The sequence below is a fragment of the Anastrepha obliqua genome, chromosome 2 (assembly GCF_027943255.1).
Source record: "Anastrepha obliqua isolate idAnaObli1 chromosome 2, idAnaObli1_1.0, whole genome shotgun sequence".
NCBI classification, from domain to species: Eukaryota; Metazoa; Arthropoda; class Insecta; order Diptera; family Tephritidae; genus Anastrepha; species Anastrepha obliqua.
The window spans coordinates 9,826,062-9,970,240 of record NC_072893.1 but is presented as its reverse complement, the minus strand read 5'-3'; the positions used below and the strand labels follow the sequence as shown (position 1 = coordinate 9,970,240).

Sequence of the window (144,179 nt, the reverse complement as noted above, 5' to 3'; positions counted from 1 at the left end):
GTTCGCGGCCACAGCAGCATAGAGGGAAACTGCTGGGCTGATGGGCTGGCTAGACAGGAAACTTTGGAGACGGTTTCGTCGCGAAATGACAGGATTGGGGCTGCCTTAAGAACCTGTGGTCTACTCCTGGAAAGATGGGCCTCGAGTCAACTCAGCGAGCGCTGGGCTAGTGCGCAAACGTGCAAGGTCGCGAGATCCTTCTGGCCACGGGTAGATCGAGGACGCTCGAGGGAACTCCTAAGGCTAACAAAGCCCCAGCTCTCGAATTTGGTGGGTATCCTTACCGGACATTGTCCGTTAGGTGTCCATGTGGTGAGACTTGGGATTGCCTCAAGTCCGTTTTGCAGAAGCTGTCTTGAGGACGAGGTGCAATCATCTCAACACCTACTTCTCGGCTGTTCTGCCCTCGTCTGGCAAAGATTTCAACATCTGGGCTCTCAGTTTTTCTCACCTGCAAATATAGCGAGTTGAAATATCACACATCAGGTGAAGTTCATCAGTAGCGTGATGCGGCCAATTACGAACGTAAATCAGCCATCGTCGGCGTCGTCAGCGAAAATGTAAGAATCAGCTGATTTGCTGACGTTACATGGGATGTGACTAAGAATGATAGCTTACCAGGTTTGGCCTTCAGCTATGGTGAAAAACGAAACTGAGCGCGTAACTTTAGTTACCACATCACAGGGGTCTCTGCAGTAGAATTGTGCCCCCTCATTTCACATGTATTCACACACTCGTTTAATCATTCGTTGTTCCGACGACAATGGAGTAGCATAAGCAATGGCTGTGTTGATTTTTTTCGTATGTATCGAACACAATCTCAGTTTCTTCGTAAACCCACTCCGAGTGAGTGAGAGTGAGGTTGTATTTGTGATACAGGAAAAAAATCAACGCAGCCATTGCTCATGTCACTTCGCTGCCGTCTTAACCGCAGATGCGAAATTCTCTCAGGAACTCATTTAAGTACTTGTCAGCCTCTGCTGTCAATCCCTGAGCCCTGATGAACAGCTGGTAGACGAAACGGCGGGCTGTCAGAAATAAGGCGCCTAAAATAACTTACGAAATCAATTCGCCTTTAACAGGTGGCGCAAAATTATTCAATTATAGAAAGATTTATAATATTTGCAAATATCGTCCTACGGCAATCACAAACAGACAAGCAATGGAGCACGTAAGGTTCGAAATAAAGATTTCCGTCATTCAAAATAAATTTTTTTTTTAGTATAAAGTTGAATGGTTAATTTTGCGCCACCTGTTATTTATTTATTTACGATAGGCACAGGAAGCCTGCTGCTTCGACTTCTTGGTTCTAAAGGAGAGGGGTGTTAGGTGAGTGGGTTCAAGGGGGGCAAGTGAATAAGTGGTTAGTGCCGTGAGGTGTACCTTCACATGCCGGGCATATTTTGAGTATATCGGGAAGAAAACGAGAAGGCAGACTTTTATGCCAAAAAAGGGGCAAAAGGGCTATTAATTGGGGCAACCCCATCAAAACTAAAATCATGGAGCACTGGAATGGCACAAGCGGCCTTAATCACTATAAAAATTTTTGAACTTCAATACCCCAGATAAAAAGGGCCTCATATTACTCTGTGAAGCACTTACAGGTCACTTTGCCTGTAATAAGCACTTTAACACAATAGGATTATCTAGTATAAGATCATGCAGGTTCTGCTGTGATGAAGAAGAGTCTATGGAACGCCTAATCAGCAACTGTGAGGCATTGGGCCACAGGAGACACAGAATCCTGGGCTCGTCCTTACTAGAGGAGGAAGACCTACAATTGCTCCCTCCTAAGGAGCTGATTAGATTTCACGGTATATTAAATAATTATAATTAAGTATCATAATTAGGGGCACACAATAGACCAATCTGGTCGCAGTGCATAAAGGCCTTAGCCCAACCCGTACAACCATTACCATATCAGGGTCGGTTCTGGACAAGTAAGAGTTTAAGCTCTTACAATATCTTGAACTTAAATGGGGCAAGATAACGCGGATCTCACGAGACAGTTGAAGATCTTCTTGTAAAATGGTTAGTGTTTGGACTCCGATGAGGGCATTCGGGAGTTGGGAGTTTATTAAGGTGGCAAGAGACTCCCGATGAATGTCCTTTAAGGTCAGTCTATTAAATCTTTAAGGTCTGTCTACCAAATCCACGCTCGATCTCCAGATCTGATTTTTTTCTTGCGGTGTTAGGAAGTTCAGTAAGAGTAAGGAAGTTAAGTAAGAGGGAAATTTCCCAATACACTTAGAGAAGTCATGCAAGATTTACTAAACATGGTTGAAAACTGGTCAAAAGCAAATGGGCTAAGCGTCAACCCCAATAAAACTGAACTCATCCTATTTACCAGGAAACATAAAATTCCAAATATAGCTCCCCCGACTCTAGGTGGAACGGCACTGTCATTTAGTGATGAGGCCCGCTACTTAGGTCTAATACTAGACCGAAAACTAACTTGGAAGGCAAATGTCGAAGATAGAGTAAAAAAGGCGACAATAGCACTACACTCTTGTAAACAGCTGATAGGACTAAGTTGGGGTCTGTCCCCATCTATCGAATATTGGCTTTACACAGCAATTGTCAGACCAATCCTAATATACGGCATATTAGTATGGTGGCAGCCACGCTAGAAGGTTAGGACTCCCGTACTTCAGTTTCTATAGAAGCTCTCTTAATACAGAAGAAGAGGAAACAGTCAGACACATTTTATGTGAGTGTGAAAGCTTAGCTATGAAGAGGTTGCGCACTCTTGATACAGCATTTTTAGCCGATGTAGCGGACATAGCCCATCTAAAACTAACTAAGCTCTGCTCGTTTATTAAAGCTACCCGATGGTTTGAAAAGGAACACGTAGAGTAAGGATAAGCTCCAGTGGTATCACAATGGACCTGCGAAAGGTCTAAGTGTGTCTTTATGACAACCACCCTACCTACCTATCTACCTACCTAGGAAGTTCACAAAAGTGTAAGGAAAGTAAGAGTAAGAGTTTAGTAAGAGACTCCCGATGAAGGTCGTCTAATACCAGTCTATTATATCTTTAATGTCTGTCTAGCGAATACACCCTCGGTCTTCAAAACTGATTGTCTCTGATTTTTTTCTTGGAACATTATTACAAACAGGGAATTTTCAAAAGGAAACCAGTAAATTTGAATGATTTAATACAATCGATTTGATCACTAATTGAGCCGTTCATTACTGCAGGCTGTAATGAACAATTTCGTAATAGATTATTTTAATTTAATTAAATTCTACTACTTTTAAAAATCAATTTTAGATTGGAAATGAAAAAATTATTAAATTATAAGAGTTACAAAAATAGTTATTTGACTTTTTTAATATTGCAAAACCCATCAGCTATTCTGTATATGACTTCTGAAGTTAAGTCGATTGTACCTCACAACTTTTTGGACAACCACTGTGTTCGCTTTTGTCTGAAAATGAGCCCACTTGGAAGCCAACAAATAGACAATGTGAAGGCAAAAGCCACCAGCAGCAGCAGCAGCAGCATCAACGTCAACATCAAAAAGTGCAGATTGTGTGTTGAGCCAGCAACAATTCATGTGCGCGTCTGTATGCAATCAAGGAAACGAGGCAAATTGCCTATTGCTGCTGAGCGAATGAGTTGCAACAGCAGCGGCAACAACAAATACAACAATGACTATCTGTAGCGAAACAATAAGCCCCTATATTGTGCTGCCTTCTAGGCACATATGTATGTATGTACGCAATGGTAGCATATCGAAGCCAATCAAAGTGACTGCATCCATTCCCATTCCCGTAGATTGATTTTCATGGCTTTGAGTTGGCGTGCAATGTAAAGTGAGAATAAATTTTAAATTCGATCAATTCGCGCGCCAACAATGCCATTCGATGCGAAATCATTTGCAGATATTCAATATAACAGTAAATTGAATATAACAATGGCATTTCGATTGTCGAGTTGCAAGTGCGCGAAATTGCAAAAGCGCAAAATAGCGAAGCGAAGCGAATAAAATAAAAGTGGCAGAAAAACTGTTACCTAATGGGGAAGCAGCAACTATTTGTGTGTACTGTTATGAAACGCTACGAAAAAAATAAACATAACTTTGTTTATAAAAAACAAAACAAAAATTACCCAAATATAGTGGAAGAAAAAAATTAAAAATGAGAACAAAGAAACCTCAAATGCGAACATTCGAAAATAGCAGAAAAATGTGCGGTTATCAGACACCGTCGCTGTAAACACTAAAAACTGCCGCCAACACGGACACCAGCCAATCAGTTCCAGCAACCGTCAGCAAAATAAAGTCAAGCCAAAATGGGGCACATGTGCATGGGACATTTGCATGAGTGTGTGTGTGGGTGTGTGTAGAAATGGAAGCGTATTAGTTTGACAGCAATTTTCACACACGCAAATAACTAACTGTCTTTCGGCTTTGTTGAAGGTGTAAACTTCAAGTGCGAATTATGCCATGGGGGCACAACAAGCACAAAAACAACACAAAATTCGACATAATTTTCAATTTAATTGAAGGTCGCCAAACGGGCTCTGCCAAGCATTTCATTTTTTGTTAAATGGCATTAAGCTCATTTACAAGTGTTACTTAAGTGCGTCCATGTGTACATAAGTGTGTATGTACGTATGCACTTAAATTCAGTAATCAATATAAAATAATTTTATATTCTGTTTTTTTTTTTTAATTTCCGAAATTAGGCCTTTGCAGCTTCACATTGTTTTTTGTTTTATTTTTTTTTTTGTGCCTCACTGACACATCTTTGTAGCGTTGTTTGGCGCATGCAGTCAACTGTGGAGGCGTAAAAACTCAACCAAATCAAGGATGACCGGATTTGCTGCTGCTTAAAAATAAATGTGTCTGCGTCGGTGTCTATGTGTGCGTGTCAGCGTGTGAACATATATGTATGTATGTATATAGAAATTTCTATTTATTTGCATTAAGCTGTAGAAAAATGTGTTGAATCTTCAGCTGTGGATAAAACAAAAACGTAAGTGCAATAAAAACAAAATTATCTGCTTCGCTGTTTCTGACTGGCACTAAGGCCACATACACCTACTTTAGTCATAAAATAAAAAAAATTAAAAAAAAAAAACAAAAAAATCACTGTTAAGAATTTTTTAGCAGATGTTTTGCTGTGTTTTTTTAATCCCACAATTTTTAAATTTTTCTTATGCCAAATACTAAATTTTTTACTCACAGTTTCTAAATGTCAGCTAGTTTTTATGAGAACTTTTTTCATAGCAAAAACTCAATAGTAGGTTTGGCTTTACCTGCGATATTTTTCTCATTTGGTGTTCGATTCCCACAGTGGGCTTCGAGGGTGCGACCAACCGAACGCCAATCACGCACAAATATTCACGTGGCTATGATGGCCATGTTTTCAGTAGCTTCCAAATAATAACGCATTTTTTAAGAGAAAAAAAAAATGCACTACAATTTTTCAGAAAGTAGTTTTAATTTAGAATTTCCAGTTTAAATTCAGAAGTTTTCATTTAAAATTCAGAAAATTTTATATTCAGTCAACGATTTGGAAACTTCAAATTTCATATAAACATTTGCTGTTTCATTACGTGAAAATAAATAAAATGAATCAAGTACAAATTTGATAAATGTATTCCGATTGAATGCAAAGTATAAACAATTTTCTGAGCTTAAATTTTCTCCTTCTTCTTAATTGGTGGGATAACCGCTTACGCGATTTTTTTCGACTTTAGCAAAGTGAGCCAGTCGTTTCTTTCTCGTGCTAACCGCCGCCAATTGGACACAAGTCCTTTTCCACTTGATCTTTCCAACGTAGAGGAGGTCTTCCTCTTCCTCTGCTACCACCAGCTGGTACCGCATCGAATACTTTCAGAGCAGGAGCGTTTGTATCTATTCGGACGACATGATCCAGCCAACGTAGCCGCTGGATCTTTATTCGCTGCTCTCTGTCTATGTAGTCGTAAAGCTCATACAGCTCATTGTTCCGTCGACTGCGATATTCGCCGTTGCCAACGTGCATCGGATGTTGTCATCGTCCACGTTTCTGCGTCATATGTTAGGACGGGCATGATGAGAGCCTTGTAGAGTGTTAGTTTTGTTCGTCGAGAGAGGACTTTACTACTCATGTTCGATATGAGGAGGATGGTTCCATATGTAGAAGTCCACGCAAGGACGATTCTTTTACATATGGTTCAAGCAGCTCACAACTTCCGGGATTAGCCCAAGTATCCTCTGGGTAGCTTCGGAGCATCCGTTCGGGAGTGAGCCAACGTAAGAAGGCGAAGCATCCCAGGATAGCTGGTTGTGGGCTGGGTTTGAGACCCCCGACTTAAAACTCCCCCCCAGTGAAAAGATATTCAAAGCCTCGCATGAGAACTACCTATACTGAGCTTAAATTTTAAATTTCTTTACTTAAAATGGAAATTCTGACTTTAAAATAGAAATCCCGAGCTTTAATTGTAACTCTCTGAGTGTTAGTTATAACTCTCTGAGTTTGAATTGCTACTCTCTGAACTGAAAGTGAAACTATGGGCGTGTGGGAAATTCTTTCGGAGACTTACGCTTACCTTGATCAGTGAGAATCTATACTACGTTGCCATCGCTGTCGGATCTGCGTTACCGTAATGAACTGGATCTTTAGATCCGTTCAAGGATAGGATGAACTGACCTTCAAGAGCATTCCCGAAAAATTTATAGGGATTGTTTTATACTATTGCAACAACAATAATAAAAATATATTGTTCAGTTTCTCTAAAAGTTTTACAATCCAAAAAAAAAAAAAACCAACGAGACGAGATGATCGGCTTCAAAAAATTCAATTTACTATGTTTTCCCAATGAAAATTAAAAATATATTTTCATCCAATGAGATACTGCTATTAAATCGCCATCTTGAGACATCTCGGTCGGAAGAAAGGCACATCAGTCCAACCCAGCTCTAACTTAGGTTTATTAAGCAAACTGGACTCGCATGAGGTACTGCGATGAGTTGAGGGCACAAAAGACCATAAACTCGAAGTGCAAACCCCATTCAAATCGCCATGAAGATTTATGCTAAACCTTCTCTATTTTTGGACTCAAGATGCAATTTGAGAACTTGTTCAGGTTTTTTTTGCGTTGTAGGTTTTGTGATGAAATATTCTTCCTCTGATCATGGGTCCAATTCATTTTCCACGTCCAAACTTTACATTCATATAAATACTTCAAAAGCGAGCTGAAACTCAAACGAAGTAAGAAAGGTTCATTTGAATAAACTCGTTTCATAAATAATACTAAGTTCTATGGGCGTCAAGACAACAATGAACTTCTAAAAGAGATGCGAGAATTAAAAGAGCTGGAAAACAATTTAAGGTAGATCTTCACCCGAGGCCAAATAATAAAATTAAGAACTCAAAAAAATATTCACTGGGACACTGAAGACTAAAGCCCTGCTTGCACCCTGAATGCGTCTGGTCGTGAGGCACATAGGCACTTCGCAAAGAAAAGCTTTCCACTGCTCTGACTCTCAACGCTTAACAACGGGGTTCGAACAGTGCCGCTTGAAGAAGGTTGTGCTTGAACAAAGTTTTGTAGCAAAACAATATCAAAAAAAGATTACTGCAGATAAAAAAAACTAACAAACTTTTTTTTTATTTTATTTGAATCGCACGAAATTCTTAGGTAATATACTTTTGCCTCATTTGCTTCCTATGGGCAAATGGTAGTAGTTTGCTTCCACACATAAATCACTTCACATACAAATTGCCAAATAAGCAGGTTTCATTTCATTTCATTTGTTGCCAAGATCAGCTTTTCTAGCTGGCATAAATCAGGGTAAGAGAAACTCCCCTCCGCTGTTTAAAAAAATTACCAAAATGTCGTATGATCTCTTTATTGAACCGCTTTAGAGAAATATTTGTTTGTGTTATATTATTTTGCAGATCAAATTAATGCCACGTAACGAGAAGAATTCATATTAAATTTCTGCAGAATAATAAACCAAAACAAGCAGCTGATATTTTCGTGAAGGGGATAATAAACAAGTAATTCATTTTCATATAAACCGATTAAGAAATTTAAAAGCTTAAAATAAATAAATATTAAAATATTACCAATAATGAAAAAAATCAAAGTAAAATGTAAATTTCCATAAATCGCGTTGTTCTGGTACAGTGAATGAAACGGAAAACTGAAATTCATGAGTAATTAATTTATATCTGATTTCATCACGCGCAGCCGGCGACATAGAACAATAATTGTGAAAATTCAATTCAATTGAAGGTATGGAATGAATGGGAGCGCACAAATATATGATTTTTTTTCTCTCATTAAAAGATAAGGAAATTTAAAAAGTTAGAAAAGTATTTATTCACAAATGTTAGTTAGAATATGCATACACAAATGAAGAGTTAGAATATGCATACACACAGGTTTATATATATGCATCAATATTTATAAGCAGTTTTGGAACTATAAAAACTACTGTTAAGCGACCTCAAATAATATTTTTAAGTTTTTATTTAAGTTAAGATGAAAATGTGGGTCATAGCGCTGCAAAGAGCAATTAAAAAAACTGGGAACTGTTTTCTATGTGGTATGCAGTGTCCAGAGGACCTTATGTTTGCACTATCTAACACCCTTATTGCTATAATTTCGAGCAAAATGAAGTTAAGCTTGTTAAAACATTATAATTTTTTTAATTTTTTTTTATTGAAAATTGTATTTACAGTTAACTATGAAATACAATAAGTTTATAGCTACGGCTACTATGGCCTTGATTTCCATCACTTAAAATCATATTTTTTTTTATTAGAAAAATTATTCAAAAACAATTTTACTGTCATTTGAGGTGAATTAAAAACTGTTTACACTAATACCTTGCAAAATTCTTACAAGTCCACACAACTAAAATAAAAGTTAAATTTTTATTAATTATTTTTTTTTAATTTTTTAATTTTTTTATTAATTATTTTTTTTTTTTTTGTTTTTTTGGTTGGTTGGTTGGTTTAATGGTGACCCCGCATCGGAGTGCCACATAGACCGCAAGTTGGGTCCGTTGTGTTGCTCTAGAGCTCATTATATTATATGATTTCCCCACCTAACCGAGATTTTTATTATAGATTTTGCTTCAAAATATTAATTCGTTTCGAGAACTTAATGAGAGATTCGATTTTCAGGTCCGAGAGTACTGAAAGATTGTCAATTGTTGGAGAGCCTAGAAGAGCTAGTCGACTTCTGGCTAGGCCGGGACAACTGCACAGCAAATGCCTGCTCGATACTTCCTCATCTTCGTCCTCGCAGTATCTGCACAGGTCGTTTTGAGGAACCCCGAGCCGACGTGCGTGAGTGCCCAAAAGGCAGTGGCCGGTGATAAGAGATATTATATGCCTTAATTCGTGTTTCGAAAGACTTATAAGGGATTTTGTCTGCTTCAGATTGTAGGATGGCCAGATTTGTCTGGTCGTAACGCAAGTAGTTTCCACTCGCCACCTCGGATCAGCAATGCTGTGAAATTCTCGATCAATGATCATTTTATATGTTGAGAGCGGAATGTGGATTGTGGGTAAGTTACTAACATTTGATTGCACAGCTCCAGCTCTCGCGAGCTCATCAGCTTTGCAGTTACCTTCGAATCCAGTGTGACCCGGTATCCAGATAACTTGGACAGAATTCTGAACACTTATCTCGTTAAGAGGTAAGAGACAATATCGAACCACATCTGAGTGGGTATAAGAGGAGCTGAGTGCTCGAACGGCCGCTTGACTGTCAGTGAAAAAGCGGATATCCTCTAGTGATATTCTATTTTCTAAGAGAGTTTTCGCAGCATACCAGATAGCGCATACTTCCGCTTGGAATACGCTACAGTAGTCGGGTAATCTAAATGATAGATTGATGTGAGGGGAATTGGAAAAGATTCCAAATCCCACTTTGCCGTCTTGTTTTGAACCATCTGTATATATAGTCAGAGGGCCATCGATTTCGGTAAGATTTGTCTTCCATTCTTCCCTAGTTGGGAGTGAACAGGAGAATAGCAAGGGTGGTGATGGAAGACTTACATGATAGTCTATGTCGGAAGAGATAACAGTGTTCGTGTTCAGTATGGCCGAATGGCCAAGATACTTTTTCCATTTCGATATGGCATTCATGCGTGTCGCTGCTTTCGCTGCAATCGCTTTGTTTATTTAGTAAACAATTTATTCAAAAACTAAGTTGGATGATTAATTTTGCGCCACCTTGTATGTCTAGCTCTGTTTTTACGTAGCCTAAAGCGCTTCTGAAAAAACTTTTAAATTTATTGATCTTTTAACTTTATTTTAAGACTTAGTATTAATATTTAATATTTATTTGGAAAGGAGCTACAGCTGATCTCTGGGAGCTCCTCTCAAAAAAAAAAAACGTTTGCGGTGACCACTATATCTCGGAACTGGATCCACTGATATTATGAAACCAAACAGATTTCGTTCAAGTAATGTTAAAGCTAGTAAATAATCGAAGGAATAAGCAAAATAAATTTGTTTGACAAAATGGCGGTTTCTCAATAATAAATCGATTTTTGACCAAAATTAAATTGTTTCTAAAAAAAAATATTTATCAGTGAGAAATCTCCTACGATTACTTACTAAAAATATATTTAAGAAGCTCGTCTTAAAATTTGAGACTAAACCATTTTGAGAAAAAACGCGTTTAAGGTTTGAAAAGCCCTTTCAAGCACTCTGAAACGCCTTTTCAAATTTGTGAAAATCTTCACCGGAACGATATTAAATTTTCTGTGTGTATTCTTAAATATATGTACATTAAGAAAAAAAAAAGTTTTTTGAAAATTCTACCTGTATATAACCCGTTAAAGAAGTCTTCGAAAATCTTGGTTCATTTGCACGATGACCTTTTTTGCGGCTTTCCTTAAGTGTTTTTCACGTTTAAGCGGGTAATTTTAGTTGGTCATTCACTTGACTACGGGTGCACTTGAATTAAAAGACGAAAATACGAAATACGTTGAAAGCGAAATGTCAAAAAAACTCTCAATTTCGCTGGCCATGTACCCTCGGCGCCTACCGCGGTATCTGATTGGTTGAAGTGGTGATTCACCAAGAATCCAATTAGTGCTTTCGCACAATTTTGTTGCCACATCATCGCTACCAACAAGTTATACGATAATTTTTTCACGACTTTAACCACTCTGTGCGATTAAGAAACCTTATAAGGTTGTTTACGTCTATGCAGGGCAGCTTCTCGAGGTTTTCAAAAAGCGGTTTGCCAAGGATGAACATCCTTGCCTTCCATATGGTTGGGCATTCACAGAGGAAGTGGAAGACAGTTTCCTTTTTCTCCGCATCATTACAACTATGGCAGTGTGTGTTGCCCAGTGTGTGAGAGATGCCCATTTTGGCTGCCTGCTGTCCTATGCGCCAGCAGCCAGTTATCACTGCCGTGATACGTATCTGGAACACCTACTGGGCCACTGCAGGCTTCTTAAATTATCTAAGCTGAGTATTGAAGACAAAATATAAAGTCCTTAAACTCTTCTTACAAACACTTGATATCACTATGGAAAAATTTCTGGTCTATGTGCAATCTACAGCATCAACCAAGTCCAACCTAACATAACCTGCGTTATCCGCATAGATATCGACGTTTGACATCGTGTAAAGTCATAATGAGAGAAGTGATAAAAGGAGACTGTAGGGAAGCTGTTGGCTTGTTCGGAAAGTAATTTCGTTTTTTCACGACAGAAGATTTAATTGTATTTTTTCACAGCTAACTTCACACTTAAGTCGCATTGTCATTATATGTTTTGACAACTGATATAGCAAGGCTTGTGTGTGAATAAGTTTAATTGATTTTACGCAGTAGTTTTTGGTGGGTGCCCATTGAAATACGGACAGGAATAAGGGAATAAGCAGCATTTTCGTCATATTTTACTTTTTTACTATAGAAAAAATAAAAATGCTGTTCACGCCAGAAAGAAATTAACCGATGTGTATGGAGTAGATCTGTTGACAATACGCCAGTGCTAGAACTGGTTTGCAAAATTTCGATCCGGCAATTTTGATGAAGATGCACCACATTCTGGAAGGCCGGTTGAAGCTGATAAAGACGCGATAAAGTCATTAGTTGATGCAAACCAGCGAAGAGCAGCACGTAAGATCGGTGAGAGGTTAAATTTATCGAATTCAACTGTTTATGACCACCTGAAAGGTCTGGGTTCAACCTCGAAGCTCGATATATGGGTTCACCATGTCCTCACGGAGAGAAATTTGTGACTTCGCGTTGACGTCTGTGCTTCACTCCTCAAACATCACGAAAATTATCTATTTTTGAAGCGCATCATTACTGGGGACGAAAAATGGGTTGTATATAACAATGTCAAAGGCAAGAGATCATGGAGCAGAAAAGCTGAACTGGTTCAAAGCATTTCAAAAGCCGACACCCATCAAAAAAAGGTGATGCTGACTCTCTGTTTTTTACCGGATAACACAACCATCAATTCGGAAGTCGACTGTCATCAGCTGGACAAACTGAATGATGCACTTCAATAAAAAAGGACAGAATTAATCAACAGAAAAGGTTTAGTGTTCCACCAAGATAATGCGAGACCCAATACAAGTTTGGTCACTCGCCAAAAGATTGTACAGCTTGGATGGAATGTACTGCCACACCTACCATATTCTCCAGGATTATTATTTGTTCTGGTCACTGCAAAATTTTTTGGGCGGTAAAACCTTTACCTCAAATGAGCACGTCAAAAATCAGCTTGATCAGTGTTTTGCCAGCAAAGGTCAATAATTGTATGAGCGTGGACTCAAGCTACTACCAGAAAGATGGCAAAAGTTGTTGAAAGGTGATCAGAATGGTCAATATACAATTTAATCAAATATTTATTCATTATACGAAGATCGTCTTTCATTTTCACCACAAAAAAACAAAATTACTTTCCGAACAGCCCGATATCAAAAAAGCTTCAATGATATAGGTAAATATATAGTAGGCATGAATTTGGTTGGTTTATCAGTTGATATGAATATCCAACGCTTGCTTGGCCATGTTCAGCACTTCACCATACAACGCAATTTATAAAACTTAGCTTACTGCTGGTAGTAATGATGTCCGGTAAGCAGTTCCTATTTTCTCTCATCACTCAATTTGTATCAAAAAACAAACAGCCATTTTTTTATGCATCGATTTTCTTTCGCAAACCATCAATAACGTATTTTTGTAAATGTTACATTCACATACACAAATGCAAATACAAAAAGGTTCAGTAGTTGCGCCAAAGTTACGTTGCCAAGCAAAATTTCTCTTTCCAAAGTAATAAACTATGAATTAGTTTTTCATTGTGACAATGAACTTAATGACTGGAGAGTTCAATGTACCAGTGCAGCTACATTTAACTAAACACACACATACATATATAAAAAAATATATATAATACATTCACATTTACAAAAGTTATGACGCAGCTCACAGAAATCAAATAACAAATTCAGCAACATTGGGCAATTAAGTAAATATGTATGGGAATTGTGTATGTACATATGTGTGAACGGCAAGCACAAACAATTTCACTTTTTAAATTAATTTTTTTTTGTTTTTTGCCAAAATTATTGATGAATAAGAAATGTGAAAAAACATACCTATATAATTTATTCTAATTACCACTCCTTACACACACAGCTACACACATATGTACATTCAAACAACGACAAGTGGTATGACAAGCGACCGACTCTCAACTTCACTGCCCGACATCATTTTCTGTGGAAATTTTTACGTTTTTTGTACGGCAAATGTAAGTTTATAATGCAAAAGAGCCAATCCTTTTACTTTCCGCAGTTGTCCTTTAAAACCCTTCTTCACCTATGAGGTGAGCACACGCAAGCTTAGGCGTGTTTCACAGCATACCCACACACATGCACGCATACGCTAAAGGATAGCGGACTGGTTAAACACGAACTTGTACGTATGTAAGTATATGCCCGCTCTGGTGGAACGACGTATTAGGGCAAAGCCATCAGCCATCAGCCATATCTGAAGCGGAAGCAAACGCAAAACCCAGCAAAAAAGCATGAGGCACGAAGCTCTAGGACAAGCCAACAGCCAAGCACAGCTGATAAACGCGTTGAGCTCTCTAGTAAGCCAGCAGAGCAGGCATGATAAATGTATGCATATGTATGAGTGTATGTAGTCGGTGAGTCTGGAGATAAGTTGGAGTGTAGGGAAGCGAAGAAAATAAATAAAATTTGTGGACAAGTGATGTGAGGGGTGCGACTAAAATTGGATTATCGCTGTGCGCTGGAAGATGCAGTGGCAGGTGTAGAAATAGTGACAGAAAATAGAGAGAGAAAAAAGAGGGGAAAAACGCCTGTGTCTGGAGCATTAAGGAGAAAGGTAATGGTTGTAAAAAACAAGGTGCGGTGGCAAATAAAAGCTTAGGGCGTAAAGTGGACACGAGACCGAGAATTTGTTATTGCTTTCATCTTGTAAACTGTAAAATTATTACTTCCCTAGGGCGCACCAACGAAAATAAGTTTTTTATCATCAAGGTGCATTCCAAAGTAAAAATGATGTTTTAAAAAATTACAAGAATATATTATTTGGCGAAGCCCCATATTTTATTTTATTCAAAGTAAACCCTTTCTGCATAGATACAAACACTCCGGCGGGCACTTAGAAAGCGATTTTTGTTTAAAAAATTGTCGACAAGTGTCTATAGATGAGAAGACGCTAACAATGTGGAACAAACCGCGCAAAATGCTCTTCGATATGCTAAGATATTTGTAAGCTTCATTTTAATTGAAAACCGGTGAAAATCTTTATAGAATATACGCTGAACCTTGATGAAATGTACGGTGATTTCACCAGTTCATCATTATCGGTGATTTTATCAGTTAAGAGTATTTTCAAGATGGTTTTTAAATGATACTTCTCGCCGTAGCTGAGTGTAAATGTATGCTCGTCATTCTTAGCGGTAGGCAAAATGGGACGAAAACCTTTCAACCAGGTATGCGCTAGTCTGTTATATATTCGGTGCGAGTTAATCAATTTTGGCTTAAAATGTTTTTCTTGGTGTAACTGATATACACATACGGTCATTAAAATAGGTACGCTGCTTTTATTTATCGATTTTCTTGTGCAGTTCGGAAAAATTTGAAGTTGTTATTGAAATTTTATTTGCTAACGGCATCACTGTTTTGTTGTGAATTTAACCAGTTAACTGTGGCGCTCCCATTTAAAAGTGCGCACAGTTTAGTGTCGCCAGAATTGAGCTATGACGAGTATATTCGTCAATCACAGAGTAAGTTGCGCTGGTAAGATATTGGATGAAAAAGATGGGTTCATTTTATAAAATTGGGGACTAATGAACTAAAAATAAAAAAATAGTAATTTACAGAACTTCTGGATAACTTTATACTATTTACGCACTTGAAATTCTTACGTTGCACTGTGCTTATTTGATAAGAACCGCCGACACTTGGTAAGATATGCACTAACACTCACGAGTTAGCTTTCTAGTTTATAAATCCACTTTTTGACTTTTGCCTTTGCCCCTTTTAGGTTAACATCTAAAAAACGTTATCATCGCACATAAATAAATTCATTATGCGAACTGGTGAACTCTTTCAACCAGTGCATACGGGGAAGCATGCCATCATCTCAAACTGTTTATATTTTCTATTTGTTTGCTTTATTCCGGCATAGCCTCAAAATATTCTAAACATCTTGAAATTTGAGAATATGTGTTGTTTTTCTCAAAAATTGTAATTTAAATAGCCAATGGTCACTAATTTATACGCATGACGAGTATACTCGTCAATACACAAAATTTTGCCACTTCTCCCTGACGAGTATACTCGTCAATCACAGTTAACTGGTTAAAAGACCCGTTATATTAAAATGCGTTATTGGTTGCGCAGAAGGGTTATTTTTATAAAGTGTAAATTTGCGTGGCCACTAAACTAATGTACTTTGGTGATAACTTTTAAATTTTAATTAAATAAGTGAAAAGAGGTAAAAATAAATAAAAAATAAGAAGTATAAAAAAATATTTAAAAAAAAGAAATATAAAAAAAATATTACAAAAAAAAATAGGAAAAAACCGCGAATTAGATAGTCATTATATAATAAATATTAAATTCTTTCAAAGATGAGTCGTGTGCAGTATTGCGCAGTTGAGCAGCGGAGGCCTGTTAAAAATCTTTGAAAAGAATAAAAACTTTCAAGGCAGACAAAGAAAGAGGGAGAGACCCGAGAGAGAATGTGTGTGTGAGAGAGAGAGAGAGAGAAAGAATATATATCTAAATAAATTCACAACACTTGCAGAGAATACAAATGTACAAAATTTACAAAAAAAGAAAAGGGCCGACTGGTGTAGGCAAACGTCGCACACAAACCGTGGCAACAACGCGCACTACTCCGAGCGTTTATCACCCGTACAAACGCAGCGATTCCAGGACCGCAACCACGACACAAATTACCGAATGCAATACCAATAAATCCGACTCCGGAATGGATAGCACTTAATATTACGCACAAACACTGGCCAGGAAACGGAAATGAGCGCCAAAAAGTAGGCACCACAAAAAAAACTCCAAAAAAATTGAGACTAAAAAACGCCCCAAACAGTAGGCATCAAGAAAATATAAAGCCAAAAAGTAGGCACCAAATATATATTTCCTACAAGTTTGCTCCAACAAACAAGCGCCAAAAGGTAGACAGTGTTATTTCTCACTAGAAATTAGCAACCACAAGGAAAAACTCAGGAAAAAAGCCTAAAATGTATCTAAGATATATGTAAGGTATAGCTCTCTCTCTCCTTTTCCTCTACGTTATATCTTTTTTCTCTCTCGCGGAACGAAAATGCCCAAAACGTTGCATGGCCTACTCTCCATTCTCACTCGTCCATCGACGCCTAAAAAGTTTCACTTCAAAAATCATAGAAAATTTATCGCTGCGTTACTAGGACGGTCTAAAAACTTTTGTTGTAATTGTCCGTAAGCCCTAACAATCCACAGAATGATTTGGTGGCAAAAAGAAAACGACTTGCACTACTGATCATTTAATTGTGACTCTTGCCAAGAGGGAATAAACTTATTTCAATGGCGATTGGTTTTTGTCTGCTTCGAGTGAGGAGTTGTTCATTTGAAATCTAATTGTCGGGCCACCAGATACGGAGAATTGTTCTTAGACATCGGTTATATGGAGCATTTAGACGACCTCGACTATATCGTTGACATCGCACTCTTATCATAATATAGCGGACACATAGTAGGAGGGATTTTATATTTGAATTAAAAAATCGTAGTTTGGTATGCGTTGTCAGCTCTTTGGAAAATCAGGTTTTTTCGAGGCTTGCAAAAGTTGCTTCGGATTTTTTTGGTTCTCGCATCGATATCGTCTTTTGCTCCACCGTCCAGGGTAATTTGACTTCCTAGGCAGGTGAAACTGTTTCCAATATCAATGGATTCTCCATAAATCGTGAATCTGTTTCGTAGCAAGGTGTTGATTTCTATGAACTTAGTTTTCCCGACATTGAAGCGCAGTCCAATGTTTTTGGCTTGGGATCTTAGGTCATTAAGTTTGCTCTGTATGTGTCCGCCATTCCGTGACAAGAGTGCGATGTCAACGGCAAATTCAAAGTCGTCTAAGTGCTCCATACAGATAGGATTCCAGAGAATTCTCCTGTATCGAGAGTGTTGTTTAGAACGTCGTCAATGACTATTAAAAATAGAAGAGGGGATAGGAACACCTTTATTTAACACCAGCCACAGGTTCAATAGGCTCGGAAAGGGCTTGAATGATACTAGAGATTTTATCTGGAATGGTTTTTACAAAATAATGCTAAAGTTATGGATTGGCCAAATCGGTCACCTGTCCTTAAACCCCATTGAAAACGTTTGGGGAAATTAAAAGAGGCGAATCGGAAGGAAACACTCAAAAATAAGTGTGATTTATTTCAAAAATCAAAGAACTATGCTATTTCACTTCCATAGAAACCTGCCGTAGGATTATCAATCGAATACAAAAGGTCATTGACAGTCATGGTGGACACAGTGGTTAAACAACTATAATTTAAACAGCATTTTTAATAAAATTAATAAGTGATTTTTGTATCGCATCCATGTCTATTTCTATTTTTTTTATTCCTATTGCCAATAATTTAAGTTCTAAAAGATCTTTGAATAATTATTTATTTTTATTTTATTAATCTATGAAAAAAAACCACATACAACTAAATATCTGCTATTGTTTATTTAAAAAACGCAAATTTTCCATATGAACTAGGGGTACCTATTTTAATGACCATATGTGTATGTTTTGAATTTGTGCCAAATCGGACCATAAATACGATTTTTAAAGATATCTCGGAAAATCTTAGGATTTTCTGTTAACTGGTTTGAAGGCAAACTTAGATCGACAGCCTAATTTTTCAGTCTTCCCATCATAAATATACTCAGAAACTCAGTTAAATTTTTATACATATATATATATAAGATTTTTATATGTATTACTCAGAAACTCTACCCTGCGATAACATACAACTTGGTTTTTTAACTCAAATTTTTCAAAATTAGTTACACGAAGTATCAAAACGGCGCCCCTTAGTGCTACTTGGGGAGTGCCGTACCACTCTGGCCGTTTCACCTACCTGTGTCACCAAATTTAAAACGAAACTTAAAATTAGCTATTTTCTCATTTTTTACACATCTTTGGATCGATGACACAAACACGCTGTCACTTCCGATGTCATAAACTCTTCAATTTAATCTACCTAAATAGGCATATTTTGACGTTTTGGCGGTGTATTACTGCAGTATCTTCACTTTACGTGTAATTTGAGAAGTCCCCTGTATATCTATACATACATATATATATGCCAAGACAAATACCTAAATACATACATATATATTTATACACATTTAGTTAGATTGCCACCAGCGGTGTAGCTTCTATCGCGGTGACTGCCGACCACTACCCCTAATTTAATTGAGAACTTAATAATTGAAAGAGTTAAGCAAACAGAACATGAAAACCATCAATTTTATAGTAGCGTAAAAGAAAACTGAGCAATTAATTTAGAATGAAATTCTGCACACAGCAGCGCAGAAACGAATTACAGGTTGCGGATTTTATAGTACACAAACCAATTTTCAAGATGCTTACACACACCAGTTAACTCCCCCTCCAGTGCGCTCACCAACTAAACGCGATTAATCTTTGCAAAAAACTAAAATTTTTTTGCTGTTTTTATAATGAAATTCACTAACGAAGTATATACCGTTTACCCACCCATATTCCAATATACTCGTATATGCGCTAGACAACACCCACAACAACAAATGTAATAAAATTTTGCGAATCCCACTTGTCATGATAACCGAAATTTCAGGTGTATCCACACTTACCACTCCAAATACTCGTTAACCACCAATTCCAATTGATATAAAATTCCTCTTCACTCAAACACACACACACGCACTGTTTGCGAAATAATATATCCAATCAGCAATTCTTCTCCAATAAGAAATATCATAAAGAAATCAGCAACGAATGCTTTTCGTGATGCTGCTTCTTCTGCCCTTCCTGAATTTTTTGTTTGTTTTTCTCTATTCACTTGCACCGCTCCCAATTGGAGAAAATTACATATAACAATTTTCAGCAGAATTTGAGCATATTTCTTTATTTAAAACAGGCAGCTTAAAATGCAGAAATTATTATAATTTTTCATATACGATTTTCTCCCATTTACAATGCCAACATTTTGCACAATTCGTTTTTGCACTGCCAACTCCACTCGCATCTGATGTATTTTCTGCGAACACTTGCACTCGCGCACTGCACAGACACCAACGATTTTTTGCTTGCTTAATTATTCTTCGTTGCAAATGATTACAGATTTTTTTTTTCTTTTTTGTTTTTATTAATTGGCATATAAATTTAGACAAATAATTTTCACAAACTGCAATACGAGTATCTGCACTAGCTCTAAGTACGTCCGCTCGTTTTCACCAATTTCTTGTTTTTGATTTTTTTAAACAACAAATTTTCTGCTCTCCTCTTTCGGCCTTTTCTGATTCGATTGTTTCATTGCCATTGCGTTTCGTTGGCGATGGCTCTATGCAATCGGAAATATGAACGAGAAAACGATAAATAAAAGTGGTTTTGAATTATTTGTTTTAGAAGAGATTCTCATGTTTTCTTTGACGTCATTGTCAGTTGCTCAGTTCAGTCAATACATGAGAGCAGAGCGAAATGGTAATGCCGGCTCTCGCAATTTTTATCCGCACATTTTAAATTACTTATTTTTAAGACGCTTATTGGTAAAATGTTAGCCTAATAGTTATTGTCCATTATATATATGATATATTAGTAAATTTTGAATAATCTTTCCAGGAATTGGTTTTTGTATATATCGATATACATATTTGTAGGCAATACTGCTGTTTCCGTGGCGCCGCAATTTAATGGCGGATTCTTATAGAACTCGACAAAAAAAACGAAATGAATGAGTACAATTTTTTGATATCGCGCTTAGTTTCCGAGATATTAAATAAAAAAAAATTATAATAATAATAATTTTTCCTTCAGTTTCGATAGAATTCGGCGAGATAAGACAAAATATAGGAGTAAAATTTTTCGATATCTCGAACTCCTTTTCGCGTGGGCGGCCTTTGGCCGCGCTTCAAAAATATAGCCCTCATCAGTCCAACTCCGGCTACGCAATCCACAGTATTTTTGCGAGATATCAAAAAATTTTACTCCTTCAATTCGTTTTCTTTTGTCGAGTTCTATAAGAATCCGCCATAAAATTGCGGCGCCACGGAAACAGCAGAATCCGCTATTTGTAAATATCTCTTTACGTAATTTGGAGCACATCAGTTTCGGATTCTAGAAATTTTCCAATAGGAAATTTCGGTATCTTGCAAGGCGCAATGAACAGGTAACAGCAACAGGGTTGCAATTTTGATTTTGCCATTATTTGCTTTCTAATTGTCAAATTTTGCTTAAGTTACTGTATACTACAAATTTTGAAATTGTAGTGAGTAAAATCAAAAATTTTTTAATTCTGTTCTTACTACCTTTTCAATATGCTTTGAAATTTTGTAATGAAGCTTTCAAAACCCGGTTGGTGTAGACTTAGCTTAACTTAACTTAAGAAATCGGCCAGAATCGTATTAGCTCTGTCTATAAAAGCAAGCAAAACTATCGTAGGTTTACTGTCAGACCACAATTTTCTAGCTGCGCAAACATACAAGATAGAAGTTACAAACAACGATAGCTGCGGATTTTTCTATGAATTGGAATAGAGGGAAATGCTATGCTCTTGCTCTGCGTAAGCCAGAACCAGATTGACAGTTATGAGAAGTTAGAATACCTCTACGCGGTTACAGCTTTAGAGTTTACTTAGATTCGCAAAAGACTCAGTCGTATTACAAGATGTCTACTACAAAGAAACGTGAAGGTCTAGCGCCATTTGGTAACACTAAAGACCAATAGATCTATGTGATGGCTTTCAGCTAGCCAGGTCAACATAACCTAACCTAACTTAAGAAATTGGTTACGATTATTCAACACGCTTTATTTATTATGGTTCTATTAAGCATAAAGCGATTAAAGAAGATGATGCATTCGACGAAGAAAAAAGCAAACTTCTGGCCGAGATGTCACACTTATGACAAGTCAAGTTTATTTGCTTTTGAATAAAGTGAAATGTTACAAAGAAATGGAATAACAGAAATTTAATAAAAAAAAAGCTGATTTCTGGCAGGGTAGGTGATTAGCCTGCCGCTACCAGTCCTAAGTGGTGGAAATGCCCACCTGTCGTTGCTTAGGAAAAACGCCTTCTTTACTGCTGTGTTTCACATTTTTTTGCAGAAGGATCGCACAGATGGTTGAGGGCTTCGCTAAATTTAGTGTGTCTGGACTATTTCCGCGATCGCCAGCTTCCTCTTGCTGGCGCCGCTGATGCCAAGTTTAACTGTTTGTTTTTTTCCTTGTTTTAGCAGCCACAATGCAAATAATGCGTTGACTATTGTGCGGGAGTAAGGATGGAAAGGATAAGGTTTTGGGTGTGAGGAATGCGATTTTTTTTTTAATATTTTATTTAGAATCAGGGAAACTTGACAAATTTGGCAAAGTGCGAGGACCGTGGGACTCGTCTATATGTCTACATACATTTAATTTTAAGAATTACAAAAACTATGATATGGCAAGCCCGTTTCTCTCACCGCTCTCAAATTACGTAAGACCAAAATTTAAGAATATGAAATATGCGGATTTTTAAGTTTCTTAAGTTAAATTAAGTTTTAAGCAACTACCTCAGCTTTTCATATGACAGATTGGGTGAAGAATTAAGTTAAGTTACGTGAATTACGTGTCTTATCTTATTGTCTAACTGTGTTTTGACACTTTTAAGTTTCGTCTTTAAATTTTCTACATGTAGGACTTGTAAAAATTCAGTTGTATTTATTGCTGCAAGGTAGGCTGCAAACAATTTGATAGGTAATCACATTTTTGAGGTGCGGTCGTTAACGAAGCAACCGAAAATTCATGCTATTCCGGTCAAATCAAAAAGTTTGTATCGCTAAATTTATGTGCGTGCAGGAAGTTGATAAAAACTTGCTCAATAACTTAGATTTGCAAACCTCAAGTGCACAAAAACCCATAATTTTGCAATTAAGTTATGACGTAATTCTTTCAAACATTTGAGCAACACAAAAAAGCGAAAAATATTACACGTTGACGGTTAGTTTTAGTTACTTGTACGCAAGGCGAATTTATTACAGGTGACAGCAAACACATATAAGTAAAACTCTACATGTATTTGTTGTTGCGTTTGGTCCAACCATCACGTCAAAATCAGAAAGCAAATGTAAACATACGAATGTAAACATACCAATACATACAAACAAAGCATATCATTTTGACGTAAGCCATACTTACGGTGAAAAATTCAGCTGGGTGAATGCTGTCACCTTAATAAATCCACCTTGCTTTTACGTATGTGGCTATTTGGCCCATAAAATTTCTGTAGTGAATGGCAAGGCACTGAACACACCCTATGAAATTTGTCTTAGCAATGACATTTGATTTTGAGTGGTTGAAGAGAGAGTGAAAAGAGAGTGAAAGGAGACGATGGTCATTGCGCAAACAATTTGGCCTGTACAAATTCAAATTGGCTTGGAGTGGACGTACAAAATTTCAAAAAAGTGTCAATGGTTTTTTCGACATTGTTACAAGAACAAATTCTGATTAGATATAGAAGGTTGAAGTTTATAATAAAGAAAACTATTTGTGTGGAATTATACAAAAATGGCTTACGCGGAGATGGATATGAAGGCGAATCTAGCGGATTTGTCTAAAATACCTGTGAAAGAGTTCGAAAAACATTTTCGTGATTGGATGGAACGCGACGATGTGGCGCGGGCATTGCAAGCAAAGTTGCGCACTGATCTCATATTAAACTTTAATAAAACTGCATTAGGTGAGCACAGCAAAATATTAACTAAGCAACTAAGTTCGTTTCAAATGCATTGAAGGGATATATTCACAAGCATTTGATGTTCATTCATAAAGTGGTTTTGTTTTTTTTTTGCTGTTTACGCATTTTGGATAAAATATGAGCTTTATAATTACGCATGTTTGAATTGCATTGAAGGAATAAATTCAGAAGCAGTTGATGTTCATTCATAAACTGGTTTTGTTTACATTTTCTGTTTGCGCTCTTTGCACCGCATTGCCATAGCAACTGCGCTTATCGATAGTCGGTAGTACATAGTCGGTAATACAGTGCAATGCTACAGCAGTGCAACGTTACAGCAGTGCATAAAATAGTTTTAAATTTTGACTGTTAAACTCCAAATAATTTTTTTATGCTTTTGCAGGCCGCCAAATATTGGCGCAAACAACCACAACCACCACCGGCGGTTCTACGCAGCGTCTGACCTTGTCGCCATTGGTGTTGGCGCTCAACACACTCGTGGCAGAGTTTCTCTATGCACAAAACTGCCATTTTTCACTGTCAGTATTTTGCACTGAGGTGCCGTTTCGCAATACCCTGCCGGATTTTGAAAATGCGCAGCACTTCCGTTTCACAAATGATGAAATTAAGGAAATCCTAGAAGCAATTTTTGATAAAACCTCCAATGAGGCGGCGTTTAAAAATAGTATAATAGGAAAATATGAAAGTAATAAAAATGTTTCATTGCTGATGCTGATCATGCGATATTTATTGAGGCAAAGGGAGGATTGTGCTAGAAAATTAGCCTCTTTCAAATCAGAAGCCGTCACGAAAGGAACACAAACTGCACAAATGAGTACTGCGCCATATGAAGCGGAGAGAATATTGCCACCACAGCATAGCCCTGAAGCACGAAAATCAAAAACGGAGATGCCAAGTAGTCATTTAAAGTATCTCAACAAGTACTTAATGATCCTATCGACTAAAGTGAAAGAAATGTCTGAGCAGTTTGAAGAGATGAGAAAGCAGCCTTACGCGCTACCAAGCACGCGCCTCTCAAAATCTGTAAGAACGCGTCGGTACGATAAGTTAAACCGCAGTCTTGAGCGGATTACCAGCCAACTGAAGCAAATGACACACACAAAGCGCAAAAGCAAGCAAGTTGTTGCCGTTGTGTCAGCCGTCGATGCGCTAGCGGCACAATTCTCAAAATGCGTCGAGAGTTTCAGATCGGTTTCGAGAGAGCTGATTGCCAGCAATGAGAAGCAAAATAAACTACCAAATGCTGAACCCCATAAGCCACAGCATACGCAGGCGGCAGTGCAGGTGGATCTTTCTTGCGGTCGCATTCAAGGCGGCAAGGAAAATAGGCCTGTTGAAGAGAAGACCTACACCGATTGGGTGCACGAGATGCGGCATACAAAGAACGGCCAGAAGTTTTTGGACAGAGTATGCGCTTGAACTTTACTTTTCGAATTCTTGACTTTAAAGTATTTATAAAATATTAATAATAATTTCAGATAGAAGTTTCACTCAAAAAGGCGCTCAATAGACAACGTGAGCTCTTGCGGAATGAATCCGAGCAGAAATTGCAGCATCAAAAACAGCTACTGAAAATACAATACAAGGAGAAGTTAATGGAGGTACTTAATATTGTCATGAGTCCGAGAAAAATAAACTAAACCTAATCTCGATTTCTCTATCATCTTCAGCATTTTAGCCATCTGCCAGCATATGATTATTCCAGAGAAGCGCGCAAGCTCAACGAAAGTATAGGCCAGCAACTGCAAGAATTCGAGTCTCGTCATTCGGCGTTACTGCAAAAGATGGAAGATGATCATAAGTCAGCAGCCAAGCACTTGCCAGCAGCTGTTGGAGAAATAGAAGCTGAACCAGTTGCTAATGCGGCAACGGAAATTAATGAAAAAATTGCGCCACCAGTTGTTAAAGAAATGGTAAATTAATGCTACTTTAATATTAGGTTGGGGCGTAGTTCGTAGCGTTTTTACGGAAGACTTTTATAACCTCGTCTCACCTCTCGAACAAGTTGTTGATGCCGTTACCCAAAAATCGCTTTGTTATCAAACTTAACGCGCCCTTCATATGGTTCGAAAGAGAGCGGAAAAGATGGTAATCGATCTTTGTAAGGTCCAGAAAATACGGCGAATGCTGAAGGACCCACCATTTGAGCTGTTGTTGTTGTTGTAGCAGTAACTTTGCCCTGTTAGTGTAGTGTATATCACCGGTCGTCCTCGGCTATATCATCTACAAATAGGGTCAGGAAACACGCTTCGCCAGGTTAGGTCCAGAGGGAGAGGGTTGTTAGGTGAGTGGGCTTTGAGGGGCATGTGAAAAGATGGTTAGTGTCGTGCGGGGTGTCTTCGCATGCCGGACATATGTTTAGTATGTCGGGGTTAATTCTGAATCGGTAGGAGTTTAACCTGCTGTAGTATCCAGAACGTAATTGTGCCAGTGTTAGGTGGGTCTCACGGGGAAGCTGGAGCTCTTCATCTGCTGTAGGTGATGATTGGACTCCGATTACGGCATTTGGTGGTCGGGAGCTTAAGAAGGTGGTGATGGTCACTAGCCCTGTCTAGTGTACCGTACCCCATCCCTGGTCTGGTGGCAAAGAAGTTGCTGAGCCAGTTTTTAAGGACCACTTTGTTATCGAAGGCAATGCCTTTCATATGGTTGAACAGAGAGCGAAAAATATAGTAAACGGTCGGTGCATGGTTCCAAGCATACGGCGGATGCTGAAGGACCTTCCATTCGAGCTCTTTGAGTGCGTCTTGGACGACTTGTGCAGCATGGGGCCTGGCGTTGTCGTGAAGGAGTATGGTTTAACCATGTCGATGAGGTCTTTTCAGTCGAATAGCCTCATTCACGCGGTGTATCTGGACAATGTAGGGCTCAATGTTTACTGTGGCATTCTTTTCGAGCATTTCCCAGTGCACCATGCTCTCCCAGTCCCACCAAACGCATATAATCTTCTTTGAACGAAGCTCCTGTTTGACTCTCGGCTTTGGCGTATCTCCTGGAGCCATCCACGCTTTCCTTTCCTTCATATTGATGTAAAGGCACCTTTTCTCCCCTCCCGTGACAATTCAGTACAAAAAGTGCTGTTTATGACCGCGTGTTGCTCGATGCCGGGCGAGATGCTGAGAAGCAAATTGAAGACGACTTTCTGTGTTTTTTTTTTTTGTTGAGCTCTTGAGGCACCCAGGTTCCCTATTTGCCGGTAAATCCCATTGCATGAAGGTGATTGAGAATCGTTTTATGATCGCGCTACATTTTTTCCGCCAATTCACGACTGGTTTGGCGACCGTCTCCTTCAAAGGTGATTGAGACGTTCTTCATAAAATTCAGAAGGCTTTACTCAGCGGGACGTGTCACCGACGTTCAAGTCGCTATTTTTGAACTTTGAACTAGATTACATTTCACAGTCGACAATCCCTGAGTGGTAGACACTCGTCAGTGATTTTTAGAGACCAAATCTTCAAACAGAGAAAGTTGAAGCAAAGTGCTGCGCAGGGTGCTAGCCTTTCACCCTTGCTGTTCCACTTCTATATATCGAAGCTCCCCCAGCCACCAGAGGGACTCTTCCTGGTCTCCTACGCTGACGATTGCACGATAATGGCGTCGGACAATGACATTGATGGCCTGTGCGCTAAAGTGAGCTCTCTCTTTTTTCCACTGTCGCATATGTTCCGGGCTGCTTCGGTAGCTTTTTGACCTCGATGAAAAGCAAAGAAGAACAGGTTTCAAAAATGTTGATTTTTGCCTCCTGGGTACTCCATTTCTAGGCCTTAAAACTAATGAAAGATTAAATAACTTAAAAACACAATTAACATAGTTTTGTGGAGCAGAAAGAGTTCTATCGAATGAATTCTTCCCCTTTGCCAAACAGCAAGCAAATCGTTGTAAAATAAAAGAAAATATAGAAACGCTATGAACTTATTCCCCAACCCAATAAATTGTGTTCTTAGTTTTTGTTGTTGTTGTAGCAGCATAAACATTCCTCATACAATTACGGGGAATGTTTCGGGTCTTAGTTTGGGTTATTTCTCTAAGACTCGGCGGGAGGTCAATGTATTATTCCTACCAAAGGGAGACAATAAGCTTCCTGAATCTCTCAAATCCTATAGGCCAATCACTCTTACGTTTTTCATGTTGAAAGCCATCGGAACGCTACTGTGCTGTTACCCAAGAGAGGAGGTTATCTCGATAGATAAACTGCAATTTGCATAACAAAAAGGGATATCCACAGTTATAGCACTACACACAATTGTTCGCGATATAAAAAAGGACCTTGACCTTGACCTTAAGGAAATAGCCTTTTGTGCTTTTATGAACGTTGAGGGTGCACTTGATAACGTGAACTTCCAAACAATAGAAGTGGCATTCTCCAATAGGGGAGCCGATCCAGAAATTGTTAAATGGGTAAGCAACATGCCTCTCTGAGGCAAGTTACCCCAAGTATTACAGCCATTGCTCTGGACTATCCTGGCTAACGATTTGGTACGAGGGCAGTTCAATATGTCCGTGACTTTTTGTGTTTCTGACCTCTTTACTGATAAAGAAATACTGCTCCTGTCAACAGGCATCTGTCAGTTGACTCCTGTCAAAATTTGAACGTGCTGCGTCAGTTAGTTTGTGTTTTACAGCTACCTTTATCAGACTACCCAGTAATTCACAGTCGACCAAAAACGCAATCGTGTAACAACTTCACAGGAAGGTTTGGCGTTGTTTAATCGCAATATGGAGGAGTTTTTGCGCCGTTTTGTAACCGTGGACGAAACATGGATCCATCACCACACACCAGAGACCAAACAACAGTCGAAACAGTGGGTTTCTAAGGGTGAATCGGCTTAATAAGCACACGAAATTCAGTTTTTTCCATTTTCTCCTCAAATTACTGGATAGCCTGATAAAGGTAGCTGTAAAACACAAACTAACTGACGCAGCACGTTCAAATTTTGACAGGAGTCAACTGACAGATGCCTGTTGACAGGAGCAGTATTTCTTTTTCAGTAAAGAGGTCAGAAATACAAAAAGTCACGGACTTATTGAGCCGCCCTCGTACAAACCCTTAATAATAAAGGGAATAAAACAATAGGATATGCAGATGACATTTCTGTAATAATTAAAGGCAACCACGAATGGACCATAAAAGACTTAATGCAGGATGCCTTAAATATAATCTCGAAGTGGTGTAGAAAAGAAAGATTATCAATCAATCCTTCCAAAATCACTATTATCCCATTTAGCAGGAAAAGGGATCTAACTATATCCACCTTGGGAATAAATAGAACAGAGGTACCTCCAAAGGAAGAGGTTACATATCTAGGAATTATCTTGGATAAAAAACTGCTCTAACCCTAGGGGAAAAGGGACGCAGATTACTCTGTGAAGCACTTACAGGTCTCTTTGCCTGTAATAAGCACTTTAACACAATAGGATTATCTAGTACAAGATCATGAAGGTTCTGCTGTGATGAAGGGGAGTCTGTGTATGGAACGCCTAATCACCAACTGTGAGGCATTGGGCCACAGGAGACACAGAATCCTGGCAGCTTGTACCTACTAAAGGAGGAAGACCTACAATTGCTCCCTTCTAAGGAGCTGGTTCGATTCCTCGGTATACTAAATAATTATAATTAAGTAATTAGGGGCGCACAATAGATCAATCTGGTCGCAGTGCATCAAAGCCTTAGCCTAACCTGTACAACCATTATCATTACCATTACGGGGAATGCTGCTGTAGTGACAGTCCTTGGCCGGATATAAATCCGGGACAATGTAGAACGTGCCGCTAACGCAGACCTCACTGCCGTGGGAACGTCTCACGCCGGCTGCCTCTTAATTTCGCCGACAAAAAATATTATTAATCCAGTCTTTATATCTTGAAGGAGCCTACCGAAACTCGAGATCCGGTTTTGCATGATGCGGTGAATACCCAAAAGCAACTGCAAAAAATGGTACAAAGTATAGCACAGCAAGAACGCACTGTGGACCAAATCGTGCGCGACGCCAGGTTAGTAAAATAACGAAATATTGCATTTGCATGAGTTTGATTTGATTTTTTTATTTCTATTTTTGGATGCAGAATGCGAATTCAAGAGCTTGAAAATGAAAGCAATCAGCTGGAGTTGAACTTCCGTAATTATCTAGAGCGTCAACGTCTGCAGGCCGAGACCATGCGCGAAGTTGTGTCCAGTCTTTCAGAAAACCATAAAAAAGAAAAACATTGCCTAAAATATGGCACAAACAATCGTACACGTTTTAAAAGTATACAGAAGACTTCCGAGTTGAAAACGGAAAACACTAAAAAACGTGCGGTTAAACCAAAGACCCGCAACAAAGCTGTAAAGCCAAAAGATTGCTTGGAAGATTTGACGGACCAAGAAAATAGAAGTCCTAATTTCAAATATCCAAATGCAATTTTGGATGCGAAATCAAAACTATTCAAAAGTGATGGGCGCTGCCACTTTTTATCCACCAAACAAAGGAGAAATGATGATGAAGCGCTTTGTGAGTCGGGTATCGAATCTTTTTACTACAACCGACATTTCGGCAGGTGCGGTTCACATAGTAACTTGGCGCCGACCAATGTTTGCACGGGTCAAGCGCATCAGATGCCTACGTTGCCTTTAAGCTCAACAGCCGTAAATTGCGGCATCGACGCTAATGCACTGAGCGCAAGAGGCAGCGGAAAAGCGCTTGATAAAGGTTGTAAAATGCTTCCAAATACCTCAGCTTCTGGACGTGAGGAACCTTCGCGGATAAACACATATTCACCAGCTACAATTACAAATACAAAAACATCACGAACGCTCAATTCGAAGTCATTGCCACCATTACCAGACGCACCGATTCCAACAGTAATTGGACCTACAACAATGTCACCTACTGTTGCAACAGTTGCGGCTGTCAATGGTGCGCGCAATGAAAATGATGTCGAAAGTTCGTTGGAAGTTTTAGCGAAGCAGGCGAAATCCGAAACGTCCACCTCAACAAATGGGGATGGAAATCTACCTAATAAAAGTACAAATTGCGACAGCTCCAATGCAAATCGAGCAGACCAACCGCTAAGCACGCACGTTAGTGGAAATATAGAACAAAAAATTGCGCAGGAGCTGCTGAGTGAGGAAAGCAAAGGGGCAAATCAGACAGGTACCGCAGGTTTCGAGGCAAATGTTTATGCGGAGCGAATCACCATCACAAAAAACCCAGTTACCAACGCAGTAACGCTGATAGAAACCATGGAAAGAATGCAGCGGCTTTTCACTGAAACCCCAGTGAACGCAACGAAACGAAAATGGCAGCAGGAGCGGAAGAAAATGCAGCAAAAACAGAAACTTGAACAAATATCTTCGAATGAAGAAGTAGGAGAAATAAAGGAACAACCTCAAACAGTTAGTCAAAGCGAGGAAAATTCGTCCAAAAATGCATGCGAAAAACCAAGCACTTCCGCAGAGCGCCTGCTTGGTGTTAGCGTGGAAAAAAATGAGACGAACCAAAACGCTGACATGCAGCAAACCTCAAAAAGCAAGGAGGCGTCTAAGCAACCATTAAATACCTTCGTCAACACAACTTCCGCCGTGAGGAGTATAACGAAGCACGAAGGAACCACCGGAATTATACACCAAGCTTTCAATATTGCAGCCTCCAATACAGCATTGGTCCCAACAATTTCCTCTACAACCTTTTCCATACGCGTAGACGCAGATAATCTGAAAGAAAGTATTAGTGAGTCATCGATTGAAATCGCCAGTATGGCGGAGGCCTCGTCTGCCTCGTCCATTGAGTTGGCTGACTTAATCGCTGACGCCGAAGAGGACGATTCGGAAGCGGATGCGGAAGAAGAGGAGCCAATGGGTGGCATTAAAATAGACACTGCCTCAATGCCGGCAATCGAAGGGGTTTCAGATGTTAGTTCTTCATCCAGCAGCTTACTTAGCATGTCACAATTTGGTGGCGGTGGTGGTGGTGCAGTTCAGAGAAGGCAAAGTGATAGTGGCAGCGATTTCTGGTAGTAAAAAGCAAGCCCAAGCGTTGGCAGTTCTCCACTAAGGTAATAATCAGCGAGCGCTGAAAAGTAAATCAAGCACAAAAGTTTTCAACCAAAGTTTACAAAGCATAAAAAACCATAATAAATATTTTAGTTCGCCAATACGAAATTAAGCATTGATTAAATGTCGACTTTTTAAATTCAAAATAAATAATTTAATACTGTTTTTTTTATGTAAAATGCAAAATTTAAATAAAAATTATTTGTAACTACTCACAAATGACCGTACAATTTGCAAGTAAAATAAAAACAGAAGTGTTTTTACGCTAAAATAATAATTTTTGAATCTGAAAATTACGGTATTTCTAAAAGTAAGTACATACATATATACAGGGTGTCCGGTGGCAGAATTAGGTTTTAAACATGATGGAAAGAATAATGAGATGGCGCCTATCGTGGTCCCGTTACTTTGCGCTCAGCGAATTTGACAACTAGTTACGTGATTTTAGCTCCAGTATGGCCAGATTACCATTTTCGTAACTTGATTTAGCATTTTTTTTTGTTATTTAGTCTCGGAATTTTAGTTCTTGCTTCATGACATTTTTCTAGCTGTTCTAATTAAAATGTCATGTTTATAATTTTGTAAAATATACATTTTTTAATAATTATTTAAATAATTCACTCAGTTTTATTTAGCTTTACTTTTTTTTAACATCTGGTGGCATTGCCCGCGATTTCAGGTGTTGTTGGTGTTCTTCTGCTTTCGGCAGTCAAATCTCTCTCTCTCTCGCTATTGCAGTGTTGCCTAGCTTTGGATATAAAAATGCACTAAAATGCCCATTCAAAGAAAATAACCCAACAAATTTTTATTGAATCACTTAAAGAACTTTGTATGCGTGACAAATTGTCTTTAAAATGTGCGTTTTTTTAAATAAACGTGTTATGCTTATGTACAATTTAATTTATGAGGTTTTTTTGTTAAGCGAGAATCTTTTGTTAACGGAACGACTTTTTTGCTATATTTGAAGTTATGCTACTAGATAAGGTACTCTTTTTGTAAAAATGTCAGTATGGTTTCTTTAGTATTTTCTTGTTTATTTTTACAATGAATATAACTCTTAATGTCATATGTCTCACTAAGGATTGATGACCGGAAGAAACGATTACCCCTCTATGGTTTTAATTCGCATTCAATAAATTCAAAGGCTTTTTAAAATGTGTAAAAAGATTTTGAATGTTAGGAAGAGTTGAGAGAGGGACATTTAATATTTTTGCATAATCTTAAATGGAGCCAAAAATTAAATTTGCACTTTCAAATTATCAAATTTTATAAGAGTAAAAAATTTTTCATTAGAACTAAAATCTTCTCAGAGTGACCTTTTTTAACCTTTTCTTGTTTAATAATATAGTTTGTTTTTTAACTTAAGGTTTCTGTAGCTTTAAATTAAAAAAAAAAACAGAAATAAACACGAAACTTAAAAATTTTTGCATTTTGGGTATAAAAAAGTACTAAATTTATTGAGAAGAGCAAATGTTTGGCAATACTGCACAACTCAGCAAACGTGACGTCACGTACGCTCTGATGGGCGCAATCTTCTTTCTATCATTCTTGGGTTTTAAATTTACAGTTTTTCTCTAACTGCTGAGCGTGTGAGGGGGAGAGTTAGAGAGCATGGTGATGCTGCATGATTTCTTCGCTAGATTAGATTGGATTAGATTTGTGCGGGGTTGGAGAAGTTCAAGGGGTCAGTCAGGAAGACTATTGTAGTAAACCCTGATAGATTACAGTGGGAGGTAGGAATAGAGAGGCAGGATAGATACAGACGGAGATTGGTTGGAGGTTACTCTTCCGCGAATCTTTTGGAGTCATTGATGAATCCGGAAGAGGAAGATTTGCCTGTGCGCCAAGGTAAACGACTATCTCTCCTGCCTTTCTCGCTTCTTCATAGCGAGAAACTTACAACTTTCCCCCACTAAATCCACGGCGACCTTCTTCACCACCTGGCCAAAAGTGGTTAAGCTGCAAGTTAAGGTAAAAGTCTATGATACACCAATTCCGACTACAAACAACCTCAAAATATTATGAGTTACCTTCGACAGTTTGCTTTCCTCCTCAGCGCACACAACCGCTATTGCCACTACAGTACACTTGGGGCAAAGACAAAGAAATGTTGCTATCGACTTTCAAGGCAATACGCCGACCGGTTCTAAATTGTGCTGCGCCTATCTCGTCGCCTGGAACCAGTGATTCGCAGTGGACGGAACTACAAACCTGCCCAAAACTCTACCATAAGGACTGCGGCAGGATGTCTATTGATGCCCAAAAATACAACATCTTCATGACGAGGCCCACATGCTACCTGTGAAGGAGCATAATAAACTGCTCAGCAAGCAATTCCTGCTAGGGTGTTACCGCAGGACTCACCCATGCAGACACCTGCTTGAGCCTGAGCCACCTCACAGGCACGTCAGGAGGCCCTGCCTTAATTACGCGGACGAGATCCAGGACAAAACAGACCGACAGCTACTGGAGCGGACAGTGTACAGACAGACAATCAACGACATTCATCGGGAGACCCTTACCACCTTCTTAAGCTCCCGACCCCCGAATGCCGTCATCGGAGTCCAACTACCACGCATCGCAGACAAAAGGCTACAACTTCCCCGAGAGTCCCGCGTAACCTAGGCACAGCTACGTTCTAGATCCTGTAGCAGGTTAAACTCCTACTTATCCAGAATTGACCCCGACATACTAAACATATGTTCGACATGTGAAGGCACCCCGCACGACACTAACCACCTTTTCACATGCCCAATCAAACCCACTCACCTAACACCCCTCCCCCTCTGGACTCAACATACTCAGTACATCGCACCTGAACAGCCTAAGTCTGATTCTAGAAAACGCCGGACAGCTACATAGAAAAGGCTCTGCAGTGTCCTCATTCTCACGATAGCATAGGCATATTGAGTCGTCAATGATTCCCATGCTTGTGCTCTATGATTACACCCTCCACCATTCTCAGACCCTTCCTACTAAGTTTTAGACCTCTTCTCTAAAAAACTGATAAGACGTTTCGGTGACACAGTTGCTTTTTCTGTGCGAGTACCTCAAAAGTTGAGTCTGTGAAACAAACTCAGCGACCTCTCAGCAATAAAGAAGCGGAGAAAATATCGTTCGCGAGGTTAATGGCATCCCGACATCATTCCCTAGCGAGTGGCGCGGAGTACGGGGGCCAGATTCCAAGAGTGTATACGAGTAACGCTCAACATTTCGAGAAAAAATTTATCAAAAATAAAATCCACAGTTGTTTTCTTTGCAATGGTTATTTATATTTTCTATAGTTATATTTCCTCGCTTGATTTGAAATGGTGTTTTTTGGGTGTTTCTTTAAAAGCGGGGAAAACGGAAACAAAAAAAGATTTTTTATTTTTTCAGTTTTCAGTATTTTATTTTCTGCTCCATTTTTAAAAAATCAAAATTATTTTTGGCCATACGAGAGTAGTTGAAAAAGTATGTTGCTAGCGACACGGATTCCGGGACTTACAAGTATCTGAAATCAAAAAGACAAGCAGGTTCTTGTTCAGTATGAATGGCGTTATCATGTGAATTACGATCTGTAAAACAAAAAAGTTTGAGAGCTGAGGTTTTGTCATCCTCAGAATAGCCCTCGAACGCCACCCATCCATACATGGCCAGAAAGAATTCGCGACCTTAAAAGTTTGTGTACTTGCCCAGTGCTCGCTGAGTTGACGCGAAGCCAGCCCATCGTTCTAGGAGTAGAGCGTAGGTGGTCAAGGGGATCCCAATGTATTACAGGGTTGCCCATATTCAACGGACCCATCTGGCAACCCTGTATCTTTTGACAGAGACGTCAGATCGCTTAACCAGATACCGCGTTGGAAGCGTCAGTCCAAGCAGATTTTTACCATGGAACAGTACACGCCACACGAGCGCTCCCAAATTGTTGAAATTTACATTCAACAAAAGAAGTCAAATGTGAAAACTCAACGTGCGTATAAAAAATTAAATAATGTGAAAAGTGCGCCTTCTAAGAACACCATTAAACGTTTGTACGAAAGGTTTTCGACTGGTGGGCCAGTGTTGAGACGTCGCCATAGACATCCCATAATCGCCGTTCTCAACAGTTGGGCATTGCTCGGACCACTTTACAACGAATTATCCGCATTGATTTGCATTTATTCCCGTATAAGATTCAATTGACGCAAAGATTGTTGCTGCGGACAAGCCTCGTCGATTGGAATGGGCCCAAAGAGTCATCGAAATCCGTCGGGTCCGTCGAATATGGGCAGCCCGTAAATAAATAAATAAATAAATAAAAAAAGAGGTGTGTGTGTCAGCTCCGACACGCGACTGGAGTTTACTCCTTAAGAACGATTACCGTGATATTTAAAAATATAAAGGGTGTTTTTTTTAGAGGTTAGGTTTTCAAGATGAAATAAAACGTATATAATTTAATGTTATGTCCAAGAATTTAGCTTTATTATAAAGATAAGGGTTTGCCATTATGTTTTAAAAATGATTTCGGGCAAGTGGCCGCCCGGCTGGCTCGAATAAATTCCAGCCGAGAGGCCCAATTTTCGACCACTTTTTGCAGCAATTGGGGCCGTATGTCAGCAATAACGCGCCGAATATTCTCTTCCAAGATGTCAATCGTCTCGGGCTTATCTGCGTAGACAAGCGACTTCACATAGCCCCACAAGAAATAGTCCAGCGGTGTTATATCGCACGATCTTGGAGGCCACGCCACAGGTCCACGGCGCGAGATAATGCGCTCACCAAAAGTTTCCTTCAATAAATCGATTGTTGCGTTGGCTGTATGGCATGTAGCGCCGTCTTGTTGGAACCAAAGGTCGTCCACATCAACATTGTCCAATTCAGGCACGAAAAAGTCGTTAATCATGGCTCTATAGCGCTCTCCATTGAATGTAACATTATGGCCGGCTTCATTTTTAAAGAAATATGGACCAATGATTCCCTCTGCCCATAGAGCACACCAAAGAGTGACTTTTTGAGGATGTAACGGCGTCTCAGCAATGGCTTGTGGATTATGTTCACTCCAAATGCGACAATTTTGCTTATTGACATACCCATTCAACCAAAACAAAATTTTCTTCGATGCGTCGCGCGAACCGAACCATTATTTTCGTAATAAATTTGCACAATTTGCAAACGTTGTTCAGGTGTAAGTCTATTCATTATGAAATGGCAAACCAAACTGAGCATAAATCAAGTGACAGCTGTCAAAAAGACCATCTACGAAAAAAGTAGTGCCAACTTGAAAACCTAACCTCTAAAAAAAACACCCTTTATTTAATATGCAAAAGGAGTAAATGAAGACCTTTTCTATATTACTGGAAAAATATAAATTTACTTTCTATTCGCTATAGTAAGCCACCTGGAATGAACAATTTTTTTGGGGTTTTTCTTTTTTAAGCTGTCGTTGCAATGTCCACTTATAATAGCACTACAAATATCAAATAGGTATTTTTGATCCGTACTTAAATCTTTTTCACTGGATATATCTGGTAGTGTGAATATAATTGGTTTATAATTGACGAAAGAAAGCTTCTCACAATCCTTAAATTTTTTCTCTATTTCACCGTTAAAGCTTTCAGACGTAGAGCCATCAATGTATTCAGACAAATGTCTAAGCGGTAGTTCATTGGCGTGTAATTGGCAGATGAACCATTGTAAGGGTTTTTGAAGACAATCTCCTCCAAAGGTTCAGACGATATCACTGTTATATGTAGGTTCTCAACGAACGCACAAGCACTAGATAGGAAACGGAAATAAGCACCAAAATGTGGGCAGTGTTATTTCTGACTAGAAATTTGCAACCACAAGGAAATATATATTTCCTACAAGTTTGCACCAACAACCAAGCGCTACAAGGTAGGCAGTGCTTTTTCTCACTAGAATATAGAAAAAGGGCAATGCGTCACTTCCGTCAGCGTACGCCAGTGATTCACACGATTTTACTACCCATATTTTTTTCATACCGTGGGCCTTATATATCGTTTCTTAAGGAGTAAACTCCAATAAATAAATAAATAAAGATATAAATAAAATATATTTCAGATCATCTGTGGAACTGTATACTACTATATTTACTTTTTTCTTCTATAAAAGTTAACCCACCCTAATTTTCGTGTACATTTTATGTGCCCAAATTTGTCCAGAAAGATTTAATGTTCTTTCTATGTTCGACTCGCAGTCATTTACATTTAAGTACTAAAGGAACCAAACATCCAAGGGCATCAAAAATCGAGTACCACCGAAAATTCTAACACCCTGAATGTGCAACGCATATCTTTTTGCAAACTATACGAGTATAAATCGAAAGCTTGCAGTTTAATATTCATTACAGTCTAGGTTAGTTTAGATTAGGTTGTAGCGTCTGTCCGTCCACTAAAGCTCACACTCAGGCTCATAGCCGTCGAATATGGGCAACCCAGTACAAATACACCAAAAGTTAAACCTTCCCTTACGCTGCCATACAGTCTTAAATGATGAGCCCAACAGTAGCCTTTTTTAGTGTAATTGTATGTATTTTATTCTGATTTCGTGCACAACATATAAATTACAACACATTCACGTTTAAATCAGTGCATTTAGTTACTTAGAGTATAGATTTTGTTAACCATAAATTTTCTACAGTCCACTAAGTCGAAATTCCAATTGCAAATACTTTTTAACCTCTATTGTCTACACATTTCGACTGCTCCTTCCTTTCTAAGCTGGCAGTGCAACATTATTTTCCTAAGTTTCGGTTTTAATTACTTATACACTAAGACGGCCATTGTGGCCTTTTGGCTGGTGGGGCGAAGCTGACGTAAAAACCACTAGTAATCGACAATCATCAATTTTCGTTTTGCTCTGCCTCTACAAAGCTCTGCTCGCGGCTATTATCATTCGACTGATGCTGCTGCCGTTGCTACGAGTACCACCCACCAATCTAACAAAGAACTCCATTTACGGCAAGCCAGCGATGGTACGCTATGCCCCCACTCACACCGCAGTGCCATTAATCAAGTCGTAGTGGTCAGTGCCATTGATGCCGCCGGTGCCATTTGGGCCACCCATTATTGATATGCCACTGTAGACACTGGCATGTGAACGTCGTCGCTCGCGTTCAAGCTCGTTTGGGTCGTAGGTTTCGCCTAACATGCCGCTTGGTCGCCGCTGTTCGTCAAACGCATAGGCGCGCTGAAATTTCGACGGTACATTCACCACACTACCACTACCGCCTCCGCTGCCGATGCCGCTGTCTGCGCCGCCGCTGGTGTTGCTACTGAAGGAACGCGTCAAAAGCGTGTGTGCCAGATGCGGAGCTGTCGGATGGGTACGCGCTGTCGGTGCGCCCAGTTGTTGTATTTGTTGGTAGTTAGGCGCGTACCCGGACGGTGAGGATGGTATGGCGGCAGGCCAATGCACTGCCGTTTGCTGTAGACGACTATCATTGCTCATATTGTGCTGGTTGGCTGAGTTCTGTGGACGTTGTAATCTTCGCTCGTCATATTTGCTGCTGGGCCGTAACGAAACGAGATCCTCATTGGATTTATGCATAGCAAAGCTTGAATTGTATATATCCGCGGCTTGTGATTGCGATAAATAAAGATTTTGTGGTTGTAGTTGTTGTTGTTGTTGCGGATGTTGTATCATTAGATTGGTCAGGCGGGTTTGGCTGCTGCTATAAGTGTTGTGCAACGCAGACGCGCTTGCATGCAACGAGCCTGAGCCGATGCTGTTTTGCGAGTTCGTGTGACTCTTTAGGAATGAACGCGGCAGTGTACGGCTCTGGTATATTTGGACATTGGGTTGATAGTTTTGGTGCAGACGATTTTGCGAACCATAGTAGGCACTTTTGCCAGCTGCGTAGTAGGGCTCACCGTTGCTAAAGCTGGGCGGCGGTGGCCAGATTTCCAATGCTGAGTCGCTGCGTTCGTTACCAAAAGCGCTTTTTTGCGTAGACGCTTCGGGCGGGTATAGCGTAGCCAGCGAGAGATTGGAGTTGAGCTTGTTTAGGTGTGTTGGCTCAACGAACATGGAGGAACGACGTAAATTACGAAACATTGGGTTTGTCCCATACTGAGTATTATCTGTAATAGTGGAGAGTAGAGAAGAAAGTGTTTGAAATTAATGATCTTGGCTTATGATGTTGGTTAAGAATATTAATAGAGCAGCAAGTTACTTCACATAAACTTTTTTTACTGGAGGACGAAAGCTCATGACCCATTTAAGTTTTAAAAATTCACATAAATATTTCAAACAATTCAGAGTAAAAGCGTTTTAGTGTTCGAAGGCCGGATTTAATAAATGCATTTATTGTGATTCTTTGTGCCTTCTAAGTGAATATAATAATTGGTGTCCCATTAAAGCCACCTATTTCGGGCTAAGACTTATATGAACCTTTGAGTTTTTTATTTGTCAACTGTCTTGGCAGCGAGGTAACAGCTTTCGTTGGCACGGATGAAGACATCAAATCTCGGATTGGTAAAGCTAGAGCCGCCTTCGGTATGATGTCTTCTGTGTGACCCAATAACAACATCAGCGTTCACACAAAAATGAGAATTTTCAAATCCAACGTTGGACCGGTTCTACTTTATGCTTCCTGTACATGAAAGTGACTAAATCCATCACTGCGAGCCTTCAGGTTTTTTTATAAAGCGCTGCCTGATGAACATCTTTCGCATTTTTTGCCCAAAATAATTTCGAACGCAGATCTACCGAAAAAGGCTCAAATGCAGCCCGTCGAAATGTTCATAAAACGCCAAAAAAATGGAGAAGAATTTTGCACACTCTACGGAAAAAAGATGCATGCATTGCACGAAAAGCATATGAGTGGAACTCTCTCACGAATGTTGGGCGCAAGCTTGGTAGACCAAGGGAAACTTGCAGGCCGACTGTTGAAAGGGTCGCTGGAAGCATCGGAAAGAGTTGGAATCAATCGCAGTACATTGCCGAAAATCGCACAAGATGACGCGCAGGCGTGTTTGATGTCCTATGTCCCACGAGGGATTAATGACTTGAAGAAGAAAAAGAAGAAGCTGTCATGAAATGAGCATCGAGGTTAAGTCATCGAGGCGACATGAGCGTTCAACGCATAGAAATTGTGAGAATCCACTAGTAATGAGACGAAAGTTTCAAGGAAACGGTTCGAGAATGAAGTTACATCGCAACGCTGCGAGATGTGTCGGTCAGAAGGATTATGCGATTTGACGATGAGTTTTCCTTTTCAGAAGGTGTAAGTAAATATCCTAAAAAAAAAAAATGAGCTGAAAAACTAGTTTCGGCGTTGAAGAAATTCAGTTGGCACATTTTAGGTTCCATATTAAAGTGCCAATGAAAATTTTATTCAAAGAACTCACACCACAAGGCGTCCGTTTATAAGTTTTTGTATTTGAAACAAAAGCCTTCATTCTTTGGTTACAAAGGATGATCAGATTGAAGGTACTTTTTCCAATAGAGGTTTTATTACAGATTACGCGTGACTACTGTCGAACTAAATACACAATTTTTCTCTGTATTCATTGACATTTCATCATGGAAAGACGTACGACACAACAACGTTTACAAATCGTACAATTCCATTAGGAAAATCGATGATCTGTGAAAAGTGTTCATCGCGCGCTAAGGCCAACTTATGGTGTACATACCCGTCCTACCGAACGCACTATTGGGAAACCATCGGCAAAATTGAGAATAATTTTACATTATTAGATGATACTCGACCGATAAGATCACGTACTGCTCAAAGTGACGAGAATATTGTGGCTATGAGAGTTTCGCTGAAGACGCGGAAGAATCGATTTACTGCCGATCTCAACAACTTGGCCAATCTTATGTCACAATTGGGCGATTTTCGAAAAAGATCTTGGTTTGAAAGCATATAAAATGCAGCTAGTCCAAGACTTGAAGCCGGTCGATCGTCCATAACGTCATAATTTCAGTAGTTGGGACCTTGAAAAACTCGCTGAAGATTCGCACTCCGGGATCCGAATTTTGTTCAGGGGTGAGCCCCATTTGTGGCTTAATGGCCACGTTAATAAGCGAAATTGCCATATTTGGGCTGAAGATCAACCCGAAGCCATTCAAGAACAGCCATTAGATCCATCGCAAACTACCTTTTGGTGCGGCCTATGAGCTGGAGGAATCATCGACCCATATTTCTTCAGAGACGAGGCTGGCGTCAATGTAACAGTGAATGGCGAACGATATCGCGCCCTGATAAACGACTTTTTGATGTCGGAAATTGAAGTCCGCGATCTCAATAACATTTGGTTCGGACAAGTCGGCAGACTACTTGCCATGAAGCCGGTGAAACTTCGGACTTACGGTGTCGTCGTTTCGGTGCGCAATTTATCTCTCGTCTCGCACCAGTGGATTGGCCACCAAGATCGTGTGATCTCACATCTTTGGACTTTTATTTGTAGGAGTATTGAGCCAACAACATGGGGAGCCAACATTACTAAAGTTATTCGCGAGATACCGACCGGATGGCCGAATTACGGCATAGTTGGGATTAGCTCTAAAAAATAAATGTAAAAAATAAAAATAAAGATTGCCTAATCAATTTGAATTTTCGCTGTTTTATTTCAATTTAAGGGGTTACATGGGTTTCGTCGGGCAAAAAAAGGCCTAGTTTCAATATTTTTTTTTCTATGTAAAAATTATTTATTTAATTCAAACTTTTTTCTGTCTTATAGATACATATTCAATGAATAATTTCTGAAATTAAAAAAAAAAAAAAAATTAAAACTCCTCCATTGTGACATCATTTCCGGTGACCTCTCGAAAAAAAGGTGCGTCCGCGTTGTCAGCATAACTACTGACAGGCTCATCAAAAATGAAAAAAGAAAAATAGGTGCTTTAGTTAAGACCATAAACTCGTGCTTGAACGAAGGAAAGAAAAAAAGTAAAAGTTGGAATTTTGGCAGACATTTTTGCAAAAAAATGAAAATTTCGGTCAAATTTGCTTGACATTTTATTTTTTTTAAATAGTTGTAATTGAAAAAAAAAAAAATCCTTCGTTCAAGCACGAGTAAATTGTATTTCGAACACCTGTGTAAAATTTCATCAAGATCGGTAGAGTAGTTTTCGAGAACATTTGACAACTGACTTTGAAAACACAGTTCCGAGAAAAACGTTAAGGTTTTGAGTAACAATAAAAATGGCTTGGAGCGCACACATTCCAAAGGCTGTATCTCCAAATTCATTATTCGGATCGACTTGAAAATTTAGGATAATATTCCTGAGATGTTGTAGAAATTAATAACCCAAAAAAAAAACTCAAAACCTCAAAACTCAAAAAAAAAAAAACCAACGAAACCCATGTAACCCCTTAAAATCCGATACCTATAAATTAATCAGCCTTTAATAAGGAGAAGAACTTTTTTATTTTAGTTTTTCAAATTATTCATTCCTAATAGGACACTCTCCACAAGTTTAATATTTCTTCCAAGTCCTTTGTGTGATACTTGCATCTTTCTCACCCTGTTTTTCAATCACATAAATCAGGTCAATGACTTACCTTGAATGACGTAGATGCGCTCCTCATCATCTTGTATCTGCGAAAAGCCACCTTCTCCTTCATCGTCATCCTGCGCTTCCCTGGCGTTCTGCTCTTCATTTACTTCATCACTCTCTCTGCCAAAATTACGGCGCCCACTGTTACTACGTTGCCCACTATCAAAACAATTTGCGGCTTTATTGAGACGACGTCGTTGCGTTTCATCGTCAGATGTCGCCATCGCATCTTCTTCGCTGGCAATGAAGTAAATGTTTTTCGGTTTTGGACGCATTCCAGCACGTTTGCAAAACTCCTGAAAAAGTTCATCCTTTGTCTTACGTATGCCCCGTTTTAAGCCGCACAGCCGCTGTGGTTCATCATCATCGTAATTGCTGTCAGACTGGCTATCGGCCAATTGGCGACGCCGTGGCAGATTTCTTTCAATTTCACTTTCACCGCCGCCGCGTTCACTTTCGCTTAGTGTGGCTGGGTCAAGAGGTCGTGTGTTTGTCGCCATGTTGCGTCGACTTTTACGCTCCACATGCGGTGTTGTGTGTCTGAAATTGTTGCTGGGATAAATATCTGTGGTAGTCGAAACGCTGCGGGTGAGCGGAAAGTCTTGCGTGAAGTCGCCGAACCGTGCGATCTGCTGTGGCATGCGGGGAAATGTTTGCGAGGTGCCGCCCATTTTAATCGCTGAAGGTGGCGGTGGTGGCAAATCGGGCGATGGCTCGGTGTAGAGTTCATTAAGCGATTTGGCAAAGTTCCTCGAATGCAAATTGCATTTCGGTTGTTGTGATTTCTCGAAATAATACCTGCGCACAGAAGAGGGGAAAATGGCACACATAAAAATTGTGAATTGATTCATTACTGTTTAGTCATTGGGTTAGCCAGTAACAGATAAATAAATGTTGTTAAAAAATCTAAAATATTTCACCTGCGCTCCATTTCTGTGTTGACGAATGCCTCTGCCGCATTCGGATGCTTGCGACACGGAACAAAGCCAGGCATGTGTTGCAACAGCTTTTTACTATCCAATTCCATTTCGGCTGCGGGTGACGCCATACACACATTGTGCACCTGATGAAGGTTATTGGTGCTTAGTCGAGGACCCTGCTGGGGCTTGCGCACAGTGGGTGCGACGGCTACCGAGGACGAGGAATGTTTATAGCTTTTATAGGTGTGACTGTGAGGAGTTTCGTTCTCTTTCAGCTTTTCCTGTAGATTGGTGATATTGAAGCACGGCAACCGCTGCAAAGGCGAAAATAGATGTGCATTGTATATTAAAGAGGTGCATTGCGCCATGTGTGTGTGTGTGTGTGTGAAATGTGACTATTAAGCGGAACAGGAAACGGATGCCATTGTTGACATGAACGCCAAATTGAAAGCAACATTGGCTGTCGTTGTGTGTGAGCTCTGGGGTAAGTGAAAGCAATTCTCCTTGTGAATTTTTCAAATAACTTTTTAGCGGAGGTGGAGTTTATTAAAGGATGTGTAAAACCTTGTCGTAGTTTGGAAGAAATACTATTTTTCTTAACACTTTAAAATAATCGGGACGGGTTTGAATTGGGTCAATAATTCCTTACATTTTTGGTGCCCACAAAAAATATAATAACACGAAAACCTCAAATAGGCATTTGACCCAAATCGCTTACGGCCGACCCATTTCTTCATATTTGAAAAAGGGAAATGAAGATAGACAGATAAACAGTGCCGAAGCCAAATAGGTTGGTGCCTGACTACCATTTATAAGGTCGTGCTGTGGATGTACAACACAATTGTTTTACCAATTTTAACGTACGGGGTTGCCCATATTCGATGGACCCGACGGATTTCGATGACTCTTTGGGCCCATTCCAATCGATGAGGCTTGTCCGCAGGCAACAATCTTTACGTCAATTGAATCTTATACGGGAATAAATGCAAATCAATGGGGATAATTCGTTGTAAAGTGGTCCGAGCAATGCCCAACTGCTGAGAACGGCGATTTTGGGATCTCCTTGGCGACGTCTCAACACTGGCCCGTACAAGAGCAATGTTCTCATCCGATCGCCTTGGTCGGTTTTGATTTGGTCTCTTTGGATTAGAAAGAGCATCACCAGTCGAAAACCTTTCGTACAAACGTTTAATGGTGTTCTTAGAAGGCGCACTTTTCACATTATTTAATTTTTTATACGCACGTTGAGTTTTCACAATTGACTTCTTGTGTTGAATGTAAATTTCAACAATTTGAGAGCGCTCGCGTGGCGTGTACTGTTCCATGGTAAAAATCTGCTTGGACTGACGCTTCCAACGCGGTATGTCATTAAGCGATCTGACGTCTCTGTCAAAAGATAAAGGGTAGCCAGATGGGTCCGTCGAATATTGGTAACCCTGTATGTATGCCTGGTTTGGTGCGAAGCTCTGCGGAAGGGCTATAATAACACTAAATTGTGAAGGGTGCAAAGGACTGCATGCATTGGCATCACCGGAGCACGTAAAACTTGCCCCAGTGCTGCCCTGAATATCACTTTGCACTTACTCCCTATTGACTTTTACTTTATGATATTTTCATCGCGCTCAGGTTAAAGGAGGTTGGTCTCTGGATGCAATCTCTCAAGGTATATGGTAGCATTTTCGGGCAGTTAACACCCTATTTCTTCGAACTTCGAACAGATCTCTCTATCCGCAAACTAGAGTTTGAGGGTCGTGCTAGGGCAATCTTTCAAAATAGGCAGGAATGGATCGAGGGGAAAGCTCCAAAGCTTGCACCTCTGTCTTCACTGACGGTTCCAAGATGGAATCGGGAGTCGGATCAGGAGTTTTCTCTAAATAAGCCAATATATCTATCTCCTTTAAACTGCCGAATACTGCTAGTGTTTTTCAAGCAGAAGTCTTTGCGATCCTGCAAGCATGCAAAATGCTTAGGGAACGCGGGAGCGAGCGAGATATTAACATTTTCTCCGATAGTCAAGCCGCGATTAAGGCTCTAACGACGTCATGGTGCAGAACCGAACTATTGAACTCCTGTAAGGTGATAAAATCTCTTGGGTGTGCAGGTAACATTTCTCTGATCTGGGTTCCAGGACATAGGTACGCAGGGGGTAATAAAAATTTTAAAGAGCTTTCCAGGAAGTAGACTGAATTGGCCTCAGAAACCTCCTATCCGGTCATCGCCATCACCCTGACAGTTGCTAAATGGGAACTGCACATATTATTTCTCAGGAAAGCGCAGAAAAGATGGAGCTCCATTTCTTCATGTGCTATTTCGAAAACCCTTTGGCCCCAGTACAATATACACAGGACTCAGAAAGTCCCTTGGATTCCTCGCCATGAAAAACCAATCAAAAAAGTCGGAGTCGGCTTAAAACTGTAGGTCCCTCCATTTGCTCAATGAGGATTGCAATTAATGGAATTTTGCCGTTGCGACTGCGAATTGGTGCATCCGTGCGTCGTTATACTGGAGAAAAATGTGAGGCAGCACCATTTTTTCTTCTTTTAAAATCAATTTTAATTTTTGCTGACATACTTACATTGTAATATCCAATTTCTTGCAGACTGATGTATAGAAAAATGTTCAAAAGCCCCACAAACTCAGTCGTTATGAAGCCAATAACGAACAGAAAGAAACTTTGTCCATAGGTAACCTTGAAGAGTGGCGGCTGCAAAGAGGACCTCGATCGCAATTTTGAACCTATTTCCGCCTTTAGGATGGATATGTATGCAATTAATCCGATGAGCATTAATAAACCTAAGAATTACAAGGAAAAAAGAAGAAAATTTTATTAGAAAAATTCAAAAGTTCCATAGTTATATGCACATACATAAATATTTAAAAATTGGTTGCACTCAATTCAAAAAAGAACATTCACCGAGATCCTCTACTAGTAAACTACCATTTTCATGAGCTCTCGCTTCCTGAATGCCGTTCCTGGATCGAACCACTACCCTTACCAGGCAAAGAACTTCAGTGTGACCCGCGTTAGTAATACACAACTACACTCTGTTATCTAGTTATCCAAAATTGTCCGACATGTTAAGGTATACCGAATGCCACCAACTTTCTCTTCACACGTCCGCTTAGACTTACTTATCTCCCACACCTCTACCTTTTCTTAGTTACATCAAAGTTTTCAAATAAAGGCTCTGTGACAAATCCAATGTTGTATAAAAGGTTGTCTGATCAGTTCTACCGAATTATAAACTGACCCTAGAACTCTATTTTAGAAGAAATTATGCCGCTAGCTGTCCTATAAATTTGCAATGGAAAAATCCAAACGCTCTCTAAGAAAGCTTGATGCAAACTTTCTACACAGATGGCTCAAAGACTGAAAATGATACTGAGCTGGATGGTTTGACTAATTGCGGTACAAAATCCATGGAGACGACATATCATCGACACCATCGGCGGGATTGACGCTCCAGTGTGTTCATCTTGATTGGGAGATGACGCAAACATTGTAGTTCAATGGCAGTGCTCCTGGAAAGATGGGCCTCGAGTCAACTCAGCGAGCGCTGGGCTAGTGCGTAAACGTGCAAGGTCGCGAGATCCTTCTGGCCACGGGTAGATCGGGGACGCTCGAGGGAACTCCTATGGCTAACAAAGCCCCAGCTCTCGAATTTGGTGGGTATCCTTACCGGACATTGTTCGTTGGGTGTTCATGCGGTGAGACTTGGGATTTCCTCAAGTCTGTTCTGCAGAAGCTGTCTTGAGGACGAGGTGGGATCATCTCAACACCTTCTCCTCAGCTGCCCTGCTTTCGTCTGGCGAAGATTTAGACATTTGGGCTCTCATTTCTTCGCTACGTCTGCGGGTATATAGCGGGTCTAAATATCACAAATTTGGTGAAGTTCATTAGTAGCTTGACTAGTAGTCACCGTCGGCGTCGTCGTAAGCGTATGGTCATCATCCCTTAATCCCAAGGCTATTTCTCTCTAGAGATTCTTCTCTAAAAGAGACTCTTTTTATTTATAAAAAGTATAGTTTTTTTTTAGAAGTAAGTCTTCCCCTCGAAAGGATTACAACTTTAAAAGGATTACAACTTAAAATTAATTAAAACATTTTCTTAATAAGTTTTATTAGCTCTTTATTATTATTTTAAAGTTAAAGCAGTAATTTTGAATTTAATTGCGTATACCTGCAAAGAATTCACTCAAATATGCAAAGTGTTTTCCAATAAGACCGATTTCGAACCGAAATGGAACAAAACAAGCTGTGTGTGAGGTATTACATTGGCATGGCATCACTGGAGCGATGAGAACTAGTCTCACGGAAGCACTCAGCAGAGTAGAGGGTAACCTACTTACCCTGACAAATACCTAATCGGAAATTTCACAGGGCATATGGAAATCGCTACAAAATTCATATATAATTCTGCAGTGCAATTAACTGATGCAATGATTCTTGCGCTAAGAATTGCAGGAAATTTCAAGATATCTTATGATTTAGACGGGGCGCTTTGTGAGACAGGTAATCTATAAATTCAACTTGACTTGGAGACCTGCAGATGGGTTGAAGCTTGCGGATGGTAGGAGCTTTTGGGGGTATTTGGGCTTAACTTTGAAAGATCCATTTTGGTTATCCCACACCTTTTTCAAGCTAATATCAATGGCTTAAAGAATTAAGGTAGGTAATGACAACAAAGGTATTACTTCGAAACACATCTGTATTTTTTCAGACAGCCAAACATACTCAGCAACATCTAAACTGGTTGGGGAATGCTTCACTAACCTCAATATCCTCGAAGCAAAAAACACCACCTTTTTGGACAGGTTACTAGAATATGAAGATTATGACGGCAACAAACAAGTAGGCTGTCTATCGAAATTAGACTGGGAGAACACGAAATTATACGACACTGGATGGAGGGTCCAGGACAGAGGCAGGTAATACTATTTATTCTTCTTTATAGAGGATCGTCAAGTATGGTTTTAAATATGGATAGAGAGACCTTATGAGCTCTCACTGGATGTTATACGGAGCATTGTAGTCTTCGTTAGCATATCAGTAAACGAGGATTAGTAGAATCAAGTGTCTGTTGTTTTTGCGAAAGAGGCCATGGAACATCAGAGCATATTCTGTGCTAATGTGCAATTCTCGGAAGACGAATATCTTACACTAGCCTAGGTAGTGTGACTCTAAATTCATTGGTATATAGAACAAGAAACCCGAGGAAGTGCTAAAATTCATTAGAAGCCTTCAATCATAGGCGCGCGGTTTGGCACAATAGACCACACTAGAGGTCGCAGTGTGCTACGGGGCAATAGAAATAAAATTGTACTTGCTGCTGCATCGTGTAACTTGCCTGAAGATTTGGTATCAGATACTGAATTATAAGCATTGGATTTGACACAATCCATCAAAACCCGCCATTAAATACTTCGAGGTGATGACTGATAGTCGTCTAAACTTTAGAATAAGCTCTGAAGAAGGCATCGAATGTGCATTTCTGTCTGGCACGAATAATGCCAAACAACGGCGGCTATAGCCATAGCAAAAGGCTACTATAGAGTAGGGTTGTCAGCTCGGCCCTTCTGTACGCGGCACCGATCTGAGCTGACGCATTGAACATAAACAGTAATAGTAAAGAAAACTAATATCCATCTATCAGCTAAGGGCTTTGCGTACTATGTGTGGCTTCCGCACAAATTCTAATGACGCATCGTTCAATATCGCAGGACTAATCCCAGTTGACATTCTGGCTAAAAAAATGCAAAGGTTATTTATAAGGCTGTCGGAACTCGGCGATAGAGCAATGCGTAAAGAAATCGAAGAAAGAAGAAAAAAGGCGCAGGCTTTCGCCCACTGGTAAGACCGGTGGAACAGGTCACCTAAGGGTAGACGGACGCTCGAGCTAATATCCATCCATACAACGTGGTTAGAAAGGAACCATGGGGAAGAAAATTACTACCTAACTCAATTCCTTTAAAGACACGGCGTAGATTTGGCCATGCGAGTTCACTAAACTACTTAATCTGCACGGAGAAGGAAGATGTTGATCAAGTCTTGTTCCAATGCCAATGCTATGCACCCGAAATCTGTAAAATTTTCACCTGATAACTGGAAGGGAATCTTGTAACAAATATCCATGACGTAATACGCGTGGAGTTTCGTTGGCGACAACTATAATTAAGAGCCTTTGAGCTAACCAGCTCTGTGACGCAATACTTTTTTGGCAGTTCCGTGGGAAGAGGGGTAGTGTTGGTTCATGTTTGGTACGTAGGTCTATTTGAGAGTTTCCTCTTTACGGGCGTCATTCCAGAGAAAAAACCCTTCAAAACAACAAATGCCAACACAGCCTGCCAACATCGCTTCGTCCCTATTAGAAAACCCTTTATACACACATGCATATGTATGTACGAGTGGATTGCATATAAATTTATGTAACTTACCTGAGACAATAAACATTATGCCCGCACTAAAGTAATATAAATTATTCTGATGTGAACAGGTTGGCACGAGGAAGACGATAAAGCTGATCAGAAGAAAAACACCGGATGCCAGAAAGAATGGACACGACTTGGTGACGGTGTCTGCAAGTTTGAGAATATAAATTTGTAGTTTCGTAAATGCGCATATTTGCGTAATAAACAAATGTGTGAATGTATATGTGTGTGACTATAAAAATTTTGCAATAAATAATTTATTGTTTTAGATAGAACAGCCATGCATTCTTATGTCCTCCATATACAAGCAGAGAAAGAAATGGAAAATAAAAAATAAATATAAAAATAAAAATAAAACTCTGCACAGACGTAAAGTCCGTATGTTCGTAGTGAAGGCAAACAAACTGAAAATTTAATTTCGATTGCATTTGAATTTATCTGCATAACTTTCATATTTGCTTTTTTATATACTCAGATAGCCACTTGTATAATAAATAAAACGGATATCCATATATTTTTATTTTTCCTTATTTTTGTTATTTGTGTCCTTATAAATAATCATAACTAATCTATGGCTCCGATGCACATTTAAATATTTTCTAAGGCAATAGAGCAGCCAACAACAATAATAATACAGTTAGGTAATATAGATACACATACATGCATATATGATTCATAAGTAACTTTTAGAAGTATTGAAAATAAGCGTACGCGGGTAGTATGCACACATTCCTGTATTTAAAAATCATATATAGTACGCAGATATTTGGTACCTTTGGGTGCAATCTAGAAAACAAAATACACTTTTTTTCTAAAAATTTTAAAAATAAAAATAAGTGACAAAAATTCCTAATTCAATGCAGATAACATGACGAGGGGCTGAGTCACAATCGTGCAAATCTGCAAGTGTATATTCGGATCGACAGCTTGTTTAGTTCCATGGAGTTCACAACGATCCGGGTAAAATGTGAAAAAGCACAAACGGTAATTTGGGGCACAGCTCCCCATTGAAGCAAGTGAAGTGTAACTATACTTAGCGCAAGAAAATGCTTTGTCATCAAAGCAAAATAAAGATTTTGTTGCAAAATAGTATATAGTTATATATAGTTAAAATATCAAGTTAAATCAAGCAACTAAAAGACAAAAAGACACCTGGATTTGATTTAATCCCAGCGGAAGTATTAAAGCAACTACCCAACAAAAGTCTAGTAAAATTAGCCAATCTATTCAATTCGTCGATCCGACTCCAGTATGTTCCAAGCCTGTGGAAAGTTGCAGAGATGATTATGATTGCCAAACCAGGAAAGGGTCCACATATTGTTTCTTCATACCGCCCAATCTCCTTGTTGCCACAAATTTCAAAACTACTAGAAAAGCTCATTCTAAATCGCTTAAAACCAATAATTGAATTTCGCAATCTGATACCTTCACACCAGTTTGGATTTCGCAGTAAACTCTCCACCATAGATCAGGTGCACCGAATTACAGCTGAAATAGAAAAATCGTTCGAAGAGAAAAACATATGCTCAGCAGCCTTCCTGGACGTCGCGCAAGCATTTGACAAGGTTTGGCATGAAGGCCTTATTAACAAATTGAACTCATGCCTGCCACTTCAATACAGTGCATTTATGAAATCATATATAACTGAACGGTATTTTCGCGTAAAACAAGGGAATGAGTATTCCAAATTGCAGAAAATAAACGCTGGCGTGCCGCAAGGAAGTATCCTTGGACCCCTTCTTTACCTTATATATACGAAAGATATACCAATACCTCCAAGCACTATGATCGCCACCTTTGCTGACTACAAAGCAATCCTCGCAACAGGAAAAACCGCCGAAGTAGCTGCAACTAAACTTCAAATCGGTATAGACGCAGTAGAAAAATGGACGAAAATTTGGCGAATAAAATTAAATAGTAACAAATCAATTCATGTGACCTTTACCCTTTAAAAAGTAAACCATCACAAAATAATGGTACTAGGCGCTCCAATTCCATACGCAAATACTGCCAAATATCTTGGTATAACCCTCGATGCTAAGCTACGTTGGAAGGAGCATATAAAAATATAACGAAGCGAACTTAATTTGAAAATATTAAAAATGAACTGGCTCATTGGACGGAATTCAAAACTCTCCACATATAACAAAATAATGATATACAATCAAATTATCAAACCCGTGTGGTCTTATGGCGCTCAAGTTTGGGGCTGTGCCAGTCAAAATAATATTAACATAATTCAACGATTTCAAAATAAAATTATCAAAAATATTGTCAACGCACCTTGGTACGTTCGCAATGCAGATATTCATCGTGATCTCTGCATTCCTACGGTCGCTGAAGGTATTAAAATACAAGCAGAAGCCCACTCTATGAGGCTCCAGAGGCACATTAACGAGAAAGCCAGCAAACTTCTCAACACCGCAAACCTAACCCGACGACTCCAGCGAAAAAAACCATATGATCTTATTGGTAGTTAATGTAAAGAAGAGATTTTAAAATTGTCTTCATAAAAACCCCACAAAATTGTTAAAATCATACTGTTTGTTAGTTTCCCTTAAACTAGTTGTAGTGTCAACAAACATTGTATACCTATATATAGTTAAATGTTTGTAATAAAAAAAAAAATATATAATATATATTATATAGTTATATACTACAAGCTGTACCCGGCGCGCGTTGCTATACCAACAGCTAAAATAAATTTAAGAAAAATGACTTTAAAGAAAAATCAGTACACAAATATTCAATTCATTCTAAACCATTTTATTGATTTTGCTTATTTGAAAAAAATTGTGACATCACAAAGTTTAGTTTCAATTCGATGTTTATTGAAGTGCTGTGAGATACACAATATTTCTTGTTTTTCCATCTGGTGCGTAGTACAATAAATCAGAAGGTTTTCCGACACGTGAGTAAGCCACATAGAGCTGTACAAATTTAATCCACGCACTTGTAACGATTGTATTTGTGCTTTTTTAATAGTCATTGCGTAAGCGAGTCGCGCCGGAAACTGTTAACGCTTGAATTCGAATGGCATATCTGACGGGATCATTGGGATACACGGTAACAGTACGTCTTTCCGTTTGAATTTTCCAGTCAAAATTGTTGCATCAATAACATTGTTCATCATTTTCTTGACTGAGAGTCTGGTTCCGTTGAAAAGTCGAGGTGGATTTATGTTTCGAAGAAAAATGATGGGTACACCAATTTTCAATGTAAGAACGTGCGGCAGCATGCCTGGCAAATCAAGCGAATTCAAGAATTCAGTTGGATAGTTGACAACCTCGTCTTGCATCTCCACAGTATCGATGGACTTATATGTTATCGTTCCACTGGGTATTCCATGCTGAATGGGGAAGTTGATGGTATTGACATCGATGTTTTTGGCTGCTAATATAGCACGCGTACTGAGCCACTGATGGTTTTTGTAATTTTATGCAATGTTTTCGGAAACTTTTTGCACCAATTCGTCGATGCTTTCTGTGATCTTACAGAATTTTGCTGACAGGGTGATACATTGTGTAGATTCATCAATTTCCATTCGTCCATTTCCAATATCCAATAATTGTTTTGCAAATGTCATATTCGTTTTCTCTGTGTAAAAATACATGGTCATACTAATTTTTATGACAATCGGTTGAACGAGGCAGAAGTTGCTACTCTGCAGCGCCACCTGGTGACGAGTGGCATCAATGAGCATATTCTACAAACCTTCTCCGTGGAAAATTCATATATATACCAATTTTTATAACAATCGGTTTAGTAGTTTTTGAGTTCATCGATGACATACAGACAAACATTCATTTTTATATAAAGGGTGGTTAAGTTTCAAAGGCCGGTGTTGATTTTGAATAAAATACAATTTTTATAAGAAATTATTGTCATTTCTCTTCCTTATGATAATATTAGTATGGCGCAATTACGTATGGCATAAAATATTGGCCAAATGGCGCCGCGGCCTTGGCGGCACACCTCCCTCCGATGGTCCATATTTTCGATGACGCTGAGGTATAATTGAGGTTCTATGCCGTTAATGTGCCGAATTATCTCCTCCTGTAGCTCTTGAATTGTTGCTGGCTTATCGTGTACACCTTTTCTTCAAATAACCCCAAAGAAAGAAGTCCAACGGTGTCAAATCACATGATCTTGGCGGCCAATTGACATCGCCGCGACGTGAGATTATTCGGCCATCAAATTTTTCGGGCTAAAGAGGCATTGTTTCATGAGCTGTGTGACAAGTGGCACCGTCCTGTTGAAACCACATATCGTCCACATCCATATCTTCCAATTCGGGCCATAAAAAGTTCGTTATCATCTCACGATAGCGAACACTATTCACAGTAGCTGCCTGACCAGCCTCATTTTGGAAAAAATACGGCCCAATGATGCCGCCGGCCCATAAACCGCACCAAACAATCACTCTTTGTGGATGTATTGGTTTTTCGGCAATCACTCTTGGATTATCATTCACCTAAATGCGGCAATTCTGCTTATTGACGAATCCACTGAGGTGAAAATGTGCCTCATCACTGAAGATGATTTTCTTTACGAAGTGCGCGATATGCATTTTGATTTGAACACCCGTTTTCATAATAAGCCTGAATAACTTTAACGCCTTGCTCGATTATGTATCTTTCCATGGTTCAAATTGAGTTAGTTTGAAATTGAAAAATGTCAAATGAAATGCTGAAAAAAACGTGATATTTAGGTGTGGTTTACATTGAACATCGGCTCTTGAAATTTAACTACCCATTATATAGGAATATATACATAAGGTGACGCCTAGATGTCAATAGGGAATAATTCCTCCTTCTTTATTTGCAATTCATTACCAAAAGTAAGCGGTGCTGCATAAAGTATAATGTATAAAATTCAATGGATAAAAATAAAATGAATATAATATAATAATGATTAATCATACATTTTTTTACAATATTTGAAAAGATGTCTCTCCCTAATTCCAAAAGATTGCCGATATTTCCACCGACGTATATTTCACAACCAGTATAATTTTTTTCTTCCAACGCATCGTCTTCATTCAATCTTTCGTTGTCGTATAAGTTGGAACAGGTTACACTTTTTGGCATATATGGCCCATGTAGGATGTTTTCGTGCGTTTAATGCACCGTAGAAGCTTTCTATTGCTATTTACTTTTCGAAGTACTTCAGAGTTGGAGACACCATATCTCGAATTCTTCTATGTGATTCATATCAAAAACTTTCACCGTTCAATCCATAACAATGTGTGTAGTTGGATTCCAATATAAGTTTTGTATCACTTGTCTATACTTTTCTTCAATATTTATTGACCTCAAAATGTTAAAGAGTTTTTCATACTGCCCATTATCAAAGCCTTTTCATAATCAATAAAGCATGGAAAAACGTCTTTTTGTACGTCCATGCAATTTTCTACTAGCCCATGAACACAAAATAATGCTTCTCTTGTACCCATGCCATTTCTGAAGCCAAATTTTGATTGTCCCATTATTCCCTCACAAGTTTAATGTACATATTCTAGTAAGAATCACTTTCAGAAATATTTTTAGCAAATGACTCATAAGAATTATAAGTCTGTATTCGCTGCAGTATTTTCCATGATCTTAGAAGTTGAATATTGTCATCATCGATTAGCTTCAAGATTTCAGGCGGCACTTGGATTGGTCCTATCGCTTTTCTTTCGTTCATGCTGTAGAGTGCAAACATTATTTCATCTCTACTTATCGGTGTCCCGGATAACGTGTATGGCTGTGGCGTCTCGTACGGTCTGCTGCTGTCGGTAAAGGCATCGGATATGTATTTTACCTAAACCCTCTTTTTCGTATTCGTAGTTCTAGTTCTTTTTTATGTCATCTTTGAAATTTTTCAAGGAGACAAATGTACAACGCGTAGAACAACGCGTTAAAATGATTGTAACTTATTATGAAAATTGTTGATATTTAGGAACAATATATCGCGTGGACGATGACAATATCCGATGAAGCGACGCTTGGAGTATTTGAGAGAAAGATTCTGTGGAAGATTTTTGGACCTTTGCCCGTTGGCAACGGCGAATATTGCAGGCGATGGAACGATGAGCTTTATGAGCTTTATGACGACATAGACATAGCGCAGCGAATAAAGATCCAGCGGCTAAGGCGGCTGGGTCATGTCGTCCGAATGGATACAAACGCTCCGGCTTTGAAAGTATTCGATGCGGTACCAGCTGGTGGTAGCAGAGGAAGAGGAAGGACTCCTTTGCGTTGGAAATATCAGGTGGAAAAGGTCTTGGCTTCACTTGGTGTGTCCAATTGGCGCCGGTTAGCACGAGAAAGAAACGACTGCCGCGCTTTGTTAAACTCGGCCAAAATCGCGTAAGATATTACAAAATTCGTAGTTTTTTGGTGACAATAATCGTTTCGAATGAGTGGACAACTCAATGTTTGGTGAAACATTTTCAAGAAACTGGTTCTGTCGAGGATAGAAAAAGTACTGGTAGAACAAAAACTGTAGGTTCAGTTAAAATACGCTGCTGAAGTGAACTTTCAATATCAATATCTTCACTCCCTCTTAACGATAATGGCTATGACACTATGGTGCGGCACTTATAATCGCTTACAGCGATGCACATTTGTTTGATCAGAACAGCTGATTGCTATGGTTACGGTTATGACTAAGGCATGGCACCACCAATTGCAGCTTAATCGACTTTCCCGGTAACCCTGTGTAATCGGAGGCTCATTGGCCCACACATTTTTTTGTGAGACATTACAAAAATCCTTTAATTCTTGTCTACTTACCTAATCAATTAAAATTTTATTTTAATTTAACTTCCCTTTATTCAGCGACAGTTTTCACATTTTTTTGCTACATTAAATACATACATACGAGTATGTACTTATGCACTTAATAAGTTATCCAAGCAGACTTCAACCAAAAAAAAAAAAAATATAGTGTATTCTGATTCTCATCCATTATTTACAAAACCGCAGCGCGCATCTCTTGAACTATTAATGCATAGACACACACACATGTACGTAGGTTCATACATACATACATACACAAGTATAAGCATGCATATAGTGCATATATCCATAAATGAGTTAGTATGTTACTCTAAGTTCATAAATGTATGCATTTCATGGCGATAAAAAAGAACAAAAAAAATCCAAAATGTTGTCGAAAACCGATAAACAGTCTGAACTAATTTCCTTTGTGCACAAAATTTGATTACAATTGGCATAATTTTGATTGTCTGCACAAATAAATTTTTAAACAGCTTTGTAAATGAGTTTTTCACATAATTGCACATTAACGTTAAATTGTTGAAAAGTTTTGTCGTACACAAGGCACTGGATTCAGCGAGTGCCGGTAGATATTTATATGTGCACACACACAAGCGCATGTATGACCGGGGGAAATGTTCACAAATGGTCATAGCAAATAAAAATATGTGCATAGGCGTGTACATTCTTACATTCCTACACACACATTCACATAAAAAAATTTGACCTTTGCCGTTTTTTGCTTTTAGATAAACAAATTCTGATCTTTCATAGCAAAATTTAACCAGTAATTAATTTTTTTATCAAAATTGATACTAAAGCTGCAATTACGAATAATCCATAGTTCGAATATTGCATCGATAAACAAGTTAATATATATTGACATTTAACAAGCGTTAAATTGATTTAAATTGTTTTTTCAAAAGCCTAAAGTTGCATCTTCTATATCTAAAAGTACGTTCACATATGCAGAGATTAGCAATAAATCGGCAAAAATTGATGTACCCATTCACATATGGCAGATTTATTATTATTTCCTATCGCGCCGTCCTGGGGTGCATACTGCCGAAAGAAATGCTTTCCAATGTTGTCAACTTCTCGTTTTTGTCTTAATTTGTGGCCGTGAGAGAGATTCATCAATTTCTAAAAATTCTTCATTTTGGCTATGTCGCAAAGATCCTTTATGGCGTCGCTTGCGGTGCGATTTTTCTGGGTTCCAGTCCAGTGCCATTCTACTTGCGCAACGTATGGTCAATCGAATTCCATTTGAGCTCTCGCATTTCAATGACCATTGGTTTTTGTCTGCTTCGATTGAGGAGTTGTTCGTTTGAAATCCAATTGTCGGGCCACCAGCTACGGTTCACAAATGTCTGCAGCTTCCGCATTGCAGATACAGACACCAAACACGCTTCAAAGCGGACATATGGAGCAAATGGACGACATTGACTATGCCGTTGACATCGCACTCTTATCATGGAATAGCGGACACATAGTAGGAGCGATTTAGTATTCAAATTAAAAATTTTTAGTTTGGTATGCGTTGTCAGCTGTTTGAAAAATCAGATCTTTTCGGGGCTTGCAAAAGTTGCTTCGGATTTTTTTGGTTCTCGCATCGATATCGTCTTTTCCTCAGCCGTCGAAGGTAATTTGACTTCCTAGGCAGGTGAAGCTGTTTCCATTATCAATGGGCTTCCCATAATTTGCGAATCTGTTGCGTAGCAAGGTTTGATTTCCATTAACTTAGTTTTTCCGACATTGATGCGCAGTCCCATGTTTTTGGCTTGGGTGCTTAGGTTATTAAGTTTGCTCTACATGTGTCCGTAATTCCGGTATAAGAGCGCGATGCGATTGGCGTAATCAAGGCTGTCTAAATGCTCCATACTGATAGGATTCCATAGAATTCCCCTTCCTGAGCTGATATCTAGAGCGCTGTTTAGAACGTCATCAATGACTATTTAAATAGAAGAGGACACCAGTCACAGGTTCAATAGGCTCAGAGAGGGCGACGTTGCGCAGCTCTCGGCCCTTGAATTTCTACCCGTCGCAGAAGGGTGTCCCAGATACTTTGATATCGCAACCCATCGAAAGCCTTCTCAAAGTCCACAAAGACCACGTGAAGGGACTCCTGAAATTCATTTACATGCTCTGCAATGATTCGGAGAACAGCTATAAGTATGGCAGATTAGCTGCAAGATTGACAATCAGCTTTGAATACTATTTTGAGAGGTTTTTCTTAATAGAAATTGGCTTCGTGGTATATTGTACAGGGTTGCACAGCAAAAAGTATATTTATAATCTGAGATTATTTTATAAAGAGAGACATTTTGTATAGTTAATCTCGCATTTTAATTACGGATTGGGAGTTAAGCTCGAAAAAGTGGATAATTATATGTGAACCTCTCTCTCTTCCGCCGATAAGTACTCGTATGCTATGGCTTTTTGTTCGATGTTTTTTGTTTGTTTCAGCGAAAAAATGTTGAGAGTAAATGCTAGTACTAACTCAAAGTCGTGAAATATCGCCAGCAATATGCATTTGGCTTGCCGTGAAATGTTGCTAGCAACATTGAGTTTTAAATGAGAAGAAACGCCAAATTTATGAGCATCGCCATTTTTCGCACTTCTGTAAGGTGTTTGGCCGATCTCCTCTTCCGATTTGTGGCGTGCGTCTTAATGTTGTTCCACAAAAGGAGGAGCCTACAGTTTTAAGCCAACTCCGAAGGGAAACAGTTTTTTTTATGAGTGGCGTTTTCATGGCCTACCAGATTAGTCCTTGCCTGCCGACCGCTATTAGAAAAAACGTTCTATCTTTTTACCGTTTCAAGCATGGAGATTCGAACCTACGCATTCCCGAATGGTAGTCACGCACCGACGGGTTAAATAGGTGTGAACAAATTTTGCTGGCTTTTTCACGGCGTGAACTGAGTACTGTGTTGTCGTGAAATACATACGAAATTTCACGCATATTTCATGGCAATGCAATTTGTATGTATTTTGAAAGCCATTTCATATAAAACGCGATCTTAGTACTATGCTTAACAATATAGTAGAGAATTATTATGACCTCTCATAAAGATCATTGAAAGCCGCCCACTGAAAGTTAAAATTTATAGAAGCCAGTGCAGACTAATGAATGTTTAACGCAACCGAGAAGACGTCGAAGATGATTGACGTTCCGGTTACCTTTGATCTTTGTCTGTGACTTCACAGACTTAAGACAATATTGTAAGGATTCGTTGTCTAGTTCTTAAAGACACCATAAATGGTCAAACTTATTACTTTTGTATTCTTACTGAACGTTGTGAAATGCCAAGAAAAAAACTATGATAGCAGATAAGAACTCGAAGGATTGCCGTTGCTTACCATGAGGCAACCGCTATTGAACAAATGAGAAAGAGCTCAAATCTGCTCAGAGACCCTTTTAGAAAGCTTAAGGCGCGAAAATGGAGAATCCATTTATTTTCAATGTGCGCTGATGCAGCTCACAGTACGTGGTGCTGCACAAATATCTAAAAATTAATAATACATATATACAAGGTGAAGTCCAAAGTAAAGAAGACTGAGCTAAAATAGAAACGACAGGAGCTTTGTTCTGATAACTTCGCGTTTATTTATTCAAAATAGTCTCCTCTGCTCTCGATACACTGTTTTGCGTGTTCTAAATTCTTTTCGAAAGAATGTTTCAAATCATTGACCAGAATGTCCTTCAGAATGACGGTACAAGTCGTTTGGATGGCCTCTACGGACGGAAAACGTTTTCCTTTCATAGCCAAATGCGATTTTCCGAATAGGTAGAAGTCACAGGGAGCCATATCAGGCGAATACGGTGAGTGATTGATGGTTAAAATGCGATTAATAGTCAAAAAATCAGTCGCAAGAGTGGATCGTTGAGATGGTGAATTATCATGCAATAAGCGCCAGCTTCTTCCTTCGTGGTATTCAGGGCGAATTCGACGAAAGCCATGCAACAAACGCTTTAAAACGCCAGGATAGAAATTTGAATGGACGATTTGGCCCGTTGGCACGAACTCCTTGCGGACAATTCCCGTGGAATCGTAAAAACAAATGAGCATCGACTTGATTTTCAACTTCTCCAAACGCGATTTTTTGGGCGGTGGCTCGTCTGAGGCCTTCCATTCGGCACTTTGACGCTTAGTTTCAGGTTCATGTTGGAAACACCACGTTTCACCATCAGTAACTATGTTGTAAAGGAAGTTATCGTCTTTGTTCGTCTCTTTAATGAGGTCTCTCGAATGTTGAATTCTGAGAAATTTTTGGTCGTCAGTTAACTTGTGCGGAATGAGACATGCCCAGACCTTTCGTAAGCCCAGATGATCAGTTAAAATGCGGCAAATCGATGTTTTGGAGATATTCAATTTCGATGGAGTTTTCGGTGATTGCTGATTCTGGGCATTTATGTCCTCACAACCATCTCTGAAACGTGTAAACCACTCATGAACTCTGGCACAAGATAGACAATCATCGCCATAAACTTTTTTCATCTATTCAAATGTATCGGTAAACGTTTTGCCGATTTTAAAACAAAATTTGATATTAGCTCTTTGTTTGAAACTCATTTTTGTACCGATGACACGAACATACTGACACTTTGGACGGAATAACTTCGCTTCCACTGAACCGAATGCTACCAACCTTTCACTGGAAGTCAGCTAGGGATGTAGCTTCCAACGCACTAACTCATTAAAAAGGTGGCGCCATCGAAAACATTTTTATGTCTTCTTTATTTTGGACTCTACCTTATGTATATATATTAAATTTTGACGCATATCTTAAGAATTATAAGAATTTTAAAAGCCTTTCTGGTGCATATATTCATAATGTAATGACATATTTTAAGCGCCTAAAATAAGTTTAAATCATATTTTAGGTTGCCCTGGTAATACGAAACTTTTGAAATTATTTCAATTTCATGGAGGTTATTGACATTTTAGAGTTGAGAAATTCTTCATTTAAGTATACGAAATATTCTATAGTTTCTTTTAAAGCGTATGAAATGGCCCATTGCCACACATACTCGTACATACATAAGTATTCATACATTGATGCGGTAATTGTATTACCTGCTAAGCATTTGCGCAAATTTAATTTAATTAATTTAGCGGTTGAAGAAGAAAATGGTTGAGTTATTTTATAATATTATATAATACCACCTTGTTCCAAAAGGTCCCGAAATATTAAAAAAAAATTTAAATTCAAGTTTATTCCTCAAAAGTAATAGCATCGCCTTCAAAGAACTCCCCATCAACTGCAATGCACTTATGCCAGCGTTTGATCCTGCTCTTGAAACATTTCTGGAACTCTATTTTCAGTATACCCAGCAGAGCCGTCTTCGATTTTTTCATTACTTCCTTAAAACGCGTCCCAGTAGAGGTTTTTTTACTCGAGCAGACAGGAAAAAAGTCGCAAGGAACCATATAAGATGAATTCATTGGCTGTTGGGTGGTATTCCTTTCGTTCTTGGTCAAAAACGACGGTCTTGGACGATGTGGTTTTTTGTCATGTGTCATTCGGAGCTCTCCACTCATTCGTTCGATGTGTGGATTGCCTATCGTACTCATAAACCACGTCCCGTCTTCAGTAATGTTGCGTTTGATGAATGTTGGGTCGGATTCAGCCTCGGAAATCATGACTTTGACGATATCAATGCGGTACCTTTTTTTCATAAAATTCAAGCTTTTTGGAACCAACGACCAACATTGCAGGAACACGGGGCAAACTCAAACTATTTACTATTATACAATGACTCTATAGCTCTATGGGGTAGCTTTGAGGCAAACTGCTTCGACCCTGAGCCCGTTCTGCCACTCCTTTCTGCAGCCATCAAAGCCACGGTTAGCAAACATTAACTATTAAGCGAGCCTGACAGGCTGAGAGACGCTGCAGATGGACAAAACTGATGTTACCTGTCATTTCCGATCGACTGTCGTAGATCCTCCTATCATTAAGCAGAAGAGACTGTAGGCAGCTGGCTGGACTGATGACGGGCCACTTTCTACGGGTGAAGCACATGGTAAAGGCGGGCATCTCAGACAGTGCACTTTGCCCAGCATGCGGAGAGGAGGATGAGACGGCGGATCACTTTCTGTGCGTCTGCCCAGGCTTGGCTTGAATCACGCTTGAGGTCTTTGGCACTGTTGTGTTAATAGGCGGCCACCTTGGCTCCTTGGCACTACAAGATCTACTACGTCGGAGGTCGGGTAGATTTTAAGAAAATTAAAAGGGGAACCCGAGCGCAGTACAATGGACTTAATGTTGTCTGAGTGCTGTACTTGCTAGTCTGCCCGGACAAAAAAAAACTATAATGACCTGAATGGATCCATAAGCAATCTTCAATCTCTATTCCAGCTCTCTAAGGGTTAATTTACGGTCATTGATCAACTTTTCTTTCACTTTCTTAATGACTTTATCCATGGTGAAAAGATTTTTAGAGGTGTGCTTTTTAGCAGACCGTTGTTCGGCTTTGAGCGACACACTTGGGATGTGTTTAAAAAACTGAGTAGGGTTGACTTATAATGACGATATCTGCTTTCATTTCCTTGACTGTCTGTGAAAATATGTTTTGAACAGCTTCACAATGGTTTAAGTTTATTTGGATAATTCTCATTGGCTTTTATTTGACAGAGCTCTCCTAAACGCTGGACACCTGCAGCTCCCAATGATGTGGTTGATGTTCTTCTTTCTTGCCTTGCAGAGCACGCATTTCCGCTGTTCTCTAGCGAAGTGGCCCCAGTACCACATTTTCTGCACAAAACTCAGCCAATGACACTTCGTTGCCGTCTGAACAACGACTGATTGGACGAGTGATTCCGAATTCAGCAGATCTGCCAAGTGACGTGACAGTCGAAGTTCCTTTTACAATTTTCTTATTCTGGCGGCCGCCGTAGCCGAATGGGTTGGTGCGTGATCACCATTTACTGAGAGGTCGTTGGTGCGAATCTCGGTGAAAGCAAAATTAATAAAAACATTTTTCTAATAGTGGTCGCCCCTCGGCAGGCAATGGCAAACCTCCGAGTGTATTTCTGCCATGAAAAAGCTCCTCATAAAAATATCTGCCGTTCGTAGTCGGCTTGAAACTGTAGGTCCCTCCATTTGTGGAACAACATCAAGACGCACACCACAAATAGGAGGAGGAGCTCGGCCAAACACCTAACAGAAGTGTACGCGCCAATTATTTATTTTTTTATTTTATTTTATTCACCACAGTTAAAGAGCAAACCTGGTAAATCTATCAACCTTGAATTTCATCAGTTTTCGACGGCCTGCCGCTAAGTTCGTCATACTCGATGGACTCACGATCTATTCTGAAGCGTTCATGTCACTTGTAAACGCCTGTTTTCTTTAGAGTTACATTATCGATATAATTTTCCGGTATTTCTAAGGCTTTCGCAACATTGAATACATTTTGAATGAATTTAATACAAACTCGTTGTTGCAAATTTAAATCCCTTGATAAAACTGTAAAAAAATGAAAACATGTACAGAGGTAGATTTACTCAAGACTGCATAACTTTTACAAATGTCTAGCAATGGCGATACAATTTTTGTATGTGACACATCTGTGACAACCGAGCAAAAAAAAAAACTCAACTCTAATCAGTTCACTTCACAATCAAACGAGACTCATATGGCTGACGTTGAGGGTAAAGGGAGGTTCCGCTAAGATAATTCGCTTCATCAGAACCCTTTATGAGAACTCCGAGCTGGTAGGGCTCCACAACGGCAACATAGAGTTTTATCAGACATCACCTGGACTTCGCCGATGACATCTGCCTCCTCTTTCCCACAAACTCACCGACATGCAAGCGAAGGCGGAGAGACTAGTCACGCTGGCACGCACTGTCGGACTGGAGATCAACATCGCCAAGATCAAGGTTATGAGAGTAAGCCACAATGAAGCAAGACCCATAATGGTTGACGGGTGTCCGGTGGAATTGGTCGAAAGCTTCTGCTACCTCGGCTGCACTATCGCGACAGATGACGGAGCAGATGAAGATGTCAACTGCAGGCTAAATAATGCAAAAATGACGTTCGGGCGAATGCATGTAGAATGGGCGAGTTCGCAAATCTTCACGCGCATTAAACTGCGAATATTCAACTCATTGGTGAAGTCTGTATTATTGTACAGAAGTGAAACATGGCTGGTCTCCAGCACGATCACACAGATGCCACAATCTTTCGTCAACAAATGCCTCCGCATCATCTGTAGAATATTCTGGCCGAACACCATCAGCAACCACGCACTGTGGAGATTAACGAATGAGGAGCCCATCCTATGGCAAATCAAACGCAGAAAGTGGCGATGGAAAAGTCACACGCTTCAAAACCACCAGATAGCATCACAAGAATGAGACTGGAGTGGAACCCGCAAGGGAGCGAGGTCGCGGTCGGCCAAAGAATAATTGGAGAAGTTCGCTGCTACGCGAACTAGCAGATGCCGTGTACGATGAAAGAGTCTTGTCGAGGCGGTGCGCACAAGGGTGTAAAAAAATCATTTCACTTAGAGCGTGCCCTGTCGGTTCTTCTAGGAACTTTTTGATCAAAGTACAATTTTATAACTCCTAAACACCCAAAAGGCGCACGCCTATACCTCTTCGCAGGCTTGGTTTGTATATGCGAATACTTCAGTAAATTTCTGATTGACCAATTAGAATGCACATACATGCATACACACATCCCCATATGCTACATATATTTAATTTTATGTAAAAATGTATATTTGTATGTAGCGAGCCCATTAATATTAGTCCTTTTTAACCGCTTTAACCAATCTCTTTGTTCCTCTGTCTTGCTAAACTGAATTAAGGGCATGAATGGGCGACAGAACATAGACGACTTCACACGTGCACGAGCGATGCTCACATAGCTTCTCGCTTAGGAAACAAGCAAGCACTCCTCGTGCGGCCATACTAGTGAATGAATGTGAGCTGGTGTGAATGAACACACACTTCATGTGAGGGACCGCAAGAATTCAAAGCGGCAAAACCACTAATAGCTACACGAACGCTGTCGATGCTCGCTCACAACATTGCACACCTCACACTCGGGCATAACATATAAATACATATTTACGTGTATGTATGTGTACACACGAGTAGCATTCTTATGGAATGCCTGTCTTTGTGCATGTATGCATGTGCGCACATTGAAGAGTATTGACACTTCCGCTCTAATTACTATGATTTTATATGTTTTGCCATAAAGCTAAAAAAATTCAATAGAATTTTGTACTATATTACTTGCATGGTATGTATGTAGGTAGGTAGCACTCATATGGGTATTGATTGGAAACGACAATCAAGTGTCTGGTAGGGCTCTGCCCTGCAGCAAACTCACAGTTTATGATACGCCCGAGTAACCCCAAAATAGAGCGTTGACCAACTAATAAGCCAGCAGGCGCTTATACTTTTACCCACAAGCAACTCGTTCACACATACATAAATACATATTTGTGAGTAAGGAGGGATAGGTGAGCTTGTTAGCCAAGTGAAGTTCGTGCATGTGTGTGCATCCTCACGTGTTGTCACGTTGCTGATGTATTTTGGTAGATAAAACTTAGTGTTCGTTATGATCAAAGCTGTAGGACGCTTTAAAGTTTGCGTTGTTGTGAGTAATTAGATTTTATTTTTGTATTCAGTGTACTTCTGGTGCATTAAGGTTTAATGAGTATACTTAAATGATTATTATATCGAGTAGGGTATATATATATATGCACATTAGGGTGGTCCACAAACAAGTTATGGTTCTTCCGACGGAATCAAAAACTTTATTAAGACTTTAAGACTTCCAAACTCGCTTAATACTCGAAATAAAGCGCTCGAGGTGCTACTCAACTAGCCTGCTCTAAATCTAGTAGGAAAGCACGTGGCCGCCGCCTCTGCGCTAAGACTTAGAAGTACAGCATTGGGCATTGCTCGGACCACAACGAATTATCCGCATTGATTCGCATTTATTCCGGTCTAAGATTCAATTGACGCAAAGATTGTTGCCTGCGGACAAGCCTCGTCGATTGGAATGGGCCCAAAGAGTCATCGGAATCCGTCGGATTCGTCGGATATGGGCAATCCTGTATAACACTATGGAAGGCTCGGTGGTTGGGCCACGCTTCTATACTACTTACATGAGTAGTTATAATCAAGAAATTGACTACTCTTCTCCAAAAACCACCTTCAACATGCTCTTCAAGACTAACATTCCGTCAAGAGAGTAGCAAACTCAAAGACCATGGAGAATAGCGGAAATAAATTTTTACACTGTTGGATCGAAACTAGAAAATAAAGTAGGTTATGGCGGCCAGTACTCGAAGAAACGTAAGTTCGAGTCTCCGTGAAACAACAAAATGAAGGAAAAGTTGTTTATAATAGTGATCGCCCCAGTAGGCAACGGTAAACCTCCGAGTGTAGTCATGCAAAAGCTCCTCATAAAAAATATTTACCGCTGAGAAGTCAGCTTTAAACTATGCATCCCTCCATATGTGGAGTAATACATCAAGACGCACGGCACAAATAGGAGGAGGAGCTCGCCCAAACACCTAACAGAGGGATATGCGCCAATGAACTATATTTGTTTATTTTATGAAATTTTATCAAAAGAATTATGAATTATCGGTTCGACTACTGTAGCGTTTATCAGGCAGAAGTCTTAGCGATAAAGAAGGTAACTGTGTACCTTAGAACACACGCCATAACAAAAACGACGATAAATATCTTCTCGGATAGCCAGGCGGACATATCAATGGAGCCAGTTATACTAATATCAAAGGTTGCTCAGGAATGTCTGGCTGTTCTAAATGATATTCGCATCGTCTTCAACGTCAGTCTTATATAGTATGTGTTCCGGGACATAAAGAAATTGAAGGAAATTGCATGGCCGTTGAGCTGGCCAGAAAGGGTACTAATCTTACACTGCTTGAAAACAGAGGCAATATTGAAATTTCTAACTTCAAGATAAAAAATAATATTCTCTGCGTGGCTAATAAGTTGTGGAGAGAGAGAGAAAAAAAAACTTGTGTTACAGCCAGGCTATTTTGGCTGCAAATATTGTAGATAAGAAAAGGCCCGGTGAATCGCTCAACCTCTCAAGAGAGAACATCTCGCAGGTCATGTTACTCTTCTAGGCTGGGAGTAACTTATTTTCTCATGAATTAATGAAAGGAATGAAGTTCCAGAAGTATTTCCTCCATAGTTTAAGCACGGTCTGGATATCAGTTACTAGGTCGCCGCCTTTGTTCTTACACGAAAACGCTCGGGTTTTGAAACCTTCTGCAAGCCGCCGAACTTTTTGGTAGAACTTTCGAGCGTTTATCCTATTGGTCAGCATCTCAAGCTCCTCGCACTCATGTATTTCGGCATTCCGTTTCTTCATTCTGATAGACGTCTCTCTTCAAGTTTTATAAGGCTCTTATCATTTAGTGTTAACGATAGCGGGTATTGTAGGCGGATGAACGATGAACGTTATGAACTTTACGATGACCTAGACATACCGCAGTAAATAAAGATTCAGCGGCTTCGTTGTCTGGGTTATGTCGTTGGAATGGATAGAAATACTCTGGCTTTGAAAGTTTTCGAGGCGGTAAGAGCGGGTGGTAGCAGAGGAAGAGGAAAGCCTTCTCTGGTGAGATCTGGTGGAGAAGGACTTAGCTTCACTTGGTGTACCCGACTGGCGCCAAGTTTAGAGCTTTTTTATGGCGCTTTTTTTGACAAAATTTCTGACCCATTCATATCTAGAAAACCCAATGTCCTTGCTTTTGGATCATTCCCATCGCTTTTAGACGCTTGCAAACAGTTGATTTATCAACGCCCAATGATTCAGCAAGCTCTTCTTGGGTTTGGCACGAGTCCTCGTTTACCAATTCCCCCAATTCCGCGTCCTCGAACTTTTTGGGCTGGCCAAGACGCTCCTTGTCTTCGGTGTGAAAATCACCACTTTTGAATCGTCGAAACCAGTACTCACATGTTGAAATCGACGGAGTATGGTCTGGGTAGGCCTCCTGCAGCAATTCACGGGCTTGGGCTGTATTTTTTTCAAATTGAAGCAGAAAAGCAAAGCTTCCCGCAAATTGCGTTTCGACGGCACGAAAGTTGACATACTCGGAGCACGAAAACACTGCGTTGTTTATACTTCAGCGAAATGACAGATACTGATAAACAAAGCCTAGGAATGAGGCTTTGTCATGAATATATATTCAGTATTGCCAACGCGATAAAGTGATAAATAGCGCCATCTGTGTGTCACTTTTAAAACTAATTCAACCTCCTAATAATATATACATGTTTTCCTTTAACTCCTAGTGGCGCGTAGGTCGTGAAATACTTTAGAACATCATCGGATACGGGTTTGCTCTCTGACCCTCAAATCGCTCTATGATACGCCGAGAATTGCAATTTCGGATTTAGTTGATCGTCGCTAGGTTATACGAGGTCTTCCAACTGCATAGCCTTTTTGTTGGAACGAGTTCCACCGTAACGCATGTTTGGTAACGTTCTCGTCATGCTTTCGAAGTGTATGACCAATTCATTGTCATTTCCACTCTATTCCACTCTAAGCAATTTGAAAGTTGCTACTTTTTAGCAGCCAGAAGATTCCTAGTACAAGGCGTATCCAAGGGTTTATCTGAATTTATTAGACTACTTTCGACACTACTTTAAAGTGGGGGCAACGATGCCCCGACCAATTTTATAGTGCCAGTCTGGCACTTCCCAAGTAGCACTGAAGCGCTGTTTTGATACCGTTATGAAACCTGCAACAGGAAGATATCTGCAGCCAGCCAGAGCTGTTGATATAATGGAGAAGATTGGTGGGATTTAGGTTGGCGCACTGCCACAGGCTGTCGAAGAAAGGAGCGCCCTGTGAAAGAAAGTACTTAACAGTCTTCTTTTCTGAAAGATCCCCTTAGCTTCTGCAATGTGGGTTAATTGGTAGCCATAGCTTTTCCGCGTGTGTGCCGATCATTCCGGTAAACACAGCTATGAATTTGGAAATTGGATGGCGAGGAGTCCAAAGGACTTTCTGAGTCCTTCGTACATTGTACTGGGGCCAAAGGGTTTTCGAAATAGCACATGAAGAAATGAAGCTCCATCTTTTTTGCGCTTTTCTGAGAAATAATTTGTGCAGTTCCCCTGCCAGGAGTATGCCAATGATCGAGTAGGAGAACTCTGAGGCCAATTCAGTCCGTTCCTGGCAAGCTCATCAGTAATTTTATTTCCCTCTATGTTGTTATGTCCTGGAACCCAGTTCAGAGAAATGTTACCTGCGCCCCCGAAAGATTTGACCTCCTCCTTACAGGAATTTACTAGTTTCGTTCTGCACCATGGCGTCGTCAGAGCCTTGATCGCGGCTTGACTATCGGGGAAAATGTTAATATCCCCCTCGTGCCCACATTTACTAAGCATTTTGCATGCTTCCAGGATCGCAAAGTCTTCTTCCTGAAAAGCATTAGCAGAATTCGGCAGTTTAAAGGAGATAGATAAATGGGCTGATTTATAGAAAACGCCTGCTCCGGCTCCCGATTAAATCTTGGAACCGTCAATGAAGACAGAGGTGCAAGCTTTGGTGCAGATTTCCCCCTCGATCCAATCCTGCCTATTTGGTAAGATTGCCTTAGCACAACCCTCAAACTCTAGTTTGCGGGCAGAGAGATCTATTCGAAGTTCGGAGAATGTTAGTGTCTTGCACAAGGCTACTTTAATCGTATTGCTGTGAACTAATATGACGAAAATTCTTACTAGTAGACGATTTTAGGTTTAAAACGATAGCAAAGTTCAAGCTTGAAAATTTTGATGATCTGTGTAAAACTATAATCTTTGTCGTATAGCTTGAAGCGCAAGGAATTCGAAACTACTACGTTGATAATAAATCATTAAACGTTACACATTTCTCCAGAAACAAAAAAAAACAAAACCAAAAAAGTATGTCCTCAGACATTTTCAAGCAACGCAGGACAATACGAAGCCTCATACAACACAAATTTAACAAATTTCTAGTAACTCTAGGACATGAGTAGTTTTCAATAGACATACTCAAGTAACAAGGACACGCATGCCACACTGTTGGCATAGGACACAATGCAAGGACTCCTCTGTGCGTGTGTGTGCGGCCACGTAGAAGCATAAAATAACAAAACATGAATGACACAACGACACGATGCATCTTCCTTTTTCACATTTCAGAACAATTCACATACATGCAAACATACTCGTACATATTTACAGAGGAGCCACACGTACATGCATCAGCAAACAGACGATTTGTGTACGCACTTACTGCCGCTTATGCAGTGGGAGCAGCCAAGCAGCCACACACGCACACACACACATATACAATACAAAATACTAGAAAGAGTTGATGCATAAAATGAAATCCACTTACACGGTATCGCTGGAGTTGAATCGTGCGGATCCGGCTGGTAGCCTTCCTTGGGGAAGTAGTCAATTTTTATGCAGTTGTATGTCTCGACTCCTAATTTATTGTGTGCGATTTTTATTTATTTATTTATGTATTTGTTGTTTTTTTTTTAGTTTTTTGGTTTTTAACATTTTTTTATTTCAACATTGTTGCAGTTGCAGTATGTTGCAAGTTGTTAACGTTGTCGTCCACGTTGTTCATTGCCATTATTTTATTATTATTGCATTGTTAGTCGAATGCCACAAGTACAGTTAAATGGTTTCCATTTATTTATGTGAGCCATTGGTTGGTTGTTGGTGGTGGTGTTTTTGTTTGCCCGCGCAGTGAAAGTGCAGCATTTTGTCGGAAAAGGAAGAAAGAGAAATTTTTATATAAATTTAAATGCTGTTAAAGTGTGGGCATACATTTTTGTCTGCTTTACATTTTTTTTGTAACTAAATTACTCGAAGATACATGTGAAGTCATTAATTCAATTCAATTAATTCAATTAATTAAATTCTTTTAATACAACTTTTATCAATGGCGATCCATCATTGCCCATTAGTGTTGCTAGGAAGGAAAATTTATCCACATGAAATATATTTTTTTCATAAACGAACAGAAAAATTTCAAAATTTCAAAATGATGTTACTAAATCCAAATGAGAGGTCCATACAAACAAATCAACGCAATACTGATGTCTTGAAGCGCTTGAAGATTCTTCAAATTGCTCCATTATTCAAGATTTAATTTACGTAACTTAACCTTACTTAAATTTCGAATTACTTAAGCGGACACGTAGGTGTTTTTTTTTAGTCAGGAGGTGTAAATCAAAATGTCTGAAACATCATCAAAGGTACCGTCACACCAATGGCATATAGGGCATGCTCCCACTAACACTATAACATTTTTCCAGGTTCCGCTCCTGTGGGCGTATGGAGATTTTACGCCATCGTTAGTATGCACTTTTCCCACTGGCTTCGAAAGCTGTTGTGGGGGGAGTTAAACATCTGAGAAAATGCAATAGTCCGATACACACAAACTATTGTCTTGTCTTCAGTTCGGTACTGTTGTGAATGTTTGGCTCAAGCGTCTGTGTCTGTCGTCGGTTTGTCTAAAACAGTTCATCTCCTCTGTCCACTTGCTAGCAAAGGTACCAAAAACTTTGTAATCAACGAATAGGCTTTATATTTATAAGGTTGTTTTTTCCCCCCTTCCTTTTCTGCTAAGAACTGTCGAGTTATGGCTTGGCTGGATTAAGCACATCGCATAAAAAATATTCTAGCTGGTCTTGCTACCTAATTAATTCAGTATCTTAATAGTATTGAATACTTAGTCTATCTTTCTGCGTTTACTGCTGCTGCCGCTGTTGTTGCTGCAGTAACAACTGATGCTGTCGTTTCTGGGTTTTCCTTTCTCAGTCAATGCGGTTGAGCCTCGTCACGACTGTAGCCGCGAACGTTTTTGCGACGTCCCATTTAGTGATGGTCGAGCACATATCCTGGACCAATCTTGCGTGGGATGGCGGGTGTTCGAATGTCTTCGCCAGCATTGCTCGTTCTTCACTGAAACGTCTGCAGTGAAAGGCCACATGTTCTGCGCTCTTGACTGTATTCTAGAAACTCGTGCAAAAAGGGCTGTCGGCCAGCTGGAAACGGTGTAGATATTCAAGGACACATAGGTTAAGTTAGGTTGAAGCGTTTGTCTACTGTGGGGATGCCGCGTGGGAAATTAGCCCTTATCTTTCCTAAAACCACAAATCCTCCTACTTTTCAAAAATTTTGTAAGATCCCTAATTTCTACCGAGCCCAGATCTTCCAATTCATTAAAGGATTGCCCACCCAAAATGGCGAGTCTACGTCTGGATAGAGCAGGACAGTGACACAGAAGGTGCGGCATCGCCTCTTCCTCGTCTACATGCTTCCTTCTGCAGAGGTCATGTGTTTGCACATCCATTCTCTGGGCGCGCCTACCGCTTAGTGCAGTGCCCCGTAATAACTGAAATTAGTGTGTTAAGACTGTGTTTATCTCTTTTTAAAATAAGTTCCGTGCGTTTAGCATTGAGAGTCGGCCACAGCTGTCGGGCGATTTTGCAAGTGGCATCATTACACCACCTTTAATTTGCTGCTATTACCAATCCTTCAAAGATAAGTAGTAGTGCCGTTGGAGTAGTGCCTGTTGTGCAGAGTGCACCAAGACGTTGAATACTTTCCATGGGCTTTTTATATGTCGGTTTTCTTAGCGCAGTCCACCACACCAGAGCACCGTATAGTAATATTGGCTTTACTATAGCTGTGTAGCACCAATACATTATAGCAGGAGATAGAACCCAAGTAACTCCCAGCATCTTTTTACATGCGTATAGTGGGTTACTGGCCGTTTTCTTACTCTCTAATATATTGTACTTCCATGATAGTTTACTATCCAAAATTACTCCAAGGTACTTTGTGTGGTTTTTAAGAGTTAGTTCCACGTCGTTTAGCTTCGGGGGTTGCCAATAGGGGATCTTGTACCTTCTAGTAAAAATTATCATATCCGTTTTATCAGCATTTATCCCTAGGCCTGGCTGTGTTGGTCACTCGTGCACTGCTGCGAGTGTATTATTCATTATGTCATTCACGGTGTTTAGGTATTTGCCTGTCACTACTATGGCTATACCATCTGCATATGCTACTAGTTTCGATGTCGTACCTTCAAATTTCTTTAGTAACTCATTAGCTGCGAGTAGCCAGAGAAGTGGCGATGGAACTCCACCCTGTGGCGTACCCTTGCATGCCTTAAAATGGCTTCTCTCGACACATTGTGGAATGCACCACTAATGTCTAGAAATACTCCTAAAGCATATTCCTTGTACTCTAGAGCTTTCTCTATATATAACACTAGTGAATGTAACGTAGTCTCTGTGGATCTGCCTTTAGTATAGACGTGTTGTGCCTTAGACATTAAGTGATGTGTGCGTCAAGGATTTTATCCAGCGTTTCCCTCCAGTTTTATAGCACTTCATTTTTATCGCTCAATACATTATCATTTGTGTTCTTGCAAGCCGTCAATCTCGGCTGGAATTGGCTCGTGTGTTTCCTTATCCTGCGGTTCATAGATCTTGTCAGTTTGCTGTGGAAATCTTGGTCTATGATTTCTAGTTTCCTTCTGATATAATCTTTTTTCTTCTTTTTTTGGCTTATTTTCTTCTGTCATTATATTTTTGAGGTTTCCTCGAGTATTGTTTTCGAGGTAGGCTTTTCTTGCTTCATTCTTTGCTTGATTGAGCTCACTACATTCTGCGTCATACCTTTTGTTGGTAAAGAAAGCTTTTTCGCCAATGGCTTCGTTTCCAGCACAGAGTATGGCTTCCTTTAGACCTCACTATTTTGATGTTATATCTGCTTCTATCAATTTTCTTGGTACTTTTTCTTGTAGATTCATTCATGATCCTTTGCTCAAGTCACAATTTGCAACACGATAAGATCTTACGTCGATTATCGAGTATTCCCGGCTACAAAATAATATGCACCAACCACCCTGACAACAGAGCACACGGCGGAACAGCTATTATACTGAGACAAAATATTATGTTTAACAAAATGGAAGAATATCAAATGGACCATCTGCAAGCAACGACGATACAAATAAATGACACTCTAGGCCAGCTTACCATGTCAGTTGCTTACTGCCCTCCGAAACACAACAACAAAACAACACAATACGCTAACTACCTTGAAACACTTGGAAGTAGATTTATTGCCGGAGGAGATTATAACGCAAAAAATATGATGTGGGGTTCAAGATTAACAAACACGAAAGGAAAAGCATTACTTGACGCCATCAGAGCGCGTAATTGTAATTATATAAGCACCGGAGAACCCACTTATTGGCCCTCTGACATTAACAAAGTACCTGACTTACTTGACTTTTTTATCATGAAATCAATTAATCCAAACGTACTGCCAATTGAATCTTGTCTTGAGCTCTCTTCTGATCACTCGCCAATTATACTAAGAACCCAACAACCACCGCAACAAAACTTAAATCCACCACTTTACAATCATCGTACAGACTGGAATGTGTTTACTGAGCTTTTGGAATCATATTTAGACACAAAAGTATCTTTGAAAACAGGCGATGAAATTGAGACAGCTATAGCTTTTTTTAACGACAAAACTATTAAGGCAGTTAGTAAATCTACACCCTCTCCACCAACTAAAGTAAAAAATGACTACATACCTGATACGATAAAAAAGAAACTAAAACAAAAGAGAAAGCTAAGGAAGAAATGGCAGACAACAAGATTTCCAGACGACAAGAAAAAGCTAAACAAATTGGGAAAAGATATAAGAGACCTACTTCAAAAGGAAAAAGACAAACAACTTAGCAATTATCTCAAAAATATTGACGCAACAAAATCCTCAAAATACACACTTTGGAAGGCGACGAAAAAAGTGGTGGGCGCCACAATGCATTTACCACCAATAAAAACAACTAAAGAGAAATGGGCCCGAACCTCTTCAGAAAAAGCAACGGTCTTAGCTCAACATTTTAAAGATACTTTTGAAAATAATAATAACGACATAAATCTTACTTATGCAGCAAACGAGAATAAGCAGCAAATTAAAAAAATCACACTTACGGAGATAAAAGAATTAATAAAAACTCTAAAGAACAATAAATCGCCTGGATATGATCAAATTTCGGGAACAATTATGAAGCATATGCCTGACAAGGCAATAATTTATCTAAGAAATATTTTCAACGCTGCTATAAGTCTCAAATATTTCCCTAGTACCTGGAAAGTAGCTGAAATTATAGCGATCCCGAAACCTAACAAAAACGCTACACTAGCGACATCATATCGACCAATCAGCCTACTACCGAAAATATCAAAAATTTTCGAGAAAATATTATTTGACCAGATAAATCCTATTATAACAAGCATGAATCTGATACCCCAACACCAATTTGGATTTAGGAAAAACCATTCAACAATCCAACAGATTCATAGAGTAGTTCACAAAATTAATGACGACCTGAATAAAAAAAGAGTGTGCATGTCCATATACCTCGACGTAGCTAAAGCTTTTGACAAAGTGTGGCACCCTGGGTTACTCCATAAATTAAAAACACAACTACCTAATGACTTTTACCTTATGCTTAAGAGTTAGATCCAAGGCAGGAAATTCTATGTTAAATATAACGACGCATGTTCAGACATTCCACCTATGAACGCAGGCATTTCTCAAGGCAGTGTCTTAGGACCCACATTGTATCTATTGTATACGGCTGACCTACCGGAACCGAAGTCAGAAAACAGCATGATTGCAACATTTGCAGATGACACAGTCCTCATGGTATCTCATAAAGATACAAAAGTCGCAAAACAAAATTTACAAAACGAATTAAATGTGACATTGAACTGGTTCAAAAAATGGAACATCGAAATTAACGCTGACAAAACAATACAAGTAAACTACACAAACCGAAGGACAACCATTGAACCAGTTAGCGTTGGTAATTCTGACGTGAATATTGACACCAAAGCGAAATACCTGGGTATTACGATCGACTCGAAATTAAACTGGCAGGAGCATATAAAGAAAAAGCGAAATGAAGTTAAAAATCGTTTTAAGAAATTGTACTGGCTACTTGGACCTCAGTCCAATCTATCATTGCAAAATAAAGTACTTATTTATCGAACGATAATTGCTCCAATCTGGAAATATGGAATTGAGATTTGGGGCACTGCTGCAAAAAGTAATCTAAGTATACTTCAACGAGTCCAGTCTAAAATACTTAGGACCTTAACTAATGCACCTTGGTACATACCTAACGCAGATATTCATCGCGACCTTGACATCGATACTATTGATGAAACAATACAAAGCGCTAGCAGAAGACACATAAATAGATTATTAACGCACACAAATCCTATGATGAGAAGACTTCCAAATAAAGAAAAATCTACCCAAAGTCGGCTTAACCGTCAAACACCAACAGATCTTGCAAAATCCATGTAATATTAATCAATTGTCAACTAATCGTATATATCATTGTTTGTTAACCACTTGTTTTTAAATAATATGTATATATGTATTTCTTCTAAATGAGCTTGGGGGCATTGGCCCTTCAATATCACTCTCATTCCATCTTTTTGTAAATCAAATTACTTATTGTCTAACGACAGGTGTAATATTTTATGGAAGAAATAAAAAAAAAAAAAAATTATCGAGGACATGCGCCTTTTATCTCTTAATATGTGATCATTTTGATTAGAACCATAGTGCCCTGAGAACTTCCAAAGTTTGTTTGTGTGCTTCGGCTTCTCACATTAGCTCGCTCTCAAACGGATGTTAGGAAGCTACCCGGAGAATACTTAGGCTAAGTCCCGAAGTTGTGAGCTGCTTGGACCATATGCAGAATAATCGTCCTGGCCACTCTCAAATGAATGACAGTCAGGGACTTTCCCCACTTGCGTGGACGTGTGAAATGTTGCAATCATACGAAAACTTTTCTTACAAAGTTTGTAGTGGAATCACTCACTCACAAAAAAGCAGAGCAGCGCAGAGTAAGTCAGAGGCTGCATGCTATTTAATTACTTCAAACTACATGAAATATGGTTAGTGTTCTGGAAAGCGGTTACCGTCGAAGAAATTAATTACTTGCACAACAACAATGACTTTGAGAAGTATGCGGCAGCTTATCAAAAATGCAATTAAGTGCGTTGTAATTAAGAGAGCAACCACGAAAACGACAATTTTTATAGAATAAAAAATAATAATTAACTCGAAATGGATACAAACCACTTTAGTGATTGTGCACACATACACACACGCCCCATTCCTGGATTCATATGTACATATGAAATATATATCAGAGCATGTGTTTGTGCGTATTTAATATACTCATATTAAACGTAAATGCACCCTCTATTTAAAAAAATCTTTGGGGGAATGAGCTGATTCGCTGACGTAGTTGCTGTGATGAAATTGAAATTTCAAAAAGACGAGCCAAGAAGCACCGAGAAATGCCCAACTCCTACAACACTCAGGCTAAAATCCCCATTGTATTCAAAGCTCTGGAAAGTAAAAGATAGTGAAGGAAGAATTTCTAGTTTGGCTGCAATAAGGCTGATCCGAGTCGTTGTTGCGTCATCGGATTATACGAACATCTAAAATACTTGAAGCGTGTCTTCTTCAGGAGACAGCCTCATAGTGTGGTGCATCTTTTTATGCTGGAATCTGGTGCTGCAAATGACCATGTTACGAGCCCCGGCGAAGTCGATCAGCCTCTGTCCGTTGTTGGATGTTACGTTGTGCAGGCTGAATTTTTCGACTGAGGGACCAAAAATTCTGTCCTTGCCCACCTTGGCATTGAAGTCGCCAAGCACGTTTTTTATGTGGGGACGGGGGCAGCGCTCATAGGAACGTTCTACACTCTCATAAAAAGAATCTTTGGCCACATTATCCTTCTCTTCCGTCGGGGCGTGGGGCAAATGAGCGAGAGGTTAAAGAATCTCGCTTTGATGCGATTTATTGTGAGACGCTCGTTCACCGGAGTGAACGACAGTACTTGGGGATGAGGTCTCTCTCACAAAATAAATCCAACACCGAATTTGCGCTCCTTTACATGACAGCTATAGTAGACTTAGGAAAGTCGGAAGGTTTTTTGCCTTTCCCTATCCATCGCATCCCTTGAAATGCAGTGATGTCAGCTTTTGTTATTACAAGGATATCAACAAGGTGGGAAGAAGCACTTTCCCCATTAAGGGGCCGGACATTCCAGGTACATGCCCTCAAATCGTAATCCTTAGTTAGTTCGCAGTGGTCGTCATCAGTAAAGGTAGGTTTCATCCGAGGCTTTGTTGTGTTTTTCATTGGGGGGATTTTTACGAGGCGGAGAACAATAACTAGGAGATGGAACGATGAGCTGTATGAGCTTTACGATGACATAGATATGGCGCAGTAAAAAAAGATCCAGCGTCTACTTTGGCTGGGGCATGTCGTCCGACTGCATATAAACGTTCTGACTGTGAAAGTATTCGATGCGGTACCAGCTGGTGGTAGCAGAGGAAGAGGAAGGCCTCCTCTGCGCCAGTTAGCCGAGAAAGCAACGACTGGCGTGCTTTGTTAAACTCCGCCAAAATCACTTTAGCGATTATCCCGCCAATCAAAAAAGTTAAGGAGAAAAGGAGGAGAAGTGACAGAGAGAAAGAGATAGGATAAAATAGAAAGCGAGATAGCGCTAGTTAGTCTTGTGATAATTTTCCAGCTTCTTTGGCAAATCTGAAAATACCCTCTCATATGAGAGTTAAAATTCGTCATTCTCATGACATCGTAACCCAAAGTGCGTAGTTTTGTTCTAGCAAAGGCAGTAAACTCAAAGAGAAAATGAAAATGCTCAGTGTTATCCGCCTCCTCTAAGCAAAGTAGGCAAGAAGGGTTCTCAATGATTTCAAGAGTGGTCAAATGCTGACCCCATGGGTTGGGTCCTGTAATAATATCGGCCATCAGCCGAACGTTTTTTCTACCAAGTTTTAAAAGAAAATTCGACAGTTTTCTTTTCGGGCTTGTCACAAGACACTTTGCAGTTCTGAAGCCTTCTAGACTGGACCATCGCTCTTTATGTATAAGTAGAGTGCATACTGATCCACTTCTTGATTTCTGTAGAACTGATTCCGATTGTTGGCTCTTATCCCTATGGGGTAACCGCTGATCCGCAGTTGGCCAATTCATTGGGAATTTCATTTCCTTTAACACTGCGGTGTTCTGGAACCTATGTAAGTACAAAATTATTCCGGTTCGAATAGGTTCGGTAGATTAGGATCTCCGTGCTTCAAACAGCGGAATTAAAGAAAAAGAAAAAGTTTTTTCTAATGACCGTCGCCCCTTGGCAATGGCTCCTTATAACAACCTTCTTCTGTTCGGAGTCGGCTTCAAACTGTAGGTTCCTCCATTTGTGGAACAACATCAAGATAAAAAATAAATAATTGGCGCGTACACTTCTGTTAGGTGTTTGGCCGAGCTCCTCCTCCTATTTGTGGTGTGCGTCTTGATGTTGTTCCACAAATGGAGGGACCTAACAGTTTCAAGCCGACTCCGAACGGCAGATATTTTTATGAGGAGCTTTTTCATGGCAGAAATACACTCGGAGGTTTGCCATTGCCTGCCGAGGGGCGACCGCTATTAGAAAAATGTTTTTATTAATTTTGCTTTCACCGAAATTCGAACCAACGACCTCTCAGTGAATTCCGAATGGTAATCACGCACCAACCCATTCGGCTACGGCGGCCGCCACAATATCAAGATGCACACTAATAATAGGAGTAGGAGCTCGGCCATACACCTAGCAGAAATTTCCGTGCCAATTATTTATTTGTTACTAAAACTATTATTTTTACATAATTAAGCTTCTTCTTAATTAGATTTTTTAACAACTTTGAGGTTTGCTTTGCATTCTTCAGGGCCTTCAGTGCACCCAGACTGTCACTAAAGACTCAAATCGGGGTCCCACTCCATCTCCTCTCAATTTTCTATTCTGTTACTTTCAGAAAATTCAAAATTTCAAAAATTTCCCTTTGGAAAACAGTTGCCATTGGGATCCAGAACTTATTTCATTCTTGGACGCATCGGTAAAGAAAATATTCGTCAAATTTATTCGAATGCATTCTGGATAACTTCATTGGTCACGCCATGGAAACTTTACATCAAATTTCCTTCTAAATGAAACTATGGGCATAAGATCGTCCTTAGGTGCCTGTAAATCTGATGAAAGCTGTTTGTTTTCAGCGGAGGACGGCAAAAACTGAGAATGTGTTGGTCATATAAGAAAACATCAATGCAAATTCTGCTGCTGTCACTTTGTTGCCAACGACTGATTAGAAGAGTGAAAAAATACGCGTGAAATGAGCGGGCAGAATTGTGCTGTCAAGTCCTTTATGTACTCTATTATTCTCAAAAAAATGGAAATTATTTTATGTCACCTTTCGCCGCATTTACCTAGTTTGGGAACCTGTGACCGCCAATCTACTAAATTACTTCGTTTGATAACTCACTTGAGCGTGCAAAATTGTGTATCGAAGCAGAAGGTGAATATATGGATTAATAAAAAATATTTGTCACTGAATATTCGCAGGTTTGTGACTGAATATTCACGGGTTGCTGCTATTTGTAAAATTTTCGGTTTTTTTTAAATAGAGGGTGTAGTTGCAAGCGTCGCTGATTTTGTAGTTGCTAGCAGTTGTTGCGGTTGCTTTTGTGGTTGGAGTTGTTATGAACAGCAACTGAACACCTTTTCTTCTTAGTCATTGCGAAGTCGATAAGAACAGGATCTAGCCAGCAAATAAAAATGAGCTGCATTTGCAACGTGAATATGCAAAGGTGATAATTTATGACACGCATTTGCATACAGGCGCTTAAGAGATGCGAGCTCATTAATTTTATACAAATAACATAAGAAATTTTTGCAAAAAGTTGTATAATTCGGCAAAAAAAAGAAACATAAATATATTAACAAAAATAAAATACCGATGGAAAGGTTGCTAGAGTGCAGATAGAGAGGACGCTAAACTATAAATAAAGAACTTTTTTTAATTATTTATATTTAAGAAATTTAATTAAAAATGTATACGAAATTTATTTAAAAAAACATTTCTAAAAGAAGCCATGGAAGTTAACCCTTCTGAAGTAGGCTAACTGTCATTTGAAAAGTCCCTGCAGAAATTAAAACTATGATTAATTGTTTTGGGTAAACCTTTTTATTTTTCGACATAGTCTCCTTTTAAGCGTGTACACTTCGTCCAACGCTGTTCTAGTTCGTTGATCCCTTCCGAATAATAGGATTTCCTAAGTCTGAAAACAGCCATTTATTTCAGCAATCAGCTCCCCGTTTGGGTACAATTTTTTTCCCGCCAGCTATTTCTTTAAATTGGCGAACAAATAGTAGTCCGAGAGGTCTGAGAGCGCTGACTGAGGGATATGAAATGAGTTGGAACAACCCACAATGGAAAGCATAATGAGATGGCGACTATCGTGGTACCGTTACTTTGCGCTCAGCGAATTTGACAATGAGTTACGTGGTTTTAGCACCAGTATGGCCAGCTTACCATTTTCGTAACTTGATTTAGCATTTTTTTTTGTTATTTAGTCTCGGTCTATTGTTTATAATTTTGTAAAATATACATTTTTTTTAATTAGTTCAATAATTCACTCAGTTTACTCTAGCTTTACTTTTTTTAACATCTGGTCGCATTGTCCGCGTTTGCAGTTGCTGCTTTGGGGGTTCTTCTGCTTTCAGCAGTCAAATCTCTCTCTCCCTACTGCAGTGTCGCCTAGCTTTGGATATAAAAACGCACTAAAATGCCCATTTAAAGAAAATAAAATACCAAATTTTTATTGAATTACTTAAAGAACTTTGTATGCGTGACAAATTATCTTTCAAATGTGCGTTTTTTTTAAATATGTTGTGGTTATGTACAATTTAATCTATGAGTTTTTTGTTAAGCGAAACTCTTGTGTTAAGAGAACGACTTTTTTGCTAATTTTTTGGTTATGTAACAAGATTGGTACTCTTTTTGTAAAAATGCCGTTATAGTTTCTTCAGTGATATTTTGTTGCTTATTTTTACTATGAATACACCTCTTTATGCCGTATGACCCACTAAGAGTCAGGACTGGAAGAAACGATTACACCTTTATGGACTTAATTCGCATTCAGTAAATTCAAACGCTTTTTACAATGTTAAGAAGAGTTGAGAGAGGGACATTTAATATTCTTGCGTTAACTTAAAAGGAGCAAAAAATTAAATATCAAACTTTATAAGTTTGCTAAATTTGCATTAGCACTAAAATCTTCTCAGAGTGACCTTTTTATAATAACATTATTTTGTTTAATAATGCAGTTTTTTTTTAACTTACAGTTTCGGTAGCTTTAAATTAAAAACAAAAAAAAAACAAACACTAAACTTAAAACTTTTCGCATTTTGGGTATAAAAAAGCACTAAATTTATTGTGAAAGGCCAATGGTTGGCAACACTGCACAACTTGGCAAAAGTGACGTCACGCACTCTCTAATGGGCGCAATCTTGTTTCTATTATTCTTGGTTGGAATCCTATTCTCGTTAATTTTGAGACCATAACAGTTGATGCGTGAGCTGGGGAGTAGTCGTGATGGAAAAGCAAAATCACTCGACGTCCTCTATTCAAACGAAAGCCAACCTCAAAGCATCTAGCTGAAACTTTATGCGTGTTTTTCCAAGAGATGCCACTAACTAAACATAACCTCGAAATGCGCCAGTAGTATCATCTCTCTGACTTTGCACGGACTTTTCAAACGACCCTCGAAAGAAAACAAAAAAAATGTTGAGGTTCGAACTCAAATAAATTTCTTATTAGGGGTTTTGCGTATTTAATCTTCTTTTTCGATTAATAACGTACAATGTGAAGTCCAAAATAAGTAAGACTATCTGAAATAGAAACGACAGGAGCTTTGTTCTGATAACTTCTGGTTTATGTATTGAAAGTAGTCCCCTCTGGCCTCGATACACTGCTTTGCGCGATTTACAAACTTTTGGAAAGAGAGTTTCAGGTCATTTACAGGAATCCAGAATGTCCTTCAGAATGTCGGTACAAGTCTTTGGATGACCTCTACGGACGCAAAACGTTTTTCTGCAAAAGCAATTTTCCGAGTAGGCAGAAGTCGCAGGGAGCCATATCAGGTGAATACGGTGAGTGATTGATGGTTAAAAAGCCATTCCTAGTCAAAAAATCAGTCACAAGAGTGGATCGTTGAGATGGTGCATTATCATTCAATAAGCGTCAACTTCCTCCTTCGCGGTATTCAGGTTGAATTCGACGAATGCGAAACAACAAATGCTTCAAAATGCCAAGATGGAAAATTGCATTGACGGTTTAGCCCGTTGGCACGAAGTTTTTGTGTGTTAGAATCGTAAAAAGAAATGAGCATCGACTTGATTTTTGACTTCTCCAAACGCGATTTTTTGGATGGTGGCTCGTCTGGGGCCTCTCATTCGGCACTTAGACGCTTAGTTTCAGGTTGGATGTTGGAAACACCCCGTTTCATCACCAGTTGCAATGTTGTAAGGGAAGTTCTCGACTTTTCTCGCCTCTTTAATGAGGTCTTTCGAATGTTGAATTCTGAGCAATTTTTGGTCCTCAGTTAAGTTGTGTGGAATGAAACATTTCGTAAGCCCAAATGATCAGTTAAAATACGAAAAATCGCTGTTTTGGGGATATCCAACTCCGATACCATGAATTTCAACGATGATTTCGGTTCTTTTCTAATAAATTTACGGACAATTTCGATGGAGTTTTCGGTGGCTACTTATTTTGGGCGGCCCGTAAGTTCATTGTCATTTATGTCCTCACAACCATCTCTGAAACTTGTAAACCACTCATGAACTCTGGCACGTGATAGACAATCAGCGCCATAAACTTTTTTCATCTATTCAAATGTTTCGGTAAACGTTTTACCGATTTTAAAACAAATTTCGATATTAGCTCTTTGTTCGAAACTCATTTTTGTACCGATGACACAAACATACTGACACTTTGGGCGCAATAACTTGGCTTCCACTGAACCGAATGACACCAAGCTTGCACTGGAAGTCCACTAGAGATGTAACTTCCAACGCACTAACGCATTAAAAACGTGGCGCCATTGATAACATTTTTATGACGCCAGTCTTGTTTATTTTGAACTTTCACAGTTCTTTCTATTATTAAATTGGACTCAGTACCAAAAATACAATTTTTTCCACGCCAACATCCGCATCTCACTTTGCCCCAGATTTAAAAATGCCCCTATAAATGGTCAGAAAACGCTTTACTAATCAATTTCAAATACTTAATAATTGAGTTTATTTGACATAACGGTTTAAATTATTAATTCACAAGCCCCAAAATAAAACTTTTAATTTATGCACAAAGCGAAATTGTGTTTTTTTACCACCTTTAATACTGAGAGAAATCCTACAAATAATTCTTAACACATTTTATTCATTGATTGCAAAGGAAGTTAGAAGTGCGGAAACGGAAATAATTTTCTGTCGATTAACACAATTCTATGTTGGTGCAACAGCTTACTTCCGTGTGCAGCAGCAAAGTTTGCTGTCACTGCTGAGCAGCGGAAGAGGAGTGACAAGAATTATGTCACTGCGGTTGGTTTTATTGCACTGCTAACCGTCAATAATTGGCGATGTCTTTCAGTCGTCAACTGGCAACTGGCAACTGCCCCGTGGCTGCTGATGCACAACTAACTGCACAGCCTGTGTGCACGTGTCGGCTATCATTCGAGCGTCCACAAGCAGTTCCACAACTTTGTAAGATATGGCAATTCCATTGCAGGCCAACTTTGACGGATGTAAAAATTATTGCCGGGAACGAAATTAAATTTCAACAACTTGGCTTTGCTTTATTTAGCTTCTCCTCGCTGCTTACTTGGTTGCCTTGCTGGTGGCATAACACTGAACTGCATTATAAGTTGGCTGCTGGAAGTTTTAAGTGTTGCCCATTCAAATAGTTCCAATGCGTATTCGTATTCTTCATTCAGGCTGATGCGAAAAATTTCATTTTACTCTGGCTAACTTGCACAACTCGGCAGTGGTTCGCTTTGATTTCGATTTCGTGCTACGAGTTAATAAGGTTCCATAATAAAACTCGTAATAGACTGCGTGGAGGAAAGATATTGCGTTTTTATGTGACACATCGAATGGTAGCAGAAGAAATGACATAATGTTTTTCTCCATTCGTTGCTCATTGAAGCTGCATGCCGTTGGTTGGTAACCGGTTTGTGGATACAGAGTAGGACATTTTTAGTCGAAGCATCGGGCAATCGCACACTAATGCCATATCGCTTTGAAGGCATCAGTCGGAGGAGGTTCACACCACGGAAAGAAAGCACTGAAATTTTTCTGCTGTCCGTTCAAAATGATTTACGGGTTATAACACTGTAATATTTCCGGTAGTCTTACTAATATCAACCACACATACAGCCAACGAATAAAAAATTCCTATAAAAACAACAACAATGTACGCATTATTTGTATACGGTAATGAACTTAATTGAAACTGAACTGAAATTATTAAAATTCACTATAGAAATGGTGAAAATTGGCAGAGATGGTTCGTAAAACTCGAACAATTTTGGGTCATCGTGATGCACCTTGTGGGACCGCAATACAGAAAGAGGTGAACAAATTTGAGCTGATGGGACAAGTTAGTGATGTGAAGAATAAAACCCGTGAACGTCACTCACGAACAGCCGAAAGTGTTGAAGAAAACCCAGGCATTCCACAAACGTCATTACACCGTATTTTGCGTAAAGATTTGGGCCTTAATGCTTATAAAGCCCAGTTAACACAAGAACTCAACCGGCCAATCATAAACAACGTCGTGTCTTTGGTGATTGGGTCGTTGAAATGCATGAAAATGATCCGGAATTCCATCGAAAAATCATCTTGAGTGATGAGGCCCATTTCCATCTCGGTGGCTTCGTCAGCAAGCAAACTTGTCGGATCTGGGGCTCAGAAAATCCAAGAGTTATTGTTGAAAAGCCTCTCTATCCTCAACGTGTGACTGTTTGGTGCGGTTTATGGTCCGGCGGAGTCATTGGACCTTACTTTTTCGAATATGAAGCTGGAGTAACAGTTTCGGTGAATGGATTGCGCTATGGACAGATGATTAACGATTTTTTATGGCCGGAATTGGATGGTATTGATCTGGACAATGCTTATTTTTAACAAAACGGCTTTACGTGCCACACAAGCAACGAAACCATTGATCTTTTACGGGAATAACACCTCTTATTGGAAACCCCTTTATATATATACATACATACATACATATAATATAATTGGAGCTTACTCCATTCATTGGATGCTTTGCTGGGATCCTCTTGTTATTTATGGTGTGAGACTTGATGTTGTTCAACAAATGGAGGGAAGTCTTAAGCCGACTCCGAATGGCAAATGGTTTTTTAGGAGCTTTGCCATTGCCTGCCGAAGGAAAAGAGCTATTTGCAAATCTACACAAATTTGTGCCTATACGGATGATATCGTAATTATAGGCAAAAACAAACCAGCTCTGAAAGGAAGATTTATGCGACTAGAATCATCTGATAGGATGGTAGGACTTATCATCAAAGAAGAAAAACTAAATATATAGAAGGTGAAGCGCGCAATAGTTCACCCCGAACTATGATAGTGATGAATAAAAATATATTGCAGCAAAGCGAATATATTTTCACGGCCTCCTTTTTATATCGAGTTTTTTACTTAAAATTTATATTTAACCCTTTCGTACCTGTTGGTAGGCAAATGTACCAGCGTCATGGTTAATATTCTGGACGCGTTAAATGACTTTAGGTTGGGCTGCATGGTTAATCCAAATCCAAACTTTTCACCATACAAAAGTACTGGCATAATGAGAGACTTATAAAGTGTGAGTTTTGTTCGTCGAGAGCGAACTCTAGAACTCGATTGCCTCCTTAGTCTAAAGTAGCGCTTGTTGGCAAGAGAGTGTAAATTCAAGAATGACAGAGACAATATCGCGCCCAACAGAAAGTGTGTAACGTTATACTAGCCCAGTAGTGCTGTACAAGTGCTTTTTTATACTCAAAATGCGAAAATTTTTGAGTTTGGAGTTTGTTTCTTTTTTTTAATTTCAAGCTACTAAAATTGTAACTAAAAAAAAATGTATATAACTAAAAAAGCACTCTGAGAAGACTTAGTGCTATTGAACATTTGTTGATTCATATAAAATTTGATGTTTTTAAAGTGTAAATCTCATGTTTTGCTCCTTTTGAGGTTATGCAAGAATATTGGATCTATGTACATATACTTCATTTCAGAAATTTCGAAGTGTGCACATGAGCTGATAAATGGCAAGATCAAGCAAAAGATTTATTCACGAACAGATTTGTTCAAAAGCCAGCCATCATTGTGGAAAAATAAGAGCAATAAATGTAAGGATAGGAAATATGAAATTAAAATCATGGCTTATTTTATTAGAAAATATAAATAAGTAGAAAAACAGACGAATATAGAAGGTGAGAAAAAAAATTGATATGCTCATACTCATCGCGCCTCTTAAACCAGTTCTGCAACCAAATCGAACGATTTTTTAGCTCTTTCTCTCCTCCTTTCTTTTCACGCACAAATAAATACCAAAAATGACAATAATTTTCTTCGCGTTTCATGTTCACTCAGCAACGAAGAACGCGAAACTAAAATTGTCAATAAATCCACACGTCTGTGGCGGAATGAATTCCAACTGATTGTTTCGATCTGTAGCCCGTGTGAGGCCTGCTTAAGACGTGAATAATCACCAACACCAACAACATTTTTGACAATCGTCGATAGTGTATCCAGATGATAAAAAATGTAAAGCTAAATATTGGGTAGTGGAAAAAGTCGTTTCGTATTTTGTCAATAGATGTCGTTGGAGTCATCTATCTCCAGTGCTACCAATCACATTGTGTCATATAATCATAACAAAAAAAAAAAAATTAAATTCGGAGAAGTTGAAAAAAAGTTATAGCTGTTCAAAACTGAGCCAAAATAATGAAGAAATTCGCTATATTTTGAAATTTTTGTATAAAAAATTTATGAAGTTTACCGAGACGATGCTGTATCAGTTCGTGTAGCACAACAATGGTTCGCTCGCTTCCGTTCTAGAAATTTCGATGTGAAAGATGCACCTCGCTCCGGTTGACCTATCGAAAAGTGGATCAAATACGACAATAATGTGCGAAAAGAATCATGGTGCAAGGGGGGTGGAGCTCAACAAATGGTCACAAAGCTAGGATTGACGCCTCGAAAGGTTATGCTGTATGTTTGGTGGGATTGGAAAGGCATCATCTACTATGAGCTGCTCCAGCCTGCTCGAACGATTGATTCTACACTTTGCTGTCAACAACTGATGAGATTGAAGCAATAAAAAAAAAAAAATAAATAATTGGCGCGTACACTTCTGTTAGGTGTTTGGCCGAGCTCCTCCTCCTATTTGTGGTGTGCGTCTTGGTGTTGTTCCACAAATGCCTCCATTTGACCTACAGTTTCAAGCCGACTCCGAACGGCAGATATTTTTATGAGGAGCTTTTTCATGGCAGAAATACACTCGGAGGTTTGCCATTGCCTGCCGAGGGGCGACTGCTATTAGAAAAACGTTTTTATTAATTTTGCTTTCACCGAGATTCGAACCAACGACCTCTCAGTGAATTCCGAATGGTGATCATGCACCAACCCATTCGGCTACGGCGGCAAGCAATCGAAAAAAATGGCCAGAACTGATCAGCAGAAAGGGCGTCATCTCCCATCAGGACAACGCTAGGCCGCACACATCTTTGATGACTCGGCAAAAACCGGGAGAGCTTTGCTGGCAAGTTTTTATGCGTCCACTATATAGCCTTGACCTTGCACCATCGGACTACCATTTGTTTCGGTCAATGCAGAACTCCCTTAATGGAGTAAAGTTGGCTTCAAGAGAAGCCTGTGAAAATTACTTGTCGCAGTTTTTCGCCGAGAAACCACAAAAGTTTTACACTGATGGAATAATGTATGAAAATGATAATCTGTTATAACCGATCACCAATTGAGCTAGTGTGATGTCACGAAAATCAGCTGATATTCTCAAATTCGCTGAGAGCAAAGTAACGGGATCACGATAGGCGTTAAACGGTGTCGCTTTCTATTTTTCTTTCGTTTTAATTTTTCTTTCTCCTTCTTTTTATATTTTTCTTTCTGTTTCTTTAACTTTTCTCTATCTCTTTTTCATTCTCATTTTCCTTCTCATTCTCATTATCTTTCTATTCTTATTCCTATTCCTATTCCCATTCCTATTCCTATTCCTATTCCTATTCCTATTCCTATTCCTATTCCTATTCATATTTTTCTTTTTCTTTCTCTTTCTTTTTTTCTTTCCCTTTCTCCTTTTCTTTCTCTTTCTCTTTCTCTTTCTCTTTCTCTTTCTCTTTCTCTTTCTCTTTCTCTTTCTCTTTCTATTCCTCTTTCTATTTTACTTAAAAACAGCTCTTATTAAAGCCACAGCAGCTCTCACTCAGGCATGAAAGGGTTAAATATATTCAAAATTTAATAAGCATTTCATTTGCATGCCGGATTTTTCTCTATATTTTTATTTGTAAATTTAATCGAATATTTGCCAAATTTGTTGAATTTTAATATTTGTATATTTTCAACCCGAACTCTATTTACGCATTTTAAAATGTTAATCAGCATGAAAATTTACCTTGCAAAGCTGTGCATAAAATCCATAGACTTGATTTGGTGTATTTTGTTATATAGGCGCCATCGTCCATCAAATTGAAATTAGCAGTGCCATTGTAATTGGCATTTGGCAGTTTTTCCTCGGTGAAAAGCCACTGTGGTCCAGCAATCGCGGCCATTACAATGGCAACGGAAATACTAGAAAGGATAGGAGAGAAGAATATAAATTAAATCAAGTAAAGTATAGCTATTTCGTAAGTCATTTTTATGTATTTATTTGCACGAAATAATCCGCATTGCATGGCGTATAATTTATCTAAAGATTGGGAAGTCTGTTTCACGAAATTCAAAAATATTTTAAAGACAAAGATTTGTAAAGATTTCTTATCATCGCTAATGAAAATTCCATAAAAAGTGGGGAACGTTTTAAAAATTGGTCAGAAAATGCATTTTGCTCCAGCTGTTCTTCCTCAAAAAAATTTTGTTTACCAACGTCCGAGATTTTTTTAAATCGGTCAAGTCAATGCTGTGAATCGAGGTGCGGCACATTTTGGCCAATCTATTCACGTTAGGCCGCATGTACAGGCAGTGGGTATTCAAATAGTAAAGCTTCAACTCTTATATTTATTTTTTCTATCTTTAAGGTAGCAGCAAAAGTTGCTTGCACGAAATTCTTCTATTTGATTGCCACTAATCTGGCTTCGACTTTAAGCTGCTCAGGTACACCAGTTGTTGAATAATTCGCAAGGTTCTCTCAACATATCTCACACAAAACTGCTTTTGCTGCCAGCCATTTTAACTCCAGCATCAACTTTCCATAAATATGTTTGCAAAGAATGCAGTTATGTAAATAATCAAAAAGTTGCACTCACCTAATTAAGCTGCACTCGAAATCATATTTGCTTCAAACTCTCGACCCAGCGCTAATTTTTTTGTTACCACATAAAAACAGTTTTTCTAACATCCGCATATAATTACATATAAATTGCACTTCACATACTGGCATAGTGCTTACGTACCTATCCATATGTATAAGTATGTAAATGTAAAAGGAAAAAGATGAGAGCTTTTTATCACACATTCGTCTTGTATTTCTGCTCCCTTTCCACTCTGCCAGGCGTAGAAATAGAATTTACGCTAAGTGATTTTTGTCTAACCGGGAATGAAGGCAAAAATTTACAATGTTTTATATGTGCGGCTGTACTTTTTATGAATGTGAATATTACTTTAAAACTGGGACAGTGAGTGGATACCCTGCAGTGAAAAGTCAAGCTACTTAAGTAATTTTCTAGTTCTTGAACTGGTACTTGACGGCACTAGTTATTACTACCAGTTCGAGTGCGACTACCAGTTGTACCGGTTACAAAAGGATCGATTAGTGGTATCAGGTCAGTCCATAAGTTCGTGCGTATTTTAGCTATAATTTCACTTTTGTACGATTTTTGCATACAAAAAATTATAACGGAACTATTTATATTTTCTTTGATATATTGTGCATTCAAAAAGTGATTTTAATCGCAGATAGAAGCACGTGTTGTTAAAAAATAAAATGGAATCTTCCAACGCGTATAAGAAGCATATTTTGTATTTAAAAAAAATGGTAAAAATGCAACAATTGCTGCTGCAGAAATAAACACTGTTCACGGAGAGGATACCGTGAGTGTAAGGACTGCGCAAAAATGGTTTTCAAAATTCCGAAGTGCGAACTGCGACCTGAAGGATGTCCCGCGCCCTGGTCGTCCTGAAGTCTTTAACTCCGACGCCATGCTCGAACTCGTGGAAGCTGAGCCAAATTTGACAGTCGATATGATAGCTCAGAGGATAAATTCATCGCATGGAACAGTTCACAGGCACCTGGTTCAGTTGGGAAAGGTTTGAAAGCTGGGAAAAAGGGTTCCGCATAGACTTTCCGTCGCCCAACCTTCAACAGAGAGTGAATGTGTCGTCTCAGCTGCCGCAACGGCTTGAAAATGAAAGTTTTTTGAACCGTATTGTTACTGGTTATGAAAAATAGGTCCTTTACAATAATCCTGTTCGCAAAAGCCAATGGTTAGATAAAGATGAAACACCAGAACCGACCCATAGAGATGGCCTTCACCCCAAGAAGATTCTCCTGTCTATTTGGTGGGATATGGCCGGTATTGTTTATTATGAACTTCTGTGTTCTGTACACACGATAACTGTTGATTATTATTCGATTGAATAGACGCAAAGTTTTGTTTCACCACGACAACGCAAGACTTCATACCACAAGGCAAACATTAGGCAAGCTGATCGAGCTCGGATGGGAGCAAATGCCGCATCCACCATACTTTCCGGATATTGCAGCTTGTGAGTATCACCTTTTCCGTGGACTTCAATCCCATATGAGTAACAAGAAGTACTCCTCAAAAGAAGCTATAAAAAGGGAGTTTTTATTAGGCTCTTTTGATAAGTTTAATGGTTTAAAAATCAATGCCACTAAAACAAAATTAAACAGAGCAGTGTTCTATGCTAGCACTAGAGCAGTATTCTATAAATCCAGCAGTGTTCTAGGAAACCAAGATTTTAATTAAAATCTAAAAATGCGCTTTGTGAGATGTTGTGGTGTGTCTGCTTTGTTGTATGGCATGGGAGCTTGGACGATGAAAGTTTCTGATATGAATCGCATAGAAACATTCGGAATGTGGATACTATGGAAACTACTGAAAATTTCGCGAACCGACCAACTCTCCAACTCTGAAGTTCTTCGAAGAGTTAATAGCAAAAGGGAGGCTCTAAGATGCATTAAATGCAGGAAAACAGCTTACCTGGGTCACATATGCCGAAATTATAAGTATGTTCTCCTGCAACTTCGATTACAAGAAAGATTGAAGGAAAACGAGGCATCGGAAGAAAGAAGTTATCATGGTAGTCGTATACGTCAATGGATGGGAGCCCAATTATTGGCCGGCTTTTGGAGTTAGTCAGAAACAGAGATACTTTTTCAGATATTGTAGAAATGTATAGATTGAGAAGAAGAAGATGACTTTAAGTCACCAGACCGAGATGATGTGTATCTTAAGTTGCTTAACCGGAGCTCTTATAAGAGTTTTTCGAGCTAGTCTGCCATAAGCCATATGCCCATTTTGCCCATTGAAGCAGAGGTAGTGTCGTCTTCATTCCGAAACCGAGGAAGGATGATTATGCGCTGGTAAAACACGTCAGAAGAATTAGTCTGATACCCTTCATGCTGATGGGTGCGAATGGTCGAAAAGTGCATTAGGTGAGAGCTTTAGTGGATAGTCGCCTTACATCCTTACCAAAACGGAAAGTCTTGCGAATCTGCTCACATGACCTTGTGCCAATGATTGAAGAGGGGCTAGGTTTTTGCTGATATTGAGAAGACCAACGCTAACTTTAACTCTATGTGTTCTGCAGCCAAGAGGCATGGAATGGACGAAACAATTATAAGGTGGATGCACTTCAACACGATTGCTGACTGTACGGAAGAAAACCGGCACTGTAGTAAGACTACTGCACCTTCTTAATCCACTTTACTATAATCCATGTACTATATTTTTTATGAAAATAACGTTAGTTGCAAGGTAAACACCTTAAAGGAGTTTTAAAACATAATTCTGAATTATATTTGATGACTTCTAAAGTCATTATGATACTTTTCAAAATCCAAGTGACGCTTGCTAATATGGGATTTTTTAAAAAGAGGTGTTATTTTGATATTCAAAGAAAAATGCTATTTTTTAATATAAATTATTGGATGCTTATTTCATTATAAAGAGGAAGGTATGCCGTTAATAGTGGAGAATAACTTCAGGCAAATGACCACCACGACCACGCTTACAGGGCAATATCCTTTTCACGAAATTTTCCATAACCGAATTGCAAAGTGGCTGCCCTATGTCCTCGCTAGCCTCACGAATTCCATCTTTGAGGTCTTGAATCGACCCTGGCGTAGATCTTCTCTTTCACGTGGCCCCAAAGAAAAAAGTCATAATGTGTTAAATCATTAGATCTCGTTGGTCAATTGTGATCACCTCTTCGAGAGATAACACGGCCCGGAAACCTTTGCCGTAAAAGATCAATGGTTCCGTTGCTTGTGTGGCACGCAGCGCTGTCTTGTTGAAAATAAAAGTTGTGCAGATTAATACCTACCAATTCTGGCCATACAAAATCGCTAATCATCTCTCCATAGCGCAATCCAATCACCTGTAACACCTGTTATGGGAAAACCCTTTATCAAATGTATACCTATATTCGGGAGCACTGCTGGTCAGGATGTAGTTCAAAAATGAGGATTTTTGTAACAAATTGAAGTCGAGTTTTTTTTATCGATTATCAGCAAGTTAATTAACTAGTTTAATGCTGACACAGAGGCTGACTGGCTCATTAAATGGTGTGCTGCATAGCTGACAATTGACATCCCGCAGGACATCGTCGTGTTAAAAAACTAATCGTTAGCATTGCATTGGGAAGGAAACGAACTACTTCAGTTGCAAAGTAAACTGGGTAGTGGAGCGTAGTGCATAGTGGGTGGCTAATGAAATATATCTATGCATATATGTATAGGGTTTTTCAGTAAGAGCGCTTCGACTTTTGAACTTTTTTGAATAAAACACAAACGGTTTGACTTTTTTAACTAATTTTTTTTTTTATTATCGAGTTTGAACATATACATTTAAGTATGAAATTCGATTTCTTTTGCATGACCACCGCGTGCACGTTTTACGAAGTCCAATCGTTAAACCCAATTTTCGACCACTCTTTTGCATAAATCGGCCGAAATTCCAGCAATTTCGCGTTCAATATTGGCTCTGAGCTCACAAATGGTCGCCGGCTTGTTACTGTAGACCAATGACTTCACATAACCCCAAAACGGGACGGCTTGTTAAATGGACCGTAAAATGGCCGTAATGCTCTTAAAGTAGCAGCAACAGAACGATTTTTTTCATAAAAAATTTGCACGATTTGCAATCGTTGCTCAAGTATGTAGCGTTCCATGATGAAATGTATACTAATGAAGTTTACAAATGGCAAGCGAAAAATAAAAAATATTGCGTCGTTCGCCCTCCCTATCGGAAAAAAGTTGAAGCTCACCTATTGAACAACCCTATATATATATTTTTTTCTATGCAAGCTCTATGTATTTTTTCGTTGAATAAATTATTCATCTCTCCCAGAGGAGCTAATTGAGATTTGATTTAAAATTTTCTGTTTACATAATTTTTACCCAGTTTATAAATCACAGCAGTTTGATGGCAAACAAGTCATTTTTATCATTTACTTTTTTATATACGATATTATTGTATTGTACAATATGGTAATACAACAAAGTAATACGATTTGACTATGAAAATGAAAATTCGGTAATTTATTAATCATCTTTTTTAGTGACCTTTAAAAAGCGGAAAAAACGTAAATGCTTATAAGTTAATTATATAAATTAATATGGGGATTGAATTAAATTAATATTGAATTTAATCGGATGAAGGACAAATAGAATTGACAGTAATATTAAAACGATAGAGGCAGGGTGTTTAGTGGGACGAATTACAACTCAGTATTTTGATTAAAGTGGTAGCAAAAGTGGTTGTGAATAAAATATACGAGGTGTGTTCTAAAAGTATCGCGAATTTTGAATTTTCGCAGGTTACGTATATTCGAATTTCGATTTTTTGGGACGATATGTTGGTACTCATGTCTCTCAATCTTACCGACGAGTTCAGCCATTTTGAATCTTCAGTTAATTGTTGACAGCTGCTTTGCTTGCACGTATTTCGGCTCGACTTCGACTTTTACCTATTCAAAAAGATGTGTGAAACACGAAATAAAGTGTGCGGATGCATTCCGAATGTTGACTGTGTCATATGGAGAAGCTACTTTGGACCAAAGCAACGTTAATCGATGGTACAAAATGTTCTCAGTAGACCGAGAAGATGTGAACGACGAAAAGTGTGCCGGACGCCCGGACACTTCAACAACATACCAAAAAATTGATGAAGTGAAGAAAATGGTATTGGCCGATCGTCGAATCACCGTTAGAGAAGTTGCTGAGGATCTAGACATATCGATTGGCTTGTGGCAGTCGATTTTTTTCAATGATTTGGGCATAAGACGGGTCGCCGCAAAAACCGTACCAAAACTGCTCAGTTTCGACCAAACGCAGCATCGCATTAACATTGCTAATGAGATGTTGGACTCTGTCCGCGACTACCGAAATTTGCTCCCGTTCACAGAGGGCCATAACTGGTGACAAATTGTGGGTTTATGGTTATGAAGTGGAAACCAAAGCTCATTCATCTCAAAGAAAGCTGCCGCACGAACCAAGACCGAAAAAAGCGCCAAGTTCGGTCGAATGTAAAAGTTTTGCTTACCATTTTCTTCGATTGCAGGGGCGTTGTGCATCATGAGTTCTTGCCACAGGGTATAAGGAATATTACCTGCAAGTTATGCACAATTTTGTGCGAAGCAATCTGCCAGACACGCCCGGATTTGTGCAAGAACAAAAATTGGCTCTTGCATCACGATACCGCCCCTGCTCACACATCGTTGCTTGTGCGCGACTTTTTGGCCATAAACAACACACTAATGATGCCACAGCCACCGTACGAGTATTCGCCAGATCTGGCCACCTGTGACTTTTTCTTCTTCCCGTAACTGAAGAGGCTCTTGAAAAGACGACGCTACGATTGACGAGCGACGACGATAAAGACGGCATTGAAGGAGGAGCTGAACAAGATAAAACAAATGATTTTTTTAAGTGCTTCAAAGATTGGAAAAAACGTTGGCAGAAGTGCATAATATCTCATGGGGATTACTTTGAAGGGGGGAAAATAGATATTAATTAATAAATAAATAATTTTTGAATAGAAAACACAAAATTCGCGATACTTTTTGAACACACCTCCTATTTCTAGGAAAACGATGCTCCAGGAATGTGACCACGAGGAAGTGTGTAAAAAATGAAATAAATTTCGTACCCAAATGCTGCTAATAATTTTGTTGATTGCTTTCAGAAATAATAATTTTTCTCTAAATAAAAATTTTCGTTTAATAAAAAAAAGAATGTATTTCATTTAATAAAAATAAAAAAAAATGTGTTTCATTTAATAAAAATAAAAATAAAAATGTATTTCATTTAATATAAAGGAGTATAAAAAGTATTTTATTAATAAAAGGCTTCAAAGGTTTTTGTACCATTTCCGAGTCAAAATGTGGAAGAAGACCATAAAATTGAACATTTTTCCTAAGTGCCATTTCAAATGGATTTCCCGATTCTACGATTTAAGCAAAGAATTCAAAACAAAACAGGCGTTGGGATACGACCTAATAACCAGTAAGATTTTAAAAAAGTTACCCACGCACATGTGGCTATAAATACATCACTTACATATCAAATTTAATGCGATGATCAAAAACGAGTATTTTCCCATTCAGTGGAAAGTTGCTGAAATTATACTTATTCCAAAGCCTGGGAAACCTCCGAACATTGTTTCCAACTATAGGCCAATAAGTCTGCTGCCTATTGCTTCTAAATTTTTTGAAAGGCTACTTTTGAAATACATAATCCGATAATTGAGCAAGGGAAACGCATTCCAACACACCAATTTGAATTCGCCAAACATCACTCCGCTATATATAAAGCCGACTCCGAACGGCAGATATTTTTATGAGGAGCTTCTTCATGGCAGAAATACACGGAGGTTTACCATTGCCTGCCGAGGGGCGACCGCTATTAGAAAAATGTTTTTCTTAATTTGAAGTTTTCACCGAGATTCGAACCGACGTTCTCTCTGTGAATTCTGAATGGTAGTCGCGCACCAATCCTACGGCGGCCGCCTCAAATAATTTGTTTAGATAAAATAAAAAAAAAAAATCTTTTAAACAAAAGTAATGCTTATTTTTTCTGAAATAGTTTCTTTTAATATGTATTTATATTTTTTTAAATGAAAAAAAAATTTAATTTGTTTAGAAAAATTATATAAAATAGTTTTAAACATTAATAAAATTAATTTGTTCCGAAATAATTTTTAAAGTGTATTTTTTTTTCTTAAAAATGGAAAAAAATTTAATTTTTTAAATAAAATTGTTAAATTTTATTTTGTTTAGAAAAACGATATAAAAAAGTTTGAAACAATAATAAAATAAATTTTTTCTGAAATAATTTTTTAAGAGTTAAAAATTAAAAACAAAAATTCCTAAAATTTGGAACAAAAAAAATTAATTTTATTAAATTCCGAGGGCGGGTCAATAAGTCCGTGATTTTTTGTATTTTTGACCTCTTTACTGAAAAAGAAATACTACTCCTGTCAAAAGGCATCTGTCAGTTGACTCCTGTCAAAATTTGAACGTGCTGCATCAGTTAGTTTGTGTTGTACAGCTACTTTTATCAGACTACCCAGTAATTTGAGGAGAAAATGGAAAAAACTGAATTTCGTGTGCTTATTAAGCCGATTCACCCTTGGAAACCCACTGTTTCGACTGTTGTTTGGTCTCTGGTGTATGGTGATGGATCCATGTTTCTTCCACGGTTACAAAACGGCGCAAAAACTCCTCCATATTGCAATTAAACAACGCCAAACTTTCCTGTGAAGTTGTTACACGATTGCGTTTATGGTCGACTGTGAATTACTGGGTAGTCTGATAAAGGTAGCTGTAAAACACAAACTAACTGACGCAGCACGTTCAAATTTTGACAGGAGTCAACAGACAGATGCCTGTTGACAGGAGCAGTATTTCTTTTTCAGTAAAGAGGTCAGAAATACAATACGGACTTATTGACCAGCCCTCGTAAATAAAATATAATTATTCCTCAAATAATTTTCTTAAAACTGATATAAAAAAATTTAAGCAAAAACCTAGTTCATTTTATCTTAAATAATTTTTTTTCTTAAAAATGGGTAAACAAAATTTCTAAAAATTTGGAACAAAAAAATTTAATATTATATTTTCTGAAATAATTTTTTGTAAGTACATTTTTTTCTTAAAAATGGAAAAATAAAATTTTTTCAAAAATTTTGAACAAAACAAAAATTATAATAGGTTTTTTTCAAATAATTTTTTTAAATAATATTTACTTTATTTAAATAATATTTTATTTAAAAGAATGTTAAACAAAAACTACAATTTTTTGTCAAATAATTTTTTTAACGTGATATAAAAGAATTTAAAAAAAAAAACAAAATTTATTTTTTTTGAAAAAATTAGTTTTAAATATATTTTTTTCTTAAAAATAGGAAAGAAAATTTTCCAAACATTTGGAGAAGTCCTTCCTTAAAAATGGAAAAATTTCTAAAAAATATACAAAAATTTTGAGCAAAAACATTTAAATTTTTCTCGAATAATTCTTCTAATTACATTTTGTGTGAAAAAAAGATTTAGAAAAATTTTAAGGAAAAAGTATAATTTTTTGTCAAACAGTGTTTTTAAAGGTATTGTCTTTCCTTAAAAATTAAAAAAAAACTTTAATTTTTTCTCATATCATTTTTTTTTTTTAATTATATTTTGTTCTAAAAAGGTATAAAATAATTTTAATAACAAGTAAAAAAAAAAGGAACGAAGATATTTCAATTCAAAGAACTGAAACTTGCAATTTTTTTTTCAGCTAACTTCTCATTATATTCAAGCTTAGAAGGGTAAGCCTTTTAATGCAATTTTCCGTTGATTGATTTCTTCTCCAATAAAAGGTCAGATCACTTAACTAATGTCCTCTCACACATTTTTGATGCGTAAAGAAAATAATAATAATTTGTGTACTCACCTAGCAGCAACAGGTGTCAGTATCCACAAATATCCCCCGTTACTGAAACGCTGTTGCATGGTGGTGGTGCCGCTGCATTGTCGCATACGCTGCTGTGGATAGTGACTCATCCGGCCGCCTGGCCTCGTTACGAGAAATTCTCGAGACTTGTTCATTGGTTGCGGTTGAATGCCATTTAATTTATTCGAATTCGAATGCGTACTGCTGAAACCGCCATTCAAATCAGTTGTTAGCGATATGTTGTTTTTATTGCCATTGCGGTCTGCCGCCACCGCTACTGCCGATGCCGAAGGGATGCTGCCCGAAATCGTGTTAATGACACCGGATGCGGTAATACCATTCAAATTGCGATTGTTGCAGCCATTGCTGTTGCTGTTACTGTTGCTGTTGGTAGTGCGTTGCATGGCGGTTATTGGCATTGAGCGCGGCAGTGTGCCATAAACTGATTGTTGCAACTTTTGTTGCTGTTGCTGCTTAAATTGTTCTCTACGTCCAGTCTGTGTGACGCTACCACCGAAATTCGCTCGTTCGATAGACGCCGTTGCGGTGAGCTTATGTGGCTGCTGTGTATGATTGTGCAACATAAAAGATCGCGCGACGTTGCAAGGCTGCATTGTAAGTGTATTGTTGGTGATGCTGTTGCTAGAAAATGTTTGCTGTGGCTTATCCTTAAAAATGCCTACTGCACTGTTGGCTTCGGTGTCGTTTGCTTTTATTGTTGTAGGCGTAGTTGCATTCATCGAAGTTGAAGTATATTAGTTATTATTTGTTCTTGCGGCAACGGGTGTTGGCTTTCCTGTTGTTCATGTTGTTGTTGTGTTTGCTGTTACTTTTGTTCATCATTGTGCTTATGAAGTAGCGGCTCTATTTTCACATTATGAGTGGATGCAACACGAAAAACATTCGGCACCGTGAAATATTCGCGCATAATAATTCAACACTTTCGAGCGGACGTCGCTAACACGCACACACACGCACATATCTACTAAGAGTTCATGTTGCAATAATCAGCAATGTTGTTGAACACAATGCCCCTGCTTAACACAACACCAATCACTCATGACCAAATAGCCGCTTATCAAATCGATGCGAGTTATTGTTGCTAGGAAACTATGCAGCGCCGTGAAATATGCTATAAATTTTGTAGTAACAACTAAAATCGGTGGCCGCAATTCAAAGAGTGAAGTAGGATGTAAATGTTAATATACGAAATTAATTTCATTTAAATGCGCTTCACTTTTTGGAAATGGTGTTGCTGAAGCGCAATGCGTTTGAAGTTTGTAATAACGCATTTAGGAAATGCTTTAGCGAGTAGCGCTTTATATTTGAGGAATTCTATGGCAAAGCGCAATAACTCCATAGATTTTCGGTTGAATTTAATTCGATGGATTGAAATTTGTGGTATGCAATAATTTTCATAAATTGCGAGGAAAAATTGTATTAAGCCAAAGTGGGTCGATTCCAAAAATTATGATTGAGATAGAAAGCAAAATTTGCAAACTCATATTTTTTTACAAAAACTCGAGTAAAGAAAAATAGTGAATATGCACAGGGTGAACAATATGAAGTGTTACCAACTTCACACTGCTTGTATCTATAAAACAACTCGTGACATCAAAGTCAAAATTGTTCTAATGACAGTTCAATATATTGTTTATAAGCAATCAAAAGCATTTGCGTCTCAGTTTTGTTGAATTTTTTTTTCTGTGATGGAATAATGTGAGCGTAATAGTGTGTAGCATTGCAAAACGCTATGGAGGTGGACCAAAAAAAAGCAGCAACAACACCAGAAATGGAAAGTGAAGGCTCGACTTGAACGAAATCCACGTCGAAGTGGAAGAAAAATGGCCAAAGAACTGAAAATATCGCAAGAAAGCATTCGACGCATATTGAAAAACGAGTTCAAGGTTAAGGCTTACAAAGCCACAAAGCACACGATCTTTTACCCCAGCAAAAAAAGTTCGGGTCGAAAAAGCAAAGAAGTTGTTGCGCTTGCACGAACGTGGCGAATTTCCTAACATTGTGTTTTCTGATGAAAAAAATGTCCCAGTTGAGCACTTCATAAACACTCAAAACGATCATGTTTACTTGACCGAACGCTCATACGAGAATTTGAGCCTACGTATGGCCACTCAAAGCAATTTCCCATTGCAAGTAATGGTTTGGGCCGCACTGACCGCTGAGGGATGCTCTACAATCGTTTTTATCGAGCCTGGTGTCAAAGTGAATGCGACCTATTATCGGCCTTTAGAGCCGTGAACATGTAAACATTTCGGTCGTAGACCATGGACGTTCCAACAGGACTCGGCACCGTCTCATAAAGCTCGTGTGAACCAAGAAAGGTTAAAAAATCATGTTCCACACTTCATTTCGTCCACACAATGGCTTTCGAATTCGCCAGACGCAAATCCGATGGACTATTCCATCTGGTCCATTTTGGAGAGCAAGGTGAGTACTAAAATTGTAATCATTTTTGAACAATTTTGTCTTTGAAATCAATAAAAACTAATTTCCCACAAAAAAGTTATGATGTTTTGAATAGGTAACACTTCATATCGTTCACCCTGTATAAAATTAGTCTGGTCTGGTAACACCAAAATGCTAAGGCCACTGTAGCGGTTGAAAAAAGTATATTTTCAGAATTGTTGTCCAGTGGGATAATGAACTACATCAAAATGCTCCAAAAGATCCTTTGTTGTGCATTCAAAATTTGTATAGGCGCCCGCCGTAGCCGAATGAATTGCTGCGCGACTACCATTTGGAAGTGAAGTGGTTCGAAATCCCAGGCAGGAAATGCCAATTGATAGGAAACGTTTTTTTTTGATAGCGGTCGCCCCTCGGTAGGTAATGGCAAGCTGCCATTCTTTCTGCCATGAAAAAGCTCCTCATAAAAATCATCTGCCGTCCGGAGGCGGCGTGAAACTATAGGTCTCTCCAGTTTGTGGATAAAACTTAAGACAAATACCACAAATAGGAAGAGGAGTTCGGTTCAGCCAAACACCCTAGAAGAAATGGTATAAGTGTGAAATATATAGGTTAGGTTAGGTTAGGTTTGGCAGCCGTATCGCACATAGTGACAACGATGCCACTTAGACCACGAAATGGGTCCGTTGTGAGCCGCGGGGGCTGGGCTACATTTCCCTCTCCATATTGAACCATCCTGAGCTTTTGATAAAGCGTAAAAGGTTGTTGATACCTAAAGTGTATAGATTATCTATATTCGTTAAGAAGTAGGATTTTAAAAATCGGTTCCTGCTTCTGGCTGGAGCTGGGCATGTGCACAAAAAGTGTTGAATTGTTTCCAACTGCTCCTCATTTCTGCAGCTACGACAGAAATCATGCATGTAAACGCCTAGTCTTCTTGCATGATTTTCTATGAGACAATGTCCTGTGACCTGTGAGGGCCCCTACTAAGGCCCTGATTTGAAGTCCACTCAATTTTATAATATTCTTGGACAGACGTAGATTTAGCCTTGGCCATATTTTCACAGGTGTTAACGCTAATCCATCTTTGATTTACAGAACTGATTAGTGTAGACCTTAACGGGTGTGTTGGGTGTTGGATCTTCTTCAAGCCATTCCAGTCTAGAAGGGATTTTCATTAGGAAATTCCTTTCGAAGCAAAGAATGGGAGGGTGATAATCCCAGTCACTGGGTATATCCGTGTAGCAGTCTAAGATGGTTGAATGCACATGTGTGACAGTCCTTGTGAGTTCGCTTTAAGCCTTAAAGCGGAGCAGGTCGCTGAGTATTCGTACAAGAGATCTAGGTATGGCAGATGTAGCATGATGTCCAAAGCCATGACGCCACATATTGCTAATTCCTCTGATCTCTGCACCGTATTCAATAAATTAGAATAGGCACACCACCCGACAACATTTCTATCCGAAACCTAATGGACCGGACAGTATTCAGACAGTCAATAAACGACATTCACCGGGAGACCATTACCACTATTGCAGATGAAGAGCTCCAGCTTCCCCGTGAAACTCGTGTAACATTGGCACAATTACGTTCTGGATATTGTAGCAGGTTAAACTCCTACTTATCCAGAATTGACCCCGACATACCAAACACATGTCCGGCATGTGAAGGTACCCCGCACGACACTAACCACCTCTTCACATGCCCCCTCAATCAGACTCATCTAACCCCCCTCTCCCTCTGGACCCAACCCGTCGAAACAGCATGTTTCTGGGCCTACCCCTAGATGAGCTAGACGAAGACGACCGATGATATACTTACACTGACAGGGCAAACTATGCTGTTAAAACAACAACAACAACAACATTTTCCGTATAGAAGAATGGGTCTGACGACAGCAGCGTAAAGCTAATGAGCAACCTTAGGTTTAATTCCCCAGGTCTTACCTAAAGCTCTCTTACAGGCATAAAAAGCTAGGTTCGCTTTCCTAATTCTTTCTAAGATGCTTGACTTCCAAGTCAGCCCCAATTACGTGGTTTTTCCCAAAATCACAAGAGCTTCACCCTTGAGCATAATTGGACTTAGTTGAGAGATTCTGTGTATCCTCGTGAGTTGTGTTTTGTCTGGGTTGACTCCTAGACCACACTTTACTGCCCACCTAGAAAGTATATCTAGAGCACTTTGTATTAGGTTTCTTAATGTAGGCATAAATTTACCAGAGACAGCAATAACAACATCATCGGCGTAAGCTATCACCTTACAGCCCACCGATTCCAGTATTAACAGAAGTTTATTTACAACTGCGTTCCATAAAAGCGGTGAGAGGACTACACCTTGCGGTGTACCTCTACTTACCAATCTTCTGAGCCCCGATTCTCCTAGTTCCGCTTCAATGATTCTGCTATTTAGCATTTTGCCAATGAAACCTACCAAGCCCGGTTCTACCCTAAGATCAGTGAGTGCTGCAGTAATTACCCCCCCTTCAACATTGTTAAAGGCCCCTTCAATATCAAGGAAAGCGGCTAAAGTAAATTCCTGTTTGTGCAGTGAACTCTCTGCCGTGTAAATAAGGTTATATAATCTAGCGATTTCCCTTTCGTGTAGGCATGTTGTGACGTAGAGATAAGATTTCTATCTATAGTCAGGCTTAAGTGAAATTCTATCAACCTCTCTACAGTTTTCAATAGGAAAGAAGAAAGAGATATCGGTCTTAAGTCTTTTGGATGGGTATGTCAGTTTCTACCAGATTTTGGAATGAGAACAATTTTGACTTGTCTCCACGTAAGAGGTATATGACCGTAAAGAAAGCAATAGCCAATGTGTTAGATATCCGGCAGACTTTTGCAGTTCCACCGGGTAAATGCCATCTGCACCCGGTGATTTAAAAGGTTTGAAACTTTCAATCGCCCATAACAGCCGATCCTCAGGTATAGCGTCTATTCTGACTTCACGGCAGTGTATTGTATCTTCCATGTCATGCCCAGTAAGGTTTAGTGCTCCCGAAACTTAATTTACAGTGAACAAATATTTTTCTCACGATTATACATTCGAATTTATATATTGATGTAGAAGTACGTACATTTTTTTACACTTTGATTTTTGCAAAAACATCGCTTTTCTAATTGAAAATTAAAAAATAAAAATTACTCGTATGGAATTTGGGAATAAAAAAAAAACTAGGTAATCAATCTGAAAAATCTAGTACACAGTTCCAGTAACTTGGTAAAATTGGTATAAAAAATAATCCGAAAATTCCTTATTAAAAATTTTGCGTACTTTTATGCAGAAAATAATTGCGAATATACAATCAAAATTTCATACCAATTCGTAAATATTTATTTGAGTAATGCTTGAGTCTAGATGTATGGAAACTTTAAAATTAAAATATGGAAAAAAATTTCCAAAAATTTTTAAGAAAAAAAAATTATTTTATCTTAAATAATAAATATTTTTTCTTAAAATATAATTTAAAAATATTATGTCAGAAAAAAATTCACTTGTTTAATGAAAAAAAAAAATATTTAAAAAAGACAATTATTTAAGAAAAATAATTCTTTTTTTAAGTATATTTCTTAAAATGAAAAAAATTTCCAAAAATTTGAAACAAAAAAATTAAATTTTTTCTCAAATAATTATTTTTTAATTATATTTTGTTTAAAAAAAGGTATAAAAATTCTAAACAAAAAAGTCTAATTTTTCTCAACTAATTTTTTAAAAGTATATTTTCTCTTACCAATGCGTAAATATTTACTCGAGAAATTTACTATATGTACGCATGGAAAATTTAAAATTCAAATCGAAACAATTTTTTTCCAAAAATTTTGAATAAAAGAATTTAATGTTTTTCAAATAATTTGTTTGAACTATATTTTGTTTAAGATAAAAAAATTTTAAACGGAAAATATAGTTTTTTGGATAATAATTGTTTTAAAAGTACATTTTTTTCTTAAAAATGGAAAAAAAATTTTCAAAAACTTGGAACAAAAAAACTAATTTTTTTCCCATATAATTTATTAAATTATATTTTATGTATATTAGAAAAAAGATATCATATAAGCAAGTTTTAACAAAAACAAATTTGTGTATTCTCAAATGACTTTTTTTTGAAAGTATGCATACTTTTTCCTATATTAAAAATTAATTTAATTTAATTTTTTCTCAAATAATTTTTTTTAATTATATTTTGTTTAAAAGAAGATATACATAAATTTTGAACAAAAAATATTATTTTTTAGTTACCTCATTTTTAAAAAGTATATTTTTCCTTAAAAATGGAAAAAAATAGAACAACCCTACCAAGAATTAGTGACAACCATACCAAGAGATTCAATCGCCGCTTGACTATTGGAGTAAATATCGTTTTTTTAACATTTTTGCCTAACCAGACAGTAGACAAATTGCAACTGGTAATACTACAATTTTTAATTTTTTAGCGAATTATTATAGAAAATTAGGCTTCTTTGCACTGCTTTTGGCCGCAGATCTATTGTGCAAAGCCTGCTTAGGTATTCTATATTTTGAGACTTTTTAAAAATGTTAGCACATTCTGGGGCTTATCGTTCCATAAAAAAGTCATAGTCTTAAGTATACTCTGCTGAGTGAAAGTTTATTATCAGAAATTCCTCTGATCCTCCGTTGGGCACCCAGGTCTGACCAAACCTTTTTCGGCTTTAGACGCAAATTTAACATATTTCTATTATAGCTAACGACTTGAGCTTCCAGGTAGCTGCCTAAAATTCAATTTTCTATCGATTTATGGATATAACATTTTAAAAATGATCCTCAAACAGGACGGAAAAAGGCCAGACCCGGGTGCCCAGCCGAAGGTTTTAAAAAAGGTGTCCAAGGGAGGGATAAGCAAAGGCTTAAAGATGAAACTACTTATTCAATACGGGTGAGTAATTGTAAAATTTGAAGTCTTTTTGATTATTTTTTATGCCACTTGTTTTTGTTTTTAATGTATAAAAAAAAAATTGGTTTCTGTGCTTTTGTAATAAAACTGTGTGAAACAAAAGCTGTTGACAAATTTTAATTAATTTAAAAAAATTTTTTAATTTTTCTTTTTTATAGAAGTTTTATAAAAATTAAATTTTTTTTTAAACAAAAAATAAAAAAAAAATAAAAAATTGATTTTTATAAAACTTTTATAAAAAAGAAAAATTAAAAAAGTTTTCCCAAAAAATTTTTTTTTAATTATAAATGTTTATTATTTCATTTTTACCATTTTATAAAACTTTTATTAAAATAAATTTTTTATTTTTTTTTTTATTTTTTGTTTAAAAAAAAAAATTAATTTTTATAAAACTTGTATAAAAAAGAGAAATTAAAAATTTTTTTTTTGTATTAATTATAAATGTTTATTATTTCATTCGTACCATTTTATAAAAATTTTATAAAAAAAAGTTTTAACAAAAAAAAAATTTAACCGCTTCTATTTCACATTTAAAAAGCACACAAACCTTATTTTTGTGTTTTGCTACTTTCAAAAAAATATTAAGTGTTACAAAAGAAAAGCAAAAAAAATTATATTTGTATTGTTTTTTTTTTATTAAAATTTTACAAAAAAAAATTTTTTTTTAAAGCTTTTATTTCCCACATTTTGATTTAAAAATCACTCACTAATTATCAATTTTTATAAAAAAAAATTTATTACTTTTTTATTATTTTTTATTTTATGACACTTGTAGTATATAAAAAAAATTGTACATTTTTATAAAACTTAAAAAAAAAGAAAATATAAGAAGAGTTTTACCAAACAAAATAATTTTTTTATAAATTATAAATTTTTATTACTTTTTATACCACTTATTTGAAAAAAAATTATAAATTTTCAAAAAAAATCTTATAAAAACTAAAAAAAATTCTTACAAAAAAAATTTTTTTAAAGCTTTTATTTCTCACTGTTTTATTTAAAACCCAATTTTTGTGCGTTGATACTTAAAAAATAATAGTAGGTGTTATAAAGGAAAAGTACTAAATTTTTATTGCTTCGTACAAATTTTTACAAAAAACAAATTTTAGAAACTTTTATTTCCAACATTTTTATTTAAAAATCATTAATTATAAACTTTTATAAAAAAAAATTTATTGGTTTTTTATACCTCAATGCGTGCAAAAAAATTGTGTATTATTTTTTGTATACCACTTGTTTAAAAAAATCTATAAATTTTTACAAAACCTTTATAGAAAAGAAAATATAAAAAAATTTACCAAAAAATTTTTTTTTATAAATTTAAAAGTTTTATTATTTTTTATACAACTTATTTAAAAAAAATTAAATTTTTATAAAAACTAAAAAAAATTTTTACATAAAAAAGTATTAACAAAAAAATTTTTTTTGATTTAAAAGGAACCATATTTTTTTGTGCTGATACTTAAAAAAGTAGTAAGTTTATAAAAGAAAAGTAAAAAAAAGTACACATTGTTTTGCTTTGTAAAAATTTTTACAAAAAAAAAATTTTAAAAAGTCCTTATTTCCCACATTTTTATTTAAAAATCATTAATTATAAACTTTTATAAAAAAAAATTTATTATTGTAGTTTTTTTATACCTCAATCGTGCAAAAAATTGTTTATATTTTTTTGTATACCACTTGTTTAAAAAAAAATTATAAATTTTTACAAAACGTTTATAGAAAAGAAAATATAAGAAAGTATTACCAAAAAAATTTTTTTTATAAATTTTAAATTTTTATTATTTTTTATACCACTTATTTAAAAAAAATTTCAATTTTTATAAAAATTTTATAACAACTAAAAAAAGTTTTTATAAAAACATTATTTTAAAAGCTTTTATTTCACACATTTTCATTTAAAAAACATTAATTATAAATTTTTATAAACAAAAAAAATTTTTTGCTCTAATACCCAGACTAGAAAACCCACATTTCGTTGCCAGCCAAAGAGTTAAATGCGTTGTTTAACAATAGTTGGCGTAAAGTGGAGTTTGGCGTCAGTGAAAGTAGGTGATGAGTTACATTTTTTTGCTATTAGTTAGAAATATAATAAAAGAATTATTTACAACATCAGAATCAGCTGAATGTGCAAGCTGAATATTCCTTTTATTTCTGCTCTTTAGCTCCTAAAAAAATACATATTTTCACGAATTCCCTCAATAATTAGTTGGATGCATGCAAAGATCAGCATATCTGCAAGCGAATCTCTTACTAAAGAGCAGTCATTATGTCACTACACCACACATCTACATGTGTATGTATGTATGTATGTATGTATGTATGCACATTGGACATACCTAAGCAAAATTTCCACTTTCGTATGCCAATGCATTAGACTGCATTAGCAATCAAGAATGCAATCAAACGCGTGTGCTGAATTCTTAACTGTAATTAGATAGTTCTAAATGTTCAGCAAGTAATTTATGTGAATGGCACTTCGCGCACTTTGATGTGTGGAGGTGAATAGAAAAGTGCCGCTTTCAAGTGAATCGCTAAATAACTCATTAGACAAACGTTGCGCTACACTTTCACATTCTCATTCATTTTCACATGCACAGTGTCGGAGTCACAGTGTATTAGTGTTAGTGCAAATGACTGAAAGCAGTCAAATAAGTGGCGGAAATGAGTGCATTTGCACTTTATGTGCCACATTTAGCTTTTTTAAATATTTATATAGGAAGCATGTACACGTGTGTGTGTGTGTGTAAAGGAGAGCAACTGAAACCAAAACTGTTTAAGCTCTTATACGAAACCGCAGCTCATATCTGGCGAGCACGTTTCAATGTTTAATTTCCTTCAGTTTAGCTCAAGCAATACACAAACAAAAAACAAATCGACACATGCGAAATATTCATAAGAAAATGAGTTACATAGCGCGCGCTTATAACCGAGCCAACGGATATAAAATCTTCATATTTTCAACTCTTCGCTTTATTCACGTTTTTCCGTTGTTTTTGCGTTCGAATTGTGTGTTGTTTTTTTCACATTCGAATTCATATGAAATGCGCCAAATGTGTCGCGACTCATAACTTAGTAAAGCACATCTGTTTTCCGCTTCCGGTTTCCGCTACGCGCACATGCCCGACAACACGTTCTACATTATTTTCGTTTTCGTTTTTTTTTTTTTCACTGGGCTGACTTGCCTTAATGCGATTTACGCTTAGTACACAACACGCAGGCGCATATGCACACAGGTGTAAGCTGCCGTTACAGCTATTCAATAATCACATACCAACAAAAACAAAAGTGCTCACACTTCACCATCCAAACGTGACTAATCCTTCCGTGTTCACGTCCGTTATGTTTCAATGGCGTCGACTGACTGTTTGAAAAGTTGTAAAAGGACTTTGCTGATTGTTGGCATTCGTGTGAAAAGGTGAAGCAAAATGGTATGCAAGCATGAACTAGCGGCAGCATGCAGCCGCTTTGCAACATGCAACCTGTTTGCAAGAAGATATATGAATATGAAATTATGTACGTTTGACCAACAGACTTTCAGTATCACTCATCCTTTTTGTTTCTCTAAGCAGTTTAACACTACTACTTAGGCTTTCAAGCTTTCGTACCTGTGTTTGCTTGAGCTCCACCTAATACTTCCGTTGGACAGGTGTATGTAATTTGTTGGCATCATTCGTTGGATGAGCGAAAACAGGAGGTAAGTGCAGCATCATCGAGCTTAGGAGTGGAGCAATTGTTTACTACAGGAAGTACTTAGATGGATCTTACGTGTGGGGATAAGTTCTTAGTGACTCCGTTGGCAATACAAGGTGGCGCAAAATTAATAATCAAATTTGGTTTTCGTTTAAGTTCTTTACTACATAAAAAAGAGAAAATGATTTTGTGTGATAAACATCGTTGAAAATCCTTGACCTTTATGCGTTCCCTCGCTTGTCTGTTTGTATACTGCAGCTGCCTAGTTCGCAAGTGTCAAATATAGCTTTGACGTATGAAACCATTTGTAAAAATTGTAAAACTTCCGATTGGGTGATTAATTTTGCGCCACCTTGTGCTTCTTTACATCACTGCAAGCTCAAAATTCGCATGATTGCAATTAAAAAATAGTTACCTAACCTACGGCGGCCGCCGTAGCCGAATGGGTTGGTGCGTGATTACCATTCGAAATTCACAGAGAGGTCGTTGGTTCGAATCTCGGTGAAAATTAATAAAAACATTTTTCTAATAGCGGTCGCCCCTCGGCAGGCAATGGCAAACCTCCGAGTGTATTTCTGCCATGAAAAAAAATATCTGCCGTTCGGAGTCGGCTTCAAACTGTAGGTCCCTCCATTTGTGGAACAACATCAAGACGCACACCACAAATAGGAGGAGGAGCTCGGCTAAACACCTAACAGAAGTGTAGGCGCCAATTATTTATTTTTTTTTAAACTACTCTGGCAAAAAATTACACCTAAATACCGGAAAGTAAAAAACCTAACCTAAAAAATATAAGTATTTCTAAATATCTCAAGGGGTATTCAATGATTAGGATGGCTTTAAAAATATTAATTATTTAAATTATTAAGAGCGCAACTAAGTTCCCGCTGTTTTTTTGATGAAAATACAATTTTATTCTGAAGAAATGGTTACAAGTGAATCATTGAAAGTATTGCCCATTGCTGGCTACCACTTTTTCCCATCTTACTGGTAGACCTCTTATACCGTCGCGGTAAAACTGTTCATCTTTTGAGGCTATCCACGGATTACGCCAATTTTTTGATGCCTTCATATGAATGGAACTGCTGGTCAGCTAGACCATGTGCCATCGATCGGCACAGGTGATAATCGGATAACCGAACGGCGCAATATCTGGAGAATATGGCGGGTGGGGTAGGATTTCCCATTTCAGTATTTTCAGATAGATTTTAACGGGTTGGCAACGTGAGGCCGAGCGTTGTTATGCTATAGGATCACTTTTTCATGCCTTCCCGCGTATTGCGGCCGCTTCTCGCGCAGTGCTCGGCTCAATCGCATCAATTGAAGTCGATACCGATCCTCTGTGATGGTTTCGCTTGGTTTTAACAGCTCATAATAAATAACCCCAACTTGGTCCCACCAAATACATGGCATCACCTTCGCAGCGTGAATATTCGACCGAAGCGACGACGTAGAAGCATGACCGGGCAGTTCCTATGACTTTCTTTTCTTTGGATTGTTGTAATTAATCCATTTTTCATCACCAGTTTCGATGCGATGAAGAAAACCCTTACTTTTTTGCCGCTGGAGCAGTTGTTCACAGGCGAAACGTCGAAAAAACGACGTTCAACATCCCTTGTTTTTAACTCATAAGGAATCCAAGTCCCCGGTTTCTGAATCATTCCCAAAGCATGCAATCGCTTGGAAATGGATTGGCGGGTGACTCCTAATACTGAAGCAAGCCCTTCTTCCGTTTGACACGGATCCTCATTGAGCAATGCCTCCAATTCAACATCTTCGTTCACAACTCGAAGTTTTTAAGTATGCTTGAGTGCCCATACGTGAGGTTGAGCCTATAGCCCGAACCCCTCAGTCTGATTGCGGTATGTGCAGCGGCAATTCTGCCTGCGATGTCTACGGGTAGCCATTTGTTCGCCAGAAATTTTCGGATTAAGGAAAACCAACCGCCCGCGACAAATCCTCTTTCACCAAGACAATGCGAGCTCTCACGTATCGGCTCACACAAAAGAGATTTTGAGTACCAAAAGATCAAATTAATGAGTCAGCCGCCTGACCTCTCGCGCACTACCTTCCACGCCTATGCTACTTTAAAACTTGACGAAGCGACTGCCATTTAATTGTGCGTCTGCCTTCGCGTTTGTATAATTTATTAGCACTTTAGGATCAAATTATTTCACAGCACTGATTTAGCTGCTATTTTACTGGACACACAGTGTGTACAAAGTGTATGTGCACGCATAATTCTTCTAAATAACGAAATGCTTATTGGAGTGATTTAATGAAAAGCTCATCTCGAGCGCATTCAATTTGACGCAGCCTATTCAAAGTTATTCGCTTTGCTCTCCTTCATAGCGCACAATGCTTACTGTCGCATATACACACACACACACACACATACCAACACAAACGCACTTACTTGCCAGCAGCCTATGTGTTGAATGTTAATCGGGTCGTAATTTCCAATCGACTACATTTCTGACGCATTGTCATGTGTGAAGTTGAAAATGAAGTTACTCCCTATTCAAAAGTTTTAGCTTGGCATGGCATGCATTTTGGGGTCACCTGGCTGTGAACGAAGTGAGATGTAGATTGGATGCTCGCCACTAGTTACAGTATTAACATTCAAAGGGGAAGGCAGCTTGTCAAAATAGACAGCTCGGCTGCAGTTATTTATAATGTATTCATATGCGTGTGCCAGTGTGCATGTGTGTGAGTATGAGCGCATGTACGAATGTGTATAAGTGACTGTGTAAATGGGTCAGCGGATATTGATAGCGGCTGGAGTTACATTGTTTGCCTTTAAACTTGAAGTGGCCTTCATATGAAACCTGAGAGTTTGGATTTTGGAGTGACTTATTTTTGAAGTATTTTAAGGTTCATAATTTATGCATATTTTTATTCATGTTTATGAGTGTATTTTGAATTAACTTTAACACACCCTCGTCCATTTTCAAAAAAGAGAAATATACATATATACGAGTATATATAACGGGTGATCTGATTGGAGGTACTTTTTCCAATAGAGTTTTTTTGACAGATCACGGGTGATCATAATAGAAAAACTGATACTTCAACAACGCTTGCAAATAGTACAACAGGTTTTTTTTTGTCGGGACAGATTAGCAAGTGCAGCACTCAGACACAATTAAAACCATTGTACTGCACTCGGGTTCCCTTTTTATTTATCTTTAAATCTACTCGACCGCCGTAGAAATCTGAGTAGATCTTGTGCTGCCAAGGAGCCAAGGAGGGTGCTTGTTAACACATCAGTGTTAAAGACCTCAAGTCTGATTCGAGCAAAGGCGGGCCAGACGCACAGAAAGTGGTTCACCGTCTCATCCTCCTCTCCGCATGCTGGGCAAAGTGCACTGCCTGAGATGCCCACCTTTTCCATGTGCTTTGCCCATAGAAAGTGGCCCGTCATCAGTCCAACCAGCCTCCTACAGTCCCCTCTGCTTAGTGACAGGAGGAACTGCGACAGCCGTTCGGACTTGACAGGTAACATCAGTTTTGTCCATCTGCAGCCTCTCTCAGCCTGTCAAGCTCGCATGTGGTTTAGAGTAACCCGTTTACTAACCGTGGCTTTGATGGCTGCAGAAGAGAGCGGCAGAACGGTCTCCGGGCCAAAAAAATTGGCCTCAAATTCCAGTCTTGTTAAAGAGTCAGAGATCTCGTGTCCCGGAACCCATGTTACTGTCAGGCTATTATGTCTACCGACATAGCTCAGCCTGGATTTACAGGACTCGACTACCCTTGAAGTGGTTGGGGGGCTGTCTAAGGCCATGAGCGTAACTTGGCTGTCGCTGCAGACACATATAGATCTGCCTCTCCATTTGTTTTCCACAACAAAGTTCATCGCTTCTTGAACAGCATACACCTCCACCGGAAACACAGATGCATGCATTCCAAGAGCAAAGTGAAGTTTTGACCTGCTGGATTCAACGTAGACCCCAGAGTTGGAGCTGTGCTCGGTCCTGGAGCCATCCGTGAAAATGCGAAAACAGTGTTTGCTGGTCTCATTTTCTGAGTTTGATCACAATTGAGCCTCTGGTAGTGCAACACTGTATCACTTGTCAAGAACGACTCTGGATGGCATGGAGTCAAGGGGCATGACAAGGACCGTTGGATCGAAGTCCATGTCTACTCTGTTGTCCAGTGCCGTACATGGGCGGTACCAATTCCCATTGTGTTTCAGCCCGCAGATGTCCTTCAAGGCTTCTTCTTTGATGAAAACATTAAGTGGTGGTAGACTAATCAGAGCATCTCATCCAGACCACTGATGCATAGGTGATAATGGGTATTACGAAAATCGACGCTCTGTGAAAGTTTTAGTATACATAACCGTTCTACCGAACGCATTATTCGGCAAACCATCGGCAAAATTGAGAATAATTTTACATTATTGGACGATACTCGACCGAGTATACCACGTACAGCTCGAAGTGACGAGAATATTGTGGCTATGAGAGTTTCGTCGAAGACACGGAAGAATCGAACCGGCGCTCATCTCAACAACTTGGACTACTTTATGGCACTTCTTGGATACTATTACTAAGATCTTGGTTTGAAAGCATATCAAATACAGCTAGTCCAATTTTGAAGCTGTCTGATCATAATTTCAGTCGTTGTGCTCTTGGCGCGGCCTGTGAAGTGGATGAATCGTCGGCCCATATTTCTTCAAAGATGAGGCTGGCGCCAATGTAGCAGTGAATGGCGAAGGCTATCGTGCCATGATAAACCATTTTTTGATGCCGGAAATTGAAGCTCGTGATCTTCACAACATTCGATTCGAACAAAACGGCCACGGCGCTACTTGCCATACAGCCCATGAAACAATGGATTTACTGCGTCGTCGTTTCGGTGCGCAATTTAACTCTCGTCTCGGACCAGTGGATTGGCCCCTAAGATCGTGTGATATCACACCTTTGGACTTTTATTTGTGTTGGTGTGTAAAGTTTGAATGCTTTGTGGACAAATCAGCCTCGACTGAGGTATTGGAAGCCAACATTACTAAAGATATTCACGAGATATTGACCGAAGTTCTCCTGCGAGTCATTCAAATCGAATTACTGCGCAATCGCTGCCAACATATGAAAGGGACTATCTTAAAAAAATAAGTGTCATGAATATGGTAGTTCTACACAAAAATTATAAAGATTACCTAATCTATTTGAATTTTCGTTGTTTTACTTCAATTTAAAATCCGATATCTCTAAATTGATCACCCTTTACAACAATCTAATTTGGATGGCTCTTATGAAATACGAAAGAAAATTAATTTGACTCATATTATATTTAAATCAGAGTAAAGTGTTGCCAATTTGTACACGGCCTTGCCCACTAGAGGGTTAATGCAACTAGCGATAACATTTTTCAGATTGCAATGCTTGACTCTAAGCTGAAAATGTTGGTACGTTATGCTGATGCGTTGAAATTTGGGCATCAATCAACCAACATTTGTGGTAATGCCTCGCACGCCGCCAAAGGCATATAAGCAGAATTTACTGCTGTGCAGTTGCAGTTGAAAGCAGTTAAACCAAAAAGGCTGTATTCCTTTTACTGATGACGTTACGTCTGAGCCAAACGCTACAGCTATAGATTACCGTTATTGCTACTGATATTGCCCATGCCATTGCTATTATTTCCGCTAGCCGCAAGCTGGCCTATTGACCAAAGCCAAAACAAGCACTTGGGGGAATTTATACAGCGGCAGAACCTAATAACAGATACAAAGTTGTTTCGCTCATTTCTATGAGCAACGGTGAATATCGATGCCACTGCAACAAAGAGAAGCCGCCGTGTTGTTATTGGTATTGGCATAAATGAATGTCTGTTTACGTCTCGACATTAGGGCTGGTCACGACAAAAACTAAGCAATAAAGTGTAGTGACGCGCCCTATCTGCTTTCATTTTGTTATTCATTACATGAAGAAAAAATCGAATTTGACATCTTTTATCTAATAAAAATGTGTAATAGACTATTACCAACAGGAACTTAACTGTGGTTAAAAGCTTTGCAAAGTTTCAGAAACACTAAGCGTTTCCCTCACAGTGCTTAGGGTTAGGTTAGGTTAAATGGCTGCCCTTGCTTTAAGTATACTTGGACAAATATTAAAAAATCGTCCATTGTGATACCATACAGGGGAAAGAAGAAATGAGAAGGGAAGGAAGAAGGAGCCTTGGAATTAAGGGATGATGACCATACACTTACGACGACGCCGACGGTGGCTGATTTACGTTCGTAGTTAGCCGTATCAAGCTACGGATGAACTTCATCAGATGTATGATATTTAGACCCGCTATATCTGCAGGTGTAGCGAAAAAGTGAGAGCCCGGATGTCTAAATTTTTGCCAGACGAGAGCAGGGCAGCTGAGAAGAAGTTGTAGAGATGATTCCATTTCGTCCTCAAGACATCGAATGCACTTCAGGCGATCCAAAGTCTCACCGCATGGACACCTAACGAAGAATGTCCGTTAGAGATACCCACCAAATTCGAGAGCTGCGGCTTTTTTGGCCTTAGTTAGTTAGTTACCTCGAGCGGCCCCGATCTACCCGTGGTCAGAAGGATCTTGTGACTTTGCACGTTTGTGCACTAGCCTAGTGCTCGCTGAGTTTACTCAAGGCCCATCTTTCCAGAAACAGACCACAATCCTCTCATTCTGTGATGAAACCGGCTCCATAGTTCGAAGTCTAGCCAGCTGATCAGCCCAGCGGTTTCCCTTTATGCCGCTGTGGCCGGGAACCCAAATGAGGCTGATATCGAAGTATTCGGATGCAATCGAGAGAGATGCCAGACATTCCCCGTCAAGACAAAACTAAGCAATAAATTGTAGTGCAGTGCCCCTATCTGCTTTCAAATTTGTTATTAGTTATATGAAAATAAAATTCCAAATTGACATCTTTTATCTAAGAAAAATATGTATTCAGGAACAACAGGAGCTTAACTGTCGTTAAAAGCTTTGCAAAGTTTCAGAAACACCAAGCGTTTCCCTCACAGTGCTTAGTCGGTTGGTTTTATTTAACCAAAAAAAATTTAATTTTCATTTGAATTGGTCACCATTTGCTTTTACACAAAATATTCTTTGAGACTCTCCAAATTTCTGTGAGGTCTTCTATAGGCCAGTTCTCCAATTCTGACCACAAATTGTAGTCCAATGGATTTAGATCTGGACCTCCAGACAGTTAATCATCTGTGGCTATGAACCCAGGAATTTCGGCTTTCGAGCCACTGATGGAGCGGAATCTTGCTGGAAGATCCTACCCTCTTCATACAAGACCACTTGACCACGCCTTTTCAGACATCTTCCTGGTTAATTTTTACGCCGGTCTTAACCCATATTTCGGAGAAATTAAGAGATGTAACGCCTTTACAAGATACTCCCACCAAACCATTACGGAGGCTGGATTGTGACCACGCTGAACCCTTCGGACAACATTTTTTGCGTCCTTAGAACTTTAAGTATAGATTTTTCAAGAGTGAAAATTTTCTCAGAATATTTTCAAGGTCGTCGACTGCGTGTCACCGAAGAAGCTGCTTGCATTTGTCGAGTCTAATTTTCTTCAAGCGCGTTGTCAAAAGTTGATCAGTTTGAATTAGTCTTGACATTGATCTAGTCGATACATTCATTTCACTGCACAGGATTTTCTACTTTGTTAGTGGATTTCTGCGAATTCTTTCTCGAACGACTTTTAAGGCTGCACTGGTTCGAATCACGCGAGGTCGACCACGTCCTTTCCTGTTATCTCTTCTTTTTGCAGAGTTATTTTCCTGAGCTGATTTTTGCTTCGACTTGAGATTTGTTGACCTTACCTCCTACAGTTTTTACGCTGCTTTCATGGCATTTACCTCTTCACATTTTGTTAATAGTGGGATCATTTACTTTGTTTATTATAGAGAATATATATTTGTGCTAAAAATTAAATATTTTTTCTTATTTTTTTAGTCTCATTGTTAAACATCTGTTGTATCTCTAGGCTAGCTTCCTTTGTTGGCAGATACTTTGTGGTAGAAGGTGTATGGGAATATTTTAAATAATTTGCTAACAAATTCAATGTAAATTAATATGGAGCTAAACAAATATAAATAAAGTGTTCGCCAATAATCTTTTAGTGAGTGAAAACCACGATAAGCCAGCAGGAACTTAGATTAGCCGAGCACATCCTCCTATTTGTGGCACGCTTCTTGATTTTGTTTCACAAATGGAGGGTCCTACAGTTTCAAGCGGACTCCGAACGGCAGATATTTTTTATTAGGAGTTTTTTCATGGCAGAAATATACTCGGGGACTTACCTTTGCCTGCCGAGGGGCGACCGCTATTATAAAAAAAAGTTTTTCTTCATTTTGGGGTTTCATGGGCATTCAAACCCACGTTCTCTCCGAATTCCGAATGACAGTCACGCACCAACTTATTCGGCTATAGCGGCCGCCGCAGATTATTATTTGTAAACAACAAATTTTTTGTTGGGCAAATTGTTAAATGTGAAAAATAAATAAAAGTTTTTGGCAGAGCTTATGATTTTTTGCTGCGCTCGAATGATTTTGAAATTTGTATTGGAAAATGTGTGATTTGGCTTCGCATTTCAATTTTATTTCCCAAATGATGCATTTGATCTCAATGTAACATAAATGTAATGTCTTACATACCTGGTATTTTTGTTAGCTATATGAAAACTATGGATATCGATAACTATAGCTTGACGGCTAAGAATGACAAACCGTGTTGACATTTCTATTCAATAAGCTTTGGCAAACCATCACATATCGTTTAATGCCAGAGCAACGTATCCAAATTGAGGAATTCTTGTTTCCAAAAATTAATCAGCTTAACATCGATGACATTTGGTTCAACGAAAAAACGGCGGAGGAAGCGCATCGAGAGCTACAAAAAGTTTATGGAGATGATGCTTTAAGTGAAACAATGTGCCGAGATTGGTTCCGCCGCTTCAATGTGATTTTAATGTTGACTACCGCCCGCGTGAAGGAGGGCCAAAAACCTTCGAAGACGCTGAATTGAAGGCATTGCTCAATGAGGATCCATGGCAAACGCAAGAAGAGCTTGCTTCAGTGTTAAGAGTTACCCGCTACGCGATTGCGTGCTTTAGGAATGATTTAGAAACAGGGGACTTGGGTTCCTTATGAGTTAAAACCAAGGGATGTTGAACGTCGTTTTTTCGGCTGTGAACAACTGCCCCAGCGGCAAAAAAGGAAGGATTTTCTTCATCGGAACGTGACGAGTGATGAAAAATGGATTCGTTACAGCAATCCAAAGAAAAGAAAGTCATGGGACTGCCCGGTCATGCTTCTACGTCGTCGCCTCGGCCGTATATTCACGCTGCGATGTATTTGGTGAGTCCAAGTTGGTGTTATTTATTATGAACTGTTAAAACTAAGCGAACCATCACTGGGGATCGGTATCGACTTCAATTGATGCGATTGATCCGAGCGCTGCGCGAGAAGCGTCCGCAATACACGGAAAGGCATGAAAACGTAATTCTACAGTGATTGAACAGTTTTACCGCGACGGGAAAAAGTAGTAGCCAGCGATGGGCAACACTTCCAATGATTCCATTTTTTCAGAATAAAGTTTTATTTTCATCAAAAAAACAGCAATAACTTAGTTGCGCACCTAATACAATAATAAAAAAAAATCATTCCAATAATATTTTTGCTATGTACTAGCATTTTAAATTCTTAAGTTCTCTCAAGTTCTTAACAAACCACCCTATATAACGCTGATTTATTTATTTGTACGAGATTCATTGGCGTATTCATTCGAATTTGTTATGGTACTCATACTTCGCGTAACTAATATTTCCAACATTTATATTTCTAATTTAATTTTAGGAATACAAGGTGAAGTCCAAAATAAACAAGACTGGCGCCATAAAATATTTCTAATTCCGCCATCTTCTTAATCAGTTAGTGCGTTGGAAGTTACATCTCTAGCTAACTTCCAGTGAAAGCTTGGTGACTTTTCGTTCAGTGGAAGCGAAGCTGTTGCGTCTAAAGTGTCAGTAGATTTATGTCATCGGTATAAAAATTAGTTTCAAACATGGAGCTAATATCAAATTTTTGTTTTAAAATCGTTAAAACATTTACCGAAACATTTGAATTGCTGAAAAAAGTTTATGGCGATGATCATCTATCTCGTGTCAGAGTTCATGAGTGGTTTACACGTTTCAGAGATGGTTGTGAGGACATAAATGACAATGAACTTATGGGCCGCCCAAAATCAGTAATCACCAAAAACTCCATCGAATGTGTTCGTAAATTTATCAAAAATGAAGATAAATCATTGTTGAAATTCATGAAATCGGAGCTGAGTATCTCCAAAGCATCGATTTATTGCATTTTAACTGATCCTTTGGGCTAACGAAAGGTCTGTGCACGTTTCACTCCGCGCAAGTTAACCGAGCACCAAAAATTGCTCAGAATTCAACATTTGAAAGACCTCATTAAAGAGGCGAGAAAAGACGAGAGCTTCCTTTACAACATTGCAACTGGTGATGAAACGTGGTGTTTCCAACATCCAACCTGAAACTAAGCGTCAAAGTGCGGAGTGGAAGGCCCCAGACGAGCCTCAACCCAAAAAATCGCGTTTGGAGAAGTCAAGAATCAAGTCGATGCCCATTTGTTTTTACGATTTCAAGGGGATTGTCCACAATGAGTTCGTGCCAACGGGCCAAACCGTCAGTGCAATTTTCTATCTTGGCGTTTCAAAGCGTTTGTTGCATGGCTTTCGCTTCGAATTCGCTCTGAATACCGCGAAGGAAGAAGCTGGCGCTTATTGCATGATAATGCACCATCTCAACGATTCACTCTTGTGACTCGCATTTTGACTAGAAATCGCATTTTAACCATCACCGTATTCGCCTGATATGGCTTCCTGTGACTTCTATCGATTCGGAAAATTGCATTTGGCTATGAAAGGAAACCGTTTTGCGTCCGTAGATAGTCATAGAATATATTGAGCTGGGGAAAAAGTAATATCGTATCTTGTCAATTGAGCGCGACATTTAAACATATCTTGCGTTGTACTTTTTGCATCGGGTCACACTAAATGGCGATTTAAAGATGACAGTCTGTACTACAAGTGTCTGTTTGACAGTGTTGTACGTACGTTTCAGTCTTAAGTTATAGCGCGTCAAAGATGGAGTCCAAAAAGCAAGAAATTCGTCATATTTTACGTTTTTACTACCTTTGAGGTAAAAATGCAACCAAGGCGGCGGCAAAAATTTGTGAAGTTTATAGGCCTGATACTGTAACGATTCGCACAGTACAGCGTTGGTTCGATCGATTTCGTTCTGGTGTAGTAGATGTCGAAGATGCACCCCGTACTGGTAGGCCAATCGTCGTAGAGACTGATAAAATCGTTGAAATTATCCAAAGAGACCGGCATGTGAGCATTCGCTCGATTACTCAGGAACTAGGTGTAGACCACAAAATCGTTTGGAACCATTTGCAGAAGATTGGATTCCAAAAAAAGCTGGATGTTTGGGTGCCACACGTGTTGACGCAAAAAAATCTCTTGGACCGAATCAACGCTTGCAATTCTCTGCTAAAACGGAACGAACTTGACCCATTTTTGAAGTGGATGGTGACTGGCGATGAAAAGTGGATCACGTACGACAACGCCAAGCGAAAAAGATCGTGGTCGAGAAGCGGGGAGCCCGAAGGATTTTGGATTTATGAAGGGGGATAATGAAGTTGTCTTCTAAACGGCAAAAAGTTTGCGAACAAAACGGGGCATATTTGACTTGAATCGGATAATTCTAAGTACGTTAAATAAAGCGTCAAATTTCGGTCAAATAGGACCTAAGGGGTCGATATAATAAGTAAATGTAGTTTTCCCAGTCGCAAAAAAGACAATTGCTGTTTATGCTGATGACATAGACCTATATGCATAATGCCTACATTTTCCAAGGTTTGCGAAAACTTTATGGCCACGAAAATTTCATCATTTGTACATATCATTCGGCTACTCTCTCCACTACAATCTGGCTTCAAACAAAGCCACAGTTGCTCGACAGCAATGGGTAAAATACTTAGAACTTATTTTGAAAACGGAGACTTGACTATACTTTGTTTAGTTGATTTTTCTAAAACATTTCAACCAGTGGATCACACATTGTTATGTTTGAAGCTTAAACACTATTTCGGCTTCAAAGACAGTGCGGTGAGCTACCTTGGTGGCAGAACGCAGAAGATTAAGACTAGAAAATCAGCCTAGATATGTACACACTGGTGTTTCGCAAGGGTATATCTTCCACTTTTATTCAGTCTTTTTGTCAATGATGTTTTTACCGTTTGTCAGTATGTAAATGTCCATGCGTATGCTGATGATATACAATGGTACTTGTTCAGTCGTATTGGTTCATTGAAGACTTTTGCTCAATTTTTGAACGCGTCAAAGTCATATGTCTTACCTATATGTAGCAATGTTTTGCATGTTGACAATATCCCTAAATTATGGATAGATACTAGTTCCCTTACCTTTATGGATGAGGTAAGAAATTGGGGGTATATTGTTAGCTCAAAACTTACCTGTGCTCACCATACTATATATGTAAATAGGGTTGTGGGGAATATTTATGCTACATTGCGTAAGCAGAGAGTCTCTGCAACATTCCCGCCAGAGAAAACGAGGCGCAGATTAGTTCTCCAGCTAATTATGCCTCTCATTACCTATTCTGAGGTGGTATACAGCAAATTCGACTCCACATTTTGCCAAAAACTTAATGTGGCATTTAATAATGCCACGCGTTATGTATATGGGTTTGGTAAACAAGATCATATATCCGCCTCCCGAACAGGGTTACTGGGCTGTTGCCTTAATAGTTATTTGTCTGCTAGAAAATGCATACTTATGTGCAAACTTACATTATTCAAGTCCCCTCCCTACCTGACAGAGAAGTTGATACCAGTAAGGTCTCGCAGGCACAACAAATCCATCGTTCCAATTACCTATCATCATCTATATTATTTTTCATCAACGCTGTTAAAGTGCGGAACTCATTACCCGACACTGTGAAGGCTGGACTTAACCGATTTAACTACAGGGCACAAGTCTATAATTACTTTAAAAGTGTTTGATTGCTTTGAATTAGGGCATTAAATTTCTCTCTATTTTCTTTAATTGGTACTTTTTTTTCTAAATTTTTCTTTTCTTTTCCTCTCACCAAAGTTTATCTTTTTATTATTCTAGTCAAGTTACATATATTGGATTGATTTCTTAATGAACTGGTGTAAAAATTTAGATAAAGAAACTTTCATGTTAAAATCATTCTTGTTGTACGAGAATATACTAATGTTGAAGTACTATTAAAAGGCCTTAGTCTTACTCTGTACTATTGATATAAATACAGGGTTGCCAATATTCGACGGACCCATCTGGCAACCCTGTATCTTTTGACAGATACGTCAGGTTACTTAATGACATACCGCGTTGGAAGCGTCAGCCCAAACAGATTTTTACCATGGAACAGTACACGCCACGCGAGTGCTCCTAAATTGCTGAAATTTACATTCAACAAAAGAAGTCAGTTGTGAAAACTCAACGTGCGTTTAAAATATTAAATAATGTGAAAAGTGCGCCTTCTAAGAACACAATTAAACGTTTGTACGAAAGGTTTTCGACTGGTGATGCTCTTTCTAATCCAAAGAGGCCAAATCAAAACCGACCAAGGCGTCGCCAAGGACATCCCATAATCGCCGTTCTCAGCAGTTGGTCATTGCTCGGACCACTTTACAACGAATTATTCGCATTGATTTGCATTTATTCCCGTATAAGACTCAATTGACGCAAAGATTGTTGCCTGCGAGCAAGCCTCATCGATTGGAATGGGCCCAATGAGTCATCGAAATCCGTCGGGTCCGTCGAATATGGGCAGCCCGTAAATAAATAAATAAATAAATAAATAAAAAATAAATAAAATATATATCAGATCATCTGTGGAACTGTATATACTACTATATTTACTTTTTTCTTCTATAAAAGTTAACCCACCCTAATTTTCATGTGCATTTTATGTGCCCAAATGTGTCCAGAAAGATTTAAAGTTCTTTGTATGTTCGACTCGCAGTCATATTCACATTTGAGTACTAAAGGAACCAAACATCCAAGGTCATCAAAAATCGAGTACCACCGAAAATTCTAACCCCAGGAATGTGCAACGCATATCTTTTTGCAAACTACAGGTACACCTATAAATCGAAAGCTTTCAGTTTAATATTCATCACAGTCTAGGTTTAGATTCGGTTGTAGCGTCTGTCCACTAAGCCTCATACTCAGGGTCATAGCTGAGTGGGATACCGCATGGCAAATTTTTGCTGATCTACCTAAAACCAATGCGAACTTTGCCAAAATTTTAGAGTCCTGATTTCCACAGTACTGAGATCTTCCAACTCATTAAAAAATTGTGTACCTTAAGTAGGGACAATGCAGGCTAGTAGCAACGCATTGTCTTATCGAGCGGCAAAACTTATTGAATAACCGATGGGTAAGAGAATTTCACTTTATATTTGTAAGAGGATTTCATTTATTTGAAGAATTAAATCCTATCGGAACAAACAAAAACCAGGCTCTCTCAGCAGCTCGTTCTATTGCTCGTTGCATGGCGCTAAAGCATTGAAAATGAGCGAATCCGATAGGGCGACCCTTGGGACGTGTTAGAAAATGATTCTAGGTAAAATTTATGATTTGGCATTAACAAATGAATTGGTGAACTATAATGAATTGGTGAACTATACAATTTTAACCTACCATAAAGATACGGTACTGCGAATGAAGAACCGGCGGCCTCGGTGGCAAAGTCACGTCGTGAATATGCAAGTGTTCAAGCATGCAAGCGCTTCAGCGCTGTGGTACTTGGTGGCAATGGCTGGAGTAGAGGAAAATAAACACAACTCCTGCGTTGCAAATAACAAGTGGAGAAGAGCTGGCTGTTATTGGGTGTTTTTAATTGGCGCCACTTAGTAGCAGAAAGCACAGACTCTGCCACAATCGCTGAGATGGTTGCGGCGCCAGCCAAGAAGTTTAGTAGTTTGAAGAAACATGCGCACATACACACCTACATACATATTTTTTGGTCTTATTCGGTACGCCCCTAAATATTTGAGATACAGTGGATTGCCACCTTGTGCCAAGTGTAATAAGCAAGCAACTGTTGCAGCAACGCATATGCAACCTTTTAAATCTCAATTCCAATCCGAAAGCTGTGGCATGAGACAGCCACCGCAAACCGGATAATCATCGCTACGGTATACAGCGGCAAGTGCATTCGTGACATGGCTTTCACGTTTGTGGGAGTGGCTGTGCGTATTCTTTGAACTGTTTGTGCTTGACGTAGGTACATATCCACATGCTGCTAATAGCCTGGAAACACATCCACTAGAGAAATTGGAAATCTTTTTATGCTTTCATAGAAGCAATTCGTACATTTTTCCTCTCTGTAATAATCTTTCTCTGATGCCTGTTTTTTTTTCACAGAATTCTGGAGGTAGTGTCAAATTAGAAAGATTGAAGTTTTTGAATGAATGGATTCAGATTACCTCGCCAAGCGATGCACTAAGTTACTCCTGAAAGCTTTTGTGCTACCGAATTTTTTTTCCTTACTCGAATATTTCATTCAGCATTTTTTTCGAAAATCTCTTGGAATTGAGGCATCCGAGAGCATTAAAATCATAATCACGGCTCATCAGAAAAACTTTTTCACTAAACCAAACTTTCTCTGTAGGGTAGGCAGATGAAAGCATGCACATGTGTATGTGTATGCGTTTCGTGTATGTAGAGCGCAATAAGTGACAGGAAACGGATGCCATTGTTGACGTGGAAGTCAATTTTTGTGTATCTGATTGCGAACGGTTGCGGTTAAGTTGTGGATGAATGAAATCAATTTTTCGAAAATAAATTTCCATTGCATTGAAAACGGCTTTTTAAGCCACGATAAACCAGAGATAAATAAATGTTTGCGATGAACTAAAGGGCAATTAAAATGACCATTTTTCTTTGAACACCTGTGGTTGTTTGCAATTATGAGCTGTTACCCAAAACAAAAATAAAAAACACAAAAACAAAAAACAAACAAAGATAAAAGAAGCAATGCATTGAAAACAGTGAAAATCTGTCCTCTTTAATCTGCAGCTCAACTCATTAAAGTTAAAGAGAAATTAAATGAACCGCTAACGGTGAATGCAATCGTTTTACTAAAAAAATACTCGATTGAAAATTTGGTTGACCAGCGATCAACCGACTTTCATTGCTTGGAAGTTGGCAGTGCAAGTATATTTCTCATTAAGTACAGCCACTTTGTTTACGCTGAACTGCAACGAAGAACTTGCGCAGGATTTTCATTTACCCCAGGATCTCAATCACATTTTTGCAGCTATAAAGCCCAACCAAGTAAAAGTGACTCTAATAATTGAGTCAATATTTTATTCTTCTTCTTAATTGACGTGATAATCGCTTAAGCGATTTTGGCCAAGTTTAACAAAGCGCGCCTGCCATTTCTTTCTAGTGCTAACCGGCGCCAGTTGGACACACCAAGTGAAGCCAAGTCCTTTTCCACTTGATCTTTCCAACGCAGATGAGACCTTCCTTTACTACCACCAGCTGGTACCGCATCGAATACTTTCAGAGCCGGACCGTTTGTATCCATTCGGACGACATGACCCAGCCAACGTAGCCGCTGGATCTTTATTCGCTGGGCTATGTCTATGTCGTCGTAAAGCTCATACAGCTCATCGTTCCATCGCCTGCGATATTCGCCGTTGCCAACGTGCAACGGTCCAAAAATCTTACGCAGAATCTCTCTCTCGAACACTCCAAGCATTGCTTCATCGTCCACGCTTCTGCGTCATACGTTAGGAGGGGCATGATGAGAGTCTTGTAGAGTGTTAGTTTTGTTCGTCGAGAGAGGACTTCACTGCTCAGTTGCCTACTTAGTCCAAAGTAGCACTTGTTGGCAAGAGAGATTCTACGTTGGATTTCAAGGCTGACTGTTTCAAACCGACTGTTTGTTTGAAGACAGGAGGTACTTCGTTTTGTCCTCGTTCACCACCAGACCCATTCGCTTTGCCTCTTTATCCAGTTTGGAGAAGGCAGAACTAACAGCGCGGTTGTTAAGGCCGATGATGACAATATCATCGGCATACGCCACCAATTGTACGCTCTTATAAAATATTGTGCCTGAGCGATTAAGTCCTGCGGCTCATACGATCCTGTCCAAAATCAGGTTAAAGAAGTCACACGACAGCGAGTCACCCTATCTGAAACCTCGTTTAGTATCAAACGGCTCGGAGAGGACCTTCCCAATTCTGACAGCGCTGCTGGTGTTGAGCAACGTCATCTTGCAAAGCCGTGTTAGTTTTTTGGGGATACCAAATTCAGACATCGCGGCATACAGATAACTCCTCTTCGTAATGTCGAATGCAGCTTTGAAATCGACGAAAGGATGGTTTGTGTCGATCTCCTTTCGTGGGTCTTTTTCAAGATTTGGCGTATTGTAAATATTTGGTCGATGGTAGACTTTCCAGGTCTAGGTGATATTGAGAAGACTAATCCCGCGGTAATTGGCACAGATTACGGGATCGCCCTTCTTATGGATTGGGCAGAGCACACTTAAATTCCAATCGGCAGGCATGCTTTCATCCGACCATATTTTGCATAAGAGCTGATGCATGCACCTTACCAGCTCCTCGCCGTCACGTTTGAATAGCTCAGCCGGCAGTCCGTCGGCGCCTGCGGCTTTGTTGTTCTTTAGCCGTGATATTGCTATTCTCACCTCGTTATGTTCGGATAGCGGAACGTCAATTCCGTCGTCATCGATTCGGTTATCGGGATCTTCACATGTGTGACATGCGCAGCTATGACTGTTTAACAGGTTCGACAAGTGTTCCCTCCACAATTTAAGATTGCTCGGGATGTCAGTCACCAGTTCGCCGTCTTTGTTCTTACAGGAAAACCTGGCTAGCCTAACCTCGCTTAAATAAGAGCAACTTCTACAATCCTTTCTGCGCATACTTTTGTTAACTCATCCATAATATTGTACAATGGATATTGATATTTACATACCGTTATATCCTAGTCTAGTAAGCTTTCATTTTGTCCTGCTATTATGTTACTTTCACTTATTTTATGGATATTCATCTTCTTATTTTTATTATTACCTAATAATTGTGGAGCCATATCAAGACGCGCACCTCAAATAAGAGAATGAGCTCGGCAATACCTAACAAACGTACACGAGAATTATTTATTTTTTTTTATTTTTTATTATCTTTGTTGTGCTGTCCATTATCCTGTGGTTCTAATAAACTATTAAATAAATAAATGAAGAAATTAAATACCGATATTGGAAAAAACATTCCAATCAACTGGGCAAAAAGTAATAACTGTTGGAATCACGCTTCTGCCGCCAGGCTTATGTTTTTCCCCTTAAAGGTTTTAAAACCAAGACTTACTGCAATTTTCCCTTTCTTAGAATGAAACAGCGTGGGAAATCTTCTATGGTATATTCCTTGAAAACTTGTAAGCGTGCACATTACAAATAAAGAAGTGTTGATTGCCTTTTCGATGCACTCTCTGTGCACCTAATTACATCGAATGGCCAGTTAAATAGAAACCTACTCGTATTATCAGACGAATTATAAGCAAAAATGTCTAAAATCATCCAATTTAGTTGGGCTCCTCAGAGACATTACTACTTTTATGCACTGCACGTAGAACTTCAATGCATTTTTTCCATGCACATATCTTCTCCTCGCATCACCACAGAAATAAACAAAAACAAGTGAAAATATGCTTGGCACATACGGCAAGGCGTAAGAGTGATGCGAGTGTGTTGTGAGTAAATACAAAACATGTTTTAGCGCAGACGAACTGTACATATGTGCATGTGTGTTTGTATACATGGAAGTCGTTATTCTAAGCATTAACATTGCAAGAATGTCCTTGGAATAGTTTTCGAATACAATTTTAATGGATTTTTTAATGTTGTGAAAAGAGTTAAAGCATGACAAATTGTATTTCACCTACAGTGTGGCAGCCTTTAACTTTTATATAGTGAGGCCGTTTTTGTGCCATCTTAGGCCACATATCAAGTGCGATTTGAGTGTAGTGGTAAATTTTTATTTTTGTGACATTAGAGAATTGACTTCTATTTCGTGAGATATTATGACGGTAACCGCCGTAGCCAAATGGGTTGTTACGGACTTAGTACTCGGGCATGAAACAGCAAATAATAGAAATATGATAATAGAACAGATATTTTCTTATAGCGGTCGCTTCTTGGCAGAGGATGGTAAACCCCTGATTTTATTTCTGCCATGAAAATGGTCTCCATAAAAACCACCTACCGTTCGGAGTCGGCCTAGAACTGAAGGTCCCTCCATTGGTGTAAAAACATCACACACGCACACCACAAATATAAGGAGGAACTCGGATATATATATTTTACGAAACGGAAAATTTCATGTTGGTCTCTAGAAATGGAACTTTTTAGGGAAAGTTAATTTGCAAGTCTGCTTTACTATTCAATCCTGTTTAAAGAAAAAACATTTCACTATACATTTTTCACTTATTTCAAAGTCCGAATAATTCTTGGCGTGCACGCTTACACTATCGAGATTTCGGTTAGTTCGTACTAGCGTTGATTGCCTAGATCCTGCTGAACAAGTAGCTTTAAACTTTTGCACCCATTACCTAATGAGTTAGGGCAGGTTAAGTTGAAGCAGCTGTCCACTGTGGGACACGCTCAGGTTTATATTCAAATGGTATGTGGGGAACTTGCCCTTACCTCTCCGAATACTAGTGAACTTTTCAAAAATTTTAGAAGATCCCTGATTTCCATAGTACTTCCAATTCATTAAAAAATATAGTAAATCTACGTCTGTAAAGAGTAGAATAATGGTACAGGAGGTGCGGGATCATCTTCTTCTTCCTTATCTAGGCAGCTTCCACAGAAGTCAGGTATTTGCACGTCCATCCTCTGGAAATGACTGCCTATTAGAATGGGTCTGGTGGTGAACGAGGACAAAATGAAGTACCTCCTGTCTTCAAACAAACAGTCGGTACACTCGCGTATCGGCACCCACGTCACTGTTGACAGTTATGATTTCGAGGTTGTAAGAGTGATTTTGGTTATGCGCATCTTCTGCACCCAGATCGACCAAAAAATATGCCAATGTTTTTTAACAGAAAAGTTGTAGTTCACAGTGAGCCCATCCGCTAGGCCAAACATTTAAAGAGTAGTACAACTTTGAAGTGTTCGAGCGGTTTCATAATAAGATTTAACACGTCCTGAAAGAAATTCGAAACGCATTGCCCGCAGCAATTCGAAGCTGGCTAGAGTATATGATCCAGCCCCAATCTGGCTACATCAAATTTCTGTTTGTCCGTGAATGGAACAAAAGAACCCTTAAAGAAATTTGGTAGGGGACGCTGGAAGCGATAAAAGTAACTTCGAAGACCTAAATGAAGGCGTTCCCATGACAGTCGATTCTACGTAACCGGAACGACCTGGATTTATATTCGGTCAAGGACTGGCTTCTCAGGGGAAATTTCTGTATATATATGGGGAATGTTTATGTTGCTATAAGAACAACAACAACAGCCTAACTGAAGAGAATTGAGGGAGGTGAAGCCGTGCCCACGGTGCATTGAAGTAGTAGAGGGAGAATATTTTGAAAATATTGCAAACTGATTGTAAGGACTTAAAAAACTATTTCTGGAACTTTTAGAATAAACTCTACATACTTGTATACTAGAAAGTAGGTAATACTTTAACTCAATATGTTTTTATCAAATGATTTTTACAAAGCATTATTATGAAGGCGGGAATTTCAGAGTTTTGTTGTAAAATCGAATATCGTAACACTGTTTCATGAAAATCAACTTTGTGTTTTTTTAATATGTACGTAAGACTATTAATTTTATACAGTAAGGTTGCATACTCAGTTTTTCATCATAAATTTATTTTCTAAGGGCTTTAAAGCTTCAACGTGAAAAACGTAGGCAGAGGCAACCACTGCGTATACTTTACCTTATAGAAGGCAAATTCCACTACTTTTTACACTTTTATAAAAAAGCGTGTCCAGCACTGATGCATAAGCGGCACAAGCAGCAGGATAAACATCTTTTACCAGAGGATGAAATCAAACTCGATAAAATATTTAGAACAAATACAAATATTTATTGAGGAAGTTGGTCCCGGAGAAATATCTTGAATCGATGAAGGCGGAAAAATGGATCTTTCGGTCGCAGTAAATAATAAGGAAAGAAGAACAAAGCGCATATATTTACTTTAAAATAATCCCTTGAGGAATTTTAAAGTAACTTAAGGGGTTAGGGGTAGTCAGAATTTTCAAAAAATCGATTTGTTTTTTGCATTTTCTTAAAGTATAATGTTTTAAAAATATTGTGTAAAAATTTGAAGTGAATCCGACAAATACTTTTCAAGTTATTCAACAATTAACAAAGGGCGCTCGGCCGCTCCGGAGCCGATAGCAAAACTTTAAATGCGTTTTTCTCAAAACTATGTTTTTCAAACTGGTGAACACTGTAACTTAAAAACCGCTACGTAGATTTCAATAAAATTTATACAGCTTTTGAAAAACATAAAAAACTTGTGCCTGATCGAAGGATTTTTTTTTCAAAAATTTCGATTTTTTTTTAACAATTAACTGTTGGTTTTTTGCTCTAAAATCTGGAAAAAATTTTCTGAGGCCGCCATTTTGTTCATTTTGAAGAAAAAAAAAAGCTTCGATCAGGCACAAGATTATCTATTAATAAAACTAATTTTTCTTGTCCGATTGGTTTTAGACGAATCTGCAAGGACTTGTGATGTTCACCGCAAGGGACTTCTGGAGAAACGGGCTTCACACAAACAGCGATAACTTTTGCAATTATTAATTTTTTTTTTTTGAAATTTTGGTGAAGTCAAGTTAAAATATAATGTTTTTATGCTATGTTTTTATTTTTGTTAAATAAATTAATTAAGTAGCAAAAAAAAAATTCGTGAAAATCATCATTTTTTCGGGCCTCTGACTACCAATAACCCCTTAAGAATTAATTTTTAAACGGCATCATGGTACTATATTTGTCCAGGCGAAAAGTAAAAATAAAAATTTAATAATTGGATACATAGCATTTATTCTGATAGCCCTACTAATATCAAGAAATGAATATAAGTATTCAAAAAATCTTTTTTTTAACTTTTCTTCATCTATTTCTTTGCAATTTTCAAAATTAAAAGTTAAAGTCTAAAATTGAAAAAAAAAATTACAAATTAAAATCTAATACTCTAAAAAAAATTTAAATCTATAGTCTTAAGTAGATTTGAAAATTTCCTGGTAACTTTTACTGTTTTCGGCAAGCAAACAGCTGCCAAGTCAGCTCTCTGATTAAGAGAAATCGGTCTACTTAGAACAAACCAGAGAGGACACTCTTCAATTTTAGAAAAGTTCCCCTGCATTCCTGTTACAACGGATTTCTGTAAGACCAAGGATATCAACTTAGATAAATCCTTCGTCATAGTATTTTCTTCCAAGGAGGAATGGGATAAAAGGATTATCGTTAAGGAAAATGATATAAACAAATGATATAAACAGATGGCTCAAAACCAGACAACAGAGTAGGTGGAGGGGTTTACTCCGATAAACTCGGAGTTAGCCGATCTTTTTGCCTACCTGATCATTGCAGTGCCATAAGAAGGGGACTTACGGTAATAAAAGCGAGAGTATTATCCACAAATGAAGTCTTCAGTCAAGCAGCAATAAAAGCGCTAGAATCTAAAACACCTTCGTCAAAAACAGTCATTGAATGTTTTAAACTTCTAAATGCCGTATCAAAATACTACAAAGTCACCTTATTTGGGCGGCGGGCCACAGGAATATAGCAGGGAACTGCAAGGCAGATGAACTTGTTCGAACCCGTACAACGTTCGACCTCCAAGTGGCTAAGCCGCTGATACCCATGCCTTCAGCCACTTGTAAACTATTGATAGATAACATAAGGAAACCATCAACAAGGTAAAAAAAGGGTGGTTAAGTTTCAAGGGCCGCTGTTGATGTTAAATAAAATACAATTTTTTTAGGAAATTATTGTCATTTCTCTTTATTTTGATAATATTGGTATCGACCAAATGGCCGCCGCGCCCTCGGCGGCACATCTCCATCCGATCGTCCAAATTGTCGATGACGCTGAGGCATAATTGAGGTTCTATGCCATTAATGTACCGAATTATCTCATCCTTTAGCTCTTGAATTGTTGCTGGCTTATTGACGTATACCTTTTCTTTCAAATAACCCCAAAGAAAGAAGTCCAGCGGCGTCATTGACGTTTAGGTGTGGTTCACATTCAACAGCGGCCCTTGAACCACCCTTTACAAGTTGGCAAAATCTAACAACAGACGAACTAAGCAGACAGACATGGTCGAAATTGAACAGCGGTCGATCAAAAAGCTGGTTAAGATTTAACAGAAAAACTATAAGAAAAATGATAGGGGTATTAACTGGTCATTGTCTGATAGCCAGCCACGTTAGAAGGTTAGGACTCCCGTACTTCGATTTCTGTAGAAGCTGTTTTAATACAGAAGAAAAGGAAACAGTCAGACATCTTTTATGTGAGTGTGAAAGCTTAGCGATAAGGGGGGTCCGCACTCTTGGCATGGCATTTTAAATTGATGCAGCGGACATAGCGCATCTAAAACTAACGAAGCTTTGCTCGTTTATTAAAGCTACCGGATGGTTTGAAAAAGAATCCATAGGGTAAGGATAAGTTCCAGTGGTATCACAATGGACTTGCGAAAGGCTTAAGTGTGTCTTTATGACAACCACCCTACCTACCTACCTAATTAATATCTTTGCAACTTTCAAAACTAAAAGTTTAAATCTAAAAGTGAAAAGGACTATGAATAAGTTCGTGCGGTTTTTTCGAAATTTGAAACTTTATTGACGTAAAATGGTTACAAATTTAATATTCAAAGTATTGTCCATCGCTTGCTACTACTTTTTCCCATCTTTCTGGCAATTCACGGATTCCCTTTGTGAAAAATTCGGTCGGTTTTGCCGCAATCCACGAATCGATCCATTTTTTGACTTCATCGTAATTACGGAAGTGCTGGTCAGCCAGGCCATGTTGCATCGATCGGAAGAGATAGTAATCGGATGGCGCAAGGTCTGGACTATACGGCGGGTGGGGTAGGACATCCCATTTGAGCGTTTCTAAGTATGTTTTGACCACTTGTGCAACATGTGGCCGAGCATTGTCATGTTGCAAAATAACTTTGTCGTGTCTATCGGCGTATTGCGGCCGTTTTTCTCGCAGTGCTCGGCTCAAACGCATCAATTGTCGTCGGTAGACATCCCCCGTAATCGTTTCATTCGGTTTCAGTAGCTCATAATACACAACACCCAGCTGGTCCCACCAGATACACAGCATAACCTTCAGGCCATGAATATTCTGCGCCGACGTCGATGTTGAAGCATGGCCAGGGTATCCATACGTTGCCCGACGTTTTGGATTGTCGTAATGGACCCACTTTTCATCGCCAGTCACAATTCGATGCAAAAAACCCTTTCTTTTGTGCCGTTGAAGCAGTTGTTCGCATGCCATAAAACGGCGTTCAACGTCTCTTGGCTTCAATTCATACGGCACCCAATGGCCTACCTTTCGGATCATTCCCATGGCTTTTAAACGTTTGGAAATGGTTGATTGATCAACTCCCAAAGTTTTTGCAACCTCTTCTTGCGTTTGAGCCGGATCTTGATCGAGCAATTCGTCCAATTCGGTATCCATGAACTTTGGCGGCGCACCCTCGCGTTCTTCGTCTTCCAAGCCAAAATCACCACTTTTAAAGCGTGCAAACCACTTCTGGCACATTCGCTCAGCTAGAGCATGCTCACCATAAACTTCCACCAAGATACGATGACTTTCGGCTGCTTTTTTCTTCATATTAAAATAATGAAGAAGAATTCCCCGCAAAAACACATTATTTGGCACGAAATTCGACATTTTCAAGTGTGGTAAAAATATTGTTGTTTACGCTTCAAATAAAAAACTTATACTGACGTTTGTGCCTTACGACAGTAGCTCTCCAATGAATGTTTGGAAATGTGGATCGATGGAATAATAATCAAGTTACGCCATCTGTTGTAAAACCGCACGAACTTATTCATAGTCCTATTAGTTAAAAATTAAAATCTAAAAACTGTAAAAAATTAAAATTTATAGCCCTAAGTAGATATGAAATTTTCCTGATAAATTTTACTGTTATACGGTGTACAAGGTTATTATTTGTGAACACAGTTATATTGTCTATGACGTCACTATATAAATATTTTAATTTTAATTTTTCCTTTTTCACTCCGCTCGTAAGCATAGGTCCTCGACAAGGTTCGTTCTGTGGTTTTGTTTTTGCACCGTCTCAAGTGACGTTGGCATCTGCTAGTTCGCGCAACATCGACCTTCTACCATCGACCAAGCATCCTTTGGTCAAGCGCAACCTCTGCTGCCTCGCGGGTTCCAGTGCAGTGCCATTCTCGTGATGCTATCTAGTGATTTTCAATGCGCGTGACCTAATCATCTCCGCTTTCTGCGTTTCATTTGCCATAGGATGGGCTGCTCATTCGTTGATCTCCACAGGGTTGGTGCTCGACCGGAATACTCTACAGATGATGGTATTTGTTGACGCATCAATATATAAATCGAGAACTGTTTAATACTGGCACCACTTGAATTCTTTGGTTTATTGCAAAATTAGCTAACCCAAGTAGCACCGGAAGTAGGATTAAATTTGCTATTTCTTTTTTGTTGTTGTTGAGTTTCTGTGCGTCAATCCCACTGATTTGTGTGGGCTGAGTTCTTTTAGTCACCAGCCAAGGGTTAGCAGTTAAGAAGCAGCAACAGCTCAAAAGCTGCCATCAGTGGCATGCCGAGCACTGATTTATTTCCCTTGGCAGGTGATTATTTGCCACCTGTTTTCTTGCCTGCAGTTGAAGCAGTCATTGTCGGTTGTTGCGCTCATTTTGACGGATGTGAAAATTATAGCGAGATAAAAAATTTAATTTTAGCGACTTGGTGACGCGGTCGTGGCAATCAGATGTGACAACTACGATGTTTTTCCTTGCTTTTTCTCGGCACTCTACCGGCTTAGTCTCCCTAAGTGTTGTTTGTGTTGAATGCAAATTGAATTGTGAGATTTCCTTGTTGCTTGCCTGCATTGGCATGTGGAAAATTTGATTTCATCCACAGTTATGCGGTAGCGATAACACAAATCGCTCTACACTTGCACTTTTTGTGTATTCTTCAGTGTATTGGCTTTTGCTGCCGCTACACTTCTGTAGCCATGGCCGCTGCCGCTGCCGTTGCTATTTCTGACATACTTCTGGGAAAGTTTGCGGAAATCACTCAACGCGCATTTATTGACAATTTGGAAAGTTGCTCGAAAGACAAGCGCTCTATTTGGCGCTGAAGCTATGATTGCTACACTAAACAGCTGCGCCAGCCGCATTGCAGTGGTGGTAGATTTAACTTAATACTCCCCAGTTGAGTTAAAATAAGTTCATTTCAGTTAGAAAAAATGTAATTTGGAACTCTTCGGTAGTGCTTTGGAGTTGTTATGGATATTTGTTTAAAACTTTGCAAATGCTCCCTATGCTGCTGATATTCTAGTATTAAAGTTGCAAAGGCTTTGCGTCAACGAATTCACTTTTACTAATAAATTATTATAAAGAGAACGAGGAACTAGGAAATATGCACTGTTAGTAACTGTACAATCAAATAAAGTTAAGGAGAGTGAGCAAAAAACAAATAATCATCAGCATACAATACGAGAATTTTACAATAAAAAATATCAAATTTAGTTACGAGCTAAATATTATTATCGACCATTTGTGCTGGTCTTCTTCTAACTCCACGCAATGGTCCCAACGGTCCATTCATGACTAGAAGCATCCGCGGTGATCCTCTAAAGTGAACCCCTTCAGTTTCACAACTCTGCCGCTTTACAATTTCCTTGATCTAGTGCACGCGCGTCTGTTGACAGTTATAATTTCGAGGTTGTAAAAGACTTCGTTTATTCAGGAACCAGCATTGACACCGATAACAATGTCAACCTGGAAATTCAGCGTAGAACCTTTCTTGCCAACAGGTGCTACTTTGGACTAAGTAGGCAACCGACTAATAAAGTCCTCTCTCGACGTACCAAATTAACACTCTACAAGGCTCTCATCACGCCCGTCCTAACCTATGGCGCAGAAGCATGGGTGGTGACAATATCCGATGAAGCGTCGTGTGGAGTGTTTGAGAGAAAGATTCTATGGAAGGTTTTGTGGACCTTTACACATTGGCGACGGCGAGTATCGCAGGCGATTGAACGATGAGATTTACGACGACATAGAGATAGCGCAGCGAATAAAGAACCAGCGGCTACGTTGGCTGTGTCATGTCGTCCGAATGGATACAAACGCTCCGGCTTTGAAAGTATTCGATGCGGTATCAGCTGGTGGTAGCAGAGGAAGAGGAAGGCCTCCTCTGCGTTGGAAAGATCAGGTGGAGTAGGACTTTGCTTCACTTAGTGTGTCGCAACTTAGCACGAGAAAGAAACGACTGGCGCGCTTTGTTAAACTCGGCCAAAATCGCGTAAGCGGTTATCGCGCCAATTGAGAAGAAGGACCAGTGTAGTGTGTTCCAAGCGGAGGTAGTCGCAATTAAGGAAGCGGTGTATTGGTTGCTCACTTCGGTAGTTACCGTTAAGGAATTAAAATTTACTTCGACAGCTAAGCGGCCATTAGAGCCTTTAGCTCGTTGTTTGCGCGTTCGAGATTGGTCAAGGAATGTCTGGCTTCTCTCTCTATTGCTTCCGAATACTTCGATATTAGGCTCATTTGGGTTCGCGGTCACAGCGGTATAGAGGGAAACTGCTGGGCTGGTGAACTTGCTAAACAGGGAATTTTGGAGACGGTTTCGTCGCAGAATGAGAAGATTGGGGTTTCCATGGGAACCTATGGAAAGATGGGCCTCGAGTCAACTCAGTGAGCGCTGGGGGCTAGTGCGCAAACTTGCAAAGTTGCGAGATCCTTCTGGCCACGGGTAGATCGGGGGCGCTCGAGAGACCACCTAAGGCTAATAAAGCCGCAGCTCTCCATTTTGATGGTTGGCTTGCGGTGAGATTTGAGGTTGCTTCAAGTCCATTCTGCAGAAGCTGTGGAATCATCTCAGCCCCTTCTTATCAGCTGCCCTGCTCGTCGCGCCAAGGTTTAAACATCTGGGCTCTCACTTTTTCGCTACTCCAGCGGATATAGCGCGCTTTAATATCACACATCTGCGGAAATTCATTGAATCACCACTCGTTGGTCGACATTCTCAAATTCTCTAGTCCAAGCCCTGGATTTTGTCTGGTTCCTCCCCTTTTCTGTTCCCCTCCCCCTGTGTGGTATCAAAACGGAAAATTTTTTATTTTTTTGTTCAAGTGGGCCCCTCGCAAGGGCAGCTATTTAAGTTAACCCCTCGACCCTCAAACCTTTGACTGTTTTTCGATAAGCCTGAGAAATATGAAATTATGAGGTCGCTAGAGGGTTATCGGCGCGCCTTCAGCTTACTTCGCTGCTGACTTACAATCACGCAACATTCGCGATACATTTAAGTCACTTCAAATGCATTTAATTTGTGATACCGCAACACTCAGTAGAATTCAGCCACTTATATTATGGTAATATAACGGCACAATATGCAAATTTTTATGCAATGTGCATCTCCCGGTTGTATGCGGAAAATAAAAGCTATTATGACACACCGAGGCACATGCCTACATCCCTGGCTGGGAAAACTTGGCCTAGTGCAGTGACTTTCGCATTCACACCCGGCCGGTACCTGGTGTGTAAATGAGATTCCTTCATTCAATGTGTACGAATGTCGTGTCTGTGCGTGCTTATGTGTGGAAGGTCGATGGTTAGTCAAATGGGAATGGGTTCAAAACATAGTCCTGGAGAGTAACATAACCAAGTGATATGAAAAGCTTCTTGACAGGCATTGTCAAAATTACGTGTGCATTGCAGCCGTGAAAGGTCTCTCACTGATCCTTCCATTACTACCTTAGCTAAAAACTTTCACCTGCATAGAACAACAATAACTCGTATTAAAAGAATTAACAGTCCATAAAGAAATTAAATTCGCTTTCAACGAAAAAGATAACATTTGAACCCAGCATAAAAAATATAATACCATTTAGATTCGTACTGACTTTGCCAAAATTTGTGTGGAATACATCATCTTTTATTAGCGTTTATTCGTATTGAGTAACCACTGTGGGACAGAGCTAGGATATCATCATGTGACCAATAATTATTTTGTGGCAACATTTAATGGTCGAATACAACAAATACGGTCACGGCAAGATCCTCCTATAGAGACCCTCGCTGCTCAAAAACAAATTAGACTACACAGTCCCCGACCTTAACTTCAAGAAAGACTTTACGGAACGTTTTCCATCGAGATCCAAATGGGGCAAAGGGAAGGTGATTAGAAAACACGATGTTGAAATCTACACTGACAGTTCTTAGATGAGCTGTGGTGTGGGCGATGGCTTTTATTCGGAGCCGCTCAACCTATCTCTGTCAATTTGACTTTCTGACTATGCCAGCGTGTGCCAGGTAGAACTTTTAACGATCGGAGAAGCACGCAAATTACTAAAACTCTACAAGGAATATGGTGCAAGACTCGAAGGCCTTAGACTCCAACTCCATTTCATCCAAAACTAGTCTTACAGTGTAGAGATGAACTAGAATTGCTTAGTCATTGGCTTGAAAAGGCTCGACACTAGACTTAGCAGAGGCGGTGGCAGTCTCCACCCCACTGAACACAATAAACGCATCCATTGCTTCACACTATCATGCCTTAGCCGAAAGAAGGTGGAAGGAACTAAGTACATGTATTACAATAAAAATACATGGCCGTCGTACAAAAACCAAAGGACGAATCACCTGTTAGGATGTTCTCGACCAAACATCTCACGCATCACTGCACCCCTTACAGGTCATTGGAAGGTAAGAGATCATTCAGCCATACTCAACCTTCCTTTCAATCTCATCTGCAGAAGCTGTGAAGCGGAAGGGGTGAAGGAAAGTCTTTTCCACTATTTATGTGAATGCCCAAGGCTAGCTAGGGCACGACTTCGCTCCTTCAGTAAGCCTTTCTTACAGCAAATTAATGAGATCTCAGACATCGAGATAAATAATTTGCTGCTGTACTTGGACCTTACTAAATGGATCTGACCTAGAAGCAAAAAAGAAAAAAGACATCATCACACGGAGACAGTGGTAGTTAAACGGTGCTGGTCACTAATTAGGATTATTTCATTCACTTTATTAAATGAATTTAGAATGACGTAAGAAAACTCGTCACTCGAACAACGAATGGCTCTGGAAAATGCCGGACACGCTATCCACGAAGCAATGATGAAACAACCACCAATCACAATTCATGTGGAGAAACTACTGGGTTTGATTGAAAAGTAATGAGCCTTCCCGCGCGGAGCGTATGCCAAGCGATTAACGGTTAAAAAAAATAAGGCTCATTACTTTTCAATCAAACCCTGCATCTTCGGTCTTTAGAAAGACAGCTTTTATTGCCTTCCATCAGACTAAAATATTTCATACCGAAAATGTGGATTTCTTAACGAGAAGCTTAAGAAAAAGTTGCTTGCTTAAAGTCTGTAAAAAGTATTGAACCAAAACCTACTTTCTTCATGATTTTCTTTAACCTTAATATAGCCTTTCTTAGACCTAAAGTAATCAGGTAATTATGCCCGAAAAATCTCAATCTAGCCCTTCATCATTTCGAACAACGTTTATTTCATCACTTGTGAGTTGTAGCAGTACTCCATCAATAACTTATCCGCAGTTAAGGACTCTGTCAAGTTTCAGAAATGGCGAGTGTTTCCATTAGCAAATTGTTAACTCAAATAGTTGATTTTTGTTTACATATCAGTTAGTCCCTTGCAGCCCATCGATTTATTCGTTACAATGAACGTTACGGCGCTTTGAATTCAAATCCAGTTGAAGTAGTACAGAAAAGAGAGCACTGTCAAAAAAAAAAAAAAATCAAGCTTTTATACTAGTCACGGCTTAATTCAAGTAAAGCTTTACGTAATGTAGAAGCCTCGCTCATATCAAAGACTTCACATGGAGGAATGCTCGCTTAGTGAGATAACTCCCTTTCTGAACTATTGAAAGAGGGCAAGAAAACTTATTCTGGCTTCGAATTAACTAAGAGAGAACTAGTTTCAAACCGGCTAATTTCTCTACAAGGCACACATGCATACCATATATACGTAAATATGTAAATATATGCATGTATGTATGATATTTGCATTTCAAAATATGCTACAGAAAAAGTCATTGATATATATAGTAGATTGGCTGCAGTAAGCAGTACGAATGCCTTCCACTTAAAAGAGCTTGCAAACAGTTGTCTCTGGAGCTGTGAAGTGTTATAGGATCTGACACATGACTGCATTTGTAGAAGTTCTCACGACACCTGAACAAATGAGACATATTACAAATTGGCACATACATCGCGTGTATGTATAAGTGGATGAGAGTAACCAGAGAACCCACAGCAAGGCTGGCAAAGAAAACTTGTGAAGATACAGAAACAAAAAGTAGCAAAAGCAAGCAAGCAGACGATGCCTGTCTTATTCATACGTCTGTTAGGTGTCAATAAAAACATTCAATATACTTATATACTAACGTACATATGTATATGTGTGGACAGTTTTGTGGTGAACCCTTAATGCACTTGCTCATGTTCTTGCTCTTATTGCAATAACATAAACATGTAAAAGGAAATACAAATTCAAGATGGAGAACTTAGTGAAAGTTCCGAGAAAATGCAGTCAAGAAGGAAAACAGAATTCAATGAAGCGCAAGCGAGATGAGTTCAAAACAAAATAATTTGTTTCATTTTTCACATAATAAAATATCAAATGAGTTAGACAATGAATTAGATTTTTTAACATATTTTTTTTGTATTCTCAATTATAAGTGAATATTTTGGGTATGGGAATTAAGTTTCCTTTCTTAGCCAAAGTTACGAATTATTTAAACAGTTAAAAAATACATGACTCTCTTAGGCAGCATACGGATTTCTCTGACGACAATATCGAGTTATTTTGACTTGACCAGTTTGCGATGCTCTCGTAATGAGTGAACAGCTCTCCAATAAGGGTTGACTGCATTGATCGGAACAGATGATAATCCGAAGGTGCAATGTCTGGGCAATACAGCGGGTGGGGTGAATTTCACCTGGCAGGCTTAGTGTTATCATAATAGATGCAGTGACAATGCGATGCAGACCTTTCTTTTCTGCCGTTTAAGGGGGGAGCCTGGTTTATGAGGTCTAAAAATTGCATCTCTTTGCGATTTTTTTTTTAAGGAAAAAATTAATTTAGCACTGCAAAGTTTTTTCTATCTTTTAATGAACATTGAAAAAGTATAAAAAATTTTTGTACTGGTTAAAATAAGTTGCAAAAAATGTTTAACATAGAAATTAGTAGAGCGCTGCAACGCTGGAGTTTCCAACTGGCGTACAAGATACAGCTCGTAATTATTATCTAAAGCAAAAAATTCAAATGCATTTCTAATTATCATGATTTTTATTCTAGATAAACGAAGAAAACTGAGAGAAATTCCAAAATTTTTTAACCTT

General features: G+C 38.7%; 3 protein-coding genes across 3 annotated transcripts in view; 1 reads left to right on the top strand and 2 right to left on the bottom strand.

The window, feature by feature from the left end:
• The window catches only part of LOC129237044 (ecotropic viral integration site 5 ortholog), a 112,716-nt gene extending 92,737 nt beyond the window's left edge, over window positions 1–19,979 (bottom strand). Inside the window, exon 1 of the mRNA XM_054871431.1 lies at window positions 19,357–19,979. The gene's annotated coding sequence lies outside the window, so the exon portion shown is untranslated. The remainder of the gene's footprint in view (window positions 1–19,356) is intronic.
• A 3,058-nt stretch (window positions 19,980–23,037) lies between these two features.
• On the top strand, window positions 23,038–31,700 carry LOC129238824 (uncharacterized). The gene is made up of 6 exons (XM_054874019.1): window positions 23,038–23,435; window positions 23,836–24,860; window positions 24,932–25,054; window positions 25,124–25,366; window positions 29,320–29,444; window positions 29,517–31,700. The coding sequence occupies exons 1-6, from the start codon at window positions 23,264–23,266 to the stop codon at window positions 31,444–31,446; spliced, it is 3,618 nt and encodes a 1,205-aa protein (XP_054729994.1). The 5' UTR covers window positions 23,038–23,263; the 3' UTR covers window positions 31,447–31,700.
• A 6,318-nt stretch (window positions 31,701–38,018) lies between these two features.
• LOC129239466 (uncharacterized) lies at window positions 38,019–100,554 on the bottom strand. Its single transcript, XM_054874967.1, has 9 exons — window positions 100,448–100,554; window positions 90,731–90,906; window positions 85,254–85,288; window positions 71,467–71,539; window positions 50,327–50,467; window positions 46,468–46,685; window positions 43,893–44,206; window positions 42,977–43,770; window positions 38,019–39,545 (listed from the first exon to the last, which is right to left on the bottom strand). Exons 1-9 carry the CDS (start codon window positions 100,531–100,533, stop codon window positions 38,455–38,457), a joined length of 2,928 nt encoding a protein of 975 aa, XP_054730942.1. The 5' UTR covers window positions 100,534–100,554; the 3' UTR covers window positions 38,019–38,454.
• Between the last annotated feature and the right edge of the window lie 43,625 nt (window positions 100,555–144,179).

Excerpts from the sequence above, each read along its gene's own strand:
- LOC129239466 (XM_054874967.1), bottom strand. The coding sequence starts at position 100,533 with ATGCGACAATGCAGCGGCACCACCACCATGCAACAGCGTTTCAGTAAC. Across the intron at positions 44,207-46,467 it reads AAGAAATTGGATATTACAAT|CGGTTGCCGTGCTTCAATAT; the intron begins GTAAGTATGTCA and ends TCGCCTTTGCAG. Across the intron at positions 43,771-43,892 it reads AACACAGAAATGGAGCGCAG|GTATTATTTCGAGAAATCAC; the intron begins GTGAAATATTTT and ends TTCTGTGCGCAG.
- LOC129238824 (XM_054874019.1), top strand. The coding sequence starts at position 23,264 with ATGGCTTACGCGGAGATGGATATGAAGGCGAATCTAGCGGATTTGTCT. Across the intron at positions 23,436-23,835 it reads CTTTAATAAAACTGCATTAG|GCCGCCAAATATTGGCGCAA; the intron begins GTGAGCACAGCA and ends ATGCTTTTGCAG. Across the intron at positions 25,055-25,123 it reads ACAAGGAGAAGTTAATGGAG|CATTTTAGCCATCTGCCAGC; the intron begins GTACTTAATATT and ends TATCATCTTCAG.